Source organism: Oncorhynchus kisutch, linkage group LG9 (assembly GCF_002021735.2).
Source record: "Oncorhynchus kisutch isolate 150728-3 linkage group LG9, Okis_V2, whole genome shotgun sequence".
NCBI lineage: Eukaryota > Metazoa > Chordata > Actinopteri > Salmoniformes > Salmonidae > Oncorhynchus > Oncorhynchus kisutch.
The window spans coordinates 19,476,289-19,620,467 of NC_034182.2; the positions used below are offsets into that span (position 1 = coordinate 19,476,289).

Consider the following 144,179-nt stretch of genomic DNA (forward strand, 5'->3'; position numbering starts at 1 on the left):
GTAGCAGCACAAAACATGGTACAAACATAATTGGGCACAGACAACAGCACAAAGGGCAAGAAGGTAGAGACAACAATACATCATGCAAAGCAGCCACAACTGTTGTCCACGATTGAGTCTTTGAATGAAGAGATTGAGATAAAAATGTCCAGTTTGAGTGTTTGTTGCAGCTCGTTCCGGTCACTAGCTACAGCGAACTTAAAAGACGAGTGACCCAAGGATGCGTGTGCTTTGGGGACCTTTAACAGAATGTGACTGGCAGAACGGGTGTTGTATGTGAAGGATGACGGCTGCAGTAGATATCTCAGATAGGGGGGAGTGAGGCCTAAGAGGGTTTTATAAATAAGCATCAACTAGTGGGTCTTCCGACGGGTATACAGAGATGACCAGTTTACAGAGGAGTATACAGTAGAGTGCAGTGATGTGTCCTTTAAGGAGCATTGGTGGAAAATCTGATGGCCGAATGGTAAAGAATATCTAGTCGCTCGAGAGCCCCCGTACCTGCCGATCTATAAATTATGTCTCCCTAATCTAGCATGGGTAGGAGGGTCATCTGAATCAGGGTTAGTTTGGCAGCTGGGGTGGAAGAGGAGCGATTACGATAGAGGAAACCAAAGAAAGGGTTTTGCTTCCAAACACCTATTGAACTATTCATCTCTTTCTCTTAAATAACCCTGTGTTTCCGCCGACTGTCTGGAGTGTGAATTCATTACACTTTGTGGCACAAAAAGGGAAGGGGAAAGGATGGGGGAAAAGGAAGAAAAACCCTACACACAATACAACCTCCCCACTATTCCACTACTTGGCCCTATCTGATCTTACACCAGGCTGACAGCCTGGGAGTATGGGACACTATTGTTCAACACAACTTCTAACTCTTCTGAAGTTCAATTTTGCCAACCTTACTGAAGCACATTAAATCCTATCACTCTCCATTGGCCTAGGCCTACTCACAGGGATCATTTTAGGATCCCTTGCCCTACTCTGATTCTGGCAACCTCAATCTACCTTTCTCTTTTCAGACACTTCTGATCTCCAGCACCATGGAGTGCTGCTCTATTAACATACTGTATCATATGTGTCATAAAAATCTATAATTTCCTCACTACACACAAATACCAGCGTTTCTGCATCTCACCGGTAGAAACGGGCCAGCTACATTTCCTGGTTGTAAGCAAACCACAATGTCCAGAATTCATAGCGGTTTAAGGACGTGGAGGACCACCCCGTGGAGGTATGATCACTATCAAAATGTCTGTGTGCTAGCTGTGCCACCAGAGATTCCAGGCTCTGTCGCAGCCGGCCACGACCGGGAGGCCCATGGGGCGCCGCACAATTGGCCCAGCATCGTCCGGGTTCGGGAGGGTTTGGCCGGCAAAGATATCCTTGTCTCATCGCGCACTCGCGACTCCTGTGGCGGGCCGGGCGCAGTGCACGCTGAACAGGTTGCCAGGTGTACGGTGTTTCCTCCGACACATTGGTGCGGCTGGCTTCCGAGTTGGATGGGCATTGTGTTAAAAAGCAGTGCAGCTAGGTTTGGTTGTGTTTCGGAGGACACATGGCTCTCGACCTTTGCCTCTCCCGAGTCCGTACGGGAGTTGCAGTGATGAGACAAGACTGTAACTACTACCAATTGGATACCACGAAATTGGGCTGAAAAAAGGGGGTAAAAATATATATTTAAAAAAAACTATGTCTGTGTTTGTAGCCAGCACTTTCAGACAGATGATTTCGAAAGTCTCAATTGATGCGGTTTCCATGTCGTCGAACGTTGAAAATTATGTTAGTCTATCGATTTTTTTTTCACTTCAAAGAGTTCACTAAACGATCAGCCAACATCAGCGCAGTGGAAAACAAGTCAGGCTGCGGTTATGTAGCTAATGCTAACTAGCTAACTAGCTAGCTAGCAAACTACATTTGTTTATCTAAACCAAAATCTAGTTAGCTAGCTTTCAGAATATGCTGGCTCGACATTCCGAAGCATATCGGTAGCTGCTATCTGGCGATGTGATTTGTAACTTTGCAAGCTAACGTCAGCTTCGTTAGGTTATGATAGTTAACTATTTGCTAGCTAACTAACTACCACAGAGGCTGACTTGACAGTGTTCTATTTAGAGTCCGATCCCATTAACATCTGCAGAGGGATCAACATCAAGCTCAGCACCAGGAACTAATGTAAGTCACCTTCTAAAATCGACTAAATCTTTCCATGATGAGCAAATACTGGAGCTAGGCATAAACATGGTCTGTGTCTTGTTGTCATAGTTGGTGTGTTTACAAGTAGGCTACAACTTCTAGTGTAGTTTTCTCTGTATTATGGTGGCTTAGTTGATTAATCATGCAAGGCTTAAAGTCTAAATTGGAGAAAAGGAGGTATTAGTAAGGAGGGGATAGTGTGGGTGACTGACTGGTGTCTGTTGGTGGTGGGTAGTGTGTGTGAAGGTTAGTATGCATGATCTATTGACATGAGGGTGGTGGGTGGGTGGATATAGTACGTAATTTGAGTGTGTATTGATGGGGACAAAGTAGTAAAATGTTGGCTAATCACTGACTACTGTGTGTCCTACAGTCTAATCCTGCTGCTGATGAAGATGACCTTGGCAGCAACTTTAGTAGTACAGAGCCTGTAGACCCATTGGATGAAAGCTTTCAGCCTGGAATGTGCTCAATCCCACCATTATCTGACTTTGAAACAAGCCAGGACAACCAAAGGTATTTGGAAAAGCACAATACCCTCTTGAGAAAACAAAATCACAGAACACTAAACTGAACCGTCAACAAGACAAATGGCATGGGGGAGAGGGGCTGTTAGTATACTCTTCTAGCCTATTCACTCTATTGTTGGCAGTGCTTGTCTACTCAACAGCACAGCTGTAGGTGCTCATGTAGTGAAGTAATATGTTATATGTATGTGTAGCAGTGTGATGTTGTTCCCCTAGATTGTGCACCAAGTTGCACACAAGAACCAGTTCGAATAGACCATGTCAAGAGGGGATGTTAATAACAATAATAATTTAGTGTGTTTTTTATTTTACAGCTAATGTTATTTTTTGGTGTACAAACACTTTTTCATATCTATATTGTACATACATGTGATTGTAAAAGTTTTGCATATTTTGGTTTGGTCCATTGCGGGCTATCTGTATTTCCGTACCCCCTTATTGTTCTCTTATGCCTGGCCTTCAACATGCTTCAGCATGTTCACTAGATTTGTATTTGTGTTTATTTCCATATTTTGAAGGAATTTGTTTATTGCAATTTTTTTTGTATTTGAATGCAGTAAATTACATTGTATTTTAGTGCTCTATTGAGGCATGGAAGACTCTCAAGTCCATAAGATGAGTTATGCTGGGGATTTTAGTTTGGGAAGAGGGAAGGGTGTCCTTGCATTTATACCAATTGTACAGTCAGCTCCTGGGAGTAGAGTATTTGCTAGTCCTGAGTTTACAAGCACTGGGAGAGGTAGGCTGTTTACTCCACCTGACCAGGGTATCCCACCGCTGTCTTTTGATGTACCATCATCCCCAGTCCTCAGTAATAATGGGACACCTCTGAGTCAGCTTAGTGACCTTATTAAGCAGATTGGTTCAGAGATAGAAGAATCTATCAGAGCGAGTTTACTGCAGCCTGGGGCTTCAAGTCTTTCGCCTGCCCATCCCCCTCACCAACCCCAGCAGTTTCCTCTGCCTGAGCAATTTGGGTCAACTTTTATTGCGGTGTCCGCGCTGAATCTGGTTGTGAAGTCAATGTTACTTCCAGCGCCGACAGAGATGGCCGCCTCGCTTCGCGTTCCTAGGAAACTATGCAGTATTTTGTTTTTTTACATGTTATTTCTTACAATGTTACCCCAGAAAATCTTAGGTTTTATTACATACAGTCGGCAGGAACTATTGGATATAAGAGCAATGTCAACTCACCAACATTACGACCAGGAATACGACTTTCCCGAAGCGGATCCTCTGTTTGGCCTACCACCCAGGACAATGGATCGGATCCCAGCCGGCGCCGTAGAAGGGGCAGATGGAGCGGTCTTCTGGTCAGGCTCTGTAGACGGGCACATCGCGCAATGCTCCCATGCTTTAATTCGCCAATGTCCAGTCTCTTGACAACAAGGTAAGTGAAATCTGATCAAGGGTAGCATTCCAGAGAGACATCAGAGACTGTAACGTTCTTTGTTTCACGGAAACATGGTTCACCCGAGGCACACTATCTGAGTCGGTACAGCCACCTGGTTTCTTCCCGCATCACGCCGACAGAAACAAGCATCTCTCTGGTAAGAAGAAGAGCGGGGGTGTATGCCTTATGATTAATGAGACGTGGTGTGATCATAACAACATACAGGAACTCAAGTCCTTCTGTTCACCTGACTTAGAATTCCTCACAATCAAATGCAGACTGCATTATCTACCAAGAGAATTCTCTTCAATGATAATCACATTACTGTATATTCCCCCCCAAGCAGACACATTGACGGCCCTGAAAGAACTTCATTTGACTCAAAGTAAACTGGAAACCACATATCCTGAGGCTGCATTTATTGTAGCTGGGGATTTTAATAAGGCTAATTTGAAAACAAGGCTCCCCAAATTCTATCAGCATATCGATTGTGCTACCAGGGCTGGCAAAACCCTAGATCACTATTATTCTAACTTCCACAACACAGGGAGGAGGGAGGGCCCTCCCCCTCCCTCCCTTCGGAAAAGCTGACCACGACTCCATTATGTTGCTCCCAGCCTATAGACAGAAACTAAAACAGGAAGCACCTCAGGTCTGTTCAACGCTGGTCCGACCAATCAGATTCCACGCTTCGATCACGTGGACTGGGATATGTTCTGCATAACGTCGAACAACAACATTGACGAATACGCTGATTCGGTGAGCGAGTTTATTAGCAAGTGCATCAGTGATGTTGTACCCACAGCGTCTATTAAAACATTCCCCAACCAGAAACCGTGGATTGATGGCAGCATTCGCGCAAAACTGAAAGCGCGAACCACTGCTTTTAATCAGGGCAAGGTGACCGGAAACATGACCGAATACAAACAGTGTAGCTAGTCCCTCCGCAAGGCAATCAAACAAGCTTAAGTGTCAGTATAGAGACAAAGTGGAATCACAATTCAACGGCTCAGACACAAGACATATGTGGCAGGGTCTACAGTCAATCACGGATTACAAAAGAAAACCGTCCCCGTCGCGGACCACGATGCCTTGCTCCCAGACAGACTAAACAACTTTTTTGCTCGCTTTGAGGACAACACAGTGTCACTGACACGGCCCGCTACCAAAACCTGCTAGGCTAAGGTAACTGAGCTAAATGACTACCGCCCTGTAGCACTCACTTCCGTCATCATGAAGTGCTTTGAGAAACTTGTCAAGGATCATATCACCTCCACCCTACCTGACACCCTAGACCCACTCCAATTTGCTTACCACCCCAATAGGTCCACAGACGATGCAATCGCCATCACACTGCACACTGCCCTAACCCATCTGGACAAGAGGAATACCTACGTGAGAATGCTGTTCATCGATTACAGCTCAGCATTTAACACCATAGTACCCTCCAAACTCGTCATTCATCTTGACTCCGCCCTGTGCAACTGGGTCGTGGACTTCCGGCCAACCCCCAGGTGGTGAGGGTAGGTAACAACATCTCCACTCCGCTGATCCTCAAACACTGGGATCTCCACAAGGGTGCGTTCTCAGCCCTCTCCTGTACTCCCTGTTCACCCACTACTGCGTGGCCATGCATGCCTCCAACTCAATCATCAAGTTTGCAGACGACAGGCAGTGGCTCGGGTGGTTGTTTTCCTTGATGATCTTTGTGGTAGGCTTGATTACCAACAACGACGAGACGGCCTACAGGGAGGAGGTGAGGGCCCTCGGAGTGTGGTGTCAGGAAAATAACCTCACACTCAATGTCAACAAAACAAAGGAGATGATCGTGGACTTCAGGAAACAGCAGAGGGAGCAGCCCCTATCTACATTGACAGGACAGTAGTGGAGAGGGTGGAAGTTTTAAGTTCCTCGGCGTACACATCACGGACAAACTGAAATGGTCCACCCACACAGACAGCGTGGTGAAGAAGGCATAGCAGGAGGCTGAAGAGATTCGTCTTGTCACCAAAAACACAAACTTTTACAGATGCACAATCGAGAGCATCCTGTCGGGCTGTATCACCGCCAGTTACGGCAGCTGCTCTGCCCATAACCGTAAGGCTCTCCAGAGGGTAGTGAGGTCTGCACAACGCGTCACCAGGTGCAAACTACCTGCCCTTCAGGACAGCTACACCACCCGATGTCACAGGAAGGCCAAAAAGATCATCAAGGACAACAACCACCCGAGCCACTGCCTGTTCACCCCGCTATCATCCAGAAGGCGAGGTCAGTACAGGTGTATCAAAGCGGGGACCGAGAGACTGAAGAACAGCTTCTATCTCAAGGCCATCAGACTGTTGAACAGCCATCACTAACATTGAGCGGCTGCTGCCAACATACTGACTCAACTCTAGCCACTTTAATAATGGAAAAATTGATGTAATCAATTTATCTCTAACCACTTTATATAATGCTTACATACCCTACATTACTCATCTCATATGTATATACTGCACGCTATACCATCTACTGCATCTTGCCATCTTGATGTAATTAAATGTATCACTAGCCACTTTAAACAATGCCACTTTATATAATGTTTTCATACCCTACATTACTCATCTCATATGTATATACTGTACTCTATACCATCTACTGCATCTTACCATCTTGATGTAATGTATCGCTAGCCACTTTAAACAATGCCACTTTATATAATGTTTTCATACCCTACATTACTCATCTCATATGTATATACTGTACTCTATACATCTACTGCATCTTGCCTATGCCGTTCGGGCATCACTCATTCATATATTTTTATGTACATATTCGTATTCATTCCTTTACACTTGTGTGTATAAGGTACATTGTTACGTTATATTACTTGTTAGATATTACTGCATGGTCGGCACTAGAAGCACAAGCATTTCGCTACACTCGCATTAACATATGCTAACCATGTGTATGTGACAAATACATTTGGTAGTGCTCCACCTTTCTTTAGGGGTGATGGCTCAGATAAGTACTCTGTCCTGGATTGGGAGGAGCTAATGGAGTCTACCTAGAGAAAAGGGGTTACACTGGGTCTGTGCATGTTGGGGAGGGGTTGTAGGCTCATGGGGAGGGCACGGGATGTGACCAAAGTCTGGATGCGTAACAACCCTGTTGACACAGATGTTAAGGCAGTGTTCAGTGTTCTCAAGCAACACTTTGGGAATACTGTCTGCTCAGGAATGCCATTAGCTGACTTCTACTCAATCAAACCATACGCTAATGAGGGTCCACTAGATTTCTGGATTAGGCTTAACAAAGCTTTAGAGGCAGCTGAGCAGTACCTTATAAGTGAGGGTAGAACCTTGCCCAATCAGTGCTCAGAGTTGGCAGTCATGTTTGTACGCAACTGTCCTGATAAAGAGTTGGCCCCAAGTGTTCAAAAGCAAACCCCTTCGTGACTGGACAGCCAGTGAGGTACAGGATCGTTTGGATGAACTGTTAAGGGAGCATAAAGCATGTACAACACAACTTTCACAGCAGGTGGCTGCCGTGTTTGACTCCCCCCAGGAGGAAGTGGATCCTGTGAGGAGACCTAATGTGTCTTTTTCCTCGATGTGGCCGTGAACCAGAACAGGCCCCACCTGTATCTGAGAGAACATTTTGAGTATGTTAGAGAAGGCTCTTGTCAGCAATACTCAGTCTGTGAACAGAGGGCCCTGTAAACAGTTCCCCAAATGTCAGCCTGAGTGCGCTGTCTGTGGATGCACTAATCACTGGACCAACGCTCACTGTCAGATGCACCAGCTGTGTTTTAAGTGCTTCTCTCCTGGCCACATGAGCTACAAAGTCTCCATTCTGAGGAGGGCAATGTGGGGCAGTCTAATTTTCCTCCACTGATGATGATATCCAATCTGTTTATTCTTATTTTTGTGAGTCGGTACCCAAGAACAACACAGTAATTTTTCAGAACACAATGAGAATTACTCGGAATGACAGTTTGTTTTACACCACCGTGCTTGTACAGGATAAAGTTGAGCTGAAGGGGATGTTAGATAGTGGGTCCATGGCTAGTACTCTGCGCGCAGATACCTTGGTTGAGGGAGGCAGGAGTGGTAGAGGGGAACTTTCTAGCTCCTTCAGACATCATCCTGGTGGGTTGTGGTGGGATCCAAACTAACCCAGTGGGCATGTGTTACTTAAAAACACAGCTTTATGGCTTCAGTTATGTCGTCCCAGTGCTTATTGTAGATGGGCAGGTTGATGAACTCATTGTGGGTACTAACGTGTTGAAGTCTCTGATTAGACAGATCAAATCGAATGACAGCTACTGGCGGGTGGTGGGTACGCCAGGTCCTTCTGGCCAGTGTGATGACAGCCACTTCCTGCGTCTCCTATCAAATCTGGAGAGATGGAGAGGAGACTCCATCCCAGATAAAGTGGGCACCATTAAGTTGAAGAGAGCAGTATCAAATCAAATCAAATCAAATGTATTTATATAGCCCTTCGTACATCAGCTGATATCTCAAAGTGCTGTACAGAAACCCAGCCTAAAACCCCAAACAGCAAGCAATGCAGGTGTAGAAGCACCTAACACTTAAGTGAGCATCTGGTGTGGGGCCGCCTACCCCAAAGACAAAACTCTCTGTTGGCAGTACTGTTGTTGTTGAGCCCAGCATGTCTCGTTGTTTGAATCGACACATATTAGTAGGGAGAGTAGTTACACCTCTGTGGGGGGATGGATGGTTCCCTGTGAAGATTGTGAATCCAACAACTTTGCCAGTTACCCTGAGACGAAATGCTAAAGTGGCGGATGTGTACCCTTGCATTGCATTGGAGGATTTTGATGATGTCAAGCAGCAAGCAGCTTACCAGAACGTGGCAAAAGTACAATGTGACAGCTCACATGGCAGTCTTACAGCTAAGAGTTCAGTTGGTGGCAGTGTAGTTAATGGCAACAGTACACTGAGCAATCTTGGACTTCAAGGCCTGTCTGTTGAAGAGTGTCCAGTTTCACAGTTCTGGAAAGGAAAACTTGTCAGTTTAATTGAGAAGTATGACACCGTGTTCTCTAGACATAGCCTGGATTGTGGAGAGGCAAAAGAGTTCTGCCATCGCATACGCTGACTGATGACCGCCCATTTCGATGACCTTATCGTAGGCTGTCCCCAGCTCATTACCAAAAACTCAGGCAAACACTGGAAGGTATGGAGGAAAAGGAAATCGTCAGAAAATCCAGCATTGAGTATGCCTCACCATTGGTGCTTGTATGGAAAAATAATGGGGACTTGTGTCTATGTATTGACACTAGGTGGTTAAATGCCTGCACAGTCAAGGATGCTCATCCTCATTGCTGCACTGGGAGGTATAATGCCGTCTTCAGCACAATGGACTTGACGTCAGGGTACTACAATGTGTCACTGCATGAAGAGGATAAGAAGTACACAGCCCAATCGTATGTCTACACAGGAAATGAAGCAGTTCTTGTTTTTTCAGTGACGTTAGGATATTGCCTACCTTTTCTTTTTTATATATATGTAGTAATCTAAGCGTGTCTTAGAATGATTTGTGGGTTTGTCTAATATATTTGACAATTCATGTAACTTTGTGTGTTGTCCATCAACATAAAATGTATATGCCATTTGTTGTATACGGTTGAATTTTTCCTAATCCATCACGGGATAGCTTTTCAACTGGTCGACCATTTGTGGGTCTAGAATTAAGGGACTACACTGGGTTACTCTGTCACTCTGGGGGTGTGAAATGTTTTCTTTCTTTCTTTGCTTTGTTACCTTCGAGATAATGTGTTTTGATTTGTGCCTATAATCTAGTGTAAAACAGTGGGGGTGAATGTAGCAGTGTGATGTTGTTCCCCTAGATTATGCACCAAGTTGCACACAAGGACCAGTTCGAATAGGCCAGGTCAAGAGGGGATGTTAATAATTTGATAATAATAATAATAATTCAGTGTGTAGCTAATATATATATATATATATATATATATATATATATATATATATATATATATATATATATATATAAATGAGATTCTTCAAAGTAGCCACCCTTTGCCCTGATGACAGCTTTGCACACTCTTGGCCATATTCCACAAAGCTGTCATCAAGGCAAAGGGTGGCTTCTTTGAAGAATCTAAAATAGAAAATATATTTTGATTTGTTTAACACTTTTTTGGTTACTACATGATTCCATACGCGTTATTTCATAGTTTTGATGTCTTCTCTATTATTCTACAATGTAGAACAGAGTAACAAATAAAGAAAAACCCTGGAATGAATGTGTGTCCAAACGTTTGATTGGTACTGTACATATAGATAACATCAGATTTATCCTCAGTGAATAAGTTTCAGATAGATACCAGACATGGATACTATAGTATTATTCTACTAAACAGACAATAGTCAGTACTCTGAATACTGCAACAGAGAGATACATTTCGGCCCCTCAGAGGTGGAAGGGCTGACTAGTCCTTGGACATTCTCCTTTGTTCTTTCCTTGTTTTCCTGGGCATACTAGTCATACAGATCTAGGTGACAGAGAGCACATACATTAAGGCAGAGCCTACACTCATACACAACGATACAAACACTCATACACATCAATACACGACTAGACTGTCTACAAGTAAAGCCTCCCTAAAACGTTTCACATCTTTGCTAACAGCCCAGCTCAATACCCCATTATTGACTCTGAATACACACCAGTCTATTGTACCCTTTTTTGTTGATAGATGAACATGGTTTAATGTATGGTTACACATCCTCATGATCAGTTTGTCTTTCCGGGAGACTTGCAGTACCAACAAATCTTCTGCAAAGAGGTCAAAGCAGTGGGTGGTGAAGAAAGTGTACGAGAGCTTTGTCCACCTGGCTGTGGGGTACACTCAGACTCCAGCCACCCGTGTCATAGACTGTTCTCTCTGATACCGCATGGCAAGCGGTAACGGAGCGCCAAGTCTAGGTCCAAGAGGCTTCTTAACTTCTTATGGTATAGGGGACGGTTCCGTCCCACTTGGGCAAAAAAAACAGGGAAAACTTCATCAGAATGCCAAAATAAAGAGTTGACTTCAACTTCCTGATCAATTCCTTGTGATATTCATTAAATGTATTTTGATAAACTAGCTTCAGTCTTACTGCGAAAACAAATTATGCACGGAGTTGGTGTATCATTTAAACTAATTTGTTGGCAAGTAAACATGTTCAAATAAAACAGTAGAGCAGTCAAAATAGCAAATAAGTAGACATGGTTGGTATTCAAGACAAGTTTACTTTCTCTGGAGACCGAGGTGAGTTTACACCACAGTATGCAGGAACTGTTATGACATATACAATTGAGGTCAGAAGATTACATACATCTTAGCCAAATACATTTAAACTCAGTCTATCACAATTCCTGACATTTCATCCAAGTAAAGATTCCCTGTTTTAGGTTAGTTAGGATCAACACTTTATTTTCAGAATGTGAAATGTCAGAATAATAGTTGAGAGAATGATGTATTTCAGCTTTTACTTCTTTCATCACAATCCCAGAGGGTCAGAAGTTTACATACACTCAATTAGAATTTGGTAGCATTGCCTTTAAATTGTTTAACTTGGGTCAAACTTTGGTCAAACTTTTTTTTTGTGGAAGGGTAGCCTTCCACAAGCTTCCCACAATCAGTTGGGTGAATTTTGGCCCATTCCTCCTGACAGATCTGGTGTAACTGAGTCAGGTTTGTAGGCCTCCTTGCTCACACACGCTTTTTCAGTTCTGCCCAAAAATGTTCTATAGGAATTGAGGTCAGGGCTTTGTGATGGCCACTCCAATACCTTGACTTTGTTGTCCTGAAGCCATTTTGCCAAGTTTGGAAGTATGCTTGGGGTCATTGTCCATTTGGAAGACCCATTTGCGACCAAGCTTTAACTTCCTGACTGATGTCTTGAGATGATGCTTCAATATATCCACATAATTTTCCTACCTCATGATGCCATCTATTTTGTGAAGTGCACCAGTCCCTCCTGCAGCAAAGCAACCCCACAACATGATGCTGCCACCCCCATGCTTCACGGTTGGGACGGTGTTCTTCAGTTTGCAAGCTTCCCCCTTTTTCCTTTTTATGACGATATAGGACTCATTTTACCGTGGATACTTTTGTACATGTTTCCTCCAGCATCTTCACAAGGTCCTTTGCTGTTGTTCTGGGATTGATTTGCACTTTTTGCACCAATGTACATTCATCTCTAAGAGACAGAACGAGTCTCGTTCTAAAACCGTATGACAGCTGCGTGGTCCCATGGTGCTTATATTTGGGTACTATTGTTTATACAGATGAACGTGGTACCTTCAGGCATTTGGAAATTGCTCCCAAACTTGTGAAGCTCTACAATAATTTTTTTAAAGGCACAGTCAACTTAAGGCCGTGGAGATTTATTCGATTGCCTACGAATTCTCAGAAGGCAGCCCAACCTCTGTCCTCTTTTTCTCCGTCTTCTCTTCACGCAAATGATGGGGATTTGGGCCTGTTCCCGGGAAAGCAGTATGTCTTTCACGTCAGACTCGTAACAGAAAAAAGCTTCTGCCAGTTTGTGGTGAGTAAATGATGTTCTGAGGTCCAGAAGTTATTTTCAGTCATAAGAGATGGTTGCAGCAACATTATGTACAGAATAAGTAAAAATATAAGTTACAAACAATGCAAAAAAACTAACAAAAAAACACATTCGGTTAGGAGCATGTAAAACGTCAGCCATCTTCTCTTGCGCCATGATACATGAAGAGAGAGAGCTATGCACAAGCTTCGACCTACAGTACTCAAACCTCTAAATGCGAAAATGCCAGGAGAGTCAAGTCAAATGTCGTGAACTGTGAGCAAATGACAGAGCTTTCAATCCTGGAGAAAATGTGTTAGCTAGGATCTAACTCAACGGACCAAAGCGGGTTCCTGCAACAGTCTTTGCTCAGACTGGTCCTGTGCCCTACACTGTTCAGACTGCAGAGGACGTCATCTGGAAAAGGCACACAGATCAGTTATTGTTGAGTAAAGCACCATTGACAACCACCAGTCGTGAGTGATCTGTAACTGTTACTGGGTGACACCCTGGTCCACTAGTCGTCACCTAGGGACTCACAGTCACATTCTCAGGACTGTTGTTCATAATGGGGAAATTTAAGTAGGTGGGGAGGAGATGTGGTGTATTAGGGTTGTGCCGCAGGGCATCATGAGTTGTATGTGTTGAGATTAGCACGTTCATATAAATGGATGAACTGAATTCCTGTCACCTTTCATTGTTGAATTGTTATAAAGAATTGTTATAAAGACATGGTTATGAAACCCACGAGACAAAAGTGATCATCGTTGAGTTATACATGGCTCTGTCTGCCTCCCTGTCTATCTCCTCTCTCTCCCCCTTTCTCTGTATATTCCCCCCCCTTTCCTTGTCTCTTCCTGTTTAGTTTTGTTCTCTTCAAATCAAATCAAATTTAATTTGTCACACGAATACAACAAGTGTAGAAAGGCTTACATACAAGCCCTTAACCAACAATGCAGTTAAGAAAATGTGTACTAAAGTAACACAAGATAATTACATAACAATGACAAGACTATACAGGGGGTACCGGTACCGAGTCAATGTGCGGGGGTACAGGTTAGCCGAGGCAATTTGTAAAGTGACAATGCATAGATAATAAACAGCGAGTAGCAGTAGTCCGGGTGGCCATTTGGGGGCTCAATGTAAGTAGTCCGGGTGGCCATTTGATTAATTGTTCAGCAGTCTTATGGCTTGGGGGTAGAAGCTATTAAGGAGCCTTTTGGTCCTAGACTTGGCGCTCCGGTACTGCTTGCCATGCGGTAGTAGTGAGAACAGTCTATGACTTGGGTGACTGGAGTCCTTGACACTTTTTTGGGCCTTCCTCTGACACCGCCTGTTATATAGATCCTGGATGTCAGGAAGCTTGGCCCAAGTGATGTACTGGGCCGTGCGCATTACCCTCTATAGTGCCTCTATAGTGCCTATAGTGCCGGTCAGATGCCGAGCAATTGCCATACCAGGCGGTGATGCAACTGGTCAGGATGCTCTCTACGGTGCAGCTGTATACTTTTTTGAAACCTGGGGACCCGTACCAAATCTTATCTATTTTATGTTTTATGTATTGCTGTTTTATAGCCCTGGTTAACTGCATTGCCTGTAGCGCTCTCTTGGTCTGGGATGTATCATCTGAACCGTGTTATATAAACAAACTGTATCCCATTAATGTAGCCATTTCATTATTCTAAGCCTCACAAACTGCATTAGTTTTATATGTGGGATTACAGTGTTTGAGGCTGTAGGCTGTTTATCTTTTAAAAAATCAAATCAAATCAACGTTTATTTGTACACAGATTAGTAGATGTTAAAGCAGGTGCAGTGAATTGCTTTTGTTTCTAGCTCCAGCAGTTCAGTAAATGTCTAACAGTTCAATGATAATACACAAATCATCCCACGAGAAAAAAAGTAAAAAAGAAGAAACTAGAGATTACTACAATATCACAACATGCAATATCAGAAAGAGTAATGTCGGAATATAAATATGTGGTGTATATAGACAGTATGGACAATATACAAGTAGATACACACACACACATAAATACACAAACAAACATACACACACATACACTCAAATACACATAGATCTGTGCACACACTCATGTACACACAATGAGAGATTGAAAGAGAGAGAGTAAAACTCAATGTTTTTGTATTCCCTTTCTCTAGAGCTTTCTACACATAGAAACATTGGGTCTTCTACTCTAAAGTTACCAAAAACATGAAACAATGGGCAACACTGACCAGCTCAGCTTGTCCTTCACATGGGACTTCTGAAGAAGAGCTTATCCTGGGGCGTTCTCCTTTTCCACTGTATAAGAGGAAACATAACCACCAATCAACTCTTCCTTTACTTTCAAGTGGACCTAAACCTGGAGTCTTAACTATCCATTTTGTGAACTTAACTAAACTGTAACTAGATCCCACTCTAAAACTATTTTCACCCAGAACCCAGACTAAATCAATTCCAAGTCTCGAGACTTTCTAAGTGGACCTAAACTTGGACTACCCATTACAAGACAACACGTTTTTATCCCTAACCAAACCAATCCCAAGTCTGTTGATGTCGCATGGTCCTCTGGGTTGGTCCCTCTAGTGGTGACAGGGGAGTAGTGCAGGTCCAGCCAGGACCTCCAGGCCTCAGGAGACCCTCCCAGGATGGGAAGTCCAGGAGGGGTAGCCCTACTGAGCGGGTTCGGATCCTCCGCCAGGGACTCTCTGGAGGTAGGGGGCTGGATGGTCTTTCCAGGGGGGAACAACTCCACCTACCTTGGACTCAACCAGAGTCTACCCTGGGGGGTTGGGGCTGGAGGAGTAGACGGTAACCTGTCATTGGGGTCGTCGCAGGCAGAGGTGGTGATTCGAGCACCGACCATGAAGGTTAGTGTGTTTTATTTATCTCTATTATGGATTTTATTGATGTTGCTACCAAATGTGCTATATATAGAGCAACAATCACTACAGTACCAGGTTAGCCATTTTGAGTGTACCCATGAGTTATATTCTATGGCTGTTCTAGTCATTCTCTATCTATGGTGCTATACAAATAAAGTTTGGTTGTATTTGAAGGAGAAGAACTGGCCGGCACTCCTCATCCTGGTCATCATCGTGCTGACGGTGTGTGGAAACATCCTGGTCATCCTAGCTGTCTCATTGGAGAAAAAGCTTCAGAATGCCACCAACTTCTTCCTGAGGTCTCTGGCCGTGGCCGACATTCTGGTGGGGATACTAGTGATGCCTGTATCCCTCATCAACATACTCTATGGTGAGTAGAACTACACTGTGCATAACTCCCCCTGGCCGTGGCTGGTGGGGATACTGGCCATACCATGTGGTATGTGTAAACAGTCTTGAGGTTGGCTCTGTGGTCTGTTTCTTAGACAGGGAGTGTATTTTTTTTTGTTTTTTTTGTGGTTAGTGCTCTGTGTGGTCTGTTTAAACTTTCTCTGTGTATCTAGGATTGTTGGTTCTATGTGGTCTGTGTAAATGCTCTCTGCATCTGTCTCTCTCTCTCTCTCTCTCTCTCTCTCTCTCTGTGTCTCTAGCTCTGTCTCTTTCTCTGTGAGACTATAAGTGCATTGAGAACCGTTAGTGGGCTGTGTTAGTGGTCTGTGTAAACTGAATCTCTGTCTTAGAGTACAATAGTGTATCTTAGTTAGGAGTGGAGGCTGGTGACTTGAACATTTTAGGAGGATTAGAGACCCACAATATAGGCGCGGAACCCACGGAGATGACTAAGTATTTTAACCTAAAGCATTTAATGAAGACATTTATAGTACAATGTTATAGGGAATGGGAATGAAAGGGCTACTTACACAGTGTTGGGAATGGATCACAACAGTGATTGAATGGGGGTATGAGGCATGATTTGAGGTGTTCAGAGGCTTGACTTCAGTGCAGTACAGGTTCATCATGGATGGATGGTGTTGGGGAAGAGCTCAACTCTTCCACTGAAGGAAAGACAGGATTTGACTGGGAAGACAAAAAATAACAACACAATACACAATATAGCTAGACAAAAGAGCTAAGAATGAGTTAGTCCAAGCAAGAAGTAAAATAATTTGTGTGCAATAATGTGGTTGTGTTTGTGTGTGTGTGATTGACTCTACATACAGTAATGAGAGAAAATTGATACGGCTTGGAGAGGAAACAGTGGATGAGTGGGCACATGAGACGTGGCTTCAGTGGAGTGGTTATCACCTCTAAATCAGGGAATAGGAAGGGACTTACAGTAGCTGTAAATACAAATAGTAGATGCATTCGTTAGCAGCTGCGCTATCGTAGGTTAAACTCAGACATCTCAGAATTCACAAAGTCAAACAGTCTGAGCATCTCTCCCATTTGACACATCAAAGTAGCCCAAGAAACGTTCCTGAATAAAGCCCTGATCATCCACATACCTGACCATAACAGACAACTGCAAGCAGACTGGTGGCACCATAGGTCCCAGAGTGGTGGGCCAAGTTTTTCCTTATCTGTTAACCTTACCAGGAAAACTCTGGACCATATAAGGTATGGTATAAGGTATGACAGTGATTAAAAAGATTTTACATGGGCTATGACCGGACCAGTTTTTCCTAATCAGGTTACATGGTTTTAAAAAGAAAACCCAACCGTACACTTGTTCATATGAATTATATTTAGACAAGATTAAGAGTGGGATTTCCTTTACCCAGACGCAGAGACAAAAACTAATAGACAACAGAACTCACAGGGCTGAGCTTGCTTTATGCATATTTGGGTCATGCAGGCCAATGCAACTGTAGGCCCAATAAAACATTAACTCACATCTATCATCACTATTATGTTGATTGATTAAATCCAGTTAAAAGTATAGGCAGCCTAGTCAGCCCAAGTTTGAATATAAACCCCATTTGATCACATTCACATTTTCTCCTGACACAAAAATGTACTATAAATACATAACTTTACCAATTTGCTTACCCTGACCAGATGGACAGGGCGCATAGTCTGTATGCAACTACTATTATTGGTAGCCTACAGTTCAGACTGAAAAATCGTCTCATTTTCATCCCATACAGCATGTCCGGATCTCTAATGTTTAGGTGTAGGCTAGGGCACTGCGACATTCATGTAATCAGTTTTTGCTTGTGTCTGTCCGAAGTGATTATGTGTTATCTCCTTTGCTAAATTAATACAGACGGAAAGTGGAAAGCATACTTGAGCACGCTTGAAAAAATGTAGGTGCGTCAACCTCTCTCTTTAATCAAACTTTGAATGTATGACGCGATGGAAGCTATAAAATCATTCTGAATTCATTTCTACATTCCAGAAAAGCCAGTCGAAAGTTCCATATGTTCATCAAGTAAAGCACCGTAAAGTGCAATTACCTCTGCAAGCTCCTTATAGTTGCCCTTGGTAGCGGAACTTTCCTTCTCATCGTGTCCTCTAAAAGCCAAGTCTTGCACACTCAAAAATGCAGTGATGTCGATAAGCTGTTTGAGAACATCCCTGTTTCTTACTTTCTCTTTGTGTTGCGCGGTTTGAATACGCAGACATTTGGCCATTACATGATCGATGCGGCTTTTCCCAAGAAGTTTGAATCTGATGTGGACATTTAAACAAACAAAAAAAATGTCCCTATTCAGGACCCTGTCTTTCAAAGATAATTCGCGAAAATCTAAATAACTTCACAGATCTTCATTGTAAAGGGTTTAACCTCTCTGGGATAGGGGGACGCAAATGTCCCACTTGGCCAATTGCCAGATTCAAATAAAATACTATTAAATTCAAACTTTCATTAAATCACATATGCAAGATAGCAAATTAAAGCTACACTCGTTGTGAATCCAGCCAACATGTCAGATTTTAAAAAGGCTTTTCGGCAAAAGCATAAGAAGCTATTATCTGATGATAACACAGCAGTAAACAAAGAGAGTAGCATATTTCAACCCTGCAGGTGCTACACAAAACAAAGAAATAAAATATAAAACATGCCTTACCTTTGATGAGCTTCTTTTGTTGGCACTTCAATATGTCCCATAAACATCACAAATGGTCCTTTTGTTCGATTAATTCCGTCCATATATATCCAAAATGTCAATTTATTTGGCGCGTTTGATCCAGAAAAAAACGTCTTCCAATTTGCGCAAAGTCACTATAAAATATCTCAAAAGTTGCCTGTAAACTTTGCCAAAACATTTCAAAATACTGTTGTAATACAACTTTAGGTATTTTTAAATGTTAATAATCGATCAAATTGTCTATCTGTTTTCAATAGAGGACGAGAGGAAACTAATGCTACTTTTCAAGTCTTGGCCAACTCTCAACAGCGTTACCCTTTTCCAGGATGGCCTTACTTCTTCATTGCACAAAGGAATAACCTCAACCAAATTCCAAAGACTGGTGACATCCAGTGGAAGCGGTAGGAACTGCAAACAAGTGCCTGGGAAATATCGTTTCCCCATGAGAAATCATTGAACAGACAGCGACCTCAAAAATAAATAATTCTGAATGGTTAGTCCGCTACATAAGTTCTGTTATATCCAAATGTTAAAATGCTGCCCCCTATTTCAAAGAGTTTTTAAACACTGTTTCCCATGCTTGTTCAATGAACCATAAACAGTTAATGAACATGCACCTGTGGAACGCTTGTTAAGACCTTAACAGCTTACAGACGGTAGGCAATTAAGGTCACAGTTATAAAAACGTAGGACACTAAAGAGGCCTTTCTACTGACTCTGAAAACCCCCAAAAGAAAGATGCCCAGGGTCCCTGCTCATCTGCATGAATGTGACTTAGGCATGCTGCAACGAGGCATGAGGACTGCAGATGTGGCCAGGGCAATAAATTACAATGTCTGTACTGTGAGACGCCTAAGACAGCGCTGCAGGGCGGACAGCTGATCATCCTCGCAGTGGCAGACCACGTGCAAACACCTGCACAGGATCGGTACATCCGAACATCACACCTGCGGGAGAGGTACAGGATGGCAACAACAACTGCCTGAGTTACACCAGGAACGCACAATCCCTCAATCAGTGCTCAGACTGTCCGCAATAGGCTGAGAGAGGCTGGACTGAGGGCTTGTAGGTCTGTTGTAAGGCAGCTCCTCACAAGACACCACCGTCAAATCAAATCAAATCAAATTTATTTATATAGCCCTTCGTACATCAGCTGATATCTCAAAGTGCTGTACAGAAACCCAGCCTAAAACCCCAAACAGCAAGCAATGCAGGTGGAGAAGCACCTATGGGCCTATGGGCACAAACCTACCGTTGCTGGACCAGACAGGACTGGCAAAAAGTGCTTTTAACTGACAAGATATGGTTTTGTTTCACCAGGGGTGATGGTCAGATTCGAGTTTATCATCGAAGGAATGAGCGTTACACCGAGGCCTGTACTCTGGAGCGGGTTCGATTCGGAGGTGGAGGGTCCGTCATGGCCTGGGGCAGAGTGTCACAGCATCATTGGACTGAGCTTGTTGTCATTGCAGGCAATCTCAATGCTGTGCGTTACAGGGAAGTCATCCTCTTCCCTCATGTGGTACCCTTCCTGCAGGGTCATCCTAACATGACACTCCAGTATGACAATGCCACCAGCCATACTGCTCATTCTGTGCATGATTTCCTGCAAGACAGGAATGTCAGTGTTCTGCCATGGCCAGCAAAGAACCTGGATCTCAATCCCATTGAGGACGTCTGGGACCTGATGGATCGGAGGGTGAGGGCTAGGGCCATTCCCCCCAGAAATGTCTGGGAACTTGCAGGTGCCTTGGTGGAAGAGTGGTGTAACATTTCACAGCAAGAACTGGCCAATCTGGTACAGTCCATGAGGAGGAGATGCACTGCAGTACTTAATGCAACTGGTGGCCACACCAGATACTGACTGTTTTATTTTGACCCCCCCACCTTTGTTCAGGGACACATTATTCAATTTCTGTTAATCACATGTCTGTTGAACTTGTTCAGTTTATGTCTCAGTTGTTGAATCTTACCAAAGTTAAGTTTGCTGGTTATATCCTCCAGGGGCGGTCGGTGCCATTTAATATGAGGGAGGAATATCTTTTTTTATTGTTAACATGGGCTTATTTCTATTACTGGATATTTTATAGCTGTCATTCATATTCCATTCACCCAGCTCAATGTAACATCGATAGGTTTAGGCTACTACGTGATACTCAAATTTTCCCTGTACCCACCATGAGATTGGTTCAACCTAGCCCGTGAATGAAAGTTTCGAACGTAGGTGCACAGGTCGAGATAATTTTTAGTAATCAAGGTGACAGATAGTGACACAATCAATACTGCTTTGCACACTCTTGCCTACATCTAACTGATCTAGGGTGTAATCATTAGTCCAACAGTTGCAAACAAGAGTTTCTATTGGACCTATTCCAGCTATTTTTATTCCCGTTTCATACTGTTTTCTTTAGTTCAAGTTTTTCAACAGAATCGGTGCAATGAATACACCCCTGATCACAAGCAAACACAGTTTACTTTCATAGCAGCCACATACAAACAGCTCGTGGCATACTGTGTATAATTCCTTCTCGCATCTATCTATGTGCTCTCCTCCTCTCACCTTTTCCCTTTGCTTGTGGATTTCAGTTCACAACAAATCAGATGTCTGTCACCTGGCGAAAACCCCCCGCTTACACACAGCCTACATCCATCCTTGTCACGTCATAGTCAACATAGCTACTAGAACTAACATGTTTGAGTAGGCTAAACTAGCTAGCTACATTTGAAGCTAGCTATGTAAATGAAAGTGAAGAAAGAAAATACTAGGAAATATAGCTACAGTAGCTCTCTCTCTCTCTTGCTTCTCCTTAATTTTGTAAGAACTTATTTGTTCATAACTGTTCAACTATTGCCTTTAACTACTTAGAACATTTCATGCACTGCATTGCTAGCTAGCTGTAGCTTATGCTTTCAGTACTAGCTCTGATAAGTTGGAAGACATCTTTTGGAAGTTGTCATAATTACTGTGTAACTCTATGGAAGTGGGTGAGAACCATTAACCTCCTAGGTTTTATATTGACATCAATGTACCCAGAGGAGTATGGAAGCTAGCTGTCCTCCAAGTACACCATGGTGCTACCCTACAAAGTGCCATTAGGCCAGTGTATTCCTTTATTGCAAAACAGTGTGTCTTGATCAATTATTTGGTTACATGTGAATCTCTGTAGTATAGTTTTATCTAATAATAACTTTCATGTTTCACTGTTCTGAAATCCACTGAGGATGGTCCTCCCCTTCCTCCCCTGAGGAGCCTCCACTGAAATGCTCCCTGCTTTTGTTATGCCGTTTAGCAGAACGATTGATGTTATTCAGGTCACTGTACCTACCTTCCTTTCGCCCAAGGCTCAGACTTTCCAAAAAGCAGGCGAGGCCAGCAATACAGGTGGCTTGATGAATGGCTCCCTATAAACCAGCTATACTTTTTTATACCAATTGGTATTGAACGCCATCAATTTTTCATCCTTTATCATGAAACTGATTTCAGGCAGAAGTTGACCCTCAGCTTAAATTCAAGTCTTCTCCATGTACCACAGAGAAAGGTGTTCTTCAACAAAAGGTCCACAACATTTTTGGTAGCGTTGGCCATTCTGCACTTCTGGTGCTGAAAACTGCATGCTCGCACTGGTAGCTAGTTAGCTACTGCTACTTGCTACTGAAGATAGCAAGGAAAATTGAAATACATTGCACTTAACTGGACACAAAAATAAAGTTCTAAAACCAAGAAAACTAATTTTAATCTACCTCCTCCATCTCCTGTAATTTGAGGAAACATTTATGTTCAAATAGCTTCTTTTGTTAGCGGGTTTGGTAAACAAATCCAAATGCGTGTTCAGGTCCAGCCGAACGTCGGACGAAAAGTTACATTACAGCTGTAAAAACTTGTCAAACTAAGTATAGAATCCATCTTTAGGATGTTTTTATCATAAATATTCAATAATGTTCCAACCGGAGAATTCCTATGTCTGTAGAAAAGCAATGGAACGAGAGCTAACTCTCTCGTGACCGCGCCTCAGAGCCTGTGGCACTCTGCCAGACACCTGGCTCAATCAGCTCTCATTCGCCCCCACTTCACAGTAGAAGCCTCAAACAAAGTTCTAAAGACGGTTGACATCTAGTGGAAGCCTTAGGAAGTGCAATATGACCCCCATTACACTGTACACTGAATGGCAAAGAGTTGAAAAACTACAAACCTCAGATTTCCCACTTCCTGGTTGGATTTGTCTCAGGTTTTCGCCTGCCATATGAGTTCTGTTATACTCACAGACATCATTCAAACAGTTTTAGAAACATCGGAGTGTTTTCTATCCAATACTAATAATTATATGCATATATTAGCATCTGGGACAGAGTAGCAGGCAGTTTACCCCCTGTCACCAAGAAGTTAATGGCAACAATGGTAAAATACTATGACTTCATCCACTCCAAAATGCCATACCATTCCGTAGTACCTGGCAAAGCTCTGCTGCAGGTATGACAACTTTTAAAGGAATAACCACTGTAGATACTCTTCTGCAGAGAGATCCTATTAAATTACAAGAAGGGCTATGTCATGAAACCTCAAAGTTCCAGAATGGTCTGAAAATGGCAGCCATTGTGTTCAGGGAGAAATCCAAACCATTCTACTCAACCTGGTCTCAGGGCAATTCGTATTATTCTGTATGTTAGCCGAGTCACCTCATTTCGTATGGTATGTATTAATTTGTGGATGTCTATCACCCATTTCATATGATATGTTACAAATTACAATTCGTATTATATGTTATGAAGTTGTAAAATGTACAATATGTTACAAATTCTAGCTAAGTGGCTAATGCTAGCATGCTTGTTAAGGTTAGGGTTAAGTATAGGAATGGCACAGCAGTCTAAGGCACTGCATCTCAGTGCTAAAGGAGTTACTACAGACCCTGGTTCGATTCACAACCAGCTGTGATTGGTTCCGTAGGCGGCACCCAATTGGCCCAGCGTCGTACGGGGTAGGACGTCATTGTGAATAAGAATTTGTTCTTTACTGGCTTGTCTTGTTAAATAAAAAATCAAATAAAAGGGTTAGGGTTAGGGGAAGGATGAGGGGAAGGGTTAGCTAACATGCTAAGTAGTTCAAATATAGTAAGTCATTGAAAAGTTGCTAATTATCTAAAATGCTAAAGTTGTCTGTGATGAGATTCAAACTCGCAACCTTTGGTTTGCTAGAAGTTTGCGTTAAGCCTCCGACCAACCATCTTACTTTGGCTTTTGCCTTAATTAACCATCTGTCTTATGTAACCATCCTAAACATGACATATCATCCTATACTGAACAAAAATATAAATGCAACATGCAATAATTTCAACAATTTAACTGAGTTACAGTTCATATAAGGAAATGAGTCAATTGAAATAAATGAATTAGGCCCTAATCTATGGACTTCATATGACCAGGCAGGGGCGAAGCCATGGGTGAGCCTGGGAGGGCATAGGCCCATCCACTGGGAGCCAGTCCCAGCCAATCAGAATATGTTTTTCAAAAAAGGGCTTTATTACAGACAGAAATACTCTGTACATGTGGCTGGTCTTAGTCAATCCCGCAGGTGAAGAAGCCAGATGTGAAGGTCCTGAGCATGCGTAGTCTCCCTCAAAAGAGACATCTGTGACATTCTGTTGTGTGACAAAACTGCACAAGCTTGATGTAGTCATTGCATGCTAGGAAGACGGGACCAAATACTAAACTTGTGACTACTTTATTTATTAGAATCTTTAGGGGTGTCAATAATTTTGACCTATACATTTAAAAAATATATATATTGTTCAACAAACTATTTCTCTGAGCAATTCTATTAGTATAAAATAAAAATATATATTTTTTGTTAGCATACAGTATAGTTATGATTTATTTATTTTATACTGTCAATATTGCTCATCTTTATCGGGGATGTCAATCATTTTGTACCCCACTGTATATGCAATGTGCTTTATATGAAGAATCCAAGACGGCAACATCTATGCTATTGACCACGCCTGAGTCCATCAAAGCCAACTTAATGAGGCATGGTACTGGCAGTGAAACTCATTGCCATTTAGGAGCTCTCAATAGACCAGCTAAGGTCATTTTACCATTAAATTATTGTCTGCTAGGCCTATGTGGGAATACTAATTATGTGTAGCATGATCTAATGTAGCACTATGTCTATTTCTCATATGATGCACCGCTAAGTACATTCGATGAGGCAAAATGAGCTGTCATCTTGGTACATGGGAAATATGCAACCTATCTAATTAGCACAGCCAGGTGGCCTTGCTGACACAGGAAGAGCTGTCATCTTGGAAAATGAGGATATTCTACCTATGCAACATAGCTACAGGACCACAGGGCTGACACAAACATGAAAAGAAATCGCATTTTATTTGTCACATGTTCCAAATACAACAGGTGTAGATCTTACTGTCAAATGCTTACTTACTAACAATGCAAAAAAAATTTAATACATAAAATTAAACATACTTAAATTTTTTTTAAAATAAATACAAGTAAGAAATAAATAAGCAGCAGCAGTAAAATCACAATAGCGAGGATATATACAGGGGATACCGGTACAGAGTCAATTTACGGGGACACCGGTTAGTCGAGGTAATTGAGGTAATAGTATGTACATGTAGGTATAGTTATTAAAGTGACTATGCATTGATAATAACAGAGAGTAGCAGCAGTGAAAAATATGGGGGGAGGGGGACAATGTGAATAGTCTGGGTAGCCATTTGATTAGATGTTCAGGAAGATTATGCTTTTGGGGGTAAAAGCTGTTTAGAAACCTCTTGGACCTAGACTTGGCGGTCTTGTACAGCTTGCTGAACAGTCTATGACTAGGGTGGCTGGAGTCTTTGACCATTTTTAGGGCCATCCTCTGACACCTCCTGGTATAGAGGTCCTGGATGGCAGGAAGCTTGGTCCCAGTGATGTAATGAGCCGTACACACTACCCTCTGTAGTGCCTTGCGGTCAGAGGCCGAGCATTTACCATACCAGGCAGTGATGAAACCAGTAAGGATGCTCTCAATGGTGCAGTTGTAGAACCTTTTCAGGATCTGAGGACCCATGCCAAATATTTTCAGTCTCCTGAGGGGGAATAGGTTTTGTCGTGCCCTTTTCACAACTGTCTTGGTGTGCTTGGACCATGTTAGTTTGTTGGTGATGTGAACACCAAGGAACCTGCTCCACTACAGCCCCGTCAATGAGAATGGGGGCGTGCTCGGTCCTCCTTGTCCTGTAGTCCACAATAATCTCCTTTGTCTTGATGAAATTGAGGGAGAGCTTGTTGTCCTGGCATCACACGTTCAGGTCTCTGACCCCCTCCCTATAGGCAGCCTCATCATTGTCGGTGATCAGGCCTACCACTGTTGTGTCATCGGCAAACTGAATGATGGTGTTGGGGCCCCTTTGTTGAGGATCAGTGTGGCGGAAGTGTTGTTACCTACGCTTACCACCTGGGGATGCCCGTCAGGAAGTCCAGACTCCTTAGCTTAGTGATGAGCGTTGAGGGCACTATGGTGTTGAACAATGAGCTGTAGTCAATGAATAGCATTCTCACATAGGTGTTCCTTTTGTCCAGGCGGGAAAGGGCATTGTGGAGTGCAATAGAGATTGCATCATCTGTGGATCTGTTGGGGTGGTATGCAAATTGGAGTGGGTCTAGAGTTTCTGGGATAATGGTGTTGATGTGAGCCATAACCAGCCTTTCGAAGCACTTCATGGCTACAGACATGAGTGCTATAGGTCGGAAGTCATTTAGGCAGGTTACTTTAGTGTTCTTGGGAACATTGACTATGGTGGTCAGCTTGAAACATGTTGTTATTACAGACTCAGACAGGGAGAGGTTAAAAATGTCAGTGAAGACACTTTCCAGTTGGTCAGCTCATACTATGAATACACATCATGCTAATCCGTCTGGCCCTGCGGCCTTGTGAATGTTGACCTGTTTTAAACTCTGCGGAAAGCGTGATAACACAGTCCTCCAGAACAGCTAATGCTCTCATGCATGTTTCAGTGTTACTTGCCTCGAATCAAGCACCTGTCCACAACCTCAAACAGTCACACTCCAAACTCCACGATGTCCAAGACCAAAGAGCTGTAAAAGGACAACAGAATCACAATTGTAGACCTGCACCAGGCTGGGAAGACTGAATCTGCAATAGGTAAGCAGCTTCGTTTGAAAAAATCAACTGTGGGAGCAATTATTAGGAAATGGAAGACATACAAGACCACTGATAATCTCACTCAATCTGGGGCTCCACGCAAGATCTCACCCCGTGGGGTCAAAATGATCACAAGAACGGTGAGCAAAAATCCCAGAACCACACGGGGGACCTAGTGAATGACCTGCAGAGAGCTGGGACCAAAGTAACAAAGCCTACCATCAGTAACACACTACGCCGCCAGGGACTCAAATCCTGCAGTGCCAGACATGTCCCCCTGCTTAAGACAGTACATGTCCAGGCCCGTCTGAAGTTTGCTAGAGAGCATTTGGATGATCCAGAAAAAGATTGGGAGAATGTCATATGGTCAGATGAAACCAAAATATAACTTTTTGGTAAAAACTCAACTCGTCGTGTTTGGAGGACAAAGAATGCTGAGTTGCATCCAAAGAACACCATACCTACTGTGAAGCATGGGGGTGGAAACATCATGCTTTGGGGCTGTTTTTCTGCAAAGGGACCAGGACAACTGATCCGTGTAAAGAAAATAATGAATGGGGCCATGTATCGTGAGATTTTGAGTGAAAACCTCCTTCCAGCAGCAAGGGCATTGAAGATGAAACGTGGCTGGGTCTTTCAGCATGACAATGATCCCAAACACACCGCCCGGGCAACGAAGGAGTGGCTTCGTAAAAAGCATTTCAAGGTCCTGGAGTGGCCTAGCCAGATCTCCAAGAAGCTAGCCTGAAACTAGCCAGAAGCTAGTTCAGAAGCTAGTTAGCTCCTCTACTGGCAAATCGTTAGTATTCAGCTAACCACGGTTTGTGGTCATCAGCTATCCTTTAGCTCGAAAATCTATCGCCAGTTCTGTACGGTGCAGCGCGGCTCGGAACGGAACATACCGGACCAATTTTTCTCTCCATGTCCCTGGATTTCGACTGCTCTCTGGACATTCATACCCGGATCTCACAGCTAGCTAGCTGCTATCCGTGTGACTATCGGCCTTCGTCGATTCCGGAGCAAACATCAATTATTCCGGAGCTAGTAAGCTCCGTCAATCACTCCTGAGTTCCATCAATCACACCTGGGCTGCAGTCACCTATCCGGACCCGTTTTACTGCCTTCGCGGAGCCCCACCGGGCCTTCACAACTGGACTGCCGACGTTATCTACCCGAAGGAATTATTCGGCTGGCTCCTCCGTCGCGACGTTACCTGAACGCCCATCTGCGGCCTGCTAACCGTTAGCTGTCTTACCGGCTGCTATCTGAATAGACAATCGGACAATTTTTTTTTAATTATTTTTATTATTATTATTATGTTTTCTTCTTGGGCCTCTATAACTATATCTATTGTTTTTATTTTTGTTGTTGTTGTGTGATTTTGATTAATCCCCTCTACCACACGGAACCCCACTAATCTACTGACGGAACGCAAGAGGTGGCTAACAACAGACCTCCATCCTATGCTAGCTTGCTACCGATGCCCTGGCTAGCTGTCTAAATCACCAACCAACCTCTCCACTCACCGGACCCTTTTGATCACTCGACTAAGCATGTCTCTCCTTAATGTGAATATGTCTTGTCCATTGCTGTTCTGGTTAGTGTTTATTGGCTTATTTCACTGTAGAGCCTCTAGTCCTGCTCACTATACCTTATCCAACCTATTAGTTCCACCACCCACACATGCAATGACATCTCCTGGTTTCAACGATGTTTCTAGAGACAATATCTCTCTCTTCATCACTCAATACCTAGGTTTACCTCCACTGTATTCACATCCTACCATACATTTGTCTGTACATTATACCTTGATGCTATTTTATCGCCCCCAGAAACCTCCTTTTACTCTATGTTCCAGACGTTCTAGACGACCAATTCTCATAGCTTTTAGCCGTACCCTTATTCTACTCTACTTCTATTCTACTCCTCCTATGTTCCTCTGGCGATGTAGAGGTGAATCCAGGCCCTGCAGTGCCTAGCTCCACTCCTATTCCCCAGGCGCTCTCTTTTGACGACTTCTGTAACCGTAATAGCCTTGGTTTCATGCATGTTAACATTAGAAGCCTCCTCCCTAAGTTTGTTCTATTCACTGCTTTAGCACACTCTGCCAACCCGGATGTTCTAGCTGTGTCTGAATCCTGGCTTAGGAAGACCACCAAAAATTCAGACATTTTAATTCCAAACTACAACATTTTCAGACAAGATAGAACTGCCAAAGGGGGCGGTGTTGCAATCTACTGCAAAGATAGCCTGCAGAGTTCTGTCCTACTATCCAGGTCTGTACCCAAACAATTTGAACTTCTACTTTTAAAAATCCACCTCTCTAAAAACAAGTCTCTCACCGTTGCCGCCTGCTATAGACCACCCTCTGCCCCCAGCTGTGCTCTGGACACCATATGTGAACTGATTGCCCCCCATCTATCTTCAGAGTTCGTGCTGCTAGGCGACCTAAACTGGAACATGCTTAACACCCCAGCCATCCTACAATCTAAACTTGATGCCCTCAATCTCACACAAATTATCAATGAACCTACCAGGTACCTCCCCAAAGCCTTAAACACGGGCACCCTCATAGATATCATCCTAACCAACTTCCCCTCTAAATACACCTCTGCTGTCTTCAACCAAGATCTCAGCGATCACTGCCTCATTGCCTGCATCCGTAATGGGTCAGCGGTCAAACGACCTCCACTCATCACTGTAAAACGCTCCCTGAAACACTTCTGCGAGCAGGCCTTTCTAATCGACCTGGCCGGGGTATCCTGGAAGGATATTGATCTCATCCCATCAGTAGAGGATGCCTGGATATTTTTTTTAAATACCTTCCTAACCATCTTAAATAAACATGCCCCATTCAAGAAATTTAGAACCAGGAACAGATATAGCCCTTGGTTCTCCCCAGACCTGACTGCCCTTAACCAACACAAAAACATCCTATGGCGTTCTGCATTAGCATCGAACAGCCCCCGTGATATGCAGCTGTTCAGGGAAGCTAGAAACCATTATACACAGGCAGTTAGAAAAGCCAAGGCTAGCTTTTTCAAGCAGAAATTTGCTTCCTGCAACACTAACTCAAAAAAGTTCTGGGACACTGTAAAGTCCATGGAGAATAAGAACACCTCCTCCCAGCTGCCCACTGCACTGAAGATAGGAAACACTGTCACCACTGATAAATCCACCATAATTGAGCATTTCAATAAGCATTTTTCTACGGCTGGCCATGCTTTCCACCTGGCTACTCCTACCCCGGACAACAGCACTGCACCCCCAACAGCAACTCGCCCAAGCCTTCCCCATTTCTATTCTCCCAAATGATGTTCTGAAAGAGCTGCAAAATCTGGACCCCTACAAATCAGCCGGGCTAGACAATCTGGACCCTTTCTTTCTAAAATTATCTGCCGAAATTGTTGCCACCCCTATTACTAGCCTGTTCAACCTCTCTTTCGTGTCGTCTGAGATTCCCAAAGATTGGAAAGCAGCTGTGGTCATCCCCCTCTTCAAAGGGGGGGACACTCTTGACCCAAACTGCTACAGACCTATATCTATCCTACCGTGCCTTTCTAAGGTCTTCGAAAGCCAAGTCAACAAACAGATTACCGACCATTTCGAATCTCACCATACCTTCTCTGCTATGCAATCTGGTTTCAGAGCTGGTCATGGGTGCACCTCAGCCACGCTCAAGGTCCTAAACGATATCTTAACCGCCATCGATAAGAAACATTACTGTGCAGCCGTATTCATTGATCTGGCCAAGGCTTTCGACTCTGTCAATCACCATATCCTCATCGGCAGACTCGACAGCCTTGGTTTCTCAAATGATTGCCTCGCCTGGTTCACCAACTACTTCTCTGATAGAGTTCAGTGGGTCAAATCGGAGGGTCTGCTGTCCGGACCTCTGGCAGTCTCTATGGGGGTGCCAAAGGGTTCAATTCTTGGACCGACTCTCTTCTCTGTATACATCAATGAGGTCGCTCTTACTGCTGGTGAGTCCCTGATCCACCTCTACGCAGACGACACCATTCTGTATACTTCCGGCCCTTCTTTGGACACTGTGTTAACAACCCTCCAGGCAAGCTTCAATGCCATACAACTCTCCTTCCGTGGCCTCCAATTGCTCTTAAATACAAGTAAAACTAAATGCATGCTCTTCAACCGATCGCTACCTGCACCTACCCGCCTGTCCAACATCACTACTCTGGACGGCTCTGACTTAGAATACGTGGACAACTACAAATATTTAGGTGTCTGGTTAGACTGTAAACTCTCCTTCCAGACCCATATCAAACATCTCCAATCCAAAGTTAAATCTAGAATTGGCTTCCTATTTCGCAACAAAGCATCCTTCACTCATGCTGCCAAACATACCCTTGTAAAACTGACCATCCTACCAATCCTCGACTTTGGCGATGTCATTTACAAAATAGCCTCCAATACCCTACTCAACAAATTGGATGCAGTCTATCACAGTGCAATCCGTTTTATCACCAAAGCCCCATATACTACCCACCATTGTGACCTGTACGCTCTCGTTGGCTGGCCCTCGCTTCATACTCGTCGCCAAACCCACTGGCTCCATGTCATCTACAAGACCCTGCTAGGTAAAGTCCCCCCTTATCTCAGCTCGCTGGTCACCATAGCATCTCCCACCTGTAGCACACGCTCCAGCAGGTATATCTCTCTAGTCACCCCCAAAACCAATTATTTCTTTGGCCGCCTCTCCTTCCAGTTCTCTGCTGCCAATGACTGGAACGAACTACAAAAATCTCTGAAACTGGAAACACTTATCTCCCTCACTAGTTTTAAGCACCAACTGTCAGAGCAGCTCACAGATAACTACACCTGTACATAGCCCACCTATAATTTAGCCCAAACAACTACCTCTTTCCCAACTGTATTTAATTTTAATTAATTTATTTATTTTGCTCCTTTGCACCCCATTATTTTTATTTCTACTTTGCACTTTCTTCCATTGCAAAACTACCATTCCAGTATTTTACTTGCTATATTGTATTTACTTTGCCATCATGGCCTTTTTTGCCTTTACCTCCCTTCTCACCTCATTTGCTCACATTGTATATAGACTTGTTTATACTGCATTATTGACTGTATGTTTGTTTTTACTCCATGTGTAACTCTGTGTCGTTTTATCTGTCGAACTGCTTTGCTTTATCTTGGCCAGGTCGCATTTGTAAATGAGAACTTGTTCTCAACTTGCCTACCTGGTTAAATAAAGGTAAATAAATAAATAATAAATAAATCTCAACCCCATAGAAAATGTTTGGAGGGAGTGAAAGTCCGTGTTGCCCAGCAACAGCCACAAAACATCACTGCTCTAGAGGAGATCTGCATGGAGGAATGGGCCAAAATACCAGCAACAGTGTGTGAAAACCTTGTGAAGACTTACAGAAAACACTTGACCTCTGTCATTGCCAACAAAGGGTTTATAACTTCTTTGATATAGGAGGCGCTATTTAAATTTTTGGATGAAAAACTTTCCCGTTTTAAACAAGATATTTGGTCACGAAAAGATGCTCGACTATGCATATAATTGACAGCTTTGGAAAGAAAACACTCTGACGTTTCCAAAACTGCAAAGATATTGTCTGTGAGTGTTACAGAAAAAACCCAGATAAAAATCCAATCAGGAAGTGCCGCATTTTTTTAAACCGCCCTATGGCAATGACTCCTTATATGGCTGTGAATGAGCTAGGAGTCAGCTTACGTTTTCTACGTTTTCCCCAAGGTGTCTGCAGCATTGTGACGTATTTGTAGGCATATCATTGGAAGATTGACCATAAGAGACTACATCTACCAGGTGGTCGCTTGGTGTCCTCCGTCGCAATTATTGCGTAATCTCCAGCTGCAGTATTTTTCCGTTTGCTTCTGATGAGAAGCCAACTGCCACCACTGATAGATTATCGAATAGATATGTGAAAAACACCTTGAGGATTGATTCTAAATAACGTTTGCCATGTTTCTGTCGATATTATGGAGCTAATTTTGAAAAAAGTTTGGCGTTGTAAGTGACTGCATTTTCCAGTCTTTTTCTTAGTCAAACGTGATGAACAAAACGGAGCTATTTCGTCTACACAAATAATATTTTTGGAAAAAATGAACATTTGCTATCTAACTAAGAGTCTCGTCATTGAAAACATCCGAAGTTCTTCAAAGATAAATAATTTTATTTGAAAGCTTTTCTTGTTTTTGTGAAAATGTTGCCTGCTGAATGATAGGCTTAATGCTATGTTAGGCTATCAATACTCTTAAACAAATGCTTCTGTAGCTTTGGTTGAAAAGCATATTTTGAAAATCTGAGATGACAGTGTTGTTAACAAAAGGCTAAGCTTGTGTTTGAATATATTTATTTCATTTCATTTGCGATTTTCATGAATAGGAAACGTTGCGTTATGGTAATGAGCTTGAGGCTATGATTACGCTCCCGGATACGGGATTGCTCGACGCTAGAGGATAACAAAGTATTGAGATAAACCTTTGTTATTGACCAAAATCTTATTTTCCACCATAATTTGAAAATAAATTCATAAAAAATCCTACAATGTGATTTTCTGGATTTTTTTTCTTCTCATTTTGTTTGTCATAGTTGAAGTGTACCTATGATGAAAATTACAGGCTTCTCTCATCTTTATAAGTGGGAGAACTTGCACAATTCGTGACTGACTAAATATTTTTTGGCGCCACTGTAGCTATAAATATATATATTTTTCTCCCCAATTTCATGGTATCCAACTAGTAATTACAGTCTTGTCTCATCGCTGCAACTCCCGTACGGACTCGGGAGAGGTGAAGATCGAGAGGACGCCATGCGTCCTCCGAAACACAACCCAGCCAAGCTGCACTGCTTCTTGACGCAATGCCCACTTAACCCGGAAGCCAGCCGCACCAATGTGTCAGAGGAAATGCCGTGGCGACTGTGTCAGCGTGCACTGCGCTCGGCCCAGCACAGGAGTCGCTAGATCACGATGGGACAAGAACATCCCCAGTGCCTCAGACCACTGCGCCACTCAGGAGGCCCACTTCTGACCCAGTAATGTTTAGCCGACGACAAATGCCATCCGAGTAGAAAAGGTTATCGGGCTGCTCGACTGCTGGACAGCACATGAAGCGGCCAACAGAATTTGGGCCAAGCACGATGGTGTTAGATGAGTCACGCTCAGATAAAATGACTAGCAGAGATGCTTTGCAAACACACAATGTACAAGCATACATTGTAACGCACATTAACTTGATTAAACTTGCTCTTAAAATATTGCCTAACCTTAATTAACTTCTTATGGCTAGTTCCACTAGCGGAACCCCTCGACAACATTCCACTGAAAAGGCTGCAAAATTCAAAAATATGTTTTAGAAATATGTAACTTTCATACATTCACATGTGCAATACACCAAATTAAAGCTTAACTTCTTGTTAATCGACCCATCGTGTCCAATTTCAAAAAGGCTTTACAGCGAAAGCACAACATGTGATTATGTTAGGTCAGAGCCTGGTCACAAAAACACATACATCCATTTTCCAGCCAAAGAGAGTCACAAAAAGCAGAAATAGAGATAAAATTAATCACTAACCTTTTATGATCTTCATCAGATGGCACTCATAGGACTTAATGTTACACAATACATGTATGTTTTGTTCGATAAAGTTCATATTTATATCCAAAAATCTCAGTTTACATTGGCGCGTTATTGTTCAGTAATGTTGTGCCGCGAAAACATCCGGCGAATTTGCAGAGAGCCACATCAATAGTCATCATAAACTTTAATATAAGATACATGTGTTATGCACAGAATTAGAGATATACTTCTCCTTAATTCAACCTCTGTGTCAGATTTCAAAAAAACTTTACGGAAAAAGCAAACCATGCAATAATCTGAGTACAGTGCTCAGACAACAAAACAAGCCATACAGATTTCAGCCATGTTGTGTAGTCAACAGAAGTCAGAAATATCGTTATAAATATTCACTAACCTTTGATGATCTTCATCAGAATGCACTCCCAGGAATCCCAGTTCCACAATAAATGTTTTGATTTGTTCGATAAAGTCCATAATTTATGTCCAAATACCTCTTTTTGTTAGCGCGTTCAGTTCACAAATCCAAACTCACGACGCGCGGGCAAGTCCAGGTGATAGTTCAGAAGAAAATTAATATTACAGTTTGTAGAAACATGTCAAACGAAGTTTAGAATCAATCTTTAGGATGTTTTTATCATTAATCTTCAATAATGTTCCAACCGGAGAATTCCTTTGTCTTTAGAAATGCAATGGAACGCAAGCTAACTCTTACGTGAGTGCGTGTGATCAGCTCATGCCACTCTGGCAGACCTCTGACTCATTCAGCTCCCATTCCCCCCTCCTTCACAGTAGATGCATCAAACAAGGTTCTAAAGACCCTTGACATCTAGTGTAACTCTTAGGAAGTGCAATATGACCCCATAGACACTGTATATTGGATAGGCAGTGAGTTGAAAAACTACAAACCTCAGATTTCCCACTTCCTGGTTGGATTTTTCTCAGGTTTTCGCCTGCCATGTGAGTTCTGTTATACTCACAGACATAATTCAAGCAGTTTTAGAATCTTCAGAGTGTTTTCTATCCAAATCTACTAATAACATGGATATATTAGCAACTGGGCCTGAGTAGCAGGCAGTTTACTCTGGGCACGCTTTTCATCCAAAAGTGAAAATGATGCCCCCTATCCCAAAAAGATTTGAACTTATGTTACAGCGAGAATGAAAGATGACAGAACTCATTCATAGATAACTGTAAGAATGCATGTTTTATCATGTAACGGGCAATCTGGAATGACCCAAGAACAGTAATCCTACCACTATTAAACTACTAGCTGGGGAGAAACTGCAGAAAGTGACCACTTAATGTAAAAGATGGCTATGGGATGACAGTAAAACCGGATAACCCATTTAGTAGGCTAAGATAAGATAGTACTTAGTAACTCCCCAAAAGGAAAATGCACCAGCCAATACATGCATCACAATAAATACACAATAAAACCACACAAGGACACACAGACACTAAAAGCAGCAGTCCTGTGAAATGCATTCGACACCTTGTAGAGTCCATGCCCTAACGAATTGATGCAAAAGAGGGGGGTGCAACTCAATATGGTATACGCATTCTATGTGTGTCGTGTGTGTGTGTGTGTGTTGGTGGGGGTGCTATGGGTGTGTGTGTGTGTGTGTGTGTGTGCGTGCGTGCATGGGCACAGGCTTGGGCATATTATTTGGCACTCTAGGCCTAATCAGTTGGGCTATTGAATAGTAACCCTGCTTTTTCATGTAATCCCAATTATTCTTACCACCCCTGGTGTGTGTGTGACTCCCAGTTCTGCATAAAACATAAATTATGTTGACAATATGACCCTCTGCTTTTAAATATATTGGTTTAACATGCTGTAGTTTTTAATTCCGCACAGACTAATTAGCATATTATGATGTATTTAATTAGCATAAAATAGTATACAACAATGTTTTCTAAATGCATTAACTGTTTCACATTTGTACAAACTCTCAGTTTTACATAAAACTTGAAGATGTGTTAATAACATCACATTACCATAAATTATGGGTTTAAGTTACTATGTATGTGTGCCTCATTTGCATATTAAGTGCATACTTTGCATAATATTGCATCTTAATTTCATACTACTTTTATTTGAATAATATCTGTGTTCCACATCAGCCCTGAAAATGTCATATCTTCAGTGCCTTCGGAAAGTTTTCAGACCCCTTTTTCCACATTTTGATAGGTTACTTATTCTATAAGGTTACCTTATTCTACCTTATTACCTTATTCTAAAATGGATTAAATCTGTTTTTTCCCTCATTAATCTACACACAATAACCTATAATGACAAAGCAAAAACAGGTTCAGAATGTTGGGCTAATTAATATAAAGTATTCAGACCCTTTACTCAGTACTTTGTTGAAGCACATTTTGGCAGCGATTACAGCCTTGAGTCTTCTTGGGTATGTATACAAGCTTGGCACACCTGTGTTTGGGGAGTTTCTCTCATTCTTCTCTGCAGATCCTCTCAAGCTCGGTCAGGTTGGATTGGGAGTGTTGCTGCACAGCTATTTTCAGGTCTCTCCAGAGATGTTCGATCGGCTCTGGCTAGGCCACTCAAGGACATTCAGAGACTTGTCCAGAAGCCACTCCTGCGTTGTCTTGGATGTGAGTTTAGGGTCATGGTCCTGTTGGAAGGTGAACCTCTGTGCCAGTCTGAGGTCCTGAGCGCTCTGGAGCAGGTTTTTACCAAGGATCTCTCTGTACTTTGCACCGTTCATCTTTGCCTCGATCCTGACTAGTCTCCCAGTCCCTGCTGCTGAAAAACATCCTCACAGCATGATGCTGCCACCACCTTGCTTCACCGTGCCAGGTTTCCTCCAGACGTGATGCTTGGCATTCAGGCCAATGAGTTCAATCTTGGTTTCATCAGGCAAGAGAATCTTGTTTCTCATGTTCTGAGAGTCTTTATGTGCCTTTTGGCAAACTCCAAGTGGGCTGTCATGTGCCTTTTACTGAGGAGTGCCTTCCATCTGGTCACTTTACCATAAAGGCCTGAATGGTGGTGCTACAGAGATGGTTGTCTTTCTGGAAGGTTCTCCCATCTCCACAGAGGAACTCTTGGGTTCTTGGGTTCCTCCCTGGGTTCTTGTTCACCTCCCTGACCAAGGCTCTTCTCTCCGATTGCTAATTTTAGCTGGGCGGCCAGCTCTAGGAAGAGTCTTGTTGGTCCCAAACTTCTTCAATTTAAGAATGATGGAGTCCACTGTGTTCTTGGTGACCTTCAATGCTGCAGAAATGTTTTCGTACCATTACCCAGATCTGTGCCTCAAACCAATCTTGTCTCGGAGCTCCAAGGACAATTTCTTCGACCTCATGGCTTGGTTTTTGCTCTGACATGTACTGTCAACTGTTGGTCCTTATATAGACAGGTGTATTTATTTCCAAATCATGTCCAATCAATTGAATTTACCACAGGTGAACTCCAAGCTGTAGAAATATCTCAAGTGTGATCAATGGAAACAGGATGCAATTGAGCTCAATTTCGAGTCTCATAGTAAAGTGTCTGAATACTTAAGTAAATAAGGTATTTCTGTTTTTTATTTGTAATAAATTTGCAAATATTTCTAAAACCTGTTTTCGCTTTGTCATTATGGGGTATTGTGTTTAGGTTGCTGAGAAATTAGTTTTTGTTTTAATCCATTTCAGAATAAGGCCGTAAAGTAAAAACAAATGTGGAAAAAGTCAAAGGGTCTGAATATTTTCCGAAGGCACTGTATCTAACCTGACTTTCCCCCTCTCCTCTTCCAGACTATGCTTGGCCCCTGCCCAGTGCATTGTGTCCTATCTGGATCTACCTGGATGTTCTCTTCTCTACAGCCAGTATAATGCACTTGTGTGCTATATCTCTGGATCGATACGTGGCCATAAGAAATCCTATAGAGCACAGCCGTTTCAACTCCAGAACTAAAGCTATGATGAAGATAGCAGCTGTATGGACTATATCTATAGGTAGGTGTGGGGATATATGGGTGCATGCGTCACACCCACACGCACAGAATACTCCTTTAGGAAATGTTGATGAATAGAGGCAGAAGGAGACCTTTTTATTTCCTCTTTTTCTGCCTACTCATCTAGACCTCCTGGCTGTTTATCCCTCCATCTCTCTCCCTCCCTCTCTCGTTGTGAAGCATGGTGGTATACCAAAACTGTGTGAGACTGACACAGACATGATTCTCTCTCCATCTGTCTCTCTCTCTTTCGCTATTTAAGGATGGATAGATAAGTAACGTCAATGGGTCTGGTAGGCAGCCAGATGACAGGGTGAAAGGTCAGGTTGTGTGTGTGCCTCAGTATCTCTGTCTCTGTGTGTGCTTGCGTGTGTGCGTGCGTGCATGTGTGTTAAACAGATGACATGGTCCGAGGTAGTCCAATTGCGAAAACATTTTTGATGCTATTTTTTCCACGTGGTTACAGGGTTAATTCCGCGTGGTTACAGGCTTAAAACAGAAACAACTCAAAGGTTAACAGTTCAGGCATTAATTCTGAGTGGTTAAGGTTGGAGCTATGGTTTGGGCAAGGCTTAAAACAAAATAAATAAAAACAACACGCTGCTTCCATCATCCATCAAGTATTCTCACGGCTTGCCAGGGAATTGTGAACTGTGGTAGGCAGCGATTACTGCCTCGAGTCTTCATCGATATGATGCTACAAGCTTGGCACTCCTGTATTTGGGAAGGTTCTCCCATTCTTCTCTGCTGATCCTCTCAAGCTCTGTCAGGTTGGATGGGGAGCGTCGCTGCACAGCTATTTTCAGGTATCTCCAGAGAAGTTCAATCGGGTTCAAGTCCGGGTTCTGGCTGGGTTACATTCAGAGACTTGTTCCGAAGCCACTCCTACGTTGTCTTGGCTGTGTGCTCTTGGTCACCTCCCTGACCAAGGTCCGATTGCTCAGTTTGGCAGGGCGGCCATCTCTAGGAAGAGTCTTGGTCGAGTCTTGGTCTTATTCCATTGAAAAATTAGGTCATTGTGATCTTGGGGACCTTCAATGCTGCAGAACATTTTTGGTACACTTCCCCAGATCTGTGCCTCGACCCAATCCTGTCTCGGAGCTCTGCAGACAATTCCTTCAACCTCATGGGTTGGTTTTTATAACAGAACAAAATGCGGGAAAAGTCAAGGGGTCTGAGTACTTTCAAAATTCATGCAGTTTCTTGACTGTGTCAAACTCATTAATAGTCACAGAAATTAAAGCTAAAATATACAATTTTTTGCACATATTGACGGACCTCATTGAAGACTAAATACAGCCCCAAGGGGAAAAATAAGTTTGACACCCCTGGATTAGAGGGATGCATGGAATTACTCTTTTATCTGTCTTTGTCTATCTGTTAGCCTGTCTCTCCGTCTCTCTCTTTCTCACTCTCTCTTTACCTTTTTGTCTTTCTCTATCCTTTTTCTATCTCTCTTTCTCTCACTTTTCTCTCTCTCAACCCTCTGTATTCTTCTTTCATCCTTCTCTCTACATTTCATTCAAGCTTATTAGGTCTGCACAACAAAAACAGTCTTGATCCCTCTCCTCCGTCCCACTCCTCTCTTTATTTCCTTCTCTCATCCCTATTTCCTCTCTCTTTCTATTTTTTCATCCATACCTTTCCTAGTCATCGGCCTCCACAACAAGGACCATTTCTTCATGTCTCTCCTCGCTACATCCTTCTATTCATCTCTCGCCACATCCTTCTCTAAGGAGTGTCCATGCCTATAACAGTAATCAGCATCCACAACAAGGACAACATCTTCATCTGCCTCTCCTTTTCTTTCTCTTATCCCTATCTTCTTTCTCTCCCCTCCCTCCTTCCCTACTTTCTCATCCCTCTCTTTCTTTCTCTCCCTTTCCCGGTCATCAGCCTTTACAAGGACAATGTCTTTAACTGTCTCTCTCTAATCTCTCTCTTTTCTTCTCTAATCACTCTCTCTTTCTACTAGGAGTGTCAATGCCTATCCCGGTCATCGGCCTCCATAACAAGGACAAGGTGTTTATTGACGGAAGCTGTGTCCTCAACGAGGAGCACTTCATGCTGATTGGCTCGTTCGTGGCCTTCTTCATCCCATTGGTCATCATGGTGGTGTCCTACTACCTAACCGTACAGGTCTGTCAGAGAATGTTTTAATTGGCGTTATGACGTTATGTCTTTTGATTGGCTAGCCATGTATTTTTCCCGCCTCTGATTTAATCTCATTGGTCTGTCAGAGAGGAAATATAACACAGGCCCAACTTTGTCGGCTACAAGCACTAAGATGGCGTTAGCATGTTTTGATTTGCTCCCTTTTTGATAGGAATGGAAATCTGTCTTTGACTTAAAAGGCATGTGGCTCATACACATAGCAAACACAGACGTAAGACATAAGAACAGTAGGACAAAATAAGACCGCTGTAATATCACATCCTGTCTGTCTTTTTCCAGGTCCTCCAGCGCCAGGCAACCGTCTTCCTCTATGAGGGGAAGACTCCCTCCCATCAGCCACTACACCCGCCGCCCACGCCCTCATACCCCAGATCCCCGGCCCCAAACTTCCAAGTCCCACCCATAAACATTGAGGCTCCTCCTCCTAGCAGACAAGGGAGTCTGAGCTGCCAGAAAGGAGCAGAGCATGTCCGGCAGACCAGCCTCCTAAACACCTCCCCCTCAGAGGACATCAGCATAATTCCAAGTTCCGAGGTGGCATCCCAGCTGAGCTCGCCGGCGGGGCATGAACCACGGGACAGTATTGGGAGACGGGGGATGATGCAGGCCATCAAGAACGAGAGGCGAGCCTCCAAGGTGAGGACCACATTTACACAACTATGATCTTCTTTTCTGTTCTCGTCTCCTTCGCTTCTCGTCTCTTCCATTTCATTATTTTCCATTCTGTTCTATTGCATTCCATAACCGTTTATACTCCACACTAATCTTGTTCTATGTTGTATATTCTACTCTGTTCTATGTTCTACGTTGTGAGGATTGTGTTCTCTAATCCAATCTGTTCTAATGTGTTCTATGTTCTCTGTCCTATTCTCTAGGTGCTGGGGATTGTGTTCTTCCTCTTCCTGATCATGTGGTGTCCTTTCTTCATCACCAATGTCACATACGTCCTCTGCCAGGATTCATGCAATGAGCCGCTATTAGCCGAGCTCCTCAACGTCTTCGTATGGGTGGGATATATATCCTCCGGAGTTAACCCTTTAGTATATACCTTGTTTAATAAGACATATAGAAGGGCGTTTTCCAGCTATATACGTTGTCAGTATAACACAGGGCCAAACGCCGGAGTTGGTAGTAAGTCGCTTGCAGTTACGACGATGCCGTGTCCGTCACATGCCATCGTGCCCATATTTGGACATAATGGTGGGAATGGGAAGATGGGAAGTGTGGACCGGAATAGTAACTGTCGGAATGGTGGTGGAGGGGACCGGGCAGATGGGAATGGGATGATCAGAGGGATGGAACCTGTCGACCCCACAGATGGCAGGATGGGGATGGAGATGGAATGTCCCGGGATAATGTCGGGATTAAAACCCGGAATGTCGGAGCTGAAGCTTTCCGTCGACAGCTTCTGCCACGCCCAGGTGGAGCGCACCAGCAGCGTCTGATTGTTTGATTGGTTAATTGAATTATGACAGCGCCGCGTCTCATTGGGTGACGATGGATGGACGGAATGGACATCTATTGTGATGCGTGCAAGAGAGGGGGACGATACTGGGTTTGTCTTATAGAGAGATAGTGGACACATCCACAGAGCACAGGGCCAAGGAAGGACCATAGAGATACTAGAAAGCCCATCTCTTGTCTGTAGAATGGGAAGCCCTCAGTGACTCTGTCCATGTTAAAGGTGGCATAAGAGAATTCTATACAACTCTATGGGATGGACTCATCTTGACCTGGATGTAATAGAAAAGTACTGCTTCAATCTAGAAACCCACAGAAGAAGAAGCCATGAACAAGGCTGAACAGAGAGAGACTCAATACTTAAAATATACCCAAACTCAACTGTATTATGGATTTTAGTAACAGTTCAGCACCATGTTATAACTGGTTAGGACACTACATAAGGTCTGAATTGAGCTCTGCAGGTGTGTATAAAAAGGCCAATAATGGTTCATAGGTAGACAAGTAATGTTGAATTGAGAGAGGAATGTAACTGAACACAATATAGCCCCAGTGATAGTGTCATAGCTCCACCTTGTGGTGTCTGTATGAATGAATGAAATAACTCATTTTCAAGAGGGTCGGTGAATGAAGGGGTTGGAAACACTGTGTACAGTGGATCTCTCTCACACATCATAATGTATCACCTCACTCAGATTTACACAGCATTCTTTGAGAAGATCAGAAACAGTCAAGTTAAGGATGAACAGCAGTGCAGGTCCCGACGGGCTGCAGTGTGCGCATGCTTTTGTCTCACACAGCCAATCTAACTTCACAAGAAGATAATCCCCCTTCTGTCATCTTTACAACCATAGCTATGACCATAACTCAACCATAACCATAGTCTATAACCCTATCATAGAACAAACCAAATGTACAGTATGTTAGTAATCCTTCAGGCCTATACAGTATATCCCACTCTGACCTACAACCCAAATGATTCCTACCACCCATAATCAAACGCTGCAACAACCACAACCAAAACACCAGAGCACCTGAATGAATGTATATATGACAACCTCTGACCCCTCTACACAGGTCAAAGTTCAAAGGTCAAAAAACGTATATCAATTCATTCACTATGATGTCAAGTTCTCTCTTACATAAGGAAGATTGAACAGAAGGTCTAAGCGATCGTCGCTAGTAATTTTGGAGCTTTTATCAGACAAAAAAGATAACGTTGAAAAGACGTTGAAAATAAGTATTTTGGGTTGAAAAGGTGGGTTGCTACAGGCCCATTGACGTTGTTTGACATAAAGTCTGACAAAAACATTAAACCAAAAGAATGAAAAGTACTGCAGAGAGGACGGGCGCCTGATCCGAAATCAGTTTGCGTTCCGATCGAGGAGCGAAGTCAAGAGGTATCCTAAACAATTAATTTTAAGCTGTATATGTTAGCCATAACTGTGTGTGTGTAAAATATAGCTGTTTCTGGTCCAGGGCATTAGTGCTTCTTGCTAGCACTGAGCTTTCCCTTGTCAGCGTTAGCAAGCCATGCTAATGCTGGGTTTATGACATCTCTTAACTATGAGCATACAACTGGGAAAAGTCCAATTGAACCCCCCTCCAACTCGTAATTACTAGTGGGATACTCATCTATCATACCTGTGCCCACGACATCTCCCACATGCTGAGCTCTGTTGTCACCTACTAAGATAATGACCTTGATAACAGCATTTGTAGCAGTTAAATGCAAATAGAAAACATAATGTATTCTATTTATATGGTTTTTTAACACTGTCATTTGTTTACGAGCATGATAGCTGTACTTTTAGTTTATGGTTGACGCAGATTGTTTACCATTCTCAATGAGTTCAAAGCATGTAGATGCACACAACTTGTTGCTCCCAGTTTACAGTAAAAGTTGTATTTTCCAAGTTTCCCACTTGTCATAAACGCAGCATAATGTCCTGGTCCATAGCTAAAGATATTTTGTATTATTATTCCATTCCATTCCAATCAATGAATCAATCACCGGTTTTCATACCATTTACTTGTGAATGTTTGTCAATGACACTTCTCATGTTTTTGACTATTTCAATCATCCACAAGACAGTGTTGTTTTTTTCTGTGTGATGCTGCTATTTATTTATTATTAAAACGTCATTCTAATCTGTGCACAAAGTCTCCCTTCTGCTTGATGGATGGGTGGATGGATGGATAGATGAAGGATGGATGGAGCCTACTGTTAAGCTTTCCTTATGTCAGCATCAAGGACAGCAACAGACAGATTTCAGATAAATCTAAGCTTAAACAACTGTTTGTGGCTTTGAACATTAGTTAAAGGATAATTATAGACCATGTGAATGCCATTATAAAATGTGTAGTGTCATTGAGTGAAGTCTCCCTTTTGAATTATTGTTTTTTTGATTGACGCCAGACTAAACTTGTTAGTGCCTTTGAAAGTTAGTTACAGTGTGTTTATTGTATGTGGGTCCCACAATATAGGCAGTGCGTGTTCTCATATAGGAGAAAAATGTTCATGCAATGATTCATTATCGACGTGACAATGGGCTAGGAATAGAGGAGGCCTCTGCACTTCGCTTGAAGAGCCCGAAGAGAGCAGCATTGTTCCAATTCCAATCCTTTACACTCCAGCCCTATGTTCCAAATATGAAGCATTAGCTCCACTCTGTGGCGATGTAAAGGAACAACGGCATACTAAAGCAAGGGCAGGCATTTATGGGCGGGACTTAGGGGGCCTGGCCCGCCCTACGTTACCTCCTTGCCCCTCCAAATAAAATATTTAAATATTGATTTACTTGACATAGAAGCACCCCGACAGAAAGAAGTGAGCGAAACACTATTTCTCAGTATGTTTAGACAATGTGTCTGATGTTGTCTGAAAAAATAGAGTATGGATTGTCATACTAATTACTCATGTCTAAATAAAATTGTTCAAAATAATTCACCAGAGAGAATGTCTTAGCCACCGAGGATCATTAGCTTCTTTATTTTTTTCCCTATTTGGGAAGCCCACAATTTGGGGAGTGCATGTGACAATAGGCCTAGTGATTATTGAGTTGCATCTGTCAGTGAATTTAACAAGATGTCCATATGTCCTGTAGAGACGTTGTGAAATACATTACCATTTTTCCCTTGCACAAAAACAGCTGTCTGTCCAGAAACTTAGGGCCTGGAATAGGCTAGTTGACACAATGTTGCAAGTTAGCTAGCAACAGCTTCAGGTCAGACCCAGTTGATTGATTTGATACAGTATTGCACTTCATTAGTGATAGCTCAATTCATGCCAGATACTACTGTAGAAAGGGAGGCAGACCAGCAGAGTAGAGAGATGAATGCCATTGAAAGAACCTACATTTTCAGCAGGATATTTTCTAGGCCTTCTTTTTTTATTTGCCTGTTTAGGCCTATGCATTTTACTTAGTTGACAACGGAAGTTATAGGCCTACTGCTGCATTGGCCTATAGGCTATCACTGAATTCCACGCACTCATTTATTTAGCCGCCAATGGATCCCAGTGTATCAATGTGTCCATATGGCATTAGCTGAATTTTTACTTTTAGATTATCATTTTAATTCAGATTTTCATGACAATTATTTTGAGAAACTAAAACATTATTATTTAAATGAAACTGATAATGTGCAAGCAGATTGGTAGAAATGGTAGGATAATACTCAACAAATTGGATGCAGTCTATCACAGTGCCATCCGTTTTGTCACCAAAGCCCCATATACTACCCACCACTGCGACCTGTATGCTCTCGTTGGCTGGCCCTCGCTTCATACTCATCGCCAAACCCACTGGCTCCAGGTCATCTACAAGTCTTTGCTAGGTAAAGCACTGCCTTATCTCAGCTCACTGGTCACCCTAGCAGCACCCACCCATAGCACGCGCTCCAGCAGGTATATCTCACTAGTCACCCCCAAAGCCAATTCTTCCTTTGGCCACCTCTCCTACCTCTCTGCTGCCAATGACTGGAACAAACTGCAAAAATCACTAAAGCTGGAGATTCTTACCTCCCTCACTAGCTTTAAGCACCAGTTGTCAGAGCAACTCACAGATCACTGCACCTGTACATAGCTCATCTGTAAATAGCCCATCCAATCTACCTCATACTGTATTTATTTATTTATCTGCTCCTTTGCACCCCAGTATCTCTACTTGCACATTCATCTTCTGCACATTCTACCATTCCAGTGTTTAATTGCTATATTGTAATTACTTCGCCACCATGGCCTATTTATTGCCTTACCTCTCTTATCCTACTTCATTTGCACATGCTGTATATAGATTTTCCTACTGTACTATTGATTGTATGTTTGCTTATTCCATGTGTAACTCTGTGTTGTTGTATGTGTCGAACTGCTTTGCTCTATCTTGGCCAGGTCGCAGTTGCAAATGAGAACTTGTTCTCAACTAGCCTACCTGGTGAAATAAATCGAAATAGTGCAGGGGTTGGCAACCCTGGTCGTGGAGTGCTGCAAGCACTTCGTGTTTTTTTATTTAACCGACCTGGAAGACCAGGTGTGTTAAATTTAGGCAATCGTTGAACTGGTCAATTAGCTCAGTTGGTCAGGTGTGGTGTCTAGTTTGAACAAAATCCTGAAGTTTTCCAGGAACAGGGTTGCCTTCCCCTGCTATAGTTTGAGTATTCGGCTTGCTTTACATTCCTCGTAAATAGGCCTAAAGAGGAAGGGAGTAACACAAATAGATTTATTGCACCTCGCGGTACAGTAAAACGTAACCGCGAGAGAAGCAGGGAGCGCTTGCTCATCTCTGTTAACTCGCTCGAGGCTATTAACAAGGGGTCGGTCGGTCCATCAAGTCTCCGCTCATCTTGGTTTTCAGTGACACGCATGCGCACTATCAGGTCTCTGGAATCTGATGCAGCTTGCAGTACAGGCTGAGTCGCTGCCTTGGAAACGCCACACATGCGGAGCACGAACTGGGGACCCAGATTTCAGAGGCTTCTTCCTCCACTCTTCTCCTCCATCCATTCCTCCCATCAGCAGTCAACTGGGCGGCTGTGCCACCACTGATATGGACCCGCGGAAATGCAGACAAGGCTGAAAAAGACAGAGTAGAAAATAACTTGAAGCGGCGCACAGGCAGGTAGGCTAAAACCTGGTGATTTAAAATCCGCTTTGCTTGTCGTAGCAGACGGTGTAGCAGTTGTCTAACGGTAAATTAGCAACAATAGGGAAATAGCACGTTTGTCGACGCATTCGTAACATGGGTGTGTCATTCAGATTGCCTGCCTTGCAACAGTATTGCGCTGCAAGTATTTATCCGTGAGAAAATGTTAACATTTGTGGCCGATTCATCATGCAATTAATTCAAAAAAGAAGATCGGAATCCGAAACCGACAATCATTTGATTGGCAGACATGTTCTGTTTCCCTATTGAATTGATTGTTATTTTACCGTTACAGTTCATGACACGGAACTGTTAAGATTCTTTCTTTCTGAATTCATGTATTATTGTGCGTGGTAACACATATTGACGTTATACAGGCCGATATCCTAAAATATAGACTTTAGTTTAGGCTACTACAGTAGTACAGTGGATTTGACAGCCTGCCGTCCTGCCCGCACTCCTGTCCAAAACAACTGGCCATCGTTGAAGTCTAGAACAGACTAGACTTGTATGCCCTGAATAAGTATTCAAGCACAGGTACTGGTTCGGGGAGAAGGTGCCAGTAGGGGCATAGGCTACACTAGTAGTGTATCACCAGCTTGGTTCAAGGGTTTAGTGTAACAGATTATTCTCGGTAGAGCCTGACTCACTGTCAACAACCTTTACCAGACCTGCCGCTGCTGCTGTTATCGCATGCTGTCCAAATAAAGTTTCACAATGTGTCAAACATTCTGTTGTAGAATGTTGTTTTTGTGGGTACCTTGTTTTATTAATGTTTCTATTGTTGTGTAGACTAACTAGTGCTTTGTAACATTTAACCACTGTTTTGCTGGCGGCTTCTCCTGAGCACAGCTTGAATAACCTTTTCAAGAGATTAGGGAGTTAAAGCTTATTTAGTGTAAACGGACGCCTGATTTGTGTAATTATAGGTTCATGATAATGACATTTGTGTGAGTGAAAGGGCTTCAAAACGGCTTGATATTATCTCATTAAATTGGTAGATATTTTGTAAACCTGCAGAGAGAACGCTTGAACTTGAACTGGAACTCAAATATCTGAATTGTTAGAGGATATCCTTCACTATGAGCACAAGGTGTTGAAAATACACCTTTTTGTTTCAAAATATTTTGAAAAGGCTTATTTTCAATGTCTGGTGCTCACTAGGTTATCTTTGGTTACAGTATTAGCCTTGTAACAGTTGAAGACAGTTATTAAACAATTGACCCTTTGCTAAGCCCTACCCCAGAATTTCAGGAGACCAATAGCAGCTCTCAAAGGGATAACCACTATCGTCTTGTCCGACACCTCAGCAGAGGTGGAACAACAGGTTCAAAAATGGTGTGGCAAAGTTCATGTCTTTCAAGGAAAAACTCCAGGCCCCAGATCTCATGACCTGGTCAGGTGAAACTCTTGGTCCTATTCGTAGGCTATGACAAAAGTTTATTATTATAGATAGCTTCCATTTTCAGCTGTGCAATGACTAGGGTTTTTGTTGTTGGGTTGTGAATTGGAAACACTCTTCCTTTCACACCCTCCTCTACTTTATCTTCCTCTGTATTCCCTGCTAAAGCAACTTTCTATCACTCTAAATTTCACGCTTCTGCCTCTAACCCTAGGAATCTCTCTTCCACCTTCTTAATCCTCCACCCCCTCGTTGCCAGCGACTTTGTCAAACAAGTTGACGACATCCACTACTCATTCACACAGCCTATTGAGTCCACTGGTCCTACTCACTCAGAACTACCCTACGCCTTGACATATATCTCCCCTCTCTCTCCAGATGAAATTCTGCAACTAGTGAGGTCCAGCAGCCCGACAACTTTCCCGCTTGACCCCATCCCCTCCTCCCTTCTCCAGACCATCTCTGGAGACCTCACTTCCCTCATCAACTCATCCCCTCTGACTTTAGAATTGCCAGAGTCGTTCCCATCCTCAAGAAACCAACGCACCCCTCTGATATAAAAAAAATGACAGACCAGTATCTCTTCTTTGTTTTCCAAAACGTGATGTCTCTGAACAACTCTCGCTATCTCCCTCAGAACAATTTCTTGACCCTAACCAGTCAGGCTTCAAGACGGGTCACTCAACCGAGACTGCTCTCCTCTGTGTCACGAAGGCTCTCCACACTGCCTAAGCTGACTCTCTCTCCTCTGTTCTTATCCTCCTAGCTCTATCAACTGCCTTCGACACCATGAACCATCAGATCCTCCTCTGCACCTTCTCAGGGCTGGGCTTCTCAGGCTCTGTACACTTTTTGATTGCATCCTACCTGGCAAACGAGTCCTACCAGGTGTTGTGGAGAGGATTTGTGTCTGTACCACGTACTCTCACTACTGGTGTCCCCCAGATCTCGGTTCTAGTGAGGTCATCTTCTCTGTATAAACCAAGTCACTTGGCTCTGTCATATCCTCACATGGTCTCTCCTATCATTGCTATGCGGATGACACTCAACTACATTTCTCCTTCCCCCCCTTCTGACACCCAGGTGGTGACACGCATCTCTGCGTGCCTGGCAGATATCTCAGCTTGGATGTCGGCCCACCACCTCAAGCTTGACCTCAACAAGACGGCGCTGTTCTTCCTCCCGAGGAAGGCCTGCCCTCTCCAAGACCTCTCCATCACGGTTGACAACTCCACAGTGTCCCCTTCCCTGAGTGCAAGGAACCTTGGCATGACACTCTGCAAAAATCAAAGCAGTGTCTCGCTCACATAGGAAGTGGAGCAGTTCCTAACCCAGGCACTTGTCATCTCCCGTCTGGACTACTGCAACTCACTGTTGGCTGGGCCCCCCGCTTGTGCCATCAAACCCCTGCAACTTATCCAGAACACTGTAGCCTGGTGTTCAACCTTCCCAAGTTCTGCAATGTCACTGCGCTCCTCTGCACATTCTACTGGTTTCCAGTCGAAGCTCGCAACCACTACAAGACCATGGCACGCGCCTACGGAGCAGCAAGAGGAACTGCCCCTGTTTTTGCTGACTTTACTGTAGTATTCACTATGTTTTTGTGGACTACATATACTGTAGTATTTACAGTTTACTATAGTACTAATAATGTAGTAAAAAAGACTGGTATATATTATATAAATTACTGTAGCGATTTTTCAGAATGTAGTATTCTGTTGGTTTTTTTGTGTGTTGTATTTGACAATAAAATTGGGGACTTTTACCTTGAGGAAACCTAATAGAGAAATGCAAAAATAGCACATTTTGAATGGAGAGTTTAGAGCAATTGTTTTTTTCTATAACCTGTATAGAACACAATATATGGTCTATACTTGGCATGTAGTTTTCTTACTTATGAGTGCCACAAATTGGTATATGGGGGAGGGGAATGGGCAGGGCATATGCAAATTAAATACTGTAGTATTTACTATAAGTAACATTGTTTTTGTGAACTGTAGAGTTTTTTTCCCTGACATTTCTGTATTTCGTTCAGTGTTCTACAGTATACTATAACATTCTATACTAAGTACTACATATGATTGAGGGATACTACAGTGTATAGTATACTTTAATTTACTACAGAATTCTATAGTAAGTACTGTAGTATTCTATAGTAAAATGTAGTATTATGTGGATCAGCTCGGGTATTGTACTCTGAAGTTCAGATGGGGGGGGGGGAGTTGATGCATTTTCAGTAGGGGGTACATGTTAGCACAGGGTGCACATATGGTCAAGAGGCCCATTTTCTGGGGACTGGGTTTCCCAGCTACAGTAAGTTGAAAACAACTTAGTAGTGTTGGGTGTAGGGTTTCACATTTTCGGGAATATTCAGAGGTGGAAACTTTCCATGGGAATACATTGTAATTAATGGAAACATATGCAAATTAATAATAATGCCATGTAGATGTTTTTTGCATTGAATATATTTACCATATATGGAGACAGAAACCTTCTACATTATTGCAAACGATTCAATCCTTCCAATAGACATAAAACATAAATAATTTAGTTATGAATTGAACTTTAATTAAATGAGGTGACTCTTCACATGGGATGATTTCACTGAACAACAAAAGAAAGGGAACATGGAATGATCCCCAGTGATCCATCGCATCTCCCCAAAATGTTTTCAACACATCTGTGAAATGATAACCAAAGCTTTAGTTTCTAGACTGTCTTCCTCTCAGGCTTCCTCAATGTCCACCTATTGAAAATCAGACTCTGAGGCCTCATCCCCACTCACCTTCTAACCTTGTTGAAAAAGCCTCAAATTTGCCCGGATGGTCACCAATTTTTCAACCCTTGTATTGGTCAGCCTGTTGCTTGCTTTGGTGTGCGTGTTCCCAAACAAGGACCAGTAGCGCACTGAGGCGGCTGATGTTGGTGGGATTTGGAGGATGATGGAGGCAACAGGGGAAAGAGCCTCAGATCCATAAAGTCCCTTTTACCAGGTGGCTGATGAGATATGTTGACTGCCATATTGCATCTCCATTCCAACATCCTTGCTTGGAAGCATACTTCGCCAGACTGCCAAGAACCTTGCCCTCATCCAGGCCAAGGTGTTGAGACACTGTAGTGATGACACCATTGATCTCTGCGCAGACCGGATGCTCTTGCCAGCATATTTGGAGTCCAGCCTGTACGCTGCGGTGTGTATGGGCTTCAGGCAGAGGTCTTCATGCTTTTTGATGTATTTCAGAACTGCAGTTTCCTCTGCTTTGGAGCAACAGTGAAGTGGGCAGGGCAGTACAGATTTCTTCTCTTACATCTGCAAGCAGAGTCTGAACATCAGACAGGATGGCATTGTCTCCCTCAATCCGTGCAATGGCTACTTCTATAGGTTTCAGGCAACTTACCACTCTCTCCCAAAATACATCTAGGAGGATCCTCTTGATGGAGCTGTCCATATCGGCAGACTGTGATATGGCCATTTCTTGGAGAGTCTCCTTCCCCTTCAGGAGACTGTCAAACATGATGACAACACCACCCCAACGGGTGCTGCTGGGCAGCTTCAATGTGGTGCTATTATTCTTCTCACTTTACTTGGTGAGGTAGATTGCTGCTATAACTTGATGACCCTTCACATACCTAACCATTTCCTTGGCTCTCTTGTAGAGTGTATCCAATGTTTTCAGTGCCATGATGTATTTGATGAGCAGATTCAATGCATGAGCAGCGCAGCCAATGGGTGTGATGTGAGGGTAGGACTCTACTTTAGACCAAGCAGCCTTCATGTTCGCAGCATTCTCTGTCACCAGTGCAAATACCTTCAGTGGTCTAAGGTCATTGATGACTGCCTTCAGCTCATCTGCAATGTAGAGACAAGTGTGTCTGTTGTCCCTTGTGTCTGTGCTCTTGGAGAACACTGGTTGAGGGGTGGAGATGATGTAGTTAATTATTCCTTGCCCACGCACATTCAACCACCCATCAGAGATGATTGTAATACAGTCTGCTTTCTCTATAATTTGCTTGTTCTTCACTTGAACTATGTTGAACTCTGCATCCAGTAAATGAGTAGATAAAGCATGTCTGGTTGGAGGAGTGTATGCTGGGGGAAGAACATTCAGAAATCTCTTCCTATACACTGCCTGTGAGCATCAGAGGTGAACCAGTTGCATACACAGCTCGAGCAATACATTCATCAGCATTTCTCTGACTATGTTCCTCCATTGTGTCAAAAAAACATGAGCTGTTGCTACTAATAAGGTGTCTGATTCATACTTTTCACCTCGAATAGAAGTAGAGGGACTTTTGTCAGAGGCTCACAACAAGCAACCTGAGGGAAATGTAGGCACTTGGCCAGAGGATTCTACATCTTTGTTGCATTCTTCAAATATGATTTGGCACACTATTTAGAAATGTACACGGCTTTTCCTTCTGCATTAGCTGTAGTGAAATGTCTCCACACAGCAGATAGTGCCCGTGGCATTTTCCTGTAAAGATTAGGAAAACCACTGAGTAAAAACAAATACAATTCCATGTACAGATAAATAGTTAAGCAGTAAGATTAAACAACTCCTTTGTAAGATACATGTTTTAAAATTAAACATATTTGGAACAGGTGAATTAACACTCCTCAGTTAGCAGGCTCAAGCTAGTTTTTGCTAACTTGCAGAAATTGTTAACAAGTTCGAAATGATTTAAACACACTTTGCTGTAGGCTACTATTATTAGTTAACAAAAATGTATGTACAGTGGGGCAAAAAAGTATTTAGTCAGCCACCAATTGTGCAAGTTCTCCCACTTAAAAAGATGAGGCCTGTAATTTTCATCATAGGTACACTTCAACTATGACAGACAAAATGAGAAAAAAAATCCAGAAAATCACATTGTAGGATTTTTTATGAATTTATTTGCAAATTATGGTGGAAAATAAGTATTTGGTCAATAACAAAAGTTTAGCTCAATACTTTGTTATATAGCCTTTGTTGGCAATGACAGAGGTCAAACGTTTTCTGTAATTCTTCACAAGGTTTTCACACACTGTTGCTGGTATTTTGGCCCATTCCTCCATGCAGATATCCTCTAGAGCAGTAATGTTTTGGGGCTGTTGCTGGGCAACACAGACTTTCAACTCCCTCCAAAGATTTTCTATGGGGTTGAGATCTGGAGACTGGCTAGGCCACTCCAGGACCTTGAAATGCTTCTTACGAAGCCACTCCTTCGTTGCCCGGGCAGTGTGTTTGGGATCATTGTCATGCTGAAAGACCCAGCCACGTTTCATCTTCAATGCCCTTGCTGATGGAAGGAGGTTTTCACTCAAAATCTCACGATACATGTCCCCATTCATTCTTTCCTTTACACGGATCAGTCGTCGTGGTCCCTTTGCCGAAAAACAGCCCCAAAGCATGATGTTTCCACCCCCATGCTTCACAGTTGGTATGATGTTCTTTGGATGCAACTCAGCATTCTTTGTCCTCCAAACACGACGAGTTGAGTTTTTACCAAAAAGTTATATTTTGTTTTCATCTGACCATATGTCATTCTCCCAGTCTTCTGGATCATCCAAATGCTCTCTAGCAAACTACAGACGGGCCTGGACATCTACTGGCTTAAGCAGGGTGACACGTCTGGCACTGCAGGATTTGAGTTCCTGGCAGCGTAGTGTGTTACTGATTGTAGGCTTCGTTACTTTGTTCCCAGCTCTCTGCAGGTCATTCAATAGGTCCCCCTGTGTGGTTCTGGGATTTTTGCTCACCGTTCTTGTGATCATTTTGACAGCACGGGGGGAGATCTTGCATGGAGCCCCAGATCGAGGGAGATTATCAGTGGTCTTGTATGTCTTCCATTTCCTAATAATTGCTCCCACAGTTGATTTCTTCAAACCAAGCTGCTTACCTATTGCAGATTCAGTCTTCCCAGCCTGGTGCAGGTCTACAATTTTGTTTCTGGTGTCCTTTGACAGCTCTTTGGTCTTGGCCATAGTGGAGTTTGGAGTGTGACTGTTTGAGGTTTTGGACAGGTGTCTTTTATACTGATAACTAGTTCAAACAGGTGCCATTAATACAGGTAACGAGTTGAGGACATAGGAGCCTCTTAAAGAAGAAGTTATAGGTCTGTGAGAGCCAGAATTCTTGCTTGTTTGTAGGTGACCAAATACTTATTTTCCACCATAATTTGAAAATAAATTCATAGAAAATCCTACAATGTGATTTTCTGGATTTTTTTTCTTCTCATTTTGTCTGTCATAGTTGAAGTGTACCTATGATGAAAATTACAGGCCTCTCATCTTTTTAAGTGGGAGAACTTGCACAATTTGTGGCTGACTAAATACTTTTTTGCCCCACTGTATGTCATATAAAATCACCCCACCCAGTATTGTAATCAAAACTTACCAGAAAGCATGTAGTCCTTGGCTCAGACAGTGTAGTAGTGTGGGCTCAATAGAATCACATTAGTGTGCAACATCTTGAAAATCAGCTGTACATGTGATGGAAGAATGCACTGTGCATGCAGAGGTTTGCAATTCCATTGAATTTGGGATAGTTTAACCAAAATATGCCACAAGACCTAGAATTGCCTCATGTGTATCCCACAAACAAGGTTCACTGTTATAAGCTAACTTTCTTTGATGAGTTTTGAGCAAAAATCCCGGGCTTATCCTCCCATGGAAAATTTCCAGAAATTTCCCAGAAACTTTCTAACCCTTTGCAACCCTAGTTGGGTGGCAGTCTTTTTTGTGGTATTTTATGGAAGTTCATTTAGCAGCAGAATAAAATACCAAGCCAGTAGTAATGAAAACTCAATGTAGCCTGTGACTTAGGAAATATGGCAGTTCAGATATAGACAGCTAGTGTGTTTTATAGTGTTGTTAGGCCTACTACTGTTCTAAAGAGGCCAATCAACACACTGATACGGACAGAAAAAGAGGGAATTAGAGTGAGTGTGTGTGGTCTTGTTCTTCTATCCTTGTGGGTACATAAAATCTCCCAAAAGTCTCCACAAGGACAGTAAAACATGGAAAATTCTCCCTTGTGGGGACATTTCCGACGCCCCCATGAGGACAACGGCTATTTTAAAGTTGGTTAGGTTAAGGGTTAGGAGTTAGGTTTGGGCTAGGTTTACTTGTTAGGGTTAGGGGATAGGGAAAATTGGATTTTGAATGGAAATACATTTTAGGTCCCCACGAGGATAGGGAAAAACCTGTGTGTGTGTGTGTGTGTGATCCAATATTTCTGGGATGGAGATCAGGTGAGGTCAGAGTTGGACAGTCAGTTTTTTGTTCCTTTTCCCTCATCCGTCAGCAATGTTCCTATCAGACTGCCTACTAATGCTCTCTCGTTCTCTCGCTCTCCCTCTTGCTCTTTCTATCTGTAACTATTCTGCATACTCTAGTAATCTTGTATTAGGACACCACATCTTAGCATTTCACACACCCCTAATTTCTCTCAACAGTGAGTCAGGTAAATACACTGCATAATATCATAGGCTACATCATCTACTTGTATCTAACAAAACGTTGTGCATTGTTGAGTAGATTGGTTTGTGAACCGACCACTCTGTTGTACCCCTGCAGAACTTAGCAGCAGCAGAGAGAATGTTTAACCTGTGTGTTGTGGTCTTAGGCCCAGTCTGTTAGAATAAGAATGTCTGTGATGAGAATTCCAGAAGTGCTCTCTGTAGTATTGTGTTCCGTAACTGATCTGTTTCTTTAGTTGTACAAATTGTACCCTATTATTCCCTATTTAGTGCGCTACATTTTACCAGGGCTAATCCTGGTGTAGAACACCCTAGAACTCTCAACTCTGGTCCAGAAAGCTAAAGTTTTTTCCCGGCACACTGATAGGTGGGCTACTGTATCCTCACAGGCAATGGGAGTACTTTACCTTTGTTTAACCAGGAAGTATGTTGAGATTTGAAACTATTTTTCAAGAGTCCTGGCAATTGAAAAGAAACATGGCCAGTTCTTTGTAGGAGTATTTTACTCTTCTCCTGTTGAATCCATTAGCTACTGTACGATATGATACGGTTTTGCTAGGCAGTAGTGTATTTGTGCATGTTAGGTAACAGTGTGCAAATTGAAATAATAACCTGTTTTATCTCACGACAGACTAGAGGTCGATCGATTATGATTTTTCAACGCCAATGCCGATTATTGGAGGACCTAAAAAAGTCGATACAGATTAATCTGCCTATTTTTTTTTTTAAATGTACTTTTATTTATTTGTAATAATGACAATTACAACAATACTGAATGAACACTTATTTTAACTTAATATAATACATCAATAAAAATCTATATAGCCTCAACTAAATAATGAAACATGTTCAATTTGGTTTAAATAATGCAAAAACAAAGTGTTGGAGAAGTAAAAGTGCAATATTTGCCGTGTAAAAAAGCTAACGTTTGAATTCCTTGCTCAGAACATGAGAACATATGAAAGTTGGTGGTTCCTTTTAACATGCGACTTCAATATTCCAAGGTAAGAGGTTTTAGGTTGTAGTTAATATAGTATTTATAGGACTATTTCTCTCTATACCATTTGTATTTCATATACCTTTGACTATTGGATGTTTTTATAGGCACTATAGTATTGCCAGTGTAACAGTATAGCTTCCGTCCCTCTCCTCGCCCCTACCTGGGCTCGAACCAGGAACACATCGACAACAGCCACCCTCGAAGCAGCGTTACCCATCGCTCCACAAAAGCAGAGCAAGGGGAATAACTACTCCAAGTCTCAGAGCGAGTGACGTTTGAAACGCTATTAGCGCGCACCCTGCTAACTAGCTAGCCATTTCACATTGGTTACACCAGCCATTAGGCTGATAGGCTTGAAGTCATAAACAGCGCTGTGCTTGCGAAGAGCTGCTGGCAAAACGCACGAAAGTGCAGTTTGAATGAGCCTGCTGCTGCCTACCACCGCTCAGTCAGACTGCTCTATCAAATATCAAATCATAGACTTAATTATAACATAACACAGAGAAATACAAGCCTTTGTTCATTAATATGGTCAATCCGGACACTATCATTTCAAAACAAAACATTTATTATTTCAGTGAAATACGGAACCGTTCGGTATTTTATCTAACGGGTGACGTCCCTAAGTCTAAATATTCTTGTTACATTGAACAACCTTCAATGGTAAGTCATAATTACGTAAAATTCTGGCAAATTAGTTCACAATGAGCCAGGCTGTTGCATATACCAAGACTCTGCGTGCAATTTCACCTGGTTAATATTGCCTGCTAACCTGGATTTCTTTTAACTAAATATGCAGGTTTAAAAATATATACAGGGGGGGGAAAGTATTTAGTCAGCCACCAATTGTGCAAGTTCTCCCACTTAGAAAGATGAGAGAGGCCTGTCATTTTCATCATAGGTACACTTCAACTATGACAGACAAAATTAGGAAAAAAAATCCAGAAAATCACATTGTAGGATTTTTTTATTAATTTATTAGCAAATTATGGTGGAAAATAAGTATTTGGTCAATAACAAAAGTTTATCTCAATACTTTGTTATATACCATTTGTTGGCAATGACAGAGGTCAAACGTTTTCTGTAAGTCTTCACAAGGTTTTCACAAACTGTTGCTGGTATTTTGGCCCATTCCTCCATGCAGATCTCCTCTAGAGCAGTGATGTTTTGGGGCTGTTGCTGGGCAACACGGACTTTCAACTCCCTCCAAAGATTTTCTATGGGGTTGAGATCTGGAGACTGGCTAGGCCACTCCAGGACCTTGAAATGCTTCTTACGAAGCCACTCCTTCATTTCCCGGGCGGTGTGTTTGGGATCATTGTGATGCTGAAAGACTCAGCCACGTTTCATGACATTCTCCCAATCTTCTTCTGGATCATCCAAATGCTCTCTAGCAAACTTCAGACGGGCCTGGACATGTACTGGCTTAAGCAGGGGGACAAGTCTGGCATTGCAGGATGTGTGTCCCTGGCGGCGTAGTGTGTTACTGATGGTAAGCTTTGTTACTTTGGTCCCAGCTCTCTGCAGGTCATTCACTAGGTCCCCCTGTGTGGTTCTGGGATTTTTGCTCACCGTTCTTGTGATCATTTTGACCCCACGGGGTGAAATCTTGCATGGAGCCCCAGATCGAGCGAGATTATCAGTGGTCTTGTATGTCTTCCATTTCCTAATAATTGCTTGATTTCTTCAAACCAAGCTGCTTACCTATTGCAGATTCAGTCTTCCCAGCCTGGTGCAGGTCTACAATTTTGTTTCTGGTGTCCTTTGACAGCTCTTTGGTCTTGGCCATAGTGGAGTTTGGAGTGTGACTGTTTGAGGTTGTGGACAGGTGTCTTTTATACTGATAACTAGTTCAAACAGATGCCATTAATACAGGTAACGAGTGGAGGACAGAGGAGCCTCTTAAAGAAGAAGTTACAGGTCTGTGAGAGCCAGAAATCTTGCTTGTTTGTAGGTGACCAAATACTTATTTTCCACCATCATTTGCAAATAAATTCATAAAAAATCCTACAGTGTGATTTTTCTGGATTTTTTTTCTCATTTTGTCTGTCATAGTTGAAGTGTACCTATGATGAAAATTACAGGCCTCTCTCATCTTTTTAAGTGGGGGAACTTGCACAATTGATGGCTGACTAAATACTTTTTTGGTTAGGTACACGATGGAGCAACAATATGCACCGCATCGATTATATGCAATGCAGGACACGCTAGATAAACTAGTAATATCGTCAACCATGTGTAGTTATAACTAGTGATTATGATTGATTGATTGTTTTTTATAAGATAAATTTAATGCTAGCTAGCAACGTACCTTGGCTTCTACTACATTCGCGTAACAGGCAGTCTCCTTGTGGAGCGCAACGAGAGGCAGGTGGTTATAGCGGTGGACTAGTTAGGTTAGGTTGCAAGATTGGATCCCCCGAACTGACAATGTGAAAATCTGTCGCTCTGAACGGCAGTTCACCCACCGTTCCTAGGCCGGCATTGAAGATAAGAATGTGTTCTTAACTGACTTGCCTAGTTAAATAAAGGTTAAAAAAATAAAAATAATACATCTGATAATCAGTGCCCCAAAATACCGATTTCCGATTGTTATGAAAACTTGAAGTCGGCCCTAATTTTTCGGCCATTCCGATGAATCGGTCGACCCCTACTACAGACTAGTGATCCATTAACTCATTCATCCCAGATGCCACTGTACTCAGCAACTATACAACGAGACGGGCCAACTTAGTGATTGTATTAGTACCTCACTATGGCTGGTATGTAGCTAGCTGATTGCTGTGTTATTGTATCATGTATCAGCCACTGTACTAAAGCCACTATTCAATAGAGTGGCCTGGCTTGCACTTTGCATCCCCCAACTGACAAAGAATGTCACAACAAAAGAGTCAGAGTTATACAGAGTTCAACACACAAAGGTCAGAAAGCCTTATATGGAGGGGAGGGGAAAGCATTACTGGATCTGTAGTGAAATAAACAGGTTTTTGTTAACTTTATACACCTGCAGTCTGCTGTCATGCACACATGCACGCTCACACACACAGATGCTTGGGGCAGTCACGCTAACTCAGCGATATTCTCACTCGCGTCATCGATCAGGCTGTGCATTGCCCGGGTGACCATTGCTAAGGGCTGTGTTAGCATTCAAATGTGGAGTCAATGAAGTGATTATGGAATGAGCAATCAAGTTATTGATCTACTGCAGATCCATGTCATCTATCTCTATCCATATGTGCTTAGCATCTGTTAAGCTGATCCACAGGCAATCTTAACTTGTACAGTTATGGAGAAAAACTGGCCTTAGACAATGTTCTAACAATGACTTCATCAGTCCACATTACTAATATGGCTGATCTAGGATCAGTTGACCCTTTTCCCACCTTAACTTTAATCATTACGGTAAGAAACTCAATGTCCTATGGCTCTATCAGGTGACAACATGGCAACCATTACAACATCTTAAATTCAGTTTGCCTCTCTGATATCGTTTAACTCTTTGCATCGCGTGCGTGCGTGTGTGTAGAGTTTCTGCCCTGGTCCCAGAGAGTGTCTGTTTTTAGGTGGATTGGAAAGAGTGTCACATGGGTATGGATGACTTGTTGCGATTGTGTTGGGGGCAACACATTTAATAGTCTCTGACGGCCGGGGTCAGAAAGGGAGGGGAACTACACACACACAACCATAGCATGTTACACACGCACACTCTCTCTGTTCATCTCTCTCACACTAGGCCTATTGACTGTGGTCACTATTCCCTTGTATACTGGTATTGAGAGATTTTGTGTGTATTCTAAAGCCCCCACAAGGATTGTAAAACAAGGAAAATTCATTTTCCATACAGTTGAAGTCGGAAGTTTACACACTTAGGTTGGGGTCATTGAAACTCGTTTTTCAACCACTCCACACATTTCTTGTTAACAAACTATAGTTTTGGCAAGTCGGTTAGGACATCTACTTTGTGCATGACACAAGTAATTTTTTCAACAATTGTTTACAGACAGATTATTTAACTTATAATTCACTATATCACAATTCCAGGGGGTCAGAAGTTTACATACACTAAGATAACAGTGCCTTTAAACATCTTGGAAAATTCCAGGAAATGATGTCATGGCTTTATATGCTTCTGATAGGCTAATTGACATAATTTGAGTTGTACCTGTGCATGTACAGTGCCTTGAGAAAGTATTCGGCCCCCTTGAACTTTGCGACCTTTTGCCACATTTCAGGCTTCAAACATAAAGATATAAAAACTGTATTTTTTTGTGAAGAATCAACAACAAGTGGGACACAATCATGAAGTGGAACGACATTTATTGGATATTTCAAACATTTTTAACATATCAAAAACTGAAAAATTGGGCGTGCAAAAATATTCAGCCCCCTTAAGTTAATACTTTGTAGCGCCACCTTTTGCTGCGATTACAGCTGTAAGTCGCTTGGGGTATGTCTCTATCAGTTTTGCACATCGAGAGACTGAATTTATTTCCCATTCCTCCTTGCAAAACAGCTCGAGCTCAGTGAGGTTGGATGGAGAGCATTTGTGAACAGCAGTTTTCAGTTCTTTCCACAGATTCTCGATTGGATTCAGGTCTGGACTTTGACTTGGCCATTCTAACACCTGGATATGTTTATTTTTGAACCATTCCATTGTAGATTTTGCTTTATGGTTTGGATCATTGTCTTGTTGGAAGACAAATCTACGTCTCAGGTCTTTTGCAGACTCCATCAGGTTTTCTTCCAGAATGGTCCTGTATTTGGCTCCCTCCATCTTCCCATCAATTTTAACCATCTTCCCTGTCCCTGCTGAAGAGAAGCAGGCCCAAACCATGATGCTGCCACCACCATGTTTGACAGTGGGGATGGTGTGTTCAGGGTGATGAGCTGTGTTGCTTTTACGCCAAACATAACGTTTTGCATTGTTGCCAAAAAGTTCAATTTTGGTTTAATCTGACCAGAGCACCTTCTTCCACATGTTTGGTGTGTCTCCCAGGTGGCTTGTGGCAAACTTTAAACGACACTTTTTATGGATATCTTAAAGAAATGGCTTTCTTCTTGCCACTCTTCCATAAAGGCCAGATTTGTGCAATATACGACTGATTGTTGTCCTATGGACAGAGTCTCCCACCTCAGCTGTAGATCTCTGCAGTTCATCCAGAGTGATCATGGGCCTCTTGGTTGCATCTCTGATCAGTCTTCTCCTTGTATGAGCTGAAAGTTTAGAGGGACGGCCAGGTCTTAGTAGATTTGCAGTGGTCTGATACTCCTTCCATTTCAATATTATCGCTTGCACAGTGCTCCTTGGGATGTTTAAAGCTTGGGAAATCTTTTTGTATCCAAATCCGGCTTTAAACTTCTTCACAACAGTATCTCGGACCTGCCTGGTGTGTTCCTTCTTCTTCATGATGCTCTCTGCGCTTTTAACGGACCTCTGAGACTATCACAGTGCAGGTGCATTCATACGGAGACTTTATTAAACACAGGTGGATTGTATTTTATCATCATTAGTCATTTAGGTCAACATTGGATAATTCAGAGATCCTCACTGAACTTCTGGAGAGAGTTTGCTGCACTGAAAGTAAAGGGGCTGAATAATTTTGCACGCCCAATTTTTCAGTTTTTGATTTGTTAAAAAAGTTTGAAATATCCAATAAATGTCGTTCCACTTCATGATTGTGTCCCACTTGTTGTTGATTCTTCACAAAAAAATACAGTTTTATATCTTTATGTTTGAAGCCTGAAATGTGGCAAAAGGTCGCAAAGTTCAAGGGGGCCGAATACTTTCGCAAGGCACTGTATTTCAAGGCCTACCTTCAAACTCAGTGCTTCTTTGCTTGACATTATGGGAAAATCAAAAGAAATCAGCCAAAACGTCAGAAAAAATTGTATACCTCCACAAATCTTGTACATCTGTGGGACAAATTTCCAAACGCCTGAATGTACCACGTTCATCTGTACCAACAATAGTACGCAAGTATAAACACCATCGAACCACACAGCCATCATAACGCTCAGGAAGGAGACTCTGAAGATGCTGGGGGAAACGGTACAGAAGTATCTATAATCCACAGTAAAACGTGTCCTATATCGACATAACCTGAAAGGCTGCTCAGCAAGGATGAAGCCACTGCTCCAAAACCGCCATTAACAAAGCCAGACTACGGTTTGCAACTGCACATGGGGACAAAGATTGTACTTTTTGGAGAAATGTCCTCTGGTCTGATGAAACAAAAATAGAACTGTTTGTCATTAATGACCATTGTTATGTTTGGAGGAAAAAGGGGGAGGCTTGCAAGCCGGAGAACACCATCCCAACCGTGAAGCACGTGGGTGGCAGTATCATGTTGTGGGGGTGCTTTGCTGCAGGAGGGACTGGTGCACTTCACAAAATAGATGACATCATGAGGCAGGAAATGATGTGGATATATTGAAGCAACATCTCAAGACATCAGTCAGGAAGTTAAAGCTTGGTCGCAAATGGGTCTTCCAAATGGACAATGACCCTAAGCATACTTCCAAAGTTGTGGCAAAATGGCTTAAGGACAGCAAAGTCAAGGTATTGGAGTGGCCATCACAAAGCCCTGACCTCAATGCCATTGAAAATTTGCTGGCAGAACTGAAAAAGAGTGTGCGAGCAAGGAGGCCTACAAACCTGACTCCGTTACACCAGCTCTGTCAGGAGGAATGGGCCAAAATTCACCGAACTTATTGTGGGAAGCTTGTGGAAGGCTGCCCGGAACGTTTGACCCAAGTGAAACAATTTAAAGGCAATGCTACCAAATACTAATTGAGTGTATGTAAACTTCTGACCCACTGGGAATGTGATGAAAGAAATAAAAAGCTGAAATAAATCATCCTCTGCTATTATTCTGACATTTCACATTCTTAAAATAAAGTGGTGATCCTAACTGACCTAAAACAGGGAATTTTTACTAGGATTAATTGTCTTAAAAACTTGTGAAAAACTGAGTTTAAAACAGTCGTTCTTAACCTGGGTTCGATCGAACCCCAGGGGTTCGGTGAGTCAGTCTCAGGGGTTCGGGAGAAGGTCAGGACACACATCCGACTCATATGATTCGTGATAACACGCCCCGCTTGGCCATCATTGGCTGCAGGTGATCACGCTACATCGCTTGGCCTATCTGTGCTGCAGGGAATTTGGTGCGCTCAGTAGTCGACTTGTGACTGTCGTGATGGTACGTCTTGTGATTTCTTTCTTAATATTTTAATCCCTTCATACTTACTATGTCGAGCAAAAAAAGAAAGTGGTCGGACGAATATGTACAATATGGATTCACATGTATAACGGAACGTGATGGGAGTCAGCATCCTAACTGCATGATTTGCAATGCCAAGTTGAGTAATTCTAGTCTAGCACCGGCAAAACTAAGAGAACACTTCCTTAAGCTGCATGGAGATGGAAAATACAAGAACACAACGCTCGCTGAATTCAAGGTGAAGAGAGCCAGATTTGATGAAAAGGCTACTCTGCCTGTTCTCGGCTTTGTACCCATCAACAAACCGATCCTCACAGCATCGTACGAAGTTGCTTACCTGATCGCAAAGCAGGGCAATCCACACACCATTGGTGAAACACTCATAAAATCAGGTGTGTTGAAGATGGCGATTATCATGCTGGGAAAAGAGGCTGAAGTTAAGTTATCCCAAATTCCTCTTTCAAATGACACCATCAGCGACAGAATAGAGGACATGAGCAAAGACATCTTGGCTCAAGTAGTTGCAGATCTGATTTCAAGCCCGGCAAAATTCAGCCTTCAACTCGACGAGACCACAGACGTTTCCAATCTAAGCCAGCTTGCTGTATTCGTGCGCTATGTGAAAGACGACGTGATAAAGGAAGATTTTTTATTTTGTAAGCCTCTTAAACAACAACTAAGGCCGCCGATGTGAAGAAACTTGTGGATGACTTCTTCAAAGACAACAATCTTTCGTGGGATATGGTTTCTGCAGTTTGTTCGGACGGAGCTCCAGTCATGCTGGGAAGAAAGTCTGGTTTTGGTGCGCTAGTGAAAGCCGATGCACCACACATCATTGTTACGCATTGTATTCTGCACAGGCATGCGTTGGCAACGAAAACCTTGCCTCAAAACTGGCAGAAAATTGTTGTGGAATGCGTGAACTATGTGCGAACTAGTGCTCTGAGGCACCGCATCTTCAGTGAGCTGTGTAAAGAAATGGGCTCTGAATTCGAGGTACTTCTGTACCATTCTAACGTTCTGTGGTTATCCCAGGGACAGGTGCTGAATCGTGTTTTTGCCATGCGTGTGGAATTAGCCTTGTTTTTGCAAGAGCACCAACATTGTCATGCAGATCGCTTCAAAAATTCTGAGTTCATTCTCATTTTAGCGTACATGGCTGATATCTTCGCAGCTCTCAATCATCTCAATCAAAAGATGCAGGGCGGTGGAGTCAACATCATCGAAGCGGAGGAAAACCTGAAGGCTTTTCAAAAAAAGCTACCGTTATGGAAACGACGAACAGAGAACGATAACTTCGCAAACTTTCCCTGCTGGACGACTGTGTAAGTAAGATCGAAGATGTATCTGGAATCGGAGACATTTCTGTACCCGCGGAACTGAAGCAAGCAATTGCCACGCACTTAGATGAGCTTGCAAAGTCTCTCGACGGATACTTCCCTACAAGCGAGTCATATCCAGCATGGGTGAGACAGCCGTTCACGTTTAGTGTTGAAACAACAGATGTCAATGATGAATACCTCGATGAAATCATTGAAATTCAGCAGAGCCAGGTTCAACAGCAACTCTTCAGAACAACAACGCTTTCAACGTTTTGGTGTCAACAAATGGTAACGTACCCTGTTATTGCTAAGAAAGCTCTGGAGATTTTCATACCGTTTGTTACAACATATCTTTGCGAGCAATCCTTTTTGAGGATGCTGGACATAAAAATGAAGAAATGGAACAGACTTTGTTGTGAAAATGACATGAGAGTGGCACTTGCCAAGGTGAAGCCGCGCATTTCTGAACTGGTCTCTGAAAGGCAACAGCAGAAGTCACACTTGATTTGCAGTAAATATTCATTATTATTTTTTTGTTTTTGTGTGAAAATCATGTTTTGATGATTTTGTTCTTTGAACACAGTGATGTTGATGCACGGTTTATTTTGTGCACCAGTCAAATATATACCTATGTTTTGAATTTGAAAAAAATCTTATTTTATTTTTCCAATTAAGAAGGGTTCGGTGAATGCGCATATGAAACTGGTGGGGTTCAGTACCTCCAACAAGGTTAAGAACCACTGGTTTAAAAGTATTTGTCTAAAGTATATGTAACCTTCCGACTTCAACTGTATATATGCCCATGAGGACAAAAGCTATTTTGTATGTGTGTGCTTTCCAGGGCAGCCCTCTGCATCTCCTCTCCATGTTATGAACCTACAGTATGACATCAGATGCTGTAGTGTGTTCCTATGGCCATGTTTTATTCACAGTACTTTTACAGTGACTGTTTGGTAATCCCTCACCTTACCCGTGTCTCCCTCTGTGTCGTAACACAACGACAGGAAACGGCCTTGTTCTCCTTGCCTTGTGCAAGCTCTCTCACGCTCTCCCTTTCTCTACCTACCTCTCTCTCTCGTCCTGTACTTTATCTCATTCTACCCCCTCTTTCTCCCACCCTCCTTTTTCCCTTTCTCTCGCTCTCTGCTGCCCCTCACTTTTTATTTGATGCCAAAGTTGGAGGACTTCAAAGGAAACCATGGCAACGCCTCCACCAAACCCATCTTCCAAAAAAGGGGGAGGGAGGGTGGTAGTGTGCATACAGTAATTTGGGTTTAGGATTAGCGGCTTGAAGTGCAGTCGTAATTTCATTTCTGTCTAATGACTCGTACCATGGAACTTGCACGAGTCAATGGGGGGAGGGATAGAATTTTGCATAATTTTGGTTTAGTATTAGTGGCTTGAAGTGCAGTCGTAATTCCATCTCAGGATAATGACCCATACAATGGAACTCTCCTGTGAGCGTCAACAAACACACGCATCAAAGAGTTGAGATGGGGGGGGGGGACTAGGGGTAGAAGGGGGAGGGGACTACTTGAAACTGTGGAATCAGGGGAGTTCAAAGGCAGTCAACTCTTTCTCTTCTTGTGGTAGCAATTGAAATGATAGAAATACATTTTCGATATGAATGTAATTTTATGTAGTGACACAATCTTTGGATTTATTTAATTCAATGTTTTAACCCTGCCTATCGAAATATTTCTGTTAAGCTGTCTGACTAATCAACCCCTGTGTTAGCCAGACCATGTCTCTCTCAGAAAGTGGGGAGTGGATAGCTAACAGACTCATGCCCTGTCTCTCTCTCTCTGTGTGTTCATAGCTATATTTGCAGAGGCTAGCTAATTAACCTGTAACGTTTGCCTAGCAACTAGACTGTAGCAGACTGGTGTATTAGTGGGTGGTTAGCATATAGTTAGCAGACTTTTGCCCTGTCTTTCTCTGTATTAGCATCTAGCTGGATACATATAGGGTAGCTAGCTATTTAGCATGAAGCTAAGCTTGTGTTAGCCCAGCAACCTCTAAGACTGTAGCAGACTGCTAGCCAATGTCTCTCACAATCAGAGGTCTGGGTATAACAGACTTACTTCCTATTTTATATAACTGTCTTTCCTAGTTCAAATAAATGTTAAGAACAAATTCTTATTTACGTTGACGGCCTACCCCGGCCAAACCCTATGGGATTCCCAATCACGGCCGGTTGTGATTCAGCCTAGAATCGAACTAGGGTCTGTAGTGATACCTCTAGCACTGAGCTGCAGTGCCTTAGACCACTGCACCACTCGGGAGCCCATGTATATCCATAAGACCTAGCTATAGCAGACTGGTGTCACAGCTAACTAATTAGCCATAATGTTAGCCTAGCGACCTCTAGACTGTAGCAGACTGGTGTCACAGTGGGTGGTTAAAGGATGATTATGTTGATAGCATTAGCTCTGGGACTTTAACACGCATTCCTACAGGGAGGCCAGGCAGGGACAGAGATACCACTTAGTCAGCCTTCTGTTCATCCCTCCCCCTCCCTGCTTTCCCTCATGGCCTCACCCTTCTCCCTCTCCTCACTCGACTTCATCCCTGTTGACCCTGCTCTCGTCTCACCCTCCCCCTTCCACCTTTTTCCATCTGGAGATTGGCGGTGTCTGTAGGTCAAGTGAGATAAGGATAATTGTGCTTAGTTAGGCAAGCGAGCCATCCAGGGCAGCCATGGAATTTAGTTAAGGACCGCCTTCCAGGGCAGTTACTGTATTATGACCAGATGACAATCACACTCACCTGTCTGAAAGTAATCCAGGTTAGAATCATCACACGGCTGACTCCAGGAAGAGTGTTAAGTTTGTTAATTACGCACTGGGGCACACAAAATCTAGCCAAGGCACACGGCATAGGCATTATGTACCGTGTTAGCGCGTTAGATCTAGATGTAGCTTAGACAATCTTTCGGTCTTTCCCTTTTCTCTCGCTCCATCACTATTGCAATGTCGCATTGGGTTCCACTGCTGCACACGTCTAGAGCAGGTTTCTCAGCATGTTGCTATAGCAACAGCCCCTTGGCACCACTCTCCTCCTCTCCTCCCTTTTACTCGCCTCTACTGACCTGCTGCTCTATCCTACTATGTAGCTTTAAACAAAAACCACTACTGTAGCAACACAAGCTATGCATCCCACTGCTGGCTTGCCTCTGAAGCTAAGCAGGATTGGTCCTTATTGGTCTCTGGATGGGAGACCAGATGCTGCTGGAAGTGGTGTTAGAGGGCCAGTAAGAGGCATTATTTTTCTCTGGTCTAAAATATGCCAATGCCCCAGGACAGTGGTTGGGGAAATTGCCCTGTGTAGGGTGCTGTCTTTCAGATGGAACATTAAATGGGTGACCTGACTCTCTGTGGTCACTAAAGGTCACTTATCGTAAGAGTAGGGGTATTAAGCCACAATCTGGCCTCATACCATCATGGCCACCTAATCATCCCCAGCTTCCAATTGGCTCATTCATCCCCCTTTCTCTCCCCTGTAACTATTCCCCAGGTTGTTGCTGTAAATGAAAATGGGGACTCAGTCAACTTCGAGGCAGCGGCAGCGTAGCCTAGTGGTTAGAGCGTTGGACTAGGTTGCAAGTTCAAATCCCTGAGCTGACAAATCCCCAAGCTGTCGTCCTGCCCCTGAACAAGGCAGTTAACCTACTGTTCCTAGGCCGTCATTGAAAATAAGAACAAATTCTTATTTATAATGTTCGGCCTACCGGGAAACAGTGATTTTTTTAAAGTGGATTTAACAGGTGACATTGACAAGGGATCATAGCTTTCACCTGGTCAGTCTATATAATAGAAAGCGCAAGAGTCCTTAATGCTTTGTATACTTGGTGTATAATGCTGCATAGAATGGCTAATTTGTTCATATTTACAAAGGCCTACTTGTGATTTCGCTGGATCAGTGTGGAGGAATGAATATATAGTACATGCATAATGATCTGCATGTCATTGTGACAGTAAGGGGAAAACACTGGATGAAACCTTCTACTCTTCAGTTAACACACACTCTCTCTGTAAAAATGTGCTTAACATGTTACATAAGTTGCATGGACTCACTCTGTGTGCAATAAGTGTTTAACCAGATTTTTGAATAACTTCCTCATCGCTGTACCCCAAACACAATTATCTGTGAGGTCCTTCAGCCGAGCAGTGCATTTCAAACACCAATTCAACCACAAAGACCTGGGAGGTTTTCCAATGCCTCACAAAGAAGGGCACCTATTGGTATATTGAATATCCTTTTGAGCATGGTAAAGTTATTATTTACACTTTGGATGGTGTATCAATACACCCAGTCACTAGAAGGTGTCCTTCCTAACAGGTGTCCTTCCTAACAGGTGTCCTTCCTAACTCAGTGGCTGAAGAGGAAGAAAACCACTCATGGATTTCACCATGAGGCCAATGGTGACTTTAAAATAGTTAGTATTCTATCACAGCCATTAAACTGAGGATGGATCAACAACATTGTATTTACTCCACAATACTAACCCTAATTGACAGAGTGAAAAGAAGGAAGTCTGTACAGAATACAAATGTTCCCAAACATGCATCCTGTTTGCAACAAAGCATCAAATGATAACTGCAAAAAATGTGGAAAAGCAATTTAACTTCTTGTCCTGAATACAAAGTGTTTGGGGCAAATCCAATAGAACCCATTACTGAGTATAACTCCATATGTTCAAGCATAGTGGTGGCTACATCATGTTATTTGTATGCCTGTAATCGTTAGGGATGGGAGTTTTTCAGGATAAAGAATAAATGGAATAGGAGCTAAGAGACGTCGAAAACCTGCTACAGTCTGCTTTCCACCAAACACCAGGAGATGAATTCACCTTGAGACATCTCAAGACAAAGGTGATGGCTGTCTCTTCCCTTATGGGGTAAGGGAAGAGGGAGGAAGACAGAGAAAGAGGCAGGGGAATAAAGGGAGAGAGAAAGAGAATGCTTGCGATCCTTTTCTCAGAATAAGGAGAGAGTTTGTCAGATGGCTACAGAGAGGTAGAGAGAGAGAGAAAGTGAGATAAAGGGTAATGGATGGACTGATGGGTGGATCCTAAAGTGGACGGACAGCCAGACAGGCCTCAAGGTTAAAGGGATGACTAGACTAGAGGGTGTGTGTGTGTGTGTGTGTGTGTGTGTGTGTGTGTGTGTGTGTGTGTGTGTGTGTGTGTGTGTGTGTGTGTGTGTGTGTGTGTGTGTGTGTGTGTGTGTGTGTGTGTGTGTGTGTGTGTGTGTGTGTGTGTGTGTGTGTGTGTGTGTGTGTGTGTGTGTGTGTGTGTGTGTGTGTGTGTGTGTGTGTGTGTGTGTGTGTGATCTACTCTTCTGAGTGACCTCTACTGCCTCTACACATTACTCACACTCGGGGCACACACACCTGCGGCATTACTCACGTCGAGTAAAGATATCCCTCCATCTTATACACACAGACAGGCTCCAACCCTCTAGGTAATGGGGATATACCCACTCAAGGGCAATATGGGGTGGGGGTGGTAGTGGGGTGTTTTGTTATTCAGTTGTAATGTTTTTTTTGAGAGAGAATTTTGTTTACAGGGAAAGCCTAATGCTTACAAACATACATACATGCATGCATGCAGTTGAAGTCGGAAGTTTACATACACTTAGGTTGGAGTCATTGAAACTCGTTTTTCAACCACTCCACAAATTTCTTGTTAACAAACTATAGTTTTGGCAAGTCGGTTAGGACATCTACATCTACTAAGTATTTTTCCATCAATTGTTTACAGACAGATTATTTCACTTATAATTCACTGTATCACAATTCCAGGGGTCAGAAGTTGAATGTGCCTTTTAAACCGCTTGAAAAATTCCATAAAATGATGTTATGGCTTCTGATAGGCTAATTGACATAATTTGAGTCAATTGGAAGTGGACCTGTGTATATATTTCAAGGCCTACCTTCAAACTCAGTGCCACTTTGCTTGACATCATGGGAAATCAAAAGAACTCAGCCAAGACTTCAGAAAAATAATTGTAGACACCATTCCAACCATGAAGCACGGGGGTGGCAGCATCATGTTGTGGGGGTGTTTTGCTGCTGGAGGGACTGGTGCACCTCGCAAAAGAGTTGTCATCATGAGGTTGGAAAATTATGTGGATATATTGAAGCAACATCTCAAGACATCAGTCAGGAAGTTAAAGCTTGGTCGCAAATGGGTCTTCCAAATGGACAATGACCCCAAGCATACTTCCAAAGTTGTGACAAAATGGCTTAAGGACAGAAAAGTCAAGGTATTGGAGTGGCCATCACAAAGCCCTGACCTCAATCCTATAGAAAAGTTGTGGGCAGAACTGAAAAAGCGTGTGCGAGAAAGGAGGCAGACAAACCTCAAACTGACTCTTCATTTTGATTTTGACCCCCCCCCCCCCCACATTATTCAATTTCTGTTAGTCACATGTCTGTGGAACTTGTTCAGTTTGTCTCTCATTTGTTGAACCTTGTTATGTACGTACAAATATTTACAGATGTTAAGTTTGCTGACAATAAATGCAGTTGACAGTGAGAGGATGCTTCTTTTTTTGCTGAGTTGATATTTTTTTGTTTTTACTTTGTTTGCAAACTGATGTTACACGTATTAATGTACTGAAATAGGTAGGACACGTGACATCGAGGGAAAAAAAGACTTCATATCGGAGTTGTCTATTCATAGTATGAGGCTAGCATAGCGTCTCTCTCCATTGAAACATGCGGTTGACGTCAACAAACCTAATCGAATATTCAAAAATAGATTACAATAATGAGATGTATCCACCAAGGCAATTTACCATTCTCTCCCAAAATACATCATCCAGGAGGATCCTCTTGATGGGGCTGCCCATATCGGCAGACAGTATGGCCAATTTCTTGGAGAGTCTCCTTCTCCTTCAGGAGACTGTCAAACATGATGACAACACCACCCCAATGGGTGCTGCTGGGCAGCTTCAATGTGGTGCTATTAGTCTTCTCACTTTGCTTGGTGAGGTAGATTGCTGCTATAACTTGATGACCCTTCACATACCTAACCATTTCCTTGGCTCTCTTGTAGAGTGTATCTCTTGTAGAGTGTATAAAGCATGACTGTTTGGAGGAGTGTATGCTGGGGGAAGAACATTCAGAAATATCTTCCTATACACTGCCTGTGACTATCAGAGGTGAACCAGTTGCATACACAGCTCGAGCAAGACATTCACCAGCATTTCTCTGACTACGTTCCTCCATTGAGTCAAAAAAAATCTTCTGATTCAGGTAGGACCATGAGCTGTTGCTATTGATAAGGTGTCTGATTCATCATTTTCACCTCGAATAGAAATAGAGGGTCCTTTGTCAGAGGTTGCTTGTTGTGAGTCTGAGGGAACTTTATGCACTTGGCCAGATGATTCTGCGTCTTTGTTGCATTCTTCACATATGATTTGGCACAGTATTTGCAAATGTACACATCTTTTCCTTCTACATTAGCTGCAGTGAAATGTCTCCACACATCAGATAGTGCCATGGAATGTTCCTGTAAAGATTAGGCAAACAGAGTTTAAAAAAATACAATTCCATGTACAGATAAATAGTTAAGCAGTTAAATTATTGTAAGATACATTTTTTTTAAATGAAACATGTATGGAAACAGGTGAATCTAACTAGCAGAAATTGTTAACAAGTTAGAAATGATTTAAACACACTTTGCTGTAGGCTACTATTTACTAGTTAACAAAAAATTATATTCACTCTACCCAGTATTGTAATCTAAACTTACCAGAAAGCATGTAGTCCTTGGCTCAGACAGTGTAGTAGTATTGGCTCAATAGTGTGCAAGATCTTGAGAATCAGCTGTACAGTGCCTTGCGAAAGTATTCGGCCCCCTTGAACTTTGCGACCTTTTGTCACATCTCAGGCTTCAAACATAAAGATATAAAACTGTATTTTTGTGTGAAGAATCAACAACAAGTGGGACACAATCATGAAGTGGAACGACATTTATTGGATATTTCAAACCTTTTTAACAAATCAAAAACTGAAAAATTGGGCGTGCAAAATTATTCAGCCCCCTTAAGTTAATACTTTGTAGCGCCACCTTTTGCTGCGATTACAGCTGTATGTCGCTTGGGGTATGTCTCTATCAGTTTTGCACATCGAGAGACTGAAATTTTTTCCCAATCCTCCTTGCAAAACAGCTCGAGCTCAGTGAGGTTGGATGGAGAGCATTTGTGAACAGCAGTTTTCAGTTCTTTCCACAGATTCTCGATTGGATTCAGGTCTGGACTTTGATATGGCCATTCTAACACCTGGATATGTTTCTTTTTGAACCATTCCATTGTAGATTTTGCTTTATGTTTTGGATCATTGTCTTGTTGGAAGACAAATCTCCGTCCCAGTCTCAGGTCTTTTGCAGACTCTATCAGGTTTTCTTCCAGAATGGTCCTGTATTTGGCTCCATCCATCTTCCCATCAATTTTAACCATCTTCCCTGTCCCTGCTGAAGAAAAGCAGGCCCAAACCATGATGCTGCCACCACCATGTTTGACAGTGGGGATGGTGTGGTCAGGGTGATGAGCTGTGTTGCTTTTACGCCAAACATGACGTTTTGCATTGTTGCCAAAAAGTTCAATTTTGGTTTAATCTGACCAGAGCACCTTCTTCCACATGTTTGGTGTGTCTCCCAGGTGGCTTGTGGCAAACTTTAAACAACACTTTTTATGGATATCTTAAAGAAATGGCTTTCTTCTTGCCACTCTTCCATAAAGGCCAGATTTGCAGTGGTCTGATACTCCTTCCATTTCAATATTATCGCTTGCACAGTGCTCCTTGGGATGTTTAAAGCTTGGGAAATCTTTTTGTATCCAAATCCGGCTTTAAACTTCTTCACAACAGTATCTCGGACCTGCCTGGTGTGTTCCTTGTTCTTCATGATGCTCTCTGCGCTTTTCACGGACCTCTGAGACTATCACAGTGCAGGTGCATTTATACGGAGACTTGATTACACACAGGTGGATTGTATTTATCATCATTAGTCATTTAGGTGAACATTGGATCATTCAGAGATCCTCACTGAACTTCTGGAGAGAGTTTGCTGCACTGAAAGTAAAGGGGCTGAATAATTTTGCACGCCCAATTTTTCAGTTTTTGATTTGTTAAAAAAGTTTGAAATATCCAATAAATGTCGTTCCACTTCATGATTGTGTCCCACTTGTTGTTGATTCTTCACAAAAAAAGACAGTTTTATATCTTTGTTTGAAGCCTGAAATGTATGTGGCAAAAGGTCGCAAAGTTCAAGGGGGCCGAATACTTTCGCAAGGCACTGTACATATGATGGAAGAATTCACTGTGCATGCAGAGGGTTGCAATTCCATTGAATTGGGGACAGTTTAACCAAAATGTGCCACAAGACCTAGAATTGCCTAATGTGTATCCCACAAAAAAAGTTGACTGTTTATAGGCTAACTTTTTTTGATAAATGTAAGCAAAATTCCCTGGCTTAACTTCCCATGGAACAATTCCGGAAATTTACCGGAAAGTTTCCGACCCTTTGCAACCCTATGTGAGATGGAGAGAGGACAGACACTATCTGTTAGGATGACAGGCAGAGCTCAATTGGGACAAACCAAACAACCAACACATACACACACATAAATAGCGCTCATCATCACTTTTCATTTGTGCCTTGGTTCCCTTTTTCCATCTCAGTTGGGAAGGCGGTGTGTGTGTCTGTGTGTTTTCCCCGGTCAGTGCTGTGGAAGTCAGCCATTCCACACACACTCCCACACTTCCAAGATAATCACCGTCACAATTACTATCACATAGAGAACTGACATAAATACTTCACACACGCATCCATGCTCTCTGTGTCTCTGTGTGTGTGTGTGTGTCTCTGTGTCTCTGTGTGTGCGTGTGTACGTACGTGCGTGCGTATATCAAACACACACACTGGTCTGACACACATCACACAGTTAAAATCCAAGGGCAGAAGAGGCCATGGACCAAATTCAGAAAAGAGAGAGAGGAGCTACAGTTCCATCTCACGTGTAGCTTCTTTGAAGCGGGAGAGAGGGAGAAGAGATTGTTCTTCGCAGCAGAGTTTTTCCGTCTTTTTCTACAAAGACATTGTGCTCCCCTATCATGATAGGGGTGCATCCCAAATGGCATACTCTTCCCTTTTATAGGGCACTACCTTTTGACCAGGGTCCATATGGATTTGGTCAAAAGTAGTGCACTATATAGGGAACAGGATGCCATTTGTTACGCGTTCAGGGACTCTCCTTATTCTGTCCTCTCACCAGTGATAAGACAGCCCAGCAGTAGCAGCACAAGCTGTGGCAGTTAACAGTTAACACTGAACCAACCATTCCGCCTCATTGGACCCTGCACAGATCCCAGTCGCACTGACACAAAGCTGCTTGGCAGGCAACTGGTCCCGGGGGGCCTGACACCAGCCCAATATTAACAGAGCCAGTCACCCAGATCAGGTCACTGTCTCTAAGTCAGTGGAGATAGTTATCTATGTGGCCTACAGGCTGATCAGAAGGCAGTTTGTATTTAGTTAATCGCTGTGGATGTCTGATCTGACTGTCTGAGTTGATTAGTGTAATATCATGTCTTCTGTGATGTTCACTTTTGATTTATCCTTTTCCTGTGCTTCTTTTCTCCCTCCCTACTTCTTTCTTCCCTTTGTCTAACTCTCCTTCTACTCTTCTTTTGTCACCCTGTCTTTCCTACTGCCTCTCTCTCTACCACTACTTACAGCTCTCTCTCCATCTCTTCCCCCAGGTAAATCACCATGCCATTGGTAAAGCGCAGTATAGAGCCCAGACACCTCTCTCTCTCCCTCCCTCACTTTTTTGTCCATTTCTCACTCTTTCTTGCACTTTCTTCCATCTCTCTCCCCATAGGTAAACCATGCCATTGGTAAAACGAAGTATAGAGCCGAGACACCTGTGTCGAGGTACAGTACCTGATGGAGTCACCAGTGAACTGGAGTGTGTTACCAATAGCACCCTCGCTGCCATCATCAAACAGCTTGGTAGCCTCAGTAAGTGTGTGTGTGCACGCGCACCGGGGGCGGGGTTGTTATTTGTGTGAAACAAACACATCAGTGAAGGGCAGGAGAGAGAGATAGGAGCATGGTTTAAACATGGGAGGCCATGATCTGTGCACCTATTGGAAATCCATCCATCTCCTCACTGGTCTGTGCCTCCTAGGGTTATCCTGGTCTCCTATAGAATTATCCTGTATGCTGATCAGGTCTGCTGTAGAGGTTGAGATGGGAATAGATTAGCTTGACTTTCTGACCCAGACACCTGCAAATGATAATAATGGACACTTACCAGTAGGCTGACTCTTGAAGCTAATACAAATTGCCAGTATTTGTGGCTCTACATTCACCCAGCTTTGCCCTATGGCTTCTATGGGATAGCATAAATATCTAAGGACTTTGTGTCTAAGGGGGTATTATTTATTTAATACATTTGAATAATAGTCTGTTAGTCATGCCAGTAGCCTCTACACCAGTGGTTGCTAATGTGTCCACTTTGGGGTGAATCCCTTGCGTAGTAAAGTAAGTACACCTTGTTATTGTGGTCTAATGGTATTCCTTTGACAGGGAAGCTTCATTAGACTAAAAGACAACTCCGACTTCCACCTCTCCACCCTAGAGACAATGACTGAAGTGCACTTGAGTGTGCTTTGAAACCACCTTCACTCAGTGTTAGACTACATTATTGATGTGTGGTACAATATGTATCAGTGCTATAACAATGATAAGTCCTTATATCTAGTCAATAACCTGACATAGCACCCAGCGATGTTACAGTAGGTGCTGTTTTAATTTATATATATATATATATATATATATATATATATATATATATATATATATATATATATATATATATAATATATATATATATATGCAGTGTCCCTTGATAAGGTGTGTGTACACACTGTGGAGCAGGCTGACTATAATGCATTGTTCTCTGCTGGATGTCAGACAGCAGCTCTGCAGGGGGCACAGCAGTGAGACTATAGAGAATTCCTGCCCATTGATTAAGGTGTGTGTGTTATCCTGTGTACTAATGTGTCTCTTCCTCCTGCAGGTCGTCATGCGGAGGACATCTTTGGAGAGCTGTTCAATGAAGCCAACAGCTTCTACATGAGAATGAACAACCTACAGGAGAGAGTAGACATACTGGCTGTCAAAGTCACACAGCTAGACTCCACCGTGGAAGAAGGTGTGTTTTCATCTTAGTTTGTCACCTAACAAAGTGTGTTGGTACATGGGATAAAGCATAGCAGCAGCAACATTTCACCTACAGCCGCTTCACTGAGTGAATGCAGCTCTCTATCTGTTTTGCAGCAGTGAGGTTTTCCCCAGTGCTGGTGTGATTGAATGCAGCCACTCTGTCTTTGGTGGAATTTGGAATGTGCATATCATTGGTAAATGCTAAGTGGGATGCTTGTGGCGACTCAACTCTGACGTCACCCCATTGAAGTTAAAATGTTAAAGTAAGGGTTATGGTTAAGGTTAGGGTTTAGGGCAGGGTCGTCCCAAGGATCCCACAGGATCCCACTGAGCATATGATCTATACACTCTTGATTGAGTCTGTATTGTGCAGTCCCACATAAAAAAAGACTACAGTTTAATATAAAATACTAAATTGCTTAGTATAAAATTCTCTGATATTGTGGCGTATACTGTGGAATACTATACTACACACTGCAGTATTCCTCAATCGTGTTGTGCTTACTACATCATTTTGTAGTATACTGTAGAATATTATACTCCACACTGTAGTATCCCTTGATCGTGTAGTGCTTACTATAGTATTCTTTTAGTATACTGTAGAATACTATACTACACAATGCCCTCTCCCACCTGCATAAGAGGATCACCATAGTGCCCTCCAAGCTCATCACTAAGCTTTCCTCAAAACACTATAGTGAATACTATAGTATATAAATATAGTAATACTACAGGATACTATAGTATTTTATTTCATGTGGCCTGCTACAGTGGTGTGAGCTGTACTGTGCCTTAGCTGCAGAGGAGTAGTGAAGTGACCCAGCTTTTCTTTGAGATTCAGGAGGGATGAACACAAACACAGACACACACACACACACACACTGGATTCAGGAGGGATGAGCTGACCACCTGAGAGAGAAGCACTGTATTACACGACTAATAATAACCTTGCCTCTATCATATCCTCCACTCCTCTTTTCTCCTCCACGTGTTCTCCACCTTTCTATTCCCCGTTCCCCCCCCCCTTCTCTCTGGCCCCTCCTCTTTTGTCCTTCTTCCCTTTCATATCGTATTTCTTCTCCGCTTCTCTCCTAGTTTTTTTTATCTGCTTTCCTTTTCTCTCCTGTCTCCTACTCAGCCATTCCATCCATACCTTACACACTGTGTGCTGTTAGAGTAGTATCTCTCTCTTTCAGTCCCCATAGGAATGCATTGTCTCTTCAGCCACATAGAGAAGCACTGTATTGGCAACGCACAGGGAGTTGCATTGTCAGTGTGATGGCTAAGCACTCTTTTTGTGTGTGTGTGTGTGATGTGTTGTGTGCGTGCATTATAAACTCTCGACTGTCTGACCTTCAAACGAACCAGCCACGTGCGGTTGTGTGTCTGCTGACCTTTTTCTAGCCTGTAGAGCTGTCAGACTCAACGGATAGGGGTGAGTGCTTTTTAAAGTGTGTGAGTGTGCGCACGTGTGTACGTTTGTTTATGCGTACATGGGTGCATGATTTGGGTTGTGGTTGTTGTTCCTGTGGATATTTGGTTTTTGACTCTGGCTTTGTGGTTTGTCTGCTTGAATATTTTGGTGTGTGTGTCAGTGGCTTTCCTCCTCCAGAATAGCCTGAGTATATCTTTAATATATGATTACTAATCGATGAGCCTCGTGCTGTGTGTGTGTGTGTGTGTGTGTGTGGTTTCTTTGTGTATCGTGTGTGTCTGAGTCCCGCTGACAGATGTGAAGCTAAAGGGAAAGATGTCTGCAGTGATACATGTGGTAACATGGGAGGGAGGTATTTGTATTTATTAGGGATCCACATTAGCTGCTACCAAGGCAGGGGTCCAAACACAGTAAGGCACTTACATCAAACATTTAAAAGAAGATAAAACGGTACATCCATATAGCATTATTACACCGCTACATACACTATACAAAAGTATGTAGACACCACTTAAAATGAGTGGATTCTGCCATTTCAGCCACACCTGTTGCTGAGAGGTGTATAAAATCGAGCACACGGGTCTGCAATCTCCATAGACTAACATTGGCAGTAGAATGGCCTTACTGAAGAGCTCAGTGGCTTTCAACGTGGCACCGTCATAGGTCGCCACCTTTCCAACAAGTCAGCTCGTCAAATTTCTGCCCTGCTAGAGCTGCCCCGGTCAGCTGTAAGTGCTGTTATTGTAATGTGGAAACATCTAGGAGCAACAACTGCTGAGCCTCAAAGTGGTAGGCCACACAAGCTCACAGAACAGGACTACCTGAAGCACATACCGTGTAAAAATCGTCTGTCCTCGGCTCAGTACCGAGTTCCAAACTGCCTCTGGAAGCAACATCCGCACAAGAACTGTTTGTCGGGAGCTTCATGAAATGGATTTCCATGGATAAGCAGTCGCACACAAGCCTAAAATCACCATGTGCAATGGAGTGGTGTAAAGCTCGCCGCCTTTGGACTCTGGAGCAATGGAAATGCGTTCTCTGGAGTGATGAATCACGCTTCAACATCTGGCAGTCCGAAGGACGGATCTGGGTTTGGCGGATGGCAAGAGAGCGCTACCTGCCCGGAATGCATAGTTCCAACTGTAAAGTTTGGTGGAGGAGGAATAATGTCTTTGGCTGTTTCATGGTTCAGGCTAGTTCCCTTAGTTCCACTGAAGGGAATTCTTACCGCTACCGAAATCAATAACATTATAGACAATTCTGTGCTTCCAACTTTGTGGCAAGGCCCTTTCCAGTTTCAGCATGACAATGCCCCCATGCACAAAGTAAAGTCCATGCAGAAATGGGTTGTCAAGATCGGTGTGTACCGACAGTTGTAAATCATGCAGATTTTAGAGAAACAACAAATGCTGGTACATATAAGTGTCTTTTATCGGCTGAAAGCTTAACAAGAATTGAATATAACTGCATTGTAGTTATTACTGTGAAATAATGCCATGTTATTGTTTGAGGAGAGCTCCTAACAACAAAACACTTTTTTTCACTGCGATAGGTTTGATAAATTCAGGTGAAATGTGTACTTAAATCAGAGAGAGATTTCAGAATATATCATAGAAAGGGTCCAAGAGATAACATGAAGTGTCGTTTTGTTAGATAAAATTATTTTTCATATCCTAAAAAGGTCCATATAACATGCACGATCGGTTTTGTATTTCCACATGTTCAATTTGCAAAGAAAGGAATCTGTGAAAATCTAACCCTAAATGTTGTTTCAACCAGGCAAATCACATTTGTATGTATTCCTCAGAGATCCTAGAACATAACCAGACTTCACTATATCATTAGGGGTGTGGTATAACCTATAGGACACCAAATTTGGTCAGAGAGTGACGCCTTCATGGCACGCCGATGACGCGGCCGGTCTTCATTTGATCAACTGTATCTTTGTCAAATAAGCACCAATCGGGGTCAAACAAAGCTAGCTAGATAGCCAATGAGCTGGGCTGAATGGGAGTATCCGGAAACCCTGTATCTGTCGCAAAATGTAGGCGCTAACGTTTTGCGACATCATGCCTTTTCCTTTTGGACAAAAATTATACGAATATTCAGAGTTATGAAAACTGGTTGTTTTGTAAATGTTGAACTTATGATATGGCTGCTAATACTGGAAAAGCTAAATCAAAGTCCAAGTATACAGATTTGACAATATTCTTGCAGAAATATTTAATATGAATGCAAATGTCTCCTTCACGATTTGCCCAAATGTACCTGGCTGACTTCACACTAAATGTCATGTAGTTCACTCATACTTCAAGTTATCCGTCTGAAACTTTGCACATACACTGCTGCCATCTTGTGGACATCTGAATTACAACCAGAGTGGGTTGTATTTCAAAGATGGTGGTAGAAAATGTTTTTTCTTGTTTCTTTGCATTTCCTTCTACCAGATCTATTGTGTTATTCTCCTACATTCAATTCACATTTCCACGAACTTCAACGTGTTTCTTTTCAAATGGTACCAAAAAAAAGGGGGCTATCCAGCACAGCTTGCTCACTGCCCCAGAATTCTACGGCAAGTTATTAAGTGTCAGCCATTGTTGCCATTAATGCTAGATAGTGCTAGTTTGACCACCAGAGGGCATCTTTGAGAAGCATTTGACTGTTTTTAATATTGGCCGTACTTGAACAGTGGTCCCCAAACCTTTTTATAGTCCCCGTACCCCTTCAAACATTCAGCCTCCAACTGCACCAGGGTCAGCGCACTCTTAAATGTTGTTTTTGCCATCATTGTAAGCCAGCCACACACACTACGATATATTTATTAAATTTGCCAAGGCAAGAAACTCTAAGCACAGAAACTCTAAGCACAGGCAGCCCTATCCAGAAATCTGGGCAGTGGCTTCTGATTAAATTAAATGTTCACAGAACCGCTTTTTGCAATTTTGATGAGGCTCTCTTGTACAGATATCGGTAAGTGGACTGGAGGCAGGGCATGAAGGGGATAACGAATCCAGTTGTTTGTGTCATCCGTTTCGGGAAATACCTGCGTATATGCGCACCCAGCTCACTCAGGTGCTTCGCTATATCACATTTGGCATTGTCCTTAAGCTTAAGTTCATTTGCACACAAAAAAAATCATACAATGATATCATTGCATAATGCAGAAAATATGCTTTAACAAAGTTAACCATTTTCACTGTAGTATCCCAAACGTCTTTCAAGCCATCAGGCATTCCCTTGGCAGGAAGGGCCTCTCGGGGGATGCTGCAATGTACCCAAGTGGCGTTGGGAGCAACTGCTTGCACGTGCGATACCACTCCACTGTGTCTCCCTGTCATGGCTTTTGCGCCATCAGTACAGATTCCAACACATCTTGACCACCAAAGTCCATTTGATGTCACAAAGCTGTCCAACCTTAAAAATATCCTCTCATGTTGTTCTGGTTTCCTGTGGTTTTCAGAAGAGGATGCCTTTCTTAATTGACTCCCCATAAGCGTAACAGACATATACCAGGAGCTGTGCTAGGACCGCCACGCCACGTCTGTTGACTCATCCAGCTGTAACGCATATAATTCACTGGCTTGTATGTGAAGCAGTAATTGTTTCAAAACATCTGCCATGTCACTGATGCGTCTTGAAACAGTGTTGCTAACCTTTTTTTGTTTTGTTCATTGAGAAATGAAAAATGATACATCTGACAGAGCGCCTGATTCAGTAACACTAAACAAGGATTAGATTGAGGCAGAGGTTATAGGAAGTGCCATGGATGTATAGCGGAGGGAAAGGTGGAAAGTATCTGGGAAACTACAGTACCTTTTTAATTTAGCAAGAAGAAAATATGAGAAAGTTTTGTTTACATGAGTGGGGGGAGGGGGGGGTGACTGGCTTTCAAAAGTTGGCACTGCATGACATAAGTTTTTGATCACCTACCAACCAGTAAGAATTCTGGCTCTCACAGACCTGTTAGTTTTTCTTTAAGAATCCCTCCTGTTCTCCACTCGTTACCTGTATTAACTGCACCTGTTTGAGCTCGTTACCTGTATAAAAGACACCTGTCCACAAACTCAATCAAACAGACTCCAACCTCTCCACAATGGCCAAGACCAGCGAGCTGTGTAAGGACATCAGAGATAAAATTGTAGACCTGCACAAGGCTGGGATGGGCTACAGGACAATAGGCAAGCATCTTGGTGAGAAGGCAACAACTGTTGGGGCAATTATTAGAAAATGGAAGAAGTTCAAGGTGACGGTCAATCACCCTCGGTCTGGGGCTCCATGCAAGATCTCACCTCGTGTGGCACCAATGATCATGAGGAAGGTGAGGGATCAGCCCAGAACTACCTGGTCAATGACCTGAAGAGAGCTGGGACCACAGTCTCAAAGAAAACCATTAGTAACACACTACGCCGTCATGGATTAAAATCCTGCAGCGCACGCAAGGTCCCCCTGCTCAAGCCAGCGTATGTCCAGGCCCGTCTGAAGTTTGCCAATGACCATCTGGATGATCCAGAGGAAGAATGGGAGAAGGTCATGTGGTCTGATGAGACAAAAATAGAGCTTTTTGGTCTAAACTCCACTCGCCGTGTTTGGAGGAAGAAGAAGGAGGAGTACAACCCCAAGAACACCATCCCAACCGTGAAGCATGGAGGTGGAAACATCATTCTTTGGGAATGATGACGACTGCACCGTATTGAGGGGAGGATGGATGGGGCCATGTATCGCGAGATCTTGGCCAACAACCTCCTTCCCTCAGTAAGAGCATTGAAGATGGGTCGTGGCTGGGTCTTCCAGCATGACAATGACCCGAAACACACAGCCAGGGCAACTAAGGATTGGCTCTGTAAGAAGCATCTCAAGCTTTTCTGATGTATCAAATACTTATGTCATGCAATAAAATGCAAATTAATTACTTAAAAATCATACAATATGATTTTCTGGATTTTTGTTTTAGATTCCGTCTCTCACAGTTGAAGTGTACCTATGATAAAAATTACAGACCTCTACATGCTTTGTATGTAGGAAACACTGCCGATTTCGCAGGTTATCAAATACTTGTTCTTCCCACTGTATATACTGCTGTTCAAAAGTTTTGGGTCACTTTTGTCTAGAAATGTTTATTGACAATTTGTGTTCTCTTTGTCACTCACACACACATTTTAAACATTTGGATAATAAAGCATTGGTTGATTTTAAAACTTATGACAGCCAAAATTCTCACTCCACCCATATTTTTTTTCTTTTTTAAAAATTTCCTGAAGGCATGGATTTTAGGACCTACTGCAGTCCTAAAACATGCAAACAACCTTTCCATGGTGGGCTATTAGCAGGACAATAGACTCTTCAACCTTTACAAAATAATAGCTCGGGCTACTCTTAGTGTGAAACAAAAATCCCCCAACTTGCAATGTATGTGACATACTGGTAAAAATGAGGTAAAACCAATTTAAGTTTGCCAGTAATAACAATAAATGTGTGGTTGAAAAACGAGTTTCATAAGTGTATGTAAACTTCCAACTTCAACTGTATTAGTACTTTACTATTTATATTTTTGACAATGTTAACTTTTACGCCACTACATTCCTAAAGAAAATAATAGACAATAATAGTGTTTAACATGATTTTTGAATGACTTCCTCATCTCTGTACCCCACATATACAATTATCTATAAGGTCCCTCAGTCGAGCAGTGAATTTCAAACACAGATTCAACCACAAAGACAAGGCAGGTTTTCCAATGCATCGCAATGAAAGACACCTATTGGTAGATGGGTATAGAAAAAGCAGACATTAACTATCCCTTAGAGCAAGGTTAAGTATTTAATTACACTTTTGATGGTGTATCAATACACCCAGTCACTACAAAGATGTATACTGGCTCCGGCGGGGATGGCTGATGTTTTACGTGCTCCTAACAAACTGTGCCATTTGTTTGTTTTTTCGCATTGTTCGTAACTTCTTTATTTACTTATTTTGTACATAATGTTTCTGCTACCATCTCTTATGACTGAAAATAACTTCTGTTCATCAGAATAGCGATTACTCACCTTGAACTAGAAGAATACTTTTTTTCCTCCTTAACGATTTCGATGGAAAGGATATACTGCTCTCCCGGTAACAGGCCCAATCCCCGTCATTTGCTTGAAGAAAAGATGGAGAAAAAGGGGGTGGAGGTCAGGCTACCTTCTGAAAATTTGTAGGCAAGCGAGTAAACTCCCACTGCCAGCCGTTCTATTGGCCAACGTGCAGTCATTGGAAAATAAAATAATCCTACCAACGGGACATGAAAAACTGTAATATCTTATGTTTCACTGAGTCGTGGCTGAACGACGACACGGATAATATAGAGCTGGCAGGATTTTCCATGCACCGGCAGAACAGAGAAGTTACGTCTGGTAAGACGAGGGGTGGGGGTGTGTGTCTATTTGTCAATAACAGCAGGTGCGCAATGTCTAATATTAACTTCTTAGGGCTAGGGGGCAGTATTCGGAAGTTTGGATGAATGAGGTGCCCATAGTAAACTGCCCCGTTACTCAGGCCCAGAAGCTTTGATATGCATATAATTGGTAGCAAAACACTCTAACGTTTCCAAAACTGTTAACATAATGTCTGTGTGTATAACAGAACTGATATGGCAGGCAAAAACCCAAGGACAATCCATCCAGAATTTTTATTTCAGCTCACCACTGATTCCAATGGCTGGGAATGGGAATAAAAAAGGAAGACCTCCCATATTGCAGTTCCTAGGGATTCCACTAGATTTCACCAGTCTTTAGAAAGAGTTTCAGGCTTGTTTTTGGAAAAATGAGCTAGAATTTGTAGTTTTTCTAAGTGGCTCCCGTTTTGGCTATAGTGTTTGTTGCGCGTTCCGGTAAGGGCATGCACTTCGTTATTGGTAATGGTCTCCGGTATTCTCAGTCTTAAATTTGATCATTTATTTACATATTCGGGTACCTGAGGATTGATTAGGAACATTGTTTGATATGTTTGGAGGAAGTGTATTGGTAACTTAAGTGATTCATTTGAATGCATTTTGAACGAGCGAAACCGGTGAATTACTGAGTCAAGCACGCCAACGAAACTTACTTTTTGGGGATATAAAGAAGGACTTTATCAAACAAAAAGGCCATTTCTTATGTAGCTGGGACCCTTGTGTTTGCAATCAGATGAAGATCTTCAAAAGTAAGTGATTTATTTTATCGCTATTTCTGACTTTCATGACGCCTCTGCTTGGTTGGAAAATGTATGTAAATCTTGTGTGTGCGGGGCGCTGTCCTCAGATAATCACATGGAGTGCTTTCGCCGTAAAGCCTTTTTGAAATCTGACAAAGCGTCTGGATTAACAAGAAGTTACATTTTTTAATTATGTATGACAATTGTATTTTCATGAACGTTTAATATTCCGATTTCTGTCATTTGAATTTGGCGCTCTGCAATTTCACCGGATGTTGTCGAGGTGGGATGCTAGCGTCCCAATGATCTGTAAGAAGTTAACAAACTATAGTTTTTGCAAGTCAGTTAGGACATCTACTTTATGCAGGACACAGGTAATTTTTCCATCGATTGTTTACAGATTATTTAATCTGTAAATTATCACAATTCCAGTGGGTCAGAAGTTTACGTACACTAAGTTGACTGTGCCTTTAAACAGCTTGGAAAATTCCAGAAAATGTCATGGCTTTAGAAGCTTCTGATAGGCTAATTAACATAATTTGAGTCAATTGGAGGTGTACCTGTGGATGTATTTCAAGGCCTACCTTCAAACTCAGTGCCTCTTTGCTTGACATCATGGGAAAATCTAAAGAAATCAGCCAAGACCTCAGAAAAAGATTGGAGACCTCCACAAGTCTGGTTCATCCTTTTGGAGCAATTTCCAAACACCTGAGGGTACCTCGTTCATCTGTACAAACAATAGTACGCAAGTATAAACTCCATGGTACCACGCAGCCTTCATACCTCTCAGGAAGGAGAGAACCTCTCAGTTCTGTCTCCTAGAGATTAATAAATCCTGTTAAAGATAGGGCTGACTACTGCCCCCTTTGGAGGAATTGCATGCCCATAGTAAACAGAAAAAAAATCTGTCAAAAATTGCTAATATATGCATATAATAATTATTATTGAATAGAAAACACTCTAAAGCTTCTAAAACCGTTCAAATTATGTCTGTATGTAAAGCGGAACTCTCAGGGCAGCCATTCTCCATTCTCTGCCATCATGAAAGTTGGGCCAACTTTGACGTCATCGCCCCCACCCTTCCCAACCAGCTACGGATCTGGGAACAGTTCCTATCTCTTCAGCGCGATGTCTCCTTTCAGTGGGGCCTGTCATTGTGAGAATAGCGCGCTCCCTCGAGTGTTGGCGGGCTGAAACCTCCGGGTCACGCGAAAATACATGTACTTTCATGCTCGTGTCGGGTCCGGAGCTCTCTTTCTTCCAGGATTGACCAAACGATTTTGGTTTGTCTGTTCGAGCTAAGGATTGTTTTGCATGTTTAGAACATGCTAAAGCTTGATTCTGCACTTAGTTTGACCAGTTTAGTCAACATATAATATGTAATTTTGAAGTTTAGATGCGCATCCACTAGAATTTTGGCTGCATTTCAACCGGAATTTGTCGCGTTTGATAACCTAAAGACACAGACTTGAAAACCAAACGCAGTTTTTGGTAAGTATAACTCCTTCCACGTCTTCTAATCGAAGAACATCAAAGGTAAGGGAATATTTATGTGTTAATTATGGGTTTCTGTGGACTCCGAGATAGAGGAGACATAATGATAATTTCTGAGCGCCGTCTCATATTATAGCCTAGTGAACGAATTCTGTAACGTTAAAAATAAATGTAACACAGCGGTTGCATTAAGAAGAAGTGTATCTTTCTATCTATATGTAGAACATGTATATTTAGTCAAAGTTTATGATGTGTATTGCTTGTTATCTGACGTTATCTGCCGGAGCTATCATCATTTCTCCGGACATTTGAGTAGCATTTTGTGAACATGGCGTCATTGTAAACAGAGATTTATGGATATAAATAGCATATTATTGAAAAAAACATAAATGTACTGTGTAACATGTCCTATTACTGTCATCTGATGAAGATTTTCAAAAGGTTAGTGAATTATTTTTATTTTAATCCTGCGTTTGTTGATTGCATTTTTTGGCTATTCAAATGAGCTGTGTCTTTGGTGGTGGTTTGACATAAATATGTGCTATGTTTTCGCCGTAAAACATTTTAGAAATCTGACTTGCTGGCTAGATGAACAAGGTGTTTATCTTTCATTTGAGCTATTGGACTTGTTAATGTGTGGAGGTTAAATATTTCTAAGAATATCTTTGCATTCCGTGCGCCACCGTTCCAGCTGAACGTGGGAGGGGTCGTTCCCAAAAGGGAACCTACCCCGTCAACAGGTTTGGTGCGAAAAGTGCAAATCTATCCCAGAACAACAGCAAAGGACCTTGTGAAGATGATGGAGGAAACAGGTACAGAAGTATTGATATCCACAGTAAAACGAGTCCTATATCGACATAACCTGAAAGGTCGCTCAGCAAGGAAGAAGCTACTGCTCCAAAACCTCCATAAAAAAGCCAGACTACGGTTTGCAACTGCACAGTACAGATCGTACTTCTTGGAGAAATGTCCTCTGGTCTGATGAAACAAAAATATAACTGTTTGGCCATAATGACCATCATTATGTTTGGAGGAAAAAGGGGGAGGCTTGCAAGCTGAAGAACACCATCCCAACCGTGAAGCACGGGGGTGGCAGCATCATGTTGCGGGGGTGCTTTGCTGCAGGAGGGACTGGTGCACGTCACAAAATAATGTCCCCATGAGAAGGAAAATTACGTGGATATATTGAAGCAACATCTCAAGACATCAGTTAAGTCTCAAGACCAAGTTAAAGCTTGGTCGCAAATGGGTCTTCCAAATGGACAATGACCACAAGCATACTTCCGAAGTCATGGCAAAATAGCTTAAGGATAGCAAAGTCAAGGTATTGGAGTGGCAATCACAAAGCCCTGACCTCAAGCCTATAGAAAATGTGTGGGCAGAAGTGAAAAAGTGTGTGTGAGCAAGGAGGCCTACAAACCTGACTCAGGAGGAATGGGCCAAAATTCACCCAACTTATTGTGGGAAGCTTGTGGAATGCTACCCAAAACGTTGTAACGTTTTATGTAAACTTCTGACCCACTGGGAATGTGATGAAAGAAATAAAAGTTTAAATAAATCACTCTACTATTATTCTGACATTTTTACATTCTTAAAATGAAGTGGTGATCCTAACTGACCTAAGACAGGGGCTTTTTACTTGGATTAAAGGTCAGGAATTGTGAAAAACTGAGTATAAAAGTCTTTGGCTAAGGTGTATTTCAAACTTCCGACTTCAACTGTGTGTGTGTTTTGTTAATCCCTTAAACCCTGTGGGGATTTCACACCACTGTGCAGGGATCCAGGATCTATCAGATGGTGCTGTAACACACACGCACACACCCTGGCAGACTATTGTACCAGTTCTACAGATAAAGCCGTGTCAATATAATATCTGCTACTAACACATCTTTACCTTTTGGAGATATGAGGAACATATGGATCATGTTAGGACATGCTATATGTAACCCTTAATGTGCTGTGACCTTAATGCTGATCCTTCTATTGTTCCCCATTATCCGTTCTGCCATGGCATGGGGTGTCACTGGCAACACTGTAGTCTAGGGATAGCACTGCTCCCTGGGCATGATTAGATGGATGGATTTGGGGGTGGTTCCATAGCTTGGGTCTTTTGTTATTGTCATAATCCCTTCTTTCAGAGCTGGGAGGCCACCACACACTGTAGCCCATTTAGAGCATTCCTCCCTGAGCATGACTTTGTTGGTTTAAAGGTGTAGGGTCATGCCAGGGGTGATTTAAGCCACACTAAGCTGACAATAAAGGTTCCTGTGGCTTGTTCCTGTGGCTTGTTACTGTATATGTTGTAATGTATTGTTCACTGCCCTGAACTTGACGACTGGAGAAATTGTACTGTATATGTATTGTATCCCTCTTTTCCGTTATGTTAGTTACCAGTATGTTTTTTTTGCTGATACGATCAGGACAAAGATTAAGCCTGGTGCTGGATTTAAGAGCATGCTCCATTGATGTAGCTTTTTAGTCCAGGACTAGGCTTAACCTGTGTCCAGGACACCGCTCCTCAATATATGCAGTACCAGTCAAAAGTTTGGACACACCTACTCATTCAAGAGGGTGTTTCTTTATTTGTACTATTTTCTACATTGTACAATAATAGTGAAGACATCAGAACTATGAAATAACACATATGGAATCATGTGGTAACCAAAAAAGTGTTAAACATATCAAAATATTTTATATTGAGATTCTTCAAATAGCCACTCTTTGCCTTGATGACAGAATACTCTTGGCATTCTCTCAACCAGCTCCATTAGGTAGTCACCTGGAATGCATTTCAATTAACAGTTGTGCCTTGTTAATTTGTGGAATTTCTTTCCTTAATGCGTTTGAGCCAATCAGTCATGTTGTGAAAAGGTAGGGGTGGGATACAGAAGACAGATCAAATAAGCATAGAGAAATGACAGTCCATCATTATTTTAAGACATGAATGTCAGTCAATGCAGAAAATGTCAAGAACTTCTAAACGTTTCTTCAAGTGCAGTCTCCAAAACCATCAAGTGCTATGATGAAACTGGCTCTCATGAGGACCCACAGTTAAGGAAGCCCCAGAGTTACCTCTTCTGCAGAGGATAAGTTCATTAGAGTTCAGGGATGCAAACTAGTCACCTTTTGGTGAAATTCGCCGTTTTGAAACCAAAATAGGTGACCTAGGTGAGACGGGGGTAAGAAGGTGATGAAGCGTACTTCATGAGCTGTAACCGAAAAACAACAGGCATTTGGAAAGTTTGAGGTGAGGCCTGAGGGAGAAAGTGTGGTGGAACAAGTATTAGCATTGTTAGTTGTCTTTCTATCTGGATCGAATTCTCCGTTAGCTAGCCAGAGTAATGTTGAGAAACATTAGCCAACTTATCTGATCAAATAATTGAGTTTATGGTGTCAAAATTCGCTTGCTAAAAAAGTCAGACAGCAAACTTTAGCTACCTAACGTTACAACATCAGATGAGTTAACACTTTAATAACCTAACCATTTCGCTATAGTATTGATGTTAACTGGTATACAACTCCTTGCCGTTCAAGTTATAACGCGTTAGTTGCTTAATGGACCCTGGCAATCAGTGTGAAATATTAATTAGCTAATGAACTAACCCCTATCTGTGAACTATTGTTTTCCCTCTACAGTATATGGTTAATTTTCAGAATGAGAGAATTGAGTGAAAATGAGACTTTTACAGGTTAACTGGTTAAGATGAGGGGGGGGGGGACAAGTGCAATATTTATGTGTGGTCACAAGCATTCTATTACAAAGGCTGTCATGGCTAACTGCAATATTAGTGTATTGTTTTTTTTCTCAAGACCTGAGTCATTTGCAGTAAAGTCTAGGCAACAAATAACATTGCATTGCTTTCTTTACATTTTTTAGCTGCGAGTTGGGTTCACATTAACCACTTTTTATTTTACACACCGAGACTGATCATGTAGATCATATTCTTTGTTTAATTAGTTGAAACCTGCATTTCTCCCTAGCAGGGATTAGAAAATAAGTGTCACCTTTTTGGGCCCTCACCAGTTTGCATCCCTGAGAGTTTACCAGCCTCAGAAATTGCAGCCCAAATAAATGTTTCACAGAGTTCATGTAACAGACATCTCAACATCAACTGTTCAGAGGAGACTGCGTGAATCAGGCCTTCATGGTCGAATTGCTTAAAAGAAACCACTACTAAAGGACACCAATAAGAAGAAGAGACTTGCTTGGGCCAAGAAACACACGCAATGGACATTAGACCAGTGGAAATTTGTCCTGTGGTCTGATTAGTCCAAATTTGAGTTTTTTGTTCCAACCGCCGTGTCTTTGAGACTCAGAGTAGGTGAACGGATGATCTCCGCATGTGTGGTTCACACCGTGAAGCATGAAGGAGGTGATGGTGTGATGCTGTGGGTGTGCTTTGCTGGTGACACTGTCCGTGATTTTTTAAATAATTCAAGACATACTTAATCAGCATGGCTGCCACATCATTCTGCAGAGATATGCCATCCCATCTGGTTTGTGCTTAGTGGGACTATCATTTGCTTTTCAACAGGACAATGACCCAACACACCTCCAGGCTGTCTAAGGGCTATTTGGCCAAGAAGGAGAGTGATGGAGTGCTGCATCAGATGACCTGGTCTCAACAATCACCCGACCTCAACCCAATTGAGATGGTTTGGGTTGAGTTGGAGCGCAGTGTGAAGGAAAAGCACCCAACAAGTGCTTAGCATATGTGGGAACTCATTCAAGACTGTTGGAGTACAGGCCTCCCAGGTGGCGCAGTGGTTAAGGGCGCTGTACTGCAGCACCAGCTGTGCCATCAGAGTCCCTGGGTTCGCGCCCAGGCTCTGTCGTAACCGGCCGTGACCGGGAGGTCCATGGGGCGCGCACAATTGGCCTAGCGTCGTCCGGGTTAGGGAGGGCTTGGTCGGTAGGGATGTCCTTGTCTCATCGCGCACCAGCGACTCCTGTGGCGGGCCGGGCGCAGTGAGCGCTAGCCAAGGTTGCCAGGTGCACGGTGTACCCTCCGACACATTGGTGCGGCTGGCTTCCGGGTTGGATGCGCGCTGTGTTAAGAAGCAGTACGGCAGGTTGGGTTGTGTATCGGAGGACGCATGACTTTCAACCTTCGTCTCTCCCGAGCCCGTACGGGAGTTGTAGCGATGAGACAAGATAGTAGCTACTACAACAATTGGATACCACGAAATTGGGGAGAGAAAAAAGGGGTAAATATCAACAACAACAAAAAGACTGTTGGAGTAGCATTCCAGGTGAAGCTGGTTAAGAGAATGCCAAGAGGTGTGCAAAGCTGCCATCAAGGCAAAGGGTGGCTACTTTGAATAATCTGTTTATCACTTTTTTTTGCTTACTACATGATTCCTTATGTGTTATTTTATAGTTTTGATGTCTTCACTATTATTCTACAATGTAGAAAATAGTAAAAATAAAGAAAAACCCTTGAATGAGTAGGCGTGTCCAAACTTTTGACTGGTACTGTATGTATGTTATTTTACTGCTCTAGGGATGTAATAAACTATTATGTATTGATTTTTAACCCTACCTTTTTTTCACTCTTTATGCGGTGCACAATGCAGAGAACACCGGAGAGGAGAATTATAATTTAATTACCATAGTGAATTATTCTGTTTGTTTGTGTCAATTAATCCGAAAATAAAATGTAATTCATTCATATACACCATAAACATGCTGATGGTTTTGTGTGTGTCTATCTGTCTTCTCCAGTCTCTCTGCAGGACATCAACATGCGTAAAGCGTTTAAGAGCAGCACCATCCAAGACCAACAGGTGGTCTCACGGACCTCAGTCCCCAACCCTGTGGTAGAGATGTACCATCGCTGTGACAAACCTCCACCACTCAACATACTCAGTACCTATAGGTTGGTACCTTTTTAGTATACTCATCTTCTAGCCTGACTACCCATCCACACCGATCTGGCCAAACACCACACCCACCAGCATTTCTTCTCCACAATGAGTCTGGATTTGCTTTCCTCCCTGACTTCTTGTAGAATGCAAAGAACATTCCGACCGTTTGAATTGGTCCCAGAAACCGATGGGTTGGGCAAGAGCCGGCCTGGCCTAACATCATTGGTTTTGATTCTCTGATTGGTTAGAGATTATCCAATGGCTGATTCATTGGTTTTGTACACCGCCCCTCATTTTGACTTTAGGCAACTTATCTCCTATTGGTTAGTTAGACCTCTGTCCCCAACCCTGTGGTGATGTACCATCGCTGTGACAAACCTCCACCTATCAACATACTCAGCCTCTATAAACCTCCACCTATCAACATACTCAGCCCCAATAGTCAGCCTGTAGGTCAGTTAAACCACCACCTCGCTGAAAGCATACAGGTAAGATCATCCTCACCATTGCTGTGAATCCCAGTCTGATGCTGAGAAAGGCACGTCACTGACCCAACACTGTGAATGACTAATGCAAAAGGTGCAATGCACCTGACCCATTTCGATCTCTCTCTTCCTCCCTCCCTTCTCTCTCTCTCTCCATCCCTCTCTCCAGGGATGATAAGAAGGATGCGTTGAAGTTCTACACAGACCCCTCCTACTTCTTCATGCTGTGGAAAGAAAAGATGCTGCAGGCCACGGAGGACAAGAGGAAGGAGAAGAGACGACAGAAGGTGGGTGTGTGTATATGTGTGTGTGCAAGTGTGCAGGTGCGTGTGTGCTCAGTCTCTTCATTCTCTCTGTCACTGCCTCTTTCTCTCTCTTTCGCTCTGTGCCTCTGGTAGTTGTCTCCTTGCTGACAGTGATTGTGTTCAAACATGTCAAGTCAACTTCTGTCACTAGAGTCACTCCAGTGTGTGTGAGGGTGTGCTGAACTTTACGATACTGTATGCTTGGATGGGGAAAGAGAGAATGTCATCCATTACTACTTCACTGCTATGTTCTTTGCATCTCCACATGCTTCTGTTTATCATTCTGTCTTTATCTCACATTCAATTTGCTTTGCTGCGTTATAATCTGGACTGTGTGTGTTGAGCTCAACAACACCCTCACGCCCATTCTCTGAGAAACACAACCCCTCTTGCTGTCTAAAGACAACTTCAGTTATAATCCCTCTCTCGGACATTTAAAGTGCATTCGGAAAGTATTCAGACCACTTGACCTTTTCCACATTTTGTTATGTTACAGCCTTATTGTAAAATGCATTACTACAACAACAAAAAATCCTCATCAATCAGTTTTGAAAAAGGTGGCCATTAATAAGCTGGTCAAACATCTCTAAAACTAAGAGCATTGTATTTGGTACAAATCATTCCCTAAGCTCTTGTCCTCAGCTGAATCTGGTGATGAATGGTGTTGCTGTTGAACAAGTTTAGGAGACTAAATTACTTGGTGTGACCTTAGATTGTAAACTGTCATGATATATACATGGGTTCGACCGATTTATGATTGTTTTTCAATGCCGATACCGATTATTGGAGGACCAAAAAGCCGATACTGATTAATCGGACAATTTCTATATATATATGTAATAATGACAATTTGTCACGGTCTTCCTCCTCGTCATCTGAAGAGGAGAGGCGAGAAGGATCAGAGGACCAATATGCGGCGTAGTATGTGTTCATAGTGAATTTTAATAAAGAGAACACTGAACACTATACAAAAGAGTAACAAAAAAACAATAAACCAAATACGACCGTGAAGCTACAAATGAGACCTGAGCTGACACAAGCCACTAACATAGACAATCACCCACAAATAAACAGTGCAACCCAGGCTACCTAAGTATGATTCTCAATCAGAGACAACTAATGACACCTGCCTCTAATTGAGAACCATACTAGACCGAAACATAGAAATCCCCAAATCATAGAAAATCAAACAGACTGCCCACCCAACTCATGCCCTGACCATACTAACTAAATACGAAACAAAGGAAATAAAGGTCAGAACGTGACAGTACCCCCCCCCCCCACCCAAAGGTGCGGACTCCGGCCGCAAAACCTTGACCTATAGGGGAGGGTCTGGGTGGGCATCTGTCCACGGTGGCGGCTCTGGCGCGGGACGCGGACCCCACTTCACCATTGTCTTAGTCCGCTTATTGTCCGCCTCCGTGGCTTTCTCACCATGGCCACCCTTCTCAATGACCCCACTGGACAGAGGGGCAGCTCGGGACAGAGGTGGGGCAGCTGCTCGGGACAGAGGTGGGGCAGCTGCTCGGGACAGAGGTGGGGCAGCTGCTCGGGACAGAGGTGGGGCAGCTGCTCGGGACAGAGGTGGGGCAGCTGCTCGGGACAGAGGTGGGGCAGCTGCTCGGGACAGAGGTGGGGCAGCTGCTCGGGACAGCTGCTCTGGACAGAGGGGCAGCTGCTCTGGGCAGAGGGGCAGCTGCTCTGGGCAGAGGGGCAGCTGCTCTGGGCAGAGGGGCAGCTGCTCTGGGCAGAGGGGCAGCTCTGGGCAGAGGGGCTCCGGCAGCGACACCGGACAGGCGGGAGGCTCCGGCAGCGGCGCCGGACAGGCGGGAGACTTCGGCAGCAGCGCCAGACAGGCGGGACCACCTGCAGGGAGGAGACAGAGAGACAGCCTGGTGCGTGGGGCTGCCACAGGAACCACCAGGCTGGGGAGACAATCAGGAGGCTTGGTGTTAGGAGGAGGCACCTGAAGGACCGGGCTGTGGGGGAGCACTGGAGCTCTGGTGCGCAACCTTGGCACCACTTCCCCAGGCTGGACAACTACTCTAGCCCGGACCCTCCAGAGTGCAGGCACAGGTTGAACCGGGCTGTAGGTAAGCACGGGAGATCTAGTGCTTACTACACGCACCTCTCCCTTAGGCTCCATTCCCACATTTGCCCGGCACGAGCGGAGCGCAGGCAGAGGACACACTGCACCCTCCCAGCGCCCCGGAGACACAGCACGCAGAGCCGGCGCAGGATACCCTGGACCAAAACTGCGTACCGGCGACCAGACCTGCTGAGCAGGCACCATACGCCCTGGCTCGATGCCCACACTCGCATGGCACTTTCAGGGGGCTGCCCTATAGCGCACCGGGCTATGGGCACGTACTGGCGACACCGTGCTCTTAACCGCATAACACGGTGCCTGACCAGTAATGCGCTGTTTATAATAAGCAGGAGGAGTGAGCTCAGGTCTGCTACCTGGCTTAGTACCACACCTCGTCTGCCCCCCCCCAAAAAAAAATTGGGGGCTGCCTCTCGTACCTGTCGCACTGCCGTGCTGCCTCCTCATATCGCCGCCGCTCTGCTTTCGGGCGGTGATATTCCCCAGCCTGTGCCCAGGGTCCCTCTCCGTTCAGTATCTCCTCCCATGTCCAGGAGTCCTGGAATGCTGGCCGCTGTTGTTGCTGCTGCTGCTGCTGTCGTCGCTGTCTTTTACCACGCCGCTTGGTCCTTGGTTGGTGGGTGATTCTGTCACGGTCTTCCTCCTCTTCATCTGAAGAGGAGAGGCGAGAAGGATCAGAGGACCAATATGCGGCGTAGTATGTGTTCATAGTGAATTTTAATAAAGAGAACACTGAACACTATACAAAAGTAACAAAAAAACAATAAACCAAATACGACCGTGAAGCTACAAATGACACCTGTGCTGATACAAGCCACTAACATAGACAATCACCCACAAATAAACAGTGCAACCCAGGCTACCTAAGTATGATTCTCAATCAGAGACAACTAATGACACCTGCCTCTGATTGAGAACCATACTAGGCCGAAACATAGAAATCCCCAAATCATAGAAAATTAAACATAGACTGCCCACCCAACTCACGCCCTGACCATACTAACTAAATACAAAACAAAGGAAATAAAGGTCAGAACGTGACACAATTACAACAATACTCAATGAACACGTTTATTTTAACTTAATATAATACATCAATAAAATCAATTTAGTCTCAAATAAATAATGAGACGTGTTCAATTTGGTTTAAATAATGCAAAAACAAAGTGTTGGAGTCTTCAATATTCCCAGGTAAGAAGTTTTAGGTAGTAGTTATTATAGGACTTTCTCTCTATACCATTTGTATTTCATATACCTTTGACTATTGGATGTTCTAATTAGGTACTTTAGTATTGCCAGCCTAATCCCGGGAGTTGATAGGCTTGAAGTCATTGCGAAGAGCTGCTGGCAAATGCAGGAAAGTGCTTAGAGGTCATTAATATGGTTAAATCCGTAAACTATAATTTTGAAAACAAAATGTTTATTCTTTCAGTGAAATACGTAATCGCTCCGTATTTGATCTAACGGGTGGCATCCATACGTCTAAATATTCCTGTTACATTGCACAACCTTTAATGTTACATCATAATTATGTAAAATTCTGCCAAATTAGTTCGCAACGAGCCAGCCGGCCCAAACTGTTGCATATACCCTGACTCTGCGTGCAATGAACGCAAGAGAAGTGACACAAGGTGTCCAAAAATGCCGATTACCGATTGTTATGTAAACTTGAAATCGGCACTAATTAATTGGCCATTCCGATTAATCGGTCGACCTCTAATAAATGTATATGTACAGTATATCACAAAAGTGAGTACACCCCTCACATTTTTGTAAATATTTAGTATATCTTTTCATGTGACAACACTGAAGAAATGACACTTTGCTAAAATGTAAAGTAGTGAGTGTACAGCTTGTATAACAGTGTAAATTTGCTGTCCCCTCAAAATAACTCAACACACAGCCATTCATGTCTAAACCGCTGGCAACAAAAGTGAAAATGTCAAAATTGGGCCCAAAGTGTCAAAATGTTGTGTGGCCACCATCATTTTCCAGCACTGCCTTAACCCTCTTGGGCATGGAGTTCACCAGAGCTTCACAGGTTGCCACTGGAGTCCTCTTCCACTCCTCCATGACGACATCACGGAGCTGGTGGATGTTAGACCTTGCACTCCTCCACCTTCCATTTGAGGATGCCCCACAGATGCTCAATAGGGTTTAGGTCTGGAGACATGCTTGGCCAGTCCATCGCCTTTACCCTCAGCTTCGTCTTGGACGACCACTATGCTATGAGACTCGAAATTGAGCTCAGGTGCATCCTTTTTCCACTGATCATCCTTGAGAAGTTTCTACAACGTGATTTGAGTCCACCTGTGGTAAATTAAATTGATTGGACATGATTTTGAAAGGCAAGCGCCTGTCTATATAAGGTTCCACAGTTGACAGTACATGTCAGAGCTAAAACCAAGTCGTGAGGTCGAAGGAATTGTTCGTAGAGCTCTGAGACAGGGGAAGGGTACCCCAAAAATTATCCAGCATTTAAGGTCCCCAAGAACACATTGGCCTCCGTCATTCTTAAATGGAAGAAGTTTGGAACCACCAAGACTATTCCTAAGAGCTGACTGGAGGTGCCCAAGAACCCGATGGTCAATCTGACACAGCTCCAGAGTTCCTCTGTGGAGATGGGAGAACCTTCCAGAAGGACAACCATCTCTGCAGCACTCCACAATCAGGCTGTTATGGTAGAGTGGCCAGACGGAAGCCACTCCTCAGTAAAAGGCACATGACAGCACGCTTGGAGTTTTACCAAAAGGCAACATGAGAAACAAGTTTCTTTGGTCTGATGAAACCAAGTTTGAACTTGTTGGCCTGAATGCCAAGCATCACGTCTGGAGGAAACCTGGCACCATCCCTACAGTGAAGCATGGTGGTGGCAGCATCATGCTGTGGGGATGTTTTTCAGCGGTAGGTACTGGGAGACCAGTCAGGATTGAGGGAAAGATGAATGGAGCAGAGTATTGCAAGATCCTTGATGAAAATCTGCCCCAGAGTGCTCAGGACCCCTTACTGGGGGCGAAGGTTCACCTTCCAAAGGGACAACAACCCTAAGCACACAGCCAAGACAACGTAGGAGTTGCTTCGGGATAAGTCTCTGAATGTCTTTAAGTGGCCCAGCCAGAGCCCTGACTTGAACCCGATCAAACATCTCTGGGGAGACCTGAAAATAACTGTGCAAAGACGCTCCCCATCCAACCTGACAGAGCTTAAGAGGATCTGCAGAGAAGAGTGGGAGAAGCTCCCCAAATACAGGTGTGCCAAGCTTGTAGCGTCATACCCAAGAGACTCCAGGCTGTAATCGCTGCCAAAGTACTGAGTGAAGGGTCTGAATACTTATGTAAATGTGATATTTCAATTTTGTATTTTTAATAAATGTGCTAAAATGTCTGAACATATTTTTGTGATGTCTTTATGAGGTATTGTATGTCGATTCATGAGGGGAAAAATCTATTGAATACATTTTAGAATAAGACTGTAACATAACAAAATGTGGAAAAAGTCAAGTGGTCTGAACAATTTCCAAATGCACTGTATATCCCGCCTTTCTGTCCCCCTCCTGTCTTCTGTCCCATCTTCTCCCTCACTCTGCTTCAACTCCCCCGTGCCACTATCGCCCCTGTAAACCTCCAGACTTTCACCAGTAGACTCTCCTCCTCTCCCCCTCTCTTTTCCCCTACTCTGTCTCTCCCATTTTGTATAACCATAGTATATCTAATGTGTTAGAGCTCTCTATCTCCACGTCTCCCCATCCAGACCAGCTGTCCGACCCACTCTGACCAGGGTAGACCCCACAGCAGACAGGCTCCACCTCGCAGCCCACTACCCAGCTCCGTAAGACCGCCACATCCACAACTATGTTCCCTTGTCCCCAGTCCTTGTTTCCCCCTGGGTCCTCTGGGTTTCCCCCTGTCCACTGATATGTCTCACTGTCCCTTGTCCCTTGTGTGTTCCATGTCTTCTACATCCCTGTTCCCTATGTCCCCTGTCCATGTCTCCGCCCTGCTCCGTAAGACGCCACCTCTACGTTCCGGTCTCCTCCCAGCTCCCAGACCCCTCCGTCTGCGTGTCCCCCCTCCCATCTCTGTCCCTCCACCAAGCTGGTCCCTTATCCATCTATGTTTGGGAATGTTTTATGTTGTGTTGATTATGTTTTATATTGCTTAACATTGCTTAAAAGTTTGGCTCATAGTGGGACTGGGTGAATTCTGCTGGTCGACGGTGTGTGGTGGAATGGATCTTGCTCTCTCTGTTTGTCCCTGTGTGAAGAGAATACTATCCATAATAAATGTAGCCCTTTGTATTTGTTTGTTTGTCTCTCCTTCCTCCACTCCCCTCCGTCACTCTATCAGGAGCAGCACAAACAGGTAGAGGACCCGGGAAGGGAGGTGAAGAAGGTTCGTAAAGCCCGTAATCGCAGACAGGAGTGGAATATGATGGCTTATGACAAGGAGTTCCGCCCCGATACCAGACTAACCCCCTCACCCTATCACGGAATGTCCTCCGAGGGGTCGCTATCACCCGATAACAGGTGAGCCAGAATCAAATAATTTGTGTTTTATCCACATTTTGTTACGTTACAGCCTTATTGTAAAATGGATAGCATAATGTGTTTATCTTGTCCATCTACAGACAATACCCCATTATGACAAATCAAGTGTTTGCACATTTATATATAACAAAACATTTAATTTATACATATATATATATATAGTGGGACTGGGTGATATAAAAAAATATATATAAATATATATATAATTCTCTGTATCACAATTCCAGTGGGTTAGAAGTTTACATACACTAAGTTGACTGTGCCTTTAAACAGCTTGGAAAATTCCAGAAAATGTTGTCATGGCTTAAAAAGCTTATGAAAGGCTAATTGACATAATTTGAGTCAATTGGAGGTGTACCTGTGGATGTATTTCAAGGCCTACCTTCAAACTCAGTGCCTCTTTGTTTAACATCATGGGAAAATCAAAAGAAATCAGCCAAGACCTCCACATTTTTTTTTGTAGACTTCCACAACTGCCACGTTCATTTGTACAAACAATAGTACAGGAAGGAGACGCGTTCTGTCTCGTAGAGATGAACGTACTTTGGTGAGAGAAGTGCAAATCAATCCCAGAACAACAGCAAAGGAACTTGTGAAGATGCTGGAGGAAACGGGTACAAAAATATTTCTGTCCACAGTAAAAACGAGTCCTATATCGACGTAACCTGAAAGGCCGCTCAGCAAGGAAGAAGCCACGCTCCAAAACTGCCATAAAAAAGCCAGACTACGGTTTGCAACTGCACATGGGGACAAAGATCGTACCTTTTTGAGAAATGTCCTCTGGTCTGATGAAACAAAAATAGAACTGTTTGGCCATAATGACCCTCATTATGTTTGGAGGAAAAAGGGGGAGGCTTGCAAGCTGAAGAACACCATCCCAACCCTGAAGCACATGGAAGCATCATGTTGTGGGGGTGCTTTGCTGCAGGAGGGACAGGTGCACTTCACAAAATATATGGCATCATGAGGATGGAAAATTATGTGGATATATTGAAGCAACATCTCAAGACATCAGTCAGGAAGTTAAAGCTTGGTCGCAAATGGGTCTTCCAAATGGACAATGGCCCCAAGCATACTTCCAAAGTTGTGGCAAAATGGCTTCAGGACAACAAAGTCAAGGTATTGGAGTGGCCATCACAAAGCCCTGACCTCAATCCCATAGAAAATGTGTGGGCAGAACTGAAAAAGCGTGTGCGAGCAGGGAGGCCGACAAACCTGACTCGGTTACACCAGCTCTGTCAGGAGGAATGGGCCAAAATTCACCCAATTTATTGTGGGAAGCTTGTGAAAGGTTACCCAAAACGTTTGACCCAAGCTAAACATTTTAAAGGCAATGCTACCAAACTTCTGACCCACTGGGAATATGATGAAATAAATAAAAGCTTAAATAAATAATTCTCTACTTATTATTCTGACATTTCACATTCTTAAAATTAAGTGGTGATTCTAACTGACCTAAAAAAGGGAATTTTTACTAGGATTAAATGTCAGGAATTGTGATATACTGAATTTAAATCTATTTGGCTGAGGTGTATGTAAACTTTCGATTTCAACTGTATAGTACCATTCAAAAGTTTGGACATACCTACTCATTTAAGGGTTTTCTTTATTTTTACTATTTTCTACATTGTAGAATAGTGGTGAAAACATCAACTATTATATAACATACATGGAATCATGTTGTAACCAAAAAAGCGAGATTCTTCTAATAGCCACCCTTTGCCTTGATGACAGCTTTGTACCCTTTGCCTTGATGACAGCTTGGCATTCTCTCAACCAGCCTCATAAGGAATGCTTGTCCAACAGTCTTTAAGGAGTTCCTAATTATGCTGAGCACTTGTTGGCTGCTTTTCCTTCACTCTGCGGTCCAACTCATCCCAAACCATCTCAATTGGTTTGAAGGTTGGTGATTGTGGAGGCCAGGTCATCTTATGCAGCACTCCATCACTCTACTTCTTAGCCAAATTGCCCTTACACAGCCTGGAGGTGTGTTGGGTCATTGTCCTGTTGAAAAACAAATGATTGTCCCGCTAAGCGCAAACCAGATGGGATGGTGTATTTCTGCAGAATACTGTGGTAACCATGCTGGTTAAGTGTACCTTGAATTCTAAATAAATTACTGACAATGTCACCATCAAAGCACCCCCACCCCATCACACCTCCTCCTCCATGCTTCACGGTAGTAACCACACATGCGGAGATCATCCAGTCACTCACAAAGACATGGCAATTGGAACCAAAAGTCTCAAATTTGGTCTCATCAGACCGAAGGACAGATTGCCATTGGTCTAATGTCCATTGCTTGTGCTTCTTGGCCCAAGAAAGTATCTTCTTCTTATTGGTTTCCTTTAGTCGTGGTTTCTTTGCAGTCTTTTCTGAACAGGTGATGTTGAGATGTGTCCGTTACTTGAACTCTGAAGCATTTGTTTGGGCTGCAATTTCTGAGGCTAGTTACTCTAATGAACTTATCCTCTGCATCAGAGGTAACTCTGGGTCTTCCTTTCCTGTAGCAGTCCTCATGAGAGCAAGTTTCATCATAGTGCTTGATGGTTTTTGCAACTGCACTTGAAAAACTTTCAAAAGTGCTTGAATTTTTCCAAGTTTCTCTTTTGCTTTTTTGAGCTGTTCTTGCCATAATATGGACTTGGTCTTTTAGCAAATAGGGCTATCTTCTGTATACCAACCCTAATCGTCCAAACTTTTGACTGGTACTGTATATACTGTGGGCTTCAAAATGACTGGCACCCCTGACTGGCAATGCACAAACAATACTTTAAATAATATAAACAATATAATTATAGAGAGAAACTCAAAATTCCAACATGTGAGAAATAATGTACAAAATGCATTTCACCAAAATCAAGGTTTTCATAATTATTGGCACTCATCATTTAGCACTTAGTGCAACCACCTCTGGCAAGGATAACGGCAAGGTTTTCCTGTCATGTTTGACAAGGTTAAGGAACACATTTGGAGGGATTTTGGACCATTCCTCTATGCAAATCCTTTCAAGATTTTTCATATTCTCCGGTTTGCGCTTATCAACTACCCTCTTCAACTCAGCCTACAGGTTTTCTATTGGATTGAGTTCCGGTGACTGAGATGGCCATAGCAGAACATAAATTTTGTTGTCACTGAACCAGTGTATGGATTTTGAGTTATGTTTTGGGTCATTGTCTTGTTGGAAAGTCCACCTACTGTCAAGTCCCAGCCATCTGGGAGAGGCAACCAGATTGTCAGCCAAAATTGCCTGATAGTTGTTGCCTGATAATTCGTTATGCCATCAATCTTAACCAGTGCCCCTGGACCTCTGGAATTAAAACAGCCCCAAAACATCACTGACCCACCACCATATTTCAATATTTCACCGTGGGTATGAGGTGCCTCTCCTTGTATGCATCTCTGTTTCGACCCCAAACATGCCGATGCTGTATCTGACCAAAACATTCGATTTTGGTCTCATCTGACCAGAGCACCTTCTTCCAGTCATAATTTAAATTACATTTGGCAAACTCCAAGCGCTTGCTTCTGTGTCTGGAGGTCAGAAAGGGCTTTCTTCTGGCAACCCTTCCAAAGAGCCTGTGGTTGTGGAGGTGGCGTCTGATGGTGCTTTTTGAAACCTGGTGACCCCAAGACGCCACCAAGGCGGAGTTCCTCTGTCCAGTGTCTGTGTTCTTTTGCCCATCTTAATATTTTATGTTTATTGGACAGACAACATGGCTTTTTCTTTGCAACTCTGTCTAGAAGGCCAGCATCCCGGAGTCGCCTCTTCACTGTTGACGTTGAGACTGGTGTTTTGCAGGTCCTATTTAATGAAGCCGCCAGTTGAGGACTGTTTCTCAAAGTAGACACACTAATGTACTTGGCGTCTTGCTCAGTTGTGCACCGGGGCTTCCCACTCCTCTTTCTATTCTGGTTAGAGACAGTTTGGGCTGTTCTGTGAAGGGAGTAGTACACAGTGTTGTACCAGATCTATGCTGATGCTCCAGATACTCATCTAGTCTAAAGAAGGCCAGTTTTATTGCTTCTTTTAATCAGAACAACAGTTTTCAGCTGTGCTAACATAAATACAAAAGGGTTTCCTAATGATCAATGAGCCTTTTAAAATGATAAACTTGGATTAGCTAAGTGCCACTGGAACACAGGAGTGATGGTTGCTGATAATGGGACTCTGTACACCTATGTAGCTAGTCCATAAAAAACTGCCGGTTCCAGCTACAATAGTCATTTACAACATTAACAATGTCTACACTGTATTTCTGATCAATTTGATGTTATTTATAAGTACAATTAGCTTTTCTTTCAAAAACAAGGACCTTTCTAAGAGGCCCCAAACTGTCTGTATGTCCCTTATTTAGATAAGTATTCAGACCTGACGTTGTGTTCAGGTGCATCCTGTTTCCATTGATCATCCTTGAGACGTTTCTACAACTTGGAGTCCACCAGTGGTAAATTAATTTGATTGGACATTATTTGGAAAGGCACAAACCTGCCTATATAAGGTCCCACAGTTGACAGTGCATGTCGGAGCAAAAACCAAGCCATGAGGTCGAAGGAATTGTCCATAAAACTCAGAGACAGGATTGTGTCGAGGCACAGATCTGGGGAAGGATATCAAAAATGTCTGCAGCATTCAAGGTCCTCAAGAACACAGTAGCCTCCATAAGTGGAAACCACCAAGACTCTTGCTAGAGCTAGCTGCCCGGCCAAACTGAGCAATTGGGTGAGAAGGGCCTTGGTCAGGGAGGTGACCAAGAACCCGATGGTCACTGGCAGAGCTCCAGAATTCCTCTGTAGAGATGGGAGAACCTTCCAGAAGGACAACCATCTCTTCAGCACATCACCAAATCAGGCCTTTATGGTAGAGTGGCCAGACGGAAGCCACTCCTCAGTAAAAGGCACGACAGCCCGCTTAGAGTTTGCCAAAAGGCACCTAAACGATTATCAGACGATGAGAAACTAGATTTTCTGGTCTGATGAAACCAACATTGAACTCTTTGGCCTGAATGCCAAGCATCACGTCTGGAGGAAACCTGGCACCATCCCTACAGTGAAGCAAGGTGGAGGCAGCATCATGATGTGGGGATGTTTTTCAGCAGCAGGGACTGGGAGGCTAGTCAGGATTGAGGCAAAGATGAACAGAGAAAAGTACAGAGACATTCTTGATGAAAATCTGCTCCACAGCACTCAGGACCTCTGACTGGGGCGAAGGCTCATCTTCGAACAGGACAACGACCCTAAGCACACAGCCAATACACCGCAGGAGTGGCTTCGGGACAAATCTCGGAATGTCCTTTAGAGGCCCAGCCAGGGCCCAGAATTGAACCAGGATGAACATCTCTGGAGAGACCTGAAAATAGCTGTGCAGCGATGCTCCCCATCCAACCTGATTGAGCTGGAGAGGATCTGCAGAGAAGAATGGGAGAAGCTCCCAAAACACAGTTGTGCCATGCTTGTATCGTCATCCCCAAGAAGACTGAAGTCTGTAATCGCTGCCAAAGGTGCTACAACAAATTACTTAGTAAAAGGTCGGAGTACTTATGTAAATGTGATATTTCACTTAATTATTTTTAATAAATTAGAAAAAATGTCCGAACCTGTTTTTACTTTGTCATTATGGGGTATTATGGTAGATTTGATGGGGGGTGGGACAATTTAATACATTTTTGAATAAGGCTGTAACGTAACAAGATGTGGAAAATGTCATGGGTCTGAATATTTCCGAATGCAATGTACATGTGTCATGAATTGTTCAGTGACTGGCCAGTCTTGAGTGTGATTAAGCACAGCCTAGCTCTCTTCTGCCCTCTGCTGGGTAAAATAAATGACCCCCCCCCCACCCTCTCTCTCCTCTCCTAGGTCTGTGGCATCAGACATGGGCGAGCTCTCCTACCCGTCCAGCCCTAACCACCCCTCCCAGCCCCCCTCCGCCCCCCACCCCATCGACGGTGTCCCCCACCTCACCCAGACACCACAGACCCAGTCCTTAGACAGGGGTGGGTACCCACGACCTAATCTCCCCTCTGGTGTAGTCGCTGGGGGAAGACATATCGCCTCTCTGGGGCGCACTCAGCTCCCCCACGCACCCCCCGCCTCCTCTGAGGGGGGAGCACTCAATGGGCCACGGCAGCAGTCTGTCAAGGACTACAGGGCATATGGGTAAGAACACCACATAGAAATAGAATCGCCAAACACTAAATTGACTGTGAATGTCGATTCTAGGAATTCTAATTCTCGAAGCCTTTGTAATTCTAGAATAATATATTTGACATTGACATTTGACATAACATTTAATTTGATTTTAGTTTTAAGAGGTTTGTTCGAGCCAACAGATTTGCCCACTGTTGCTAATTCGTGTCTGATTGATTGTGTTATTTTTATCTCTCTCTCTTTCTGTCTTTCTCTTCCTCCTACCTTAGCGGCCAGCCATCAGCCATCCCCGAGTACTTCACCCCCCCTGCCCCTCCCCCTCCCCCACCCCTCATCCCGTCCGCCCAGACTGCCTTCGACTCCACCTCCTCCTCCCCCATTCTCCCCCCCGGGGCCGTGGCGGTCATGTCCCGCCCTTACAGTCCCTCCCCTACTCCCCCCGCCCCCCCTGCCAACTATGTCCCCTCCCCCTCTCACACCCCCTCCGGTGCCCCTCCCGCTGCCCCCCCTCCTCCCCCACCTGGTCTACCCCCCTCCCATATCCTGCCTCTGGCTCACGCCATTGTTGGAGAAGCTCCTGCCACCAGGAAGGGCCAGATGCCGATGATTCCGATAAGTGACGCTCGCAGCGACCTGTTGGCTGCCATACGTAGAGGTGAGAGAGTTTTGGGGGGTGTGTGTGGGGGTGTGTTTATGAATGTGTTTTTTTTGTTTTTTGTTTAAGTTTGTTTTCGTGTGTGTGTGTGTGTGTGTGTGTGCGTGTGTGTGTGTGTGTGCTTAGGTGTGCTTCCGATCAGCAATGCTCGCAGTGAACTGCTGGCAGCCATACGCAGAGGTGAGACCGATAGAGGGTATGTGTGTGCGTGTGTGCATGGATACATGTGTATCCACCTGTGAATGAGTACATTTAGCGTATTTGAAATGGCTAGCTAGTTTTCGGTAGTGTTGCACGATATACTGAAACTTCGGTACTTTGTTGATACTAGAACATGAAAACCGGTTCAGTATTAGATTTTCTGGTACTTTCGGTACTTATGTCAAATGTGTCACGTTGTATACTTATTTAGAGAACAAAACAAAACAAAACAATGTCCATTACAGGCTAGGACACTTTACAATGCAAGAAGATACCGGTAGCTTCCAGCGTTGTAGGCTAACTTTCCTTGCTAGCTCTGTTTGTCATAATATGCTAACCATAATGTAAATTATACTGATTTCAAAGCCGATTGTCACCAAAAACTTGATTCATTCACATCGCCTCCCTCGCATCATTTCTCTCCCTCCAACTGACTTGAGTGCATGTGCCTCTTAAATAACCTCAACACTGGGTCTTAAAGAGACACCGCACACTTATGGAATAAGAAAATGCTTCCTCTATGAAAACGTTGTTGATCAATAAAATAAGTCCCAAATGAATGGGAAACAGATTTTGTCATCTGCAGCCCCTTGATTTACCCAAAAAATTTATAATGTATAATATTGAACTCAAAATATGACCAACGATTGAACAGAGCAGTAGCTGAGTTTCTGTTTATCTGTATCGAGTATCATGATGGTATTGAGTATCGTGATACTTAACCTGGTATCAGTATCGAAGTCAAAATTCTGGTATCGTGACAACAATAGTTAGCTTTGTGTTTGTATCTTCCCTTTTGTGATGAGACCTAGAATGAGATCATTCCCCTTAGAAGCATTGCTTTGGTGGACTGTAGGGTTGCAAAATTCCCAGGTTTTCCAGAAATTCTGGTTGAAAGATTCACAGAATTGTGAGGGGGGAAGAAAAAAAAAACCTGGCAACTTTCAGAAAGTTACAGGAATTTTGCAACAGGTAAGGCTGCTTCTGTGGGTGACACGCTGTCGACGTGTTCAGAGGATCTCTGGTTCAAGCCCAGTGAGGGACAGGGACGGGAGCAATGCTGTTCCACACACACACCACCCACACACACACACACACACCACACACACACCACACACACACACACACACACACACACACACACACACACACACACACACACACACACAGACACAGAGCTTCATATGTATATATTTATCTAACCCCTCACTCCCTCCATCCCTCCTTCAAACCTTCCCTCCTTCCATCTTTCCAGGTATCCAGTTGAGGAAGGTCCAGGAACAGAGAGAGCAGGAAGCAAAGAGAGAGCCAGTTGGAAACGACGTGGCCACCATCCTATCACGTCGCATCGCCGTTGAGTACAGTGAATCAGATTCCGACTCCGGCGGGGAGGACAACGGGGAGTGGTCCGACTGAAATGGGTCAGGGGTCAATAGGTTAAAGGGGACAAGTGTTAGGGGTCAAGTGGAGGTGCTTGTGAGGAAAGGGTGTTCAAAACTTTATTCAAAATTATTGAATTCAATTTCTGTTGCCCACCACACACATATAGACTTTAAAGGGATAGACCAACCACCAACCTACCTAACTCCCCCAATCTAGCACATTGTTGTGTGCTTGAGTAGTATTGCTAAACACACTACATGACTTCTACTCAAGCACTATAACACAATCAATGAAGCAATGCTATAGTAGAGGACTACAGTACATACCCGTGTGCAGTCGTGGCCAAAAGTTTGGGAATGACACAAATATTAATTTTCACAAAGTCTGCTGCCTCAGTTTGTATGATGGCAATTTGCATATACTCCAGAATGTTATGAAGCGTGATCAGATGATTTGCAATTAATTGCAAAGTCCCTCTTTGCCATGCAAATGAACTGAAACCCCAAAAAACATTTCCACTGCATTTCATTCCTGCCACAAAAGGACCAGCTGACATCATGTCAGTGACTCTCTCGTTAACACAGGTGTGAGTGTTGATGAGGACAAGGCTGGAGATCACTCTGTCATGCTGATTGAGTTCGAATAACTGACTGGAAGCTTCAAAAGGAGGGTGGTGCTTGGAATCATTGTTCTTCCTCTGTCAACCATGGTTACCTGCAAGGAAACACGTGCCGTCATCATTGCTTTGCACAAAAAGGGCTTCACAGTCAAGGATGTTGCTGCCAGTAAGATTGCACCTAAATAAACCATTTATCGGAACTTCAAGGAGAGCGGGTCAATTGTTGTGAAGAAGGCTTCAGAGCGCCCAAGAAAGTCCAGCAAGCGCCAGGACCGTCTCCTAAAGTTGATTCAGCTGTGGGATCGGGGCACCACCAGTACAGAGCTTGCTCAGGAATGGCAGCAGGCAGGTGTGAGTCCATCTGCACGCACAGTGAGGCAAGGACTTTTGGAGGATGGCCTGGTGTCAAGAAGGGCAGCAAAGAAGCCACTTCTCTCCTAGAAAAACATCAGGGACAGACTGATATTCTGCAAAAGGTACAGGGATTGGGCTGCTGAGGCCTGGGGTAAAGTCATTTTCTCTGATGAATCCCCTTTCCGATTGTTTGGGGCATCCGGAAAAAAAGCTTGTCCGGAGAAGGCAAGATCAGCGCTACCATCAGTCCTGTGTCATGCCAACAGTAAAGCATCCTGAGACCATTCATGTGTGAGGTTGCTTCTCAGCCAAGGGAGTGGGCTCACTCACAATTTTGCCTAAGAACACAGCCATGAATAAAGAATGGTATCAACACATCCTCCGAGAGCAACTTCTCCCAACCATCCAGGAACAGTTTGGTGACGAACAATGCCTTTTCCAGCATGATGGAGCACCTTTGCCATAAGGGAAAAGCAAAAACTAAGTGGCTCAGGGAACAAAACATCGATATTTTGGGTCCATGGCCAGGAAAATCCCCAGACCTTAATCCCCTTGAGAACTTGTGGTCAATCCTCAAGAGGCGGGTGGACAAACAAAAACCCACAAATTCTGACAAACTCCAAGCATTGATTATGCAAGAATGGGCTGCCATCATTCAGGATGTGGCCCGGAAGTTAATTGACAGCATGCCAGGATGAATTGCAGAGGTCTTGAAAAAGGAGGGTCAACACTGCAAATATTGACTCTTTGCATCAACTTCATGTAATTGTCAATAAAAGCCTTTGACACTTATGAAATGCTTGTAATTATACTTCAGTATTCAATAGTAACATTTGACAAAAATATCTAAAGACACTGAAGCAGCAGACTTTGTGAAAATGTATATTTGTCATTCTCAAAACTTTTGGCCATAACTGTACAGTACAACACTACAAAAAGCTAGAACTCAACTTCCCTTTGCTTTAGTCAACTAAATGAAATGGTCCGAAATGGAGGGAAGGGATTCATTGTAAATACATAGAGGAGCACAAGTGAGATAAAAGGTGGGTGACACATTCATGTTTTATTTAGTTATTCATTCAGTTATTTATTTTATATGGCACATAAATATGCAAATATGTACCCACAGCAACTAATACTAAGCATCAGAAAGTTCAGATAGTTGCCCTTGATAACGCAAATTCTAGAAGACAGACAGACAATGTTCTGGTGAATTGTCACTGCAACACATGAGGGGGGTGGGTGTGATGCCCCCTGGAATACCATAGTGTGTGAAACTGCATAGGATCCCTCTTAACAACTCAACACCACCCACCTCTTCTCCACTTGTAAACAACAACAAACTCATAAAATAAAACCCAGCTCATAAAAGAAAATACCAGTGTGCAGTGCTTTTAAATATGGCTTTACACTTTAACACAAGTTTTAAAATGAATGTTGTAAGATAATAATAACACTATATAGGTTTGTATCAGCAACAATTACTCTGTATTGGAGTGAACGGACATACTAGTTCAGTATGATGCAGTGAGTTGACGTATTTTCAAGAGCACATTTTTTCAGGGCATGTGGAATTGTGGGTAATGAATTGTGTGTAATAATCAGTCTCAATATTAGACAAGGTTCATTATATCTACAGTCAAGTCTCCGCTTTGTGTTTGCTGTATGAAGTAGCATTGTACAGCTGCCTAGCTAACTCCTCTAACGTTACTCACGTCGGCTCAACAACGTTTAAACAACCATTCAAACCACTAGACTTTGCAGACTTTATTTGTCTGTTAATTCTGTATTTGCTCAGTGGTTTTAGTGCAGGGGTATCAAACTCCTGGCCCTCGAGACAAATGTCCCCCCGAAATGATTTAATGTGGCCCCTAGGGCAAAATGAGTTTGTAACCAAAGGGATGATCCCTGATCATAAGGCTTTTAATAAGTACAGGTTTTAAAATGAAGAAAGAAAGACATTGAGAAAAGACACGCATTGAAAATACTTTATTTTGTGTTGTTTCAATGTGACACAGGATAAGAAGTTAATTAAAAGGGACATTGCACCTTTAAAATATATCCCAACTGAACATAAATACAGTATGAGTAAGTTGAATCATAAACAATGATCTAATGTCAGTTTTGCGGTTTACCCCTAATGGAAAGGGTTGGGGAGGCTATGCTGATCCTAGATCTTTAACTATGGACAACTTCTATCCTCAATATACAGTACATAAGAACAGCTGGAATGTGATAACAAAACAAATAGCAGCAAACATTGTAGTTTCATGACAACAAAGTTCTAATTTGCATTCTAAACTAGAATGTCTTGGAACTATTAGTGCCAACATGGTAAATATACAACTTCTAAGGCTCAGCCTCAAATTATAGCATATTCTCCATGGAGTGCACTACTTTTGATGAAATACTACTTTGTACTAAAAGTATTGCACTAGCATATATGGAGAATAGGGTGTCATTAGTAGCCAAAGTCAATTTAACTCAGTGTCTCTCAAGCTGTATATAACTAAGATTCTGTGTTTTAAATGAAATTGTATAGACTTTTGGTAAGAAACTGCTTGTAAAGAATTTGGGTATCTAGATAGAGAGAATTTCTGTATTACACGAAACAAACTGTAGGCAAAGTATGCATGTATTAATAGCTAATAATAAATGTGAAAAATATTCTGACTGTGTAGCCTACTTTTTGAGTTATTTGAGGAGGGATTTGGTGGGGGAAGAAGTCTTCCTGCATTCTGACAAAGAAGAAATTAATAAATACATATATGAATGTATGTATACATACACAGTGTAAGTCGGAAGTTTACATACACTTATGTTGGAGTCATTAGAACTTGTTTTTCAACCACTCTACAAATTTCTTGTTAACAAACTAGTTTTGGCAAGTCGGTTAGGACATCTACTTTGTGCATGACACAAGTAATTTTTCCAACAATTGTTTACAGACAGATTATTTCACTTAAAATTCACTGTATCACAATTCCAATGAGTCAGAAGTTTACATACACTAAGTTGAATGTGCCTTTAAACAGCTTGGAAATTTCAGAAAATTATGTCATGGCTTCAGAAGCTTCTGATAGGCGAATTGACATCATTTGAGTCAATTGGAGGTGAACCTGTGGATGGATTTCAAGGCCTACCTTCAAACTCGGTGCCTCTTTGTTTGACATCATGGGAAAATCAGCCAAGACCTCAGAATTGTAGACCTCCACAAGTCTGGTTCATCCTTGGGAGCAATTTCGAAATGCCTGAAGGTACCACGTTGATCTGTACAAACAATAGTACGCAAGTATGAACACCATAGGATCACGCAGCCGTCATACCGCTCAGGAAGGAGACGCTTTCCGTCTCCTAGAGATGAACGTACATTGGTGCGAAAAGTGCAAATCAATCCCAGAACAACAGCAAAGGACCTTGAGAAGATCCTGGAGGAAACAGGTACAAAAGTATCTATATCCACAGTTAAACAAGTCCGATGTTGACATAACCTGAAAGGCCGCTCAGCAAGGAAGAAGCCACACTCCAAACCGCCATAAAAAAGCCAGACTATGTTTGTTTTTGTACTTTTTGGAGAAATGTCCTCTGGTCTGATGAAACAAAAATAGAACTGTTTGGCCATAATGGTCATCGTTATGTTTGGAGGAAAAATGTATTTGACTAAGGTGTATGTAAACTAACCGACTTCAACTGTAGTCGGAAGTTTACATACACCTTAGCCAAATACATTTAAACTCAGTTTTTCCACAATTCCTGACATTTAATCCTTGTAAAAATTCCCTGTCTTAGGTCAGTTAGGATCACCACTTTATTTTAAGAATGTGAAATGTCAGAAGTATAGTAGAGAGTGATTTATTTAAGCTTTTATTTCTTTCATCACATTCCCAGTGGGTCAGAAGTTTACATACACTCAATTAGTATTTGGTAGCATTGCCTTTAAATTGTTTAACTTGGGTCGAACGTTTTGGGTAGCCTTCCACAAGCTCCCCACAATAAGTTGGGTGAATTTTTGCCCATTCCTCCTGACAGAGCTGGTGTAAAGGAGTCAGGTTTGTAGGCCTCCTTGCTCGCACACGCTCTTTCAATTCTGCCCACAAATGTTCTATGGGATTGAGGTCAGTGCTTTGTGATGGCCACTCCAATACGTTGACTTTGTTGTCCTTAAGCCATTTTGCCACAACTTTGGAAGTATGCTTGGGGTCATTGTCCATTTGGAAGACCCATTTGCGACCAAGCTTTAACTTCCTAACTTATGTCTTGAGATGATGCTTCAATATATCCACATACTTTTCCTACCTCATGATGCCATCTATTTTGTGAAGTGCACCAGACCCTCCTGCAGCAAAGCACCCCCACAACATGATGCTGCCACCCCCGTGCTTCACGGTTGGGACGGTGTGCTTCAGCTTGCAAGCCTCACCCTTTTTCCTCCAAACACAACGATGGTCATTATGGCCAAACAGTTCTATTTTTGTTTCATCAGACCAAAGGACATTTCTCAAAAAGGTACGATCTTCATCCCCATGTGCAGTTGCAAACCGTGGTGTGGCTTTCTTATGGCAGTTTTGGAGCAGTGGCTTCTTCCTTGCTACCACTGTATGCCCTCCCACCTGTTTCATGTCTCAGGTAGCCTGCAAAAGCCAGCATGGATAGAATGCAAGAACAGACTGATGGGCCTATTTGCCATACTCTAATAATTATCATGTGCCAAAGTAGGCTATCCACACGGTCCTGGTCGTAACTAGCTACCACAGCCACAAAGTCATAAACCCGCCTATTTCTACCATTTCTCTTCTTAAAATCGGATTTTAAACCTAACCGTAACCACAGTGCTAACTTTTATTAACCTTAAATTAAGACCAAAAAGCACATTTTTTGTTTTCGTGAATTTTTATGATATAGCCAATTTTCGATGCCATAGTGAGACTTTTTGCATCCAGAAAAGCAAGGCAAAGCAATGCAGGCATTCTGGACTTGGTCAGGACCATATTCTTGATGACTTAGTCAGCAGCGGTAGGCATTTAGAATGGAATGTGGAGTGGAGATTTATAGTTACGTGATGACATCACATGCTCCACTTACCTTCAAAATTGTGAAATCGTCATTTAAAAAAAAATCTTCAAACACTGTTTCCATAATTTGTCGCGATAATAAATTCACCTCTGTCAAACAGATACCATTTTTGTTGTTCTTTTAGGATATTTCTCTTATCGCTGACGTTGCCTTTACACATGTAGCAATGTTTTTTTTTCCAACATTGCTTTTGTCTGGTTCAAATGGAAACCTGCCTATTTCCAGATGTTTTTTGGCAGGCATGTCTTTCCAACATTACGACAGGATTCAGTGGCTTCATCATCAAAAACGGCCACATCTTCATCATCACAAAGAGCGAGAAATATGACACTGTCGTTAAAACAATAACCCACCTTTTTTGTGCTTTCGAGCAACAGACAGCAAGATTTTCATTGCGCCAGGTTTCTGTCTCTAGGTCATTTACTGCTTGTTTATACAGGGTTATCTTCTCAATTCCGCACTCCTTAACACACAGATACTAATGCAACATGAGACACTGGGTCCTCATCACAATTTCTGAAGTCCAGTGTTCATCTGCATGTGGGAGAGAAACTGGAGGGAGGGTTCACCTGGCCCTGGCAGACATTGGCCAGCATTTCACAGACACAAATCATTAAATGGAATGCAGGCTGTTGGTTTTATCACCAAGCCATCACAAATCAATTGCCAGCGCCAAGCCCCAGAGGCCCAACTCAGTCCCACAGACACAGACGAGAGAGTATATATAAATGTTTTATTTGATGCATATACAGTGTTAAAACATAATCTTGCAGTTTTCCACCATACCTTTCCTCATTCAAACAGGGTTCAGTGGCTTCCTCTTCCAAAATGGCCACATCGTCTTTAACAGCGAGTCACTATATTTTATAGTCCTTATGTTTGTCATGAAAAGGGAGAAATATGTCACTGGATGTGTCCGAAATGGCACCCTATTCCCTACATAGTGCACTACTTTTGACCAGACTCAGGCGTCACTGTATTAACTCTAGTGTCATGTCATAATAGTCTCTTGCATCATTGTATTAACCCCGTCTGTGTCGCGGTGGTTCTTTCCGGTTAAATTCCTGGAAGTACCCAGGTCCATTCTAAGATTAGGGGTTAGGGGGGGGGGGTCACTTATTATTAATTTCCAGGGTTATGAGTTGATCGCAGAAGGGTCATAAGGTGTGTGTGTGTTTGGCCCGTGACTCAGTGGTACAAAGGTAGTGATATAATCACCTCCTGTCCTATCTAGCATAAAGAGGCGCTCCACACACATGCACACATACTCAAACACACACAGCACCCTGCTACAGATGGAGGAGTTAGTTCTCTGACTCACTCGAGAAAGTGGAGTGAGAGAAAGGGGAACAGGGAGAGAGGAGGGAAAGAGAACGGGGTATCTGCTGTGAAAGTGTGAGAAGAAAGAAAGAGTGTTGGTCGTGTGGGCGACGACTGCAAGAGAGAAAAAGAGAGTTTACTGAGTTGCTCTGAAATTAATACCAATGTGTTGTGGGTTTGTCAGAGAGCAAGAGAGAGAGAGATAGAAAAAGAGGGAGGGACATAGAAAGATTGACAAAGGTAAAGCTAGTGTGTGGAGGTGAATGGATTTGCGGATTCCGTGGGCAGTGGATGTGTGTATTTCCCAGCCAGTATTTCCCAGCTCTGGGGTCTCCCTGCCTGTACCTGCACTTCCCTTATATGACCACAGGGGGGGGGGGGGTAGTGAGAGAGATCGTGAGGGAGAGGTAGATGCATGTAAATAGAAGAGGGAGAAAGAAAGGTAGGCGGAGAATAATCTCGGTTAACCCAGAACTAAAGTCTTGCGTAAATATTGGTTTAGAACCACAGAGAGTTACCGAAAACAGAAACTGCCTCCGCTAATTCCAACACCATTCCAACGTCAACATTACGTCATCATCAAATCACCTCTGCTTCGTCTAATACAGTGACAACCAAAAGATACCAAAAACAATTTAGTCCAATCAACGTCAGCTAAATAGGATGTGGCTGTCCATGGTTCTGATTTCTGTGTGTGCGTGTTTGCGTCTCTAAAAAAAACATGTTGTCTCAACCTACTTGTAGAGAAACGCCAATGCCATCCTCCGCTCTTTCATGTTGATGAAACGGTCTATCACTCTGTCATACAGTACACACTTTTATTTTTTGTTGTCCTAGGCTTCCTGGCTAAAATGGTTGCTCGATAGCCTAACTTTCATTCATGGGCACCGTTAGCTAGTTAACATTGGCCTTCTACATATAGCTACATATTGTCCGTCCATCCTCTCAAGCCAGCAGCACAACAATGTATGAATTAATGGTTGGATCAGAATCGCTGTCATAAACATTGGAAAGTACGGAGAATTAAGTAAAACCACAAGTCCAAGTCCAAATCCATATCATATTTTTCCTAGCCACCGTCCTTCTACACCTGCATTGCTTGGCGTTTGGGGTTTTAGGCTGGGTTTCTGTACAGCACTTTGAGATATCAGCTGATGTAAGAAGGGCTTTATAAATACATTTGACTTGATTTGATATCTCTATCCATGGCTGATTTAGGAAAGGGACAATTTGTGCTAGCTAGCTAGCTATGCACCTGAGGACAACACAACGAGATGCAACAATTCTAGTTTTTCTATCAATGATGTGTGCTCTCAATCGGATTTGATAGGAGTGACGCCAAATCCAAGCTGGCTTCCCTTGACACTTTTTTTTGGGGGGTGCGCCAGGACCATTCACAGTTGAGCTCACTCAGTTAGCTCAACGCTGATTGGTTAATATTTTATACTTTTTTTGTCAAGAGAGGCCAGATGCTCGCTGTTTTCCCTTGCCTTGAGTGCTACGGGCGGCAACAATGTTAAACTCGTTTGGACTAGACAGCTTCAGATGGCCTACACCTAGAGAGACAAGGTGGCACTGTTTCGCTTGCTCAGATGCTTTCTCCTGTGAGATACATTCAGCCTCTTGTGAATTAAAGGACAATTATGAGACATAGAGAGACGAAAGATAAATTATTAATTGTTTTTATTATTTTTTTACTACAAATTTGGGGTAAGCCTGGCTTCCTTTGGCATCCATGAATACATCCCACTGGAAATTCTAGGTTTGGCACAACTTCTAAATATTATGTTTGGAGAACATGGATTAATCGTCTTATTCTGCAGTGAGACAGTGAGAGCTTGTTGCTAATTAGCCCCTACACCCTCGATCATTTTCACTCCTTCAGTTTTGGGCCACTTGTGAATATGGCGGAGGCGCAAGTAAAAGTGCAAATGGAGGGCTGAGGGGCGAGGGGAAGGGGGTGATTTGGGATTTAGCCTATGCCTGTGGGTGGATGGACCTGCCTGCTTGAGTATTTCCCAGCTCTGTCGTGTCTTCCTGCCTGAGCCTGCATTTCCTTCATCTGGCCACAGGGGGGTACTGTTTCTCTCAGTAGGAGACCTCTGCAAATGTGAGTGAAGGAGTCTGGCTAGTGTAGGAATTCTCTCCCCATGTCCTCCTCTCTCTCTGCCTCGCTCCTAGCCTAGGTAGAGGTGTGTGCGTGCGTGCGTGTGTTGGTTTAGGTATTCTCGCAGACAGTGCCTTCTCGGTCCTCTCCCCCAACCTTCTGTGTCATAATTTGTGGTGAGACAGAGCTGCACCACTCTGTAGTTAGCTATCACACATTAGTGTATGTGTGTGTGTGTGTTTTTATTTGGTTTTACTATCTTTGTGGGGACCACAAGTTATTTCGCCAGTCCCCACAAGGAAAAAGGTTTTGTGTTAGCGTTACAGTTAGGGTTAGTGTTAGGGGTTATGGTTAGGGTTAAGGGTTAGGTAAAACAGGATTTTGAATGTTAATAGTGTTAGGGTTGGTGTTAACTGTATGGTCCCCAAAAGGATAGTAAACCAAATGTGTGTGTGTGTGTGTGTGTGTGTGTGCGTGTGCGTGTGTGTGTGTGTGCTTATTTTACTTTTCCTGTGACGTGGGTACCGGAAATCCCCAAATTCCCCACAAGGATAGTAAAACAAGGAACATTTTCCCTCGTGGGGACATTTCCCAGGTCCCCTATATACTAGGGAATAGTATGCCATTTGAGATGTAACCAGTGAGAGTTTTTGCTATATTTTATCACCAGACCTTTTAATACTCAGTACACACACACGCACACAACACACAGGATTTTGTTGTCCTTAGCTCTATTCTGTTTCTTTTCATCCAAAAAAACCTCCCTAGTCCTTGCAAATGACAAGGATACCCATAAGATGATGCACCATGCTTGAAAATATGAAGAACGGTCCTCAGTGATGTGTAGTGTTGGATTTGCCCCAAACATAACTCTTTGTATTCAGGACTAGGGCTGTTATGGTGACCATATTACCGCCACACCGGTGGTCACGAGTCATGATGGCAGTCAAATTCCATGTGACCATTTAGTCATGGTAATTAGGCTTCTCCAAGCTCTGATGCTGCTTATGGCCATTAGTAGTCTGCCAAACGTGCTGACTTCCTGGTACTCCGCACTCTAATCACTCTGACTTTCCCTCAAATCATTTGGAGAAAATATCCTTTCTCTTTTATTCATCTATGTTCAATTGCATTCTTCACACTATACATTTTTTTTTTAAGTGCCACTGAATTTTAAGCAAATCTTGTCTGCTAAGTGAGTAAGTGTAGCCCACAGCCATATGGCATAGCCAGGTCAGGGCCTAACATAAGGACAACCCAGAGTATGTTATTCTGTTCTTCCTAAATAGACACATTTTTCTTCATGTTTATAAATGATGGTTTCATTGTGATGGTGCAGGCTATATTAGATGGATTTATTCGACTTCTTAATATGTAGATGTTCCAAAAGTCTGTGTCAGTGGCTCTGTAGGCTATGCGTGCAAGCCAGGAAATGCTAAATGTGTTTATGTTAATAAACGGTCAATTACCGTGAGACCGGCAGTTATTTGCTTGACAATCACCGGCTGACAAAATGGCATGACCGCCACAGCCCTACTAAGGACAGAGAGTTCCTTTCTTTGACAGCCAGTTTTACTTTAGTGCCTTATTGCAAACAGGATGCATGTCTTGGGATATTTTGTACAGGCTTCCTTTTCACTCTGTCATTTAGGTTATTAATTGTGGAGTAACTACAATGTTGTTGATCCGTCCTCAGTTTTCTCCTGTCACAGCCATTAAACTCTGTAACTGTTTTAAAGTCACCATTGGCCTTATGATGAAATCCTTCAGCTGTTTCCTTCCTCTCCGGCAACTAAGTTAGGAAGGACGTCTGTATGTTTGTAGTGACTTGTGTATTGATACACTATCCAAAGTGTAATTAATAACTTCACCATGCTCAAAGGTATATTTAGTGTCTCCTTTTTTTTCAACTAATCGGTGCCCTTTGCGAGGAATTGGAAAACTCCCTGGTCTTGAATCTGTGTTTGAAATTCACTGCTCGACTGAGGGACCTAACAGATAATTAATTGTATGTGTGGGGTATAGAGATGAGGTAGACATTAAAAAATCATGTTAAACACTATCATTGCTATTCAATAAGTCCATGCAACCTATTATGTGACTTGTTAAGGACATTTTTTTTTTTTTTTTACTCCTCGTATTTAGGCTTGCCATAACAAAGGTGTTGAATACTTATTTACTGAAGACATTTCATCAGCTTTTAATTTGTAATTCATCTCTAAACATTTCAAAACATTATTCCACTTTGACATTATGGGTTATTGTGTGTAGGCCAGTAACACAAAATCTAAATTTAATCCATTTTAAATTCAGGCTGTAACACAACAAAATGTGGAAAAACTCAAGGGGTGTGTGAACTTTCTGAAGGCACATGTATTTCATCATCACTCGTAGGACATGCTCAGAGACACGGAGGCACATATCACACACATACTCTCTCCCACACGTACACAAACAAGATATTCTACACTATCTGCACACACACGCACTCGACCCAACAGGCAGTGAAACGTGCAAGAGAGCGACGCAACAAGCACACAAAAATTATTTAGCTTCTTTCAACTTTATCAGTTTATTTGGCAAATTACTGTCACTTGTTTTTTTTATTTTCTGTTCGATTTCTTCAATTTATTTGCAATAGGAAAAATAAATCATTTGTCGGCAATATTAGTATTATTATACATTCAACACTTATAGTGCAATGTGTAACTTGTCTCGCTCATACAGTGCATCCCAAATGTCACCCTATTACCTATGTAGTGCACTACTTTTTACCAGGGCCCAAAAGGCTCTGGTAATTGGTAGTGCAGTATATAGGGAATAGGGTGCCATTTGGAAGACAACCATGAAGTGCATTGTACTTTGTCATCATCACATTGATATTTCACAATACAAAGAAGAAAATAAAAACATGATTTGGGCTGTGTCACAAATGACACCCTATTCCCCACATAGTCTAATGCTTCAAAATTCACAACAAGTGACGTTAGTTGATGAAAATGATTATCTCATAGAACAAAAGGTATAAGATCTAAGCCTGTGTTTACCACAGACCACATTTTCAGCATATATCCAAAACTCCATTAATTTACCCATAGGTTTTGTCCCTCGCAGAGTTAGTGCCTACAAAAAGACGCCATTTTACTATTGCTCTCTATTGGAGATAGGGAGTCATTTGGGACATCGCCAGTAAGAACAACAACAAGATGTTAGCTCTGTTACATCACAGTATCGTATCATCAACCGATCACATCCTTCGCTCAGGGCCTGACTTCCTTAGTCTATGAGGGACAAATCCTAACTTCCACTTACATAAGTTGCATTTTCACTTAGTCATGCATTGCTGTCAACCGATGACTAAGTGAAAACTTGTGGAAGTTAGGATTCACCCCAAGAAACAACAATAATGCACCATAAACACTGTTTAATCTGTGAAGGCCATACATGGTCCCAGTGAAGTTTAGCTCTCAGGTACTGCTATAGACATTATCTTAGTGAAAGGGGTGACAGGGAGAGAAAATAGCCCAACATTACGTTTTATAATGTTCTAACGTTGTCATGAATGGGATTTATAATGCTTCTCCAAGTGCTGAAAGCACTTCACACACACACACATTTTCTCATGAGTGCAGGTGGCTTAGGTTTAGTGGGGTTCTTTTGGAAAGCAGCAAAAGCATTCGAAACAGAATCCAGCTTTACATTATTCTCAGATCTGTCAGAGAGAAAGAAAGAAGGAGAGAGAGGAGGAGGAGAAAGGCAGGTAGCCTGGGCATGAAGGGGAGCGGGGGGGGGAGAGAGAGAGAGAGACAGAGAGAGACGCTTCTTGTCTAATGGAGCAATGAGAGGATTTTCAAGTTGCTCAGGGGGTAAACATCACTTTCAGCTTGCTATTTATAGTTTGGAGACAGATTTATTTCTGGGTAGGATTTGTGAAATGTTACAGAGAGAGGAGCACAGTCTGACATGGCACCTAATTCCCTATGTATTGCACTACTTTTGCACCCTATTCCCTATATAGTGCACTACGTTGGCACCCTATTTCCTATGTAGTGCACTACTTTTGACTAGAGCCCTATGTGGGTCCTGATCAAATGTAGTGCACTATATAGGGGTTAGGGTTCAATTTGGGAAGCAGGCAGAATGTGTCTTTGAAATGACCTTTTCCTCTCTTCTCTTCTCAGCAATGACGTCACCTGTAACCAGATAGACAGTGTGACGTTCATTCCTGCTTCCCCCTCCCTTTTTTTCTTCTTATTTTTATGTAAGTCCATCTTGCTTTTTCTGTTCTCTGTATAATGGCTCAATAAAGATTGTTTTGTATCTTAATTAGGCCTATTGATGTGTCTTTTTTGGCAATGTGCTCTCAGAATGGCAAGTTAATGTGTTTGCTCTACTCTGGTGAATATTGCCTATGAGTTTAGGTACTTCCTCACAGAGCACCGATAAATATACTCTTGGCAATTTTTGCTGCCACAAAGGTCCTCGATTGCAATTTTTCTTAACTCTCATATTTAGCTCATATTTTCAAGGTAATTTTTCAGTGCTCTCTTCTCCTATGGTTAGGTAGGGATTGGGGTGGGGTGGGGTAAGATCCTAGATCAGGTTTTGTTTCTTCCCTCCTATGGTTTCTGTTTCTGCTGGGGGGTGACAGGGAGGGTAGCTGATCCTAGATCAGTTTGGTTTTAGTGCTCTTGTCTTTTCTATATCATCTGTACACGAGATCAAACGTGATAGGCTGTAACGTTTTTTCATGGCTGGTGATAGGCTATCATGTTATTTCAAAGCTCGTGATAGGCTGTCGTGTTTTTTTTTCATAGCTCGTGAATGCATTTACCTTGAAATACATGAGACAAACACACACACAAGATCAATACATGTAATACATCAACCAAAAGAAGACACCAGTAATAGGTAAGAAGTATGGCACTTTTTAGCATAATTCAACACACATTGTTTCAAGAAAATTATTTTGACCATTGATAATACAAACACACGCACACACACACACGTCGCACACACTGTAACAACCATGTTTGTTAAAACTCATGCCCTGACGACGAATATAAAAAATATACGTTTCTGTACAGCATTGCATAAGAAAAATATCCACACTCCTTTTCCCTCCTGAAGAGAAAGCCTATAGAAAGCCTATAGAAAGCCTATAGAAAGCCTATAGAAAGCCTATAGAAAGCCTATAGAAAGATAATTCATATAATCTATTTCACTCATGTCTGCACGGCCAGGCACAACTCCAACACCATCCATTAAGTTTGCCGATGACACAACAATGGTAGGCCTGATCACCGACGACGACGAGACAGTCTATAGGGAGGAGGTCAGAGACCTGGCCGTGTGGTGCCAGGACAACAACCTGATCAAGAAAAAGGAGATGATTGTGGACTACAGGAAAAAGAGGACCGAGCACGCTCCCATTCTCATCAACGGGGCTGCAGTGGAGCAGGTTGAGAGCTTCAAGTTCCTTGGTGTCCACATCAACAACAAACTAACATGGTCCAATAACACCAAGACAGTAGTGAAGAGGGCACGACAAAACCTATTCCCCCTCGGGAGACTGAAAAGATTTGGCATGGGTCCTCAGATCCTCAACAGGTTCTACAGCTGCACCATCGAGAGTATCCTGAATGGTTGCATCACTGCCTGGTATGGCAACTGCTCGGCCTCCGACCGAAAGGTACTACAGAGGGTAGTGCGAACGGCCCAGTACATCCATGGGGCCAAGCTTCCTGCCATCCAGGACCTCTATACCAGGCGGTGTCAGAGGAAGGCCCTAAAAATTGTCAAAGACTCCAGCCACCTTAGTCATAGACTGTTCTCTCTGCTACTGCACGGCAAGCGGGACCGGATCGCCAAATCTAGGTCCAAGAGGCTACTAAACAGCTTCTACCCCCAAGACTCCTGAACATCTAATCAAATGGCTACCCAGACTATTTGCATTGCCCCCCCCCCCCCCTTTTACACTGTTGCTGTTCTCTGTTATTATCAATGCATAGTCATTTTAATAACTCTACCTATATTAACTACCGGTGCCCCAGTTCATTGACTCTGTACCGATACCCCCCTGTATATAGTCTCGCTATTGTAATTTTACTGCTGCTCTTTAATTACTTGTTACTTTTACTTATTGTTATCTGTATTTTTTAAAACTGCATTGTTAGGGGTTAGGGACTCATAAAGAAGAATTTCACAGTAAGGTCTACACCTGTTGTATTCGGGCGCATGTGACTAATACAATTTGATTCGATTATAAAGGTATGCCTACAGCAATATGTGTGGCCCATCTTGATGTGTTTATGAATAAGAAAGGGAAGCTTTTATCCTGGAGGGCCACAGTGTCTGCTGTAGTTTTCATTCCTCAGTTAATTGACCAATTGACCAATTAACAAATTAGCGTCAATGATTGGCTATAAAGTGCTCACAAAGCTATAAAGTGTAAATAATGACATTCATTTAAAGTCAAGGATGAGGATCGGCTGGGTCGTGATCATTAGGCACCAAATGGAAGAAAATGGACTGAAACTAGAAGGAACTACCTGGACTTTTGCAAGGGGTTTTATAATGTCTTCCGTTGCGTGCCCAAATCCCAAATGAACAGGCCACGGGTGTGCTGCAGCCCTCCAGGAAAGGAGCCTGACCATCTCCTGTTTACAGTGTCTGTTTTTTGTTGCATCACATTACAATACAGTATTGGCAATATGAACCAGGGGGTGACAGACACACACACACGGTGCTAGGTAGTCCCACCCCCGTTCTACAGGGATGACAGAGTGGTATATTCCCATTCACAAATGGGCACCTCACATAAAAACACAGAGTTTTGAGTGTTCACCACAGTGGTTATGCACGTTTCCATCAGAGAGTGACCAGGGGTGTATTCATTAAGTCAGAAATGGTAGCAAAATGCTTTGTAACTGAAATGTTTTACTTCAAACGTAAAATGTCTTGCAACAAAAACAAATTCAAGTTGGTCCATCGCCGTTTGCTTCTGCTTCCGTTTGGTTCTGTTTAATGGTCTTAGTTAATACACCCCAAGAGAGAGGAGTACACAGCAGACCCCAATATACATATGTTGTCTTGTGCATTTAAAGGCTGACACAAGCAGGTAATACATATCTCGATTTATAATCAGTCATATGGTGGTCAAAAATGTTTTTTGTTGATATATGCTAACCAATATTTATGTCTATTTTTCATTATTGAAAGTTTAAGGTAGTGAGAGTTTGATTTGAATAGATTCTCTCTGCATTTAGGTCCAGTTAACACTCTCTCTCGATTGTAGCTAGCAGTGCACTACTTTGCAGGGCCCATACAGCTCTGGTCAAAAGTGCACTATATAAGGAATCGGGTGCCATTTGGGACACAGGCTAACCGCGAAAGCATGTGATTGTTTTTGGTCGTCAATCCCGCTGAATAGAAAACCATTTTTAAAAAACACCACTTTACAATGTAGAAAAATTCCATGATCATTTCCTAAAGAAGTTCTCCAGTCCTGTATGTGTGCCATTTTGAGAGTTGTTTGTTATATTTTTTTGTTATTTGTTTTTGATACGTTTTCTCTTCAGTAAAAGCGTGGAATCGTGTAATACACTTGAAAAGTGACGATGGCTCATTGACAATATCCAAATCTTTCTGTACAATTTGCCTTCATTTAGTCATTTTTAAACACCATGCTCTATAGGCAAAACTCTTACCCTCATAAGACAGCCAGCTCTCCATTGACCGATAGATAGACCCAATGGCTGGCACATCTCACAGGCCACAGTAGTCTTTTACAATTGTTGTTGTTTTTCAGTACAGTGGATACAGTTGCAAAATCATAGTTGTGAGATGACAAACAAACATGTTTGCTAATCAGAAAGATTTTTAAAGAAAAATCTCAATTTCTGTTTAATTTGGAGTTAGGAGCTACATCCTAATAGTAATGATTTGCTTCCTCTCCTCGTCTCTTCACCTTAATGTAGCAAGTCTTTCCACATAAGCTCCAGTATCAGAAGTCATGGAGGGAAAAGGACATCTGTTTTCTTTACAGTTTGGGCTACATCTTAATAGTCTTAATTCGCTTCCTCTCCTCGTCTCCTCTCCTTTACTAACCACCTATCCATTGACTTTCACCTATCCGAGCGTGTGTAAGAAAGGAGACAATGAAAGGAAGCCATTTCAAGGTATTATGACACAGTATTACAATCTTACCACACCGCTATCACCATCACTAAGGGCCTATGTATATCAGCGGGTTAGCTGATAAAAAAAGCTACCCTTTCATCAGTATAATCTGTGTGTGTGTGTGTGTGTGTGAAACTATCGATGTGTGAACACGGGTCACATTACCCTACCGCGTCGCACCTGGTGGCTCACCTATCAAAACCTTATGACCTGGATACACTAGAGACAGCACCGTGCGGTGCAACAATGGCTTCCCATTCATTTTCAATGCAAGGAGAGTGAAGAGAAGAAGAGTGAACGGGGGACTGTTGAGCACAGGGCGGGACTAAAGATGGGCAAAGCTAAACTTTATACGCCACATTGCGGCGTGAGTGACCCCGCTTCCAGCTCATTGTAACTTCCAGCCCTTACTGGATTGGGTGACAATGGCTGTTGATACCTAGCACTAATGAGCATGCTTGCTAGCTTGTTAGCACCCACATCAGGGTGAAGCTAGGCGAGTTACAGCTTGTATAGTGTATCTTGGTGGTTATTAACATGCTGCACCATTGAGCCTTCCCGAGGCTGGCTATGACACGTCAGCTTCCCTCTATTGCAGACATCCAGAGATGCAGAGCCGAGAGGGAGCATGTGGTTTGAAACTTGTGTAGAGACCTAGATATGAAGAGGGGAAATGAGGCCAATAACATAATGAATATGGAACCTAGAGCCTATGTAACGGAATGTGTGTTTTGTGTTTCAGGAAACGTTCTGGTGTTCTGTTGTTGTCTAGTGCTGTGTCGTCCATGCATCGCCATCTTATTGATAGACACCCTATCGGATTTGGATCGATGTCTGTTCATCTGACATGATGGATAATCAATATACTGCTTACATTGTCGGTTGACAGATGGATGTTGATCAATCATTATTGTTTAACTTGTCTGGCTGAATCAAGGCTTTAAAACCTACATATACTAAGTTTTCAAAAGGCCTAGTTTAAATTCAAATTCAACTCCATTATAATGATATCAAATAATACATTTAATTCAGATGTATATTAATTGTTATGATTGCATGTCACACTATTCTAATAAGCTAACTGATAGATATGACAGATACCTCCAACGGTTATCTACATCTGCTATCATTTAGAACCCTTTGCAACATTTAGAAAGGTAGAACCCTTTACATCATTACGGAACCCGACCAAAGCTTCTGCAAACACGAGTCGTCGGCTGTGACACACACATATTGTCATCGCTCTCTCTCTGTCTGCCTGGGAAGATCCTGTTAATCTAAAACTCATGGGCCTGTGCTCCCTCTTTCTCTCAACGCCACGGCTGTTTTATAATACATTATTAAACCCTACAACATACGAACTGTGTGAAAACAACGGTCTGAATAGCTGGCTCCAAGGGTAGAATTTCCCTTGGCTTAGACAGGGATTTAGAATCAGATTACACTTCCTGAATTCTAACCTTAACCAATAAATGGGAAAACACAAAACTGACCTTACATCAGTGGCTAGTAGGGACTATGAGCATTGGTTCCCCGGTCGCTATCCATGGTGCTGAAATGAGCTCTCGTTGCTTGGTGATAGTGGCTAGATTTGCTAGGGAAAGTCCATGGTGCTGAAACAGGTTTAGAATGTTTTAGATGCATTTCTCGCCATCATGATAACCATAGAAAATGTAGATTTCTAGGAATTCTAGTACTTTTATTCTATTTTTATACCTCCTGAATGTAGGTTTGTTTAATGGTTTGTTTTGTGTTGATAGCAATGGGAATGTTTTAAAAGTTTGGGCTTTTCTACAAATGTATGTTTTTTCTTTAAGGTTAAACATGATGACTTCATATTGGTTTTGTTTGTTTGTTTGTTTGTGTAGCTTTGTGACTTGGATATAACAATTATTATTGGTTTTCTAATGCCGGTTATAGTCATCATTTGCAACACGATTCTTGGGGCATGACAACTTAAGCAGGATAGTTTAAAGCTAGAATCCTTAAATAAAACAATGACAATGTATGACAGTTGATACATGCTCATGAGGCATTTAGAAGTTATATTTTTCAATAACCAATGGGTATATATCAGTCATTTGTAAGTCCAAAAATGGATGTAGCAACTAAGGAGTCTAGCTTTAAAGAATCTCTCAAATGACACCTCACTGAAAACCTCAAGGTTCTAGTACCCTTGAGGTTTTCTCTAGTACCCCTAACACACATTACCATGGTCGGCTAGTTTGCTCATCATAAGTGAGTTAGCTCATCTTGTGTTTATGAAGACTCCTTATCATCTTCCAACCAACTCCTACTAGGCTCTCTACTACTCATGCTCACCTTATGAGCTAGAAGCATTGTAGAGGCCTATAAGTGTTTCACCTTAGCCCCACACACAGTCACAGTCCACTACTACCATCTCTATCCAGTGAGCTTGGGTAGGGCTAGACCCAGGCTAATGCATCCCAGACCTTCTCAGTCCAGTACATGCCACCTCAACGTATGACTAGGGGGAGCCACACCCGCCACCCAACACTGGCCTCAGCCCTAGGCAGGTGAGGTGTGGACTGGGCCACATTTCTCCTTGACACCCTGTTCTGACGTCACCATACCCCAAACCTAGACATTGTTGGAGACTGGAGGTCCTAAGAGGGGGTCGACCTTGCCTTGTTAGTACCTTTGAACCTTGACCTCACCACGCCCCACACCCTATACATCGTCAGAGGTTCGAGGAGGGGTGCCATCTTGCCTTGACGTCAACACACCCCTAGAGAAAGGGGGGAGGAGGGGGGATCCACTTCCTCTGACGACCCAAACACCCCTACCTCTACATCACTGGATGTATGGTGGGAGGGAGAGATTGGAGGGGTCGCAGCCAGAAGCCCTTCTCCAGGGCTCGACATTCCCATCTCCCCGTTGGCCTGGCAACGTCCTCCACACGCTCTGGGCCAGTTAATCAAACTTTCTGTATGTTTAGGTTCCCTATACATCACTGGAGGTCCTCGCCCTCGGTCTGAGACTCAAATTTGACGGGACACACCCACAGCATGCCAACCACAACCCCTTCTGTATATCCGGGTTCCTGAAAGCGTATATAATTGGATTTATAACTGAATTACACGCCGCCGGCAGCACAGTGGCGTATGTATATATTATAGGATAACTCGAGTCCGCCACTATAGAATACATTGCGAACGGCAACCAACACGTAGCGAAAGCGCAGAGAATCACAGAGAGTGTCTGGACTCCTTTGGTCGTGGAAATGGCGATGAATTGATGTTGGACTGCGATTTGCTGAGCATGTCGGAACGCAATCCTACAGATCTGCAGGTAGAGTTGCATCATGACTGCGAAGACCAATAGGAAGAAGATGGCGAGTGCAACGGCGTTGGATTTCGTGACTGGTCGGCATACGCTACAAGTCGTTTCGTCGTCTAGACAGTTCCACCCGAGGGCAGGGAGGACTCCAAGGATCAGACCCACCAACCAGATGAGCCCGATTACTAGGTACGTGAAGAGGACAGTCCGTTCGGTGTGATAGGTCAACGCGTTGTACAGCGACAGGTACCTGTAATGGAGTGAACATTACTGTCAGTCCAGTCCATGTTTTCACTGGCACACTCACTATTCCAAAACATGTTTAACTCATACTGATAACTGATTACTTTAGTCCAGTCCATGTTTTCATCTTAGGTAGAACTGATACACTCAGAATTCCAATACATAGTTGCATCACTGCAATTATATTACAACACAAAGAGAAATACAACGTCACCATACCTGTCCACAGTGATCGCCAGGATATTCAAAATGGACGCAGAGAACGCCACGATAAGTATCCCCGTGGAAACCAAGGTCACGACCTCTCCCTTGACCAGATAGATGAAGACAAAGTTTAGGATGAGTCCGAGACCCGCCAGGAGGTCGGCGAACGCCAGCGAACCAATCAGGATGAACATAGGAGCTCGAAGGGTCGGCGTGTAGAACAGGACAGCAATGACCAGAGCATTCTCACAGGAGATGAGGGTTCCTGTGACACATAATGCCACGTCCCATGGGCTGACATCCTGTTTATGACAACAATAATAGTAATACGTATTCAAAATACCCAAAGTCACTTAACATAGTCAGCAACATTTTTTAAAAGATACAAAGTCAACCAGTACGTTTATGTTCACAAAACTTGATGACGTCATGACTAACCTGGGGTGAGGTCAGAGGTCGTAGATCAAGGTCAGATGTGGAGGTGCGGACGGGGACTGCGGAGGAGGAGTTGACCCCAGGGAGGTCAGGGTAAGGGTCAAGCCAGGGGTCCAGGGATGAGGGATCAAAGGTTGCAGAGGAAGTAGTGTTCTGGGGAAGGCCACCACTGCTCATGGCTGCAGCTAGGGAGAGGATCATAACTGGATGAAGGGAAGAAGGGGGGTGAAGAAGAAGAAGGGAGAGAGTAGGCTGTATTAATAAGGAGACGGGACACCATAGTGTAAGATTCAGGAACGTCTTTAATAAGATAAAAACCAGGTAGAGAATACAGAGCATAATGGTTACTGTAGTACATTATTCTACAGAGGGAGAGGAGAGGGAGAGAGGGGGGATGGGTGAGAGTTGGGGCAGAGAGGAAGGATGGATGAGGGAAGAGGATTAAGTGATTCAGGTTGAGGAGGAGAGGGAGAGAGTGAGTGAGTCAGAGGTATCCATTACTACAGAGGAATAAAGTCAAATAAAAACAAAGAGATCATCCATCCAATCAACATTGGAAACAAAAGCGCCTGATTCAAATAATATATATACCGAGTAAAACAAATATCCCACAAACAGTGTTCCTACTACCTTACCCCTTTCAAAGGCACTTCAATCTTATTGTCTTGCCACACAGACACAATCCATGTCTCAATTGTCTCAAGGCTTAACAAGTATTATTTCATTAACCTGTCTCCTCCCCTTCATCTACACTGATTTGAAGTGGATTTAAAAGGTGTTTAATAAGGGATCAAAGCTTTCACCTGGTCAGTCTATGTCATGGAAAGAGTAGATGTTGTGTGCTTAAGGTTGTTGTCCTGTTGAAAGGTGAACCGATTGCTCAGTTTGGCTGGGCGGCCAGCTCTAGGAAGAGTCTTGGTGGTTCCAAACTTTTTCCATTTAAGAATGATCGAAGCCACTGTGTTCTTAGTGTTCACTGTGTTCTTCAATGTTGAAGAGATCTTTTGGTACCCTTCGCCAGATCTGTGCCTCGGCACAATCCTCGGCTCTTCGGACAATTCCTCATTGGCTCATGGCTTGGTTTTTGCTCTGACATGCACTGTCAACTGTGGGACCTTATAGAGACAGGTGTGTGCCTTTCCAAATCATGTCCAATCAAATGAATTTACCACAAGTAGACCAATCGAGTTGTAGAAACATCTTAATGGAAACAGGATGCACCTGCGCTCAATTTCGAGTCTCATACCAAAGGGTCTGAAAACGTATGTAAATCTGACATTTCTGTTTTTTATTTTTAATAAATGTGCAAACATTTCTAAAAGACTGTTTTGGCTTTGTCATTATGGGGTATTGTGTGTAAATTGACAATAAATAAAAATAAACCATTTTCAATTTTAGAATAAGGCTTTAACCTTGCAAAATGTGGAAAAGTGAAGGTGACTGAATACTTTCTGAATGCACAATGTTTGTTTTGACCATGACTGTTTACTATCTAAGATAACACCAAGTAATTTAGTAGTTCAACAGCCACACCATTCATCACCAGATTCAGCTGAGGTCAAGAGCTTGGGGAATAATTTGTACCAAATACAATGCTCTTGCTTTTAGAGATGTTTAGGACCAGTTTATTACTGGCCACCTTTTCCAAAACTGACTACAACTCCTTGTTAAGGGTTTCAGTGAATTCATTAGCTGTGGTTGCTGACATGTATTTGGTTGAATCATCAGCATACAGTACATCATACATTTTTAAATTTAGTCACATAATTGCTCAATTTGCTATCAGCAGACAGAATTATTAGCCACAAATTTTGCCCCATCTCTTTCAACCATTCAGCTTTTCAATTCCATCAATCGGTGGAGCTTTAAGAGTTCTAACAGCCAGTTTCTTAATTAACAGATGCATGTTTATCTATAATAGGAAGAAGCAATTTCATGACATTATCAAGTGCAGTGGTTGGATGCTCCTTATTAATCACATCAAACCAGCAAAAATGTTTTGTATCACCCACATAAGATTCACAGCAAAAACATTTGTATGATCTCTTATACACTATTTTAGGCCCAGCTTCTGGAACCTTCGTTCTCCTAGATATAGAGTAACCTCTATATTGTGATCACTGCATCCAATGCATATTGATACAGCTTTAGAAAAAATCTCTACCGTATTAGTCAAAATGTGATCAATACATGTGGATGATCTTGTTCCTGTTGTGTTTGTAAACACCCTGGTAGGTTGATTAATAACCTGAACCAGATTACAGGTGCTGATTACACTGAGAAGCGTTCTCTTGAGCAGACAGCTCCGACCAATCTCCGACCAACGCTGGTCCGACCAATCTGATTCCACGCTTCAAGACTGCTTCGATCACGTGGACTGGGATATGTTCCGCATTGCTTCCAACAACAACATTGACGAATACGCTCATTCGGTGAGCGAGTTCATTAGAAAGTGCATTGACGATGTCGTTCCCATAGCAATTATTAAAACATTCCCAAACCAGATACTGTGGATTGATGGCAGCATTCGAGTGAAACTGAAAGCGCGAACCACTGCTTTTAACCAGGGAAAGGTGACCGGAAACATGACTGAATACAAACAGTGTAGCTATTCCCTCCGCAAGGCAATCAAACAAGATAAGCCTCAGCATAGAGACAAAGTAGAATCTCAATTCAACAGCTCAGACACAAGAGATATGTGGCAGGGTCTACAGTCAATCAGGATTACAAAAAGAAAACGAGCCCTGTCACAGACCAGGATATCTTGCTCCCAGGCAGACTAAATAACTTTTTTGCCCGCTTTGAGGACAATACGGTGCCACTGACACGGCCCGCAACCAAAACCTGCCGACTCTCCTTCACTGCAGCCGACGTGAGTAAAACATTTAAACGTGTTAACCCTCGCAAGGCTGCAGGCCCAGACGGCATCCCCAGCCGCGTCCTCAGAGCATGCGCAGACCAGCTGGCTGGTGTGTTTACGGACATATTCAATCAATCCTTATCCCAGTCTGCTGTTCCCATATGCTTCAAGAGGGCCACCATTGTCCCTGTTCCCAAGAAAGCTTACGTCATCATGAAGTGCTTTGAGAGACTAGTCAAGGACCATATCACCTCCACCCTACCTGACACCCTAGACCCACTCCAATTTGCTTACCGCCCAAATAGTTCCACAGACAATGCAATCTCAACCACACTACACACTGCCATAACCCATCTGGACAAGAGGAATACCTATGTGAGAATGCTGTTCATCGACTACAGCTCAGCATTTAACACCACAGTACCCTCCAAACTCGTCATCAAGCTCGAGACCCTGGGTCTCGACCCCACCCTGTGCAACTGGGTACTGGACTTCCTGACGGGCCGCCCCCAGGTGGTGAGGGTAGGTAACAACATCTCCACCCCGCTGATCCTCAACACCGGGGCCCCACAAGGGTGCGTTCTGAGCCCTCTCCTGGAGTCCCTGTTCACCCACAACTGCTGGCTGTGCACGCATCCAACTCAATCATCAAGTTTGCGGACGATACTGCAGTGGTAGGCTTGATTACCAACAACGACGAGACGGCCTACAGGGAGGAGGTGAGGGCCCTTGGAGTGTGGTGTGGTGAAAATAACCTCACACTCAACGTCAACAAAACTAGGGAGATGATTGTGGACTTCAGGAAACAGCAGAGGGAGCACCCCCCTATCCACATGGATGGGACAGTAGTGGAGAGGGTAGTAGGTTTTAAGTTCCTCGGCGTACACATCACAGACAAACTGAATTGGTCCACCCACACAGACAGCGTCGTGAAGAAGGCGCAGCAGCGCCTCTTCAACCTCAGGAGGCTGAAGAAATTCGGCTTGTAAGCAAAAGCACTCACAAACTTCTACAGATGCACAATCGAGAGCATCCTGTCGGGCTATATCAACGCCTGGTATGGCAACTGCTCCGCCCACAACCGTAAGGCTCTCCAGAGGGTAGTGAGGTCTGCACAACGCATCACCGAGGGCAAACTACCTGCCCTCCAGGACACCTACACCACCCGATGTCACAGGAATGCCATAAAGATCATCAAGGACAACAACCACCCGAGCCACTGCCTGTTCACCCCGCTATCATCCAGAAGGCGAGGTCAGTACAGGTGCATCAAAGCAGGGACCGAGAGACTGAAAAACAGCTTCTATCTCAAGGCCATCAGACTGTTAAACAGCCACCACTAACATTGAGTGGCTGCTGCCAACACACTGACTCAACTCCAGCCACTTGAATAATGGTAATTGATGGAAATTGATGTAAAATATATCACTAGCCACTTTAAACTATGCCACTTTGTTTACATACCCTACATTACTCATCTCATATGTATATACTGTACTCGATACCATCTCCTGCATCTTGCCTATGCCGTTCTGTACCATCACTCATTCATATATCTTTATGTACATATTCTTTATCCCTTTACACTTGTGTGTATAAGGTAGTAGTTTTGGAATTGTTAGGTTAGATTACTCGTTGGTTATTACTGCATTGTCGGAACTAGAAACACAAGCATTTCGCTACGCTCGCATTAACATCTACTAACCATGTGTATGTGACAAATAAATTTGATTTGATTTGAAAACCAGTCAATATTCAGATCCCCAAGAAAATAGACCTCTCTGTTTACATCCCATACACTATCTAGCATTTCACACACATTATTTACAGTTGAAGTCAGAAGTTTACATACACTTAGGTTGGAGTCATTAAAACTCGTTTTTCAACCACTCCACAAATTTCTTGTTAACAAACTATAGTTTTGGCAAGTTGGTTAGGACATCTACTTTGTGCATGACACAAGTAATTTTTCCAACAATTGTTTACAGGCAGATTATTTCACATATAACTCACTATATCACAATTCCAGTGGGTCAGCTTGGGAAATTCCACAAAAGTATGTCATGGCTTTAGAAGCTTCTGATAGGCTGATTGACATAATGTGAGTCAATTGGAGGTGTACCTGTGGATGTATTTCAAGGACTACCTTCAAACTCAGTGCCTCTTTGCTTGACATCATGGGAAAATCTAAAGAAATCAGCCAAGACCTCAGAAAATAAATTGTAGACCTCCACAAGTCTGATTCATCCTTGGGAGCAATTTCGAAATGCCTGAAGGTACCACGTTCATTTGTACGTACAATAGTACGCAAGTATAAACACCATGTGACCACGCAGCCGTCATACCGATCAGGAAGGAGAAGCTTTCTGTCTTGTAGAGATGAATGTACTTTGGTGCGAAAAGTGCAAATCAATCCCAGAACAACAGCAAAGGACCTTGTGAAGATGCTGGAGGAAACAGGTACAAAAGTATCTATATCCACAGTAAAACGAGTCCTATATTGACATAACCTGAATGGCTGCTCAGCAAGGAAGAAGACACTGCTCCAAAACCATCATAAAAAAGCCAGACTACGGTTTGCAACTGCACATGGGGACGAATATCGTACTTTTTGGAGAAATGTCCTGTGGTCTAATGAAACAAAAATAGAACTGTTTGTCCATAATGACCATCGTTATGTTTGGAGGAAAATGGGGGATGCTTGCAAGCCGAAGAACACCTTCCCAACCATGAAGCATGGGGGTGGCAGCATCATGTTGTGGGGGTGCTTTGCTGCAGGAGGGACTGGTGCACTTCACAAAATAGATGACATCATGAGGTAGGAAAATTATGTGGATTTATTGATGCAACATATATTGAAGCAACATCTCAAGACATCAGTCAGGAATTTAAAGCTTGATCAAAAATGGGTCTTCCAAATGGACAATGACCGTTCCAAAGTTGTGGCAAAAATGGCTTAAGGACAACAAAGTGAATGAACCTACCAGGTACAACCCCAAATCCGTAAACACGGGCACCCTCATAGATATCATCCTAACCAACCTGCCCTCCAAATACACCTCGGCTGTCTTCAACCAGGATCTCAGCGATCACTGTCTCATTTCCTGCGTCTGTAATGGGTCTGCAGTCAAACGACCACCCCTTATCACTGTCAAACACTCCCTAAAACACTTCAGCGAACAGGCCTTCCTATTCGACCTGGCCTGGGTATCCTGGAAGGAATGACCTCATTCCGTCAGTAGAGGATACCTGGTTATTCTTTGAAAGTGCTTTCCTCACCTTCTTAACTTCTTGCGTCGAGCCATCCCGGATCCGGGATCGTGAATACAGCCTCAAGCTCATTACCATAACGCAACGTTAACTATTCATGAAAATCGCAAATGAAATGAAATTAATATGCTAGCTCTCAAGCTTAGCCTTTTGTTAACAACACTGTCATCTCAGATTTTCTAAATATGCTTCTCAACCATAGCAAAACAAGCATTTGAATAACAGCTAGCGCAGCTAGCATAGCATTTAGCGTTAGCATTAGCAGGCAACATGTTCACAAAAAACTGAAAATCATTCAAATAAAATCATTACCTTTGAAGAACTTCAGATGTTTTCAATGAGGAGACTCTCAGTTAGATAGCAAATGCTCAGTTTTTCCTGAAAGATTATTTGTTTAGGAGAAATCGCTCCGTTTGGTGCGTCACATTTGGCTACCAAAAAAAACTACGAAAATTCAGTCTTCAAAACGCCAAACTTTTTTCCAAATTAACTCCATAATATCGACTGAAACATGGTAAACGTTGTTTAGAATCAATCCTCAAGGTGTTTTTCTCTTCATGATATATCGTTCGTTGAAAGCCTCCTCTCTCCTCTCAATCACTGGATGACTGCGTGCAGCTTGTACTGTAGATTACGCACCAATTTAGACAAAGGACACCGGGCGGACCCCTGGTAAATGTAGTCTCTTATGGCCAATCTTCCAATGATATGCCTACAAATACGTCACAATGCTGCAGACACCTTGGAGAAACGATAGAAAGGGCAGGCTCATTCCCGGCGCATTCACAGCCATATAAGGAGACAATGGAAAACAGAGCTTCAAAAATTCTGCCCATTTCCTGGTTGAAGTTTCATCTTGGTTTCGCCTGTAGTATGAGTTATGTGGCACTCACAGATAATATCTTTGCAGTTTTGGAAACCTTAGAGTGTTTTCTTTCCAAAGCTGCCAATTATATGCATAGTAGAGCATCTTTTCGTGACAAAATATTGCGCTTAAAACGGGCACGTTTTTTTATCCATAAATTAAAAGAGCGCCCCCTATATCCAAGAAGTTAAATAAGTATGCCCATTCAAAAAATGTAGAACCATGAACAGATATAGCCTTTGCTTCACTCCAGACCTGAATGCCCTTGACCAGCACAAAAACGTCCTGTGGCATACTGCGTTAGCATCAAATAGCCCCCACGATATTCAACTTTTCAGGGAAGTTAGGACCGATATACACAGGCAGTTAGGAAAGCAAAGGCTAGCTTTTTCAAACAGAAATTTGCATCCTGTAACACAAACTCCAAAAAGTTCTGGGACACTGTAAAGTCCATGGAGAATAAGAGCACCTCCTCCCAGCTGCCCACTGCACTGAGGCTAGGAAACACTGTCACCACCGATAAATCCACGATAATTAAGAATTTCAATAAGCATTTCTCTACGGCTGGCCATGCTTTCCACATCGCTACCCCTACCCCGGTCAACAGCCCTGCACCCCCCACAGCAACTTGCCCAAGCCTCCCCCACTTCTCCTGCACCCAAATCCAGATAGCTGATGTTCTGAATGAGCTGCAACATCTGGACCCCTACACATCAGCCGGGCTAGACAATCTGGACCCTCTCTTTCTAAAATGATCCACTGAAATTGTTGCAACCCCTTTTAATAGCCTTTTCAACCTCTCGTATCGTCTGAGATCCCCAAAGATTGGAAAGCTGCCGTGGTCATCCCCCTCTTCAAAGGGGGAGACACTCTAGACCCAAACTGCTACAGACCTATATCTATCCCACCCTGCCTTCCTAAGGTATTCGAAAGCCAAGTTAACAAACAGATCACCGACCACTTCGAATCCCACCGTACCTTCACCGCTATGCAATCTGGTTTCCGAGCTGGTCATGGATGCACCTCAGCTACACTCAAGGTCCTAAATGATATCATAACCGCCGTCGATAAGAGACAATACTGTGCAGCTGTATTCATCGACCTGGCCAAGGCTTTCGACTGTGTCAATCACCACATTCTTATCGGCAGACTCAACAGCCTTGGTTTCTCAAATGACTGCCTCGCCTGGTTCACCAACTACTTCTCAGACAGAGTTCAGTGTGTCAAATCGGAGGGCCTGTTGTCCGGACCTCTGGCAATCTCTATGGGGGTGCCACAGGGTTCAAATCTCGGGCCGACTCTCTTCTCTGTATACATCAATGATGTTGCTCTTGCTGCTGGTGATTCTCTGATCCACCTCTACGCAGACGACACCATTCTGTATACTTCTGGCCCTTTAAACAGATTAACATACACAAGGCTGCGGGGCCAGGCAGATTACCAGGACCTGTACTCCGGGCATGTACTGACCAACTGGCAGGTGTCTTCACTGACATTTTCAACATCTCCCTGATTGACTCTGTAATACCAACATGCTTCAAGCAGACCACCATAGTCCCTGTGCCCAAGAACACAAAGGCAACCTGCCTAAATGACTACAGACCCGTAGCACTCACTTCCGTAGCCATGAAATGCTTTGAAAGGCTGGTAATGGCTCACATCAACAAAATTATCCCAGAAACCCTAGACCCACCCCAATTTGCATACCACATGGCAAGCGGTACCGGAGTGCCAAGTCTAGGTCAAAAAGGTTTCTCAACCGTTTTTACCCCCAAGCCATAAGCCTCCTGAACAGGTACCCGGACTATTTGCATTGTGTGCACCCCCCCACCCCAACCCCTCTTTTACGCTGCTGCTACTCTTGTTTATCTTATTTTTTATTTATTTTTTTATTTCACCTTTATTTAACCAGGTAGGCTAGTTGAGAACAAGTTCTCATTTGCAACTGCGACCTGGCCAAGATAAAGCATAGCAGTGTGAGCATACAACAAAGAGTTACACATGGAGTAAACAATTAACAAGTCAATAACACAGTAGAAAACAAAGAGGGGGTCTATATACAATGTGTGCAAAAGGCATGAGGAGGTAGGCAAATAATTACAATTTTGCAGATTAACACTGGAGTGATAAATGATCAGATGGTCATGTACAGGTAGAGATATTGGTGTGCAGAAGAGCAGAAAAGTAAATAAATAAAAACAGTATGGGGATGAGGTAGGTGAAAAGGGTGGGCTATTTACCAATAGACTATGTACAGCTGCAGCGATCGGTTAGCTGCTCAGATAGCTGATGTTTGAAGTTGGTGAGGGAGATAAAAGTCTCCAACTTCAGCAATTTTTGCAATTCGTTCCAGTCACAGGCAGCAGAGTACTGGAACGAAAGGCGGCCAAATGAGGTGTTGGCTTTAGGGATGATCAGTGAGATACACCTGCTGGAGCGCGTGCTACGGATGGGTGTTGCCATCGTGACCAGTGAGCTGAGATAAGGCGGAGCTTTACCTAGCATAGACTTGTAGATGACCTGGAGCCAGTGGGTCTGGCGACGAATATGTAGCGAGGGCCAGCCGACTAGAGCATACAAGTCGCAGTGGTGGGTGGTATAAGGTGCTTTAGTGACAAAACGGATGGCACTGTGATAGACTGCATCCAGTTTGCTGAGTAGAGTGTTGGAAGCCATTTTGTAGATGACATCGCCGAAGTCGAGGATCGGTAGGATAGTCAGTTTTACTAGGGTAAGCTTGGCGGCGTGAGTGAAGGAGGCTTTGTTGCGGAATAGAAAGCCGACTCTTGATTTGATTTTCGATTGGAGACGTTTGATATGAGTCTGGAAGGAGAGTTTGCAGTCTAGCCAGACACCTAGGTACTTATAGACGTCCACATATTCTAGGTCGGAACCATCCAGGGTGGTGATGCTAGTCGGGCATGCAGGTGCAGGCAGCGACCGGTTGAAAAGCATGCATTTGGTTTTACTAGCGTTTAAGAGCAGTTGGAGGCCACGGAAGGAGTGTTGTATGGCATTGAAGCTTGTTTGGAGGTTAGATAGCACAGTGTCCAAAGACGGGCCGAAAGTATATAGAATGGTGTCGTCTGCGTAGAGGTGGATCAGGGAATCGCCCGCAGCAAGAGCAACATCATTGATATACACAGAGAAAAGAGTCGGCCCGAGAATTGAACCCTGTGGCACCCCCATAGAGACTGCCAGAGGACCGGACAGCATGCCCTCCGATTAGACACACTGAACTCTGTCTGCAAAGTAATTGGTGAACCAGGCAAGGCAGTCATCCGAAAAACCGAGGCTACTGAGTCTGCCGATAAGAATATGGTGATTGACAGAGTCGAAAGCCTTGGCAAGGTCGATGAAGACGGCTGCACAGTACTGTCTTTTATCGATGGCGGTTATGATATCGTTTAGTACCTTGAGTGTGGCTGAGGTGCACCCATGACCGGCTCGGAAACCAGATTGCACAGCGGAGAAGGTACGGTGGGATTCGAGATGGTCAGTGACCTGTTTGTTGACTTGGCTTTCGAAGACCTTAGATAGGCAGGGCAGGATGGATATAGGTCTGTAACAGTTTGGGTCCAGGGTGTCTCCCCCTTTGAAGAGGGGGATGACTGCGGCAGCTTTCCAATCCTTGGGGATCTCAGACGAGATGAAAGAGAGGTTGAACAGGCTGGTAATAGGGGTTGAGACAATGGTGGCAGATAGTTTCAGAAATAGAGGGTCCAGATTGTCAAGCCCAGCTGATTTGTACGGGTCCAGGTTTTGCAGCTCTTTCAGAACATCTGCTATCTGGATTTGGGTAAAGGAGAACCTGGAGAGGCTTGGGCGAGGAGCTGCGGGGGGGGCACATTGGCTAACCGGGCTATCTGCATTGTGTCCCACCTGCATTGTGTCCCACCACGCTTCTGCTACTCTCTGTTCATCATATATGGACAGTCACTTTAACGATACCTACATGTACATACTACCTCTATAAGCCTGACTAACAGTTGTCTGTATATAGCCTTGTTACTCTTTTTTCAAATGTCTTTCTACTGTTGTTTTATTTCTTTACTTACCTACACACACACATGCCTTTTTTTTGGCACCATTGGTTAGAGCCTGTAAGTAAGCATTTCAGAGTACGGTTTACACCTGTTGTATTCGGCGCACGTGACAAATATACAGTCAAGTAGGTACACCAACATGTTCACGAAAATGGATCGCTCCTGCAGACAGTGAGTAAAGTGGCCATGGCTTGTTAAATAAAGCAGGCAGACAGGCATCGAGGCATTCAGTTACTGTTCGATTGAAAGTTAGAATGGGCAAAACAAGTGACCTATGCGACTTTGAGTATGGTATGATCGTCGGTGCCAGGTGCTCCGGATCCAGTGTCTCGTAAATGGCCAGCCTCTTTGGCTTTTTACAGAGAATAGTGCAACAAACAAAAAAAGTCCTATGGGCTGATGACAAAGGTCGAAGGAGAATGGCAAGAATCTTGCACGCTAACAGGCAGACCACAAACAGACAAATAATGGAACAGTACAACAGTGAAGTGCAGAACGGCAACTCGTCGGACCTTGTCACGGATGGGCTATTGCAGCAGACGACCACACCGGGTTCCACTCCTATCGGTCAAAAACAAGAAGAAGCCTCTCCAGTGGGCACGCGATCACCAACACTGGACAATTGAGGAGTGAATACTCCAAGAATACAGGCATTCCCCAGAACTCAACCTAATAGAGCATCTTTTGGATGAGATGGAATGGGCTGTTTGCAGCATGCATGTACCGATGTCCAATCTGAATCAACTGCGTGATGCCATCGCGTCAGCATGGACCAACATTCCAACACATTGTAGAATGCTCCAAGAATACAGGCTGTTCTGGGGGGTCCGGCCCGGTACTAGATGGGTATACCTAATAAACTGGCTAGTGAGTGTATATAGCCTACTGTAACACATTTAACACACATTACAACACAACACTAAATGCATGTTTCCTTGTAATACCACCCTCATGTTGCAAACATACAGATCATATGCTTGATACATAGATGCTGGAGACACTTACACATACATTGCACAACACAAGATGTTGCCTGGCAGTTTAAACATGCATCCTTGTATGGCTTTTCTACATACCACATTGATTTACCATGAAATTGTTTTCCTTTTGTTCCTCCTTGAATGGAACAGAAATAACCTAAAAAAAACAGTATTAACCTAAAGAAACAGTATTGGCTAAATATAATCCCCATTGCAGCTGCAGCGACATCTAAAACATGTCCAAATGGAATAGAAAAAAACACATCCATATTTGATATTCTTACCAGAAATATGGGGCAGAAAGAGAGCCTTCGGATTAGGCTTGGAGCTATCACTTTGCAGTGATTTATTCTATTTTTAGAAAAAAACGTTTAAAATCTGCGAGATCGTTTTGATGCTAGTCTGACTGACACGCTGCGCAGACAAAAAAAAAACCAGAGCTAATTTTAACTCTGCCAGCGCACGCACAGCCAGCAAGCTCCATTCACAAATGTATCCTCTCCTCTCTAACCCTCCCTCCTTTCCCTCACTCCCTCTGTCTACTAAGCACACGCACGCGCATATAAGAATACACACGCACATGCACACACATACAGTACACTCCGACACACTGCAAAGGACTGAGAAGGTCACTAAACCTGCAAAGCAATTTCCATTTGGTCGTTTCTATTTATAAATATTTTGTTGACTGTTATTGTTTTTCATTGTCAACAAACTATTTATTAATAAACAACA

General features: G+C 43.0%; 3 protein-coding genes across 5 annotated transcripts; 2 read left to right on the forward strand and 1 right to left on the reverse strand.

Annotated features, from left to right (window-relative positions):
* The first annotated feature begins 2,570 nt into the window (after positions 1-2,570).
* htr2cl1 (5-hydroxytryptamine (serotonin) receptor 2C, G protein-coupled-like 1) lies at positions 2,571-44,152 on the forward strand. The gene is made up of 7 exons (XM_020468333.2): positions 2,571-2,712; positions 14,838-15,548; positions 15,738-15,933; positions 38,166-38,366; positions 40,341-40,504; positions 40,820-41,176; positions 41,416-44,152. Exons 2-7 carry the CDS (start codon positions 15,327-15,329, stop codon positions 41,983-41,985), a joined length of 1,710 nt encoding a protein of 569 aa, XP_020323922.1. The 5' UTR covers positions 2,571-2,712; positions 14,838-15,326; the 3' UTR covers positions 41,986-44,152.
* Positions 44,153-46,901: 2,749 nt separating this feature from the next.
* Positions 46,902-113,233, forward strand: zgc:109889 (WH2 domain-containing protein). 3 transcript variants are annotated; one of them, XM_031832058.1, is made up of 10 exons: positions 46,907-47,118; positions 76,440-76,579; positions 77,643-77,777; positions 93,613-93,766; positions 94,410-94,527; positions 100,999-101,177; positions 107,058-107,357; positions 107,618-108,003; positions 108,130-108,183; positions 109,460-113,230. In XM_031832058.1, the coding sequence occupies exons 2-10, from the start codon at positions 76,447-76,449 to the stop codon at positions 109,618-109,620; spliced, it is 1,620 nt and encodes a 539-aa protein (XP_031687918.1). In that variant the 5' UTR covers positions 46,907-47,118; positions 76,440-76,446; the 3' UTR covers positions 109,621-113,230. The 3 variants fall into 3 exon arrangements, with proteins under 3 accessions (XP_031687919.1, XP_031687918.1, XP_031687917.1); XM_031832057.1 differs by lacking the exon at positions 108,130-108,183 and adding an exon at positions 100,403-100,480 and having other exon boundaries at positions 46,934-47,118; positions 109,460-113,233; XM_031832059.1 differs by lacking the exon at positions 108,130-108,183 and having other exon boundaries at positions 46,902-47,118; positions 109,460-113,227.
* Positions 113,234-125,226: 11,993 nt separating this feature from the next.
* On the reverse strand, positions 125,227-131,624 carry gpr185b (G protein-coupled receptor 185 b). Its single transcript, XM_031831343.1, has 3 exons — positions 131,427-131,624; positions 131,004-131,290; positions 125,227-130,791 (listed from the first exon to the last, which is right to left on the reverse strand). Exons 1-3 carry the CDS (start codon positions 131,622-131,624, stop codon positions 130,206-130,208), a joined length of 1,071 nt encoding a protein of 356 aa, XP_031687203.1. The 3' UTR covers positions 125,227-130,205.
* Positions 131,625-144,179: the final 12,555 nt, after the last annotated feature.

Bases quoted from the DNA above. Each gene is read 5' to 3' on its own strand.
- htr2cl1 (XM_020468333.2), top strand. From the start codon at position 15,327: ATGGGAAGTCCAGGAGGGGTAGCCCTACTGAGCGGGTTCGGATCCTCC. The intron at 15,549-15,737 runs GTTAGTGTGTTT...TTGTATTTGAAG, and splicing joins TTCGAGCACCGACCATGAAG to GAGAAGAACTGGCCGGCACT. The intron at 15,934-38,165 runs GTGAGTAGAACT...CTCCTCTTCCAG, and splicing joins CCTCATCAACATACTCTATG to ACTATGCTTGGCCCCTGCCC.
- zgc:109889 (XM_031832057.1), top strand. From the start codon at position 76,447: ATGCCATTGGTAAAACGAAGTATAGAGCCGAGACACCTGTGTCGAGGT. The intron at 93,767-94,409 runs GTTGGTACCTTT...CCCTCTCTCCAG, and splicing joins AACATACTCAGTACCTATAG to GGATGATAAGAAGGATGCGT. The intron at 107,358-107,617 runs GTAAGAACACCA...CTCCTACCTTAG, and splicing joins AAGGACTACAGGGCATATGG to CGGCCAGCCATCAGCCATCC.
- gpr185b (XM_031831343.1), bottom strand. From the start codon at position 131,624: ATGATCCTCTCCCTAGCTGCAGCCATGAGCAGTGGTGGCCTTCCCCAG. The intron at 131,291-131,426 runs GTTAGTCATGAC...TGTCATAAACAG, and splicing joins GACCTCTGACCTCACCCCAG to GATGTCAGCCCATGGGACGT. The intron at 130,792-131,003 runs GTATGGTGACGT...ACTCCATTACAG, and splicing joins CTGGCGATCACTGTGGACAG to GTACCTGTCGCTGTACAACG.